The 144,179-nt window shown below is 42.5% G+C and overlaps 7 long non-coding RNA genes across 14 annotated transcripts; 6 read left to right on the top strand and 1 right to left on the bottom strand.

The window, feature by feature from the left end:
- The first annotated feature begins 25,281 nt into the window (after nucleotides 1-25,281).
- On the top strand, nucleotides 25,282-85,521 carry LOC117808066. Of its 3 annotated transcripts, XR_004630122.1 has the most exons (4): nucleotides 25,282-25,383; nucleotides 28,602-28,652; nucleotides 48,481-48,603; nucleotides 85,413-85,521. It is a non-coding gene; the product is annotated as an uncharacterized LOC117808066 (long non-coding RNA). The 3 variants fall into 3 exon arrangements; XR_004630121.1 differs by lacking the exons at nucleotides 25,282-25,383; nucleotides 28,602-28,652 and adding an exon at nucleotides 42,751-42,996; XR_004630123.1 differs by lacking the exons at nucleotides 25,282-25,383; nucleotides 28,602-28,652 and adding an exon at nucleotides 46,891-47,002.
- A 24-nt stretch (nucleotides 85,522-85,545) lies between these two features.
- LOC117808260 lies at nucleotides 85,546-94,743 on the top strand. Of its 2 annotated transcripts, none has more exons than XR_004630200.1 (5): nucleotides 85,546-85,593; nucleotides 87,577-87,728; nucleotides 88,910-89,174; nucleotides 91,185-91,283; nucleotides 94,698-94,743. It is a non-coding gene; the product is annotated as an uncharacterized LOC117808260 (long non-coding RNA). The 2 variants fall into 2 exon arrangements; XR_004630199.1 differs by lacking the exon at nucleotides 85,546-85,593 and adding an exon at nucleotides 85,678-85,789.
- Nucleotides 94,744-101,788: 7,045 nt separating this feature from the next.
- LOC117808055 lies at nucleotides 101,789-102,479 on the top strand. The gene is made up of 2 exons (XR_004630120.1): nucleotides 101,789-101,968; nucleotides 102,058-102,479. It is a non-coding gene; the product is annotated as an uncharacterized LOC117808055 (long non-coding RNA).
- A 1,679-nt stretch (nucleotides 102,480-104,158) lies between these two features.
- On the top strand, nucleotides 104,159-105,816 carry LOC117808054. Its single transcript, XR_004630119.1, has 2 exons — nucleotides 104,159-104,208; nucleotides 104,303-105,816. It is a non-coding gene; the product is annotated as an uncharacterized LOC117808054 (long non-coding RNA).
- A 3,885-nt stretch (nucleotides 105,817-109,701) lies between these two features.
- LOC117807962 lies at nucleotides 109,702-115,090 on the top strand. Of its 2 annotated transcripts, XR_004630079.1 has the most exons (5): nucleotides 109,702-109,989; nucleotides 110,672-110,761; nucleotides 113,605-113,737; nucleotides 113,928-114,449; nucleotides 114,587-115,090. It is a non-coding gene; the product is annotated as an uncharacterized LOC117807962 (long non-coding RNA). The 2 variants fall into 2 exon arrangements; XR_004630078.1 differs by having other exon boundaries at nucleotides 113,605-114,449.
- LOC117807961 lies at nucleotides 109,796-140,622 on the bottom strand. 4 transcript variants are annotated; one of them, XR_004630074.1, is made up of 6 exons: nucleotides 140,540-140,622; nucleotides 124,758-124,844; nucleotides 124,296-124,364; nucleotides 117,957-118,106; nucleotides 114,392-114,455; nucleotides 109,796-110,250 (listed from the first exon to the last, which is right to left on the bottom strand). It is a non-coding gene; the product is annotated as an uncharacterized LOC117807961 (long non-coding RNA). The 4 variants fall into 4 exon arrangements; XR_004630075.1 differs by having other exon boundaries at nucleotides 140,563-140,622; XR_004630076.1 differs by lacking the exon at nucleotides 140,540-140,622 and adding an exon at nucleotides 124,939-126,882.
- Nucleotides 124,317-125,100, top strand: LOC117807963. The gene is made up of 2 exons (XR_004630080.1): nucleotides 124,317-124,447; nucleotides 124,529-125,100. It is a non-coding gene; the product is annotated as an uncharacterized LOC117807963 (long non-coding RNA).
- Nucleotides 140,623-144,179: the final 3,557 nt, after the last annotated feature.

The raw sequence follows: 144,179 nt of genomic DNA, 5'->3' as shown, positions 1-144,179 counted from the left end.
TAAACAGAGATGTAGGCAAAAATATCAAGGGGCTGGAAGAAGTTTTTCACACTGAACATTCCTCTGAAGTCTTCACACGCACAGTCCTTCAAAAGAAGACCGCCCTGAAATGGGACATCACTGAAGTAGATCACGATAAGATGTTTGAAAAGCAGCCTAGAGACCGGAATCACTGCGGTGCTGGGTATAATTATACAACACAAGATTGGGGGCATCAGACGAAATCACTCACAGAGTTAAAAAAAAAAGGACTTGACAGGGGTGACGGGTTCAGCTTCCCAAAACGGCTGGGAGAATCTGGACACGGGAGTTAATGAGGAACACACTCCCCAAACGTCCACAATTCCCACTGAAACGCCCTTGAGCAAGACAATTAATCCCCAACAGCTCCAAAAGGAGGTCCTGTGAGGCTTGCAGAGAAAGGATGTGGTCACGCCGGGCAGCTCCCAGGTGTGAATGTGTGTAAGTGTATAAAAGTGAAGTGGGGAAAAAAAAGGAAAGAAAAGCATGCTCAGTGAACCTTCCTGGGATAAGTGAAGGTTAGAGAAGTCTATTTAAGGTTTTTGACGAGGCAGCGAGTGGAACCAAAGTTGGGGGAACTGTAGGTCAGAGTATGCCAGCAGAAAAGTCAACACAGCCAGTCCTGCCATGTGAGATTTATGTCCAGGAAGTCCAGCAAGTCCACAAAGGGTGTCATTTCAAACAAACATCAAGCGGACTCCTTTAGATTGTTTTAAGAGTTAAGATGGATGGCACTTGATTTCGCCTTTGTGCCGTTATAGTCAGCTTTTTGCAAGGTCAATTACACCCGGGCGCCGCGGCACATCCATCCATTCATTCAAAGGCAAGAAGGGTTTTTTGGGAGAATGACACGAGTTGTGATTTGGAGTGACACAGGAGTGGATTAGAAAAGCCAGAGGGCAAGTAGATGACACACGCGACGTAAAACATACGTGTCAGCCGCAATCTGCTTCAACTTCCTGTTTCTTACCCGGTGAAGGGAGTTTTATTTAGGGAGCTCTGAGACGTTAGAGACAAGTCAAGGAGGTAGAAAGTGATGTAGAAGTGCTGGAGTACTTGGGGACTACTTTGTCACACGGGATGAAGACCTCAGCACTGAAACACAGGGAATTCTGCAGCTGCTGTTATGATTTTTGAAGAGAAACTGTAACATGGAACAGGAAAGGGGACTGGGAATGTTGACTCTTTGTAGTGATCCACATAATTCGGCTCGACTCTTTTGGCTCCCAAACGACTCTTCGTAGTAGCAGCCACTCCAGAGTCAGGTCTGTCTTCATGATCTAATAACAGATCTAACACTTCTCCAGTCAGATATGTTCACTCATCCTAACATCCATTGATGTAATCCATTTATTTTGATGGTGTTGCTTCAACCCAGCTAATGCATCGCTCGGTCCACAAAGTAGGGCAATTATCAGGGGTTACTGATCTAACCCGTACCAGACCGCTTGGTGGAAACAAGCCACTATCTTCTAATACTTTCCCTCATGCTGTTTTGGCTCAACTTTCAAAGTAGCCTTACACTTCATCAACCTTTGACTGCAAATATAGTGACCAAATTAGTGCTTCTTCATCTTCCTACTACTGTGGAAGTGGTCCACACTGTGCATGTGGTCCACACTGTGCATCTGTAGGCTGTTATTGCTGAATGCATCTCTTCATTTCACCTTTGGTGTTGGATTCGGTTGCTTTTGTGTTTTTAAATTGCAATATCTCGACTTCCTAAACCCTCCCCCTGAATACACAACCCTGTCTTGGTGCAGATACCTGCAGCAGACAAAGGGTGTGAAGCACACCTTAGGGGGCGCTCCTCAGGTATAAATGCTTGGGGTCTTTCTAACCGCTCGGGTGTTGACTGACCTTTTCTTTGCAAGTAAAATAAAACCTTGCAAGCTGACAGAAGTCTCTATTTCATTCTTCACCAGAAACGGGAAAAACTACAATTTGGTGTCAGATGTGGGATCCCTGGAGCGATCGTCTGGGACGGAGCTGGAGTCAGTGACAGGCCCATCCTGGAAGAAAAAAGACCTCCAACCTCCAACCTCAAATCTCCCAGATCATTGCCGCTGGGATTCCACGAACGCAACTTCATCTGGTGAGCACTGAAATATTCACAATTGCCATTTCACTCTTTAAACACTTCCTGTTCAGTGTAGACATTTTCAACTCTCTTCATTAACCATTGTGCATGTACACTTTGACGTCTCCCTCTGGTAACATCAGCATCAGTTAACAAAAGCATGCATTATAGACACCATTAGTGAGTTTATACAACCTTAATCTGTCTGATCATTTCAGCTGTTTTCTGATACCTATTGTGATTGGATGGCTCATGGTAATAGTGGAGTGTTTCTCATAAGCACAACTAACAGGAGAGCGTTACAGGCTGCAAGCTTCAATAAGAACTCCTACATGTATTAAACCTTTAATTGTGTTGTTTATAGTTTTTCCAACTGCTGATTTCAGTGGATATTTGGTTGCCATGGTAGTTTAACTTCTCTCTTTATCTCTTTTTGCTTGTGTTATTTAACCAATTCTGGATTGAATCTGAGACATTTTGAAGGCAGAGATTTGAAGGAAGTATCTAATATTTTCACCAGTTGGATTTATGAGTTCCTGCCATATCCTGTGTAGTTTTTGTCCTCAATTTCCAAATCTAGATACTGCTCTTGTTTGCTCAGTTACTCACAAAACATTTCCACCACAGGACTTTAAAAGTAATTGTTCTCATACAAAATAAATATTTCTAGTCCCTGTGTCTCAGTGGGGGACTCCTCCCTCCAGTGTGTTCACTGTGAGCAACACAAACCATCACTTCCATCATTTTTCCCTGAATAGAAGTCGGTGTAAAGCTGGTACCCGCTGCATGTTGGATAGTGCAGCAGTTTGTCGCCCTCTGTAATGATTTTGTAGACTCATGCGAACATGCTCAAGCCAGGCCGATTGCCCCCAAACCCAACAACCCCCGACTACACGCCAAGTCCTCCTCATCGCTTCTGTTTTCCCTCCCCCCTTCGAGTTATCGCTGAATTTGCTGGCAGATGAAAAAAACAGACATGTATTCCTCCCCTCTTCCAGTGTTCCTCTCTCTGTTTTCCCCCAGCAGTAAGAGTAAAATTATAAATCACCTCCCCGCAGACAAAATTTCATGCTCGATGGGTGAACAACTCCAGCATCTGGTGGGGTCCTGTGATGAGGTGCGTTCCAAGTTTCTCCCTCTCCCTGCTTCCCCTGGGCTGATGCAGAGCACAGCCAGCATCCTGCCAAATGTTTCACGCGTGCAGCCGCAGTGATAAGACAAAAAAAAAAAAGCAGATTAATATTTAGCAGGGGCCGCGCTTTTCCTTTTTCCATACTCAACCTGCTCTGCGGCTTCTTCGACGGCACGCCGGTATCTCCGCGGTGGATTCATGTCACATCACAAGGTGTGTGCACACCTGAAGGAGATTCTCCGCGGTGAGCGCACACGGGAGTGTGTCCAAACGTGCCTTGTGTCTCTTCGCAGCAAGCCTGGAGCCAGTGGTCGGCCCCCCTTGGGCTTGAAAACGCATCATATCAGTGATGCTGCAGTGACCTTGGAGGGACTGGAGATGAACTTGTTTTGAAAGCTTCAAATCCAGGAAGAGAGGAAAAAACATTTTAGCTTTGACTTCACATTTAAACACTCAGATGGTCTTCAGTGGTATTTTTAACCTGCCTGGTGGGACTTGTGATGTCAGGACGGATTTAGACTTCCCTTCATTTTATGAATAATCAGATCTACTCGTTCTGACTCAGGTCTGGGGTGTGCGCAACACCAGAATCACCAACCGGTTAAGCAAACTGAGCAGCTCTAGTTCCACTCTGTGCTAAAGTAGACCCAGTCATCACCCTTTCAACATACTTGTGTCAATCCACCACTGAGTGAGTGAGTAAGCACCAGTTTCTGATAAAAAGCCAACTCCATCTGGGTCTGAGGGTTGTTGAGTTGCGTCATGCTGAGCCTCTGCGTACACGGTAGTTGTCACTCGCTCATAATTCCACCTGGTAGTCTCTTAAAGGTGTATACATCCTGTCTTATCCAGCTCAGCAGCCTTTGGTGTAAACCAGACTCCCTGGACTACTTTGCGTAAATGGCATTGGCACTGAAAGGTACTGGATTTGTCACCAACTGTTTCTGGAAGGTGTAATTGCACAAGGGGGAGATGAGTTTTGAGGTTTTGCAATGCTTCCCTGATTTCCAAAAAGAATGCCAAATTTGAATGAATCAGGGTGCTGTTGGCCTAGTAGTTTAAGCATGCGCCCCATGTACAAAGGCTCTAGTCCTTGTTGCAGCGGTCGCTGGTTCAACTCCCGGGCCTCGTCCATTCGCTGCTTGGCTCCCCCCACTCTCTACTCCCAGCATTTCCTGTCTCTTCAGCTGTTCAATCTACTAAAAGGGTTAGGGTTAGTTTACATATGGTGTCCTCTTTGCAAGATACAGTTTAACCTTCATTTGTGGACAGAGTCATGTCTGTTTTAATGCAGTGACTTCCACTGCAGAGTCATGTCCATTTTTAATGCAGTGACTTCCACTACAGTCATGTCTCTTTTTAATGCAGTGACTTCCACTGCAGAGTCCTGTCTCTTTTTAATGCAGTGACTTCCACTACAGAGTCCTGTCTCTTTTTAATGCAGTGACTTCCACTACAGAGTCCTGTCTCTTTTTAATGCAGTGACTTCCACTGCAGAGTCCTGTCTCTTTTTAATGCAGTGACTTCCACTGCAGAGTCCTGTCTCTTTTTAATGCAGTGACTTCCACTGCAGAGTCCTGTCTCTTTTTAATGCAGTGACTTCCACTGCAGAGTCCTGTCTCTTTTTAATGCAGTGACTTCCACTGCAGAGTCATGTCTCTTTTTAATGCAGTGACTTCCACTACAGAGTCATGCCTTTTTTTAGGAGTACACACTTATTGTGTTTGTTGTCCCTGTTCAAACTTTTTAGAAACCTGTTCCTGGCATCAGATTTTAAAATGAGTATACACATTTCATGTTGAATTGGGGTTGTAGCTTAATTATACTGCAAATGCTACAACAAGTTAGCCTTAAATTGTCTGCATGAACAATTTGAGATAACATCAGTACATAATGTATACTATATATGAGGCTAAATCTGTGTTATTAAATGTCTCTGGCTGGATGTTATACCATGCAACTATCCACTTCAAACAGGAACACTACAGGATCCGCCTCCTGTGGACTCATTAAGTGGAGTCCTAACACACCTGAATTAGTCTTGGGGTTGACAGTATCCACGACTTCCTGTGTCATCTTCACGGTTACAACCACTTTGGATGATTCAACATAACAAACATGACTTTGCCCAAACTGACACCCCGACCTCACCTGTCGGAGCGCTCGGTGTCATGGCAGACATCATTAAGCTCAGGGGTCCTCGGTGTTTCTCGGTGCAGCTTGTTAAGCGCTGAGAAAGTGCTGCAATGCAGGAGGAAATAATTTGGCTGTGAATTTAATTCCCAGGCTGCACGACCAACATTTTGGATAAATTAGCTGCTTAAGCTTCACTGCTTTTGTATGTTGGTAATGTGGAAACAGATGGCATGTTTTACTACTTTACTAGGAGGAGTGTGGTTGATATCTAAATCTTTCAGACGGGGACTGTTTCTCTGAGTCGAGATGAAAAGCAGACGGAGCAGTCTGTCTCTTTTTTTTTTTTTTTTGGTGCTGCTGTGGAAATTGGTTTATTCCATTTGATATGTGTGATTAAAAATTAAATCAGTCAGAGATAGTTTGTAGATAACTTCAGCAGTCAATATGAAACTTCAAAATAAAAATAATAAATGACAAGGGGGGAGCTCTCGCCCCAATCAACCAATCTTTATTTGGATGGCGACAAGACAGGGTAAGACTCCACCTTAATCCACCATGAGCATTGCACCTCACAGTATTTAGCTAGTTACAGCAGAGAGGACTAACTTCCTTTAACAGGCAGAAACCTCGAGCAGGACCAGACTCATGTTAGACACACATCTGCTGAGACCGAGTTGGAGAGAGGGATAGAGGGAGATGAAGAGAGAGAGAGGGAGCGGTGATAGTGATGAGACGAGCAGTAGTAGTAGTAGTTGTTGGAGTCTGGGAAGTCTACAGCAGGAGGAACCTACGAGACAAGGGAGCTCAGGGACTCCAGAAAGGTCTATGGTTAGTAACTTTAATGGGACAGGGAGAGTTAAAGTAAGTGATTGGGGTGGGGTGGGACAAGGGGGTGAGATAGGATCCCAGTGTGTCAGTCTTAGCCTATAGCAGCATAACTAAGAGCCGAGACGAGTAGTAGTCTGCAACGTCCACAGCAGGAGGAACCTACGAGACAAGGGAGCTCAGGGACTCCAGAAAGGTCTATGGTTAGTAACTTTAATGGGACAGGGAGAGTTAAAGTAAGTGATTGGGGTGGGGTGGGACAAGGGGGTGAGATAGGATCCCAGTGTGTCAGTCTTAGCCTATAGCAGCATAACTAAGAGCCGAGACGAGTAGTAGTCTGCAACGTCCACAGCAGGAGGAACCTACGAGACAAGGGAGCTCAGGGACTCCAGAATGGACAGGGAGAGTTAAAGTAAGTGATGAGGGGGAGGGGAGTGAGATAGGATCCCAGTGTCAGTCTAAGCCTATAGCAGCATAACTAAGACCTGGTCCAAGCCTGATCCAGCTCTAACTATAAGCTTAATCAAAAAGGAAAGTTTGAAGCCGACTCTTAAAAGTAGAGAGGGTGTCTGCCTCTCCACAGGAGAGGGGCCTGATAACTGAAGGTTCTACCTCCCATACTACTTTTAGAGACTTTAGGTACGATGAGCAGGCCTGCATGTTTGGAGCGTGGTCTTCTAGAGGGGTAATAGGGCACTATGAGGTCTTTAAGATATGAAGGTGTCTCATTATTAGTGCAAAGCATGAGTCTGGTTCTGTTTGAGGTTTCTGCCTGTTCATGACTTGATATTTTCTCTTCTACTAGTCTACTTTTTGCTGATGCTTATTGCTCATATTTGGTCTTGCATATCCTCTCTACACTGAAATGATTTACTGTTCTCTTAAATGATTAAGATAGCAAATTTGGAATTGCATATTCTAATTTGAGAAAAGTCAGGGAACAACAGTTTTGTGAGTTCAGTTTCATCAAAGTTATTAAAACCACAGGGTTTAAAAAAACAGTGTCTGAGGAAGACTGGGAAACTTTTGCACCGTCACCCGGGACCATATGCCGGGTGGATGAAGAGACCAAACGCTGACAACAACAAAGTAAACAAGTCCGATGTTGTAGCAGCAACTTTTGGCACGGACATATGCTCGCCTAACAGGGGAAACAGCTTTTCTCCAAAGCGGAGGCATATGGCCGGCTCCTGTTCCGACAACAAGACGCCGTGTCACCTTGCTCGCCACCTGTAGCCGATGACCAGCAGAGAGAGAGAGAGAGAGAGAGAGAGAGAGAGAGAAAGAGAGGCCGACATACATATTCGCCTCTGCTATTATCCCAAAGGCCATATGCTTATCTTGTTGACCTATTCGGTGTCCGACGGCATGTCATACACTCTGTCACCATGGCCAGGCAGGCGTGAAGAGGAACCTGGATGGGGTCAAGAACACAAAAGCCTTTAAAAAAAAAAACATGGCGGCGGCTTCACAGTCCTGCCTCTCGCTCCCTCCTCTCCTCTCCTCTCCTCTCCTCTATCCCCCCTCTTTTCTTTTCCGTTCTGATGCCGCGCACGTCCCGACGAGCGACAGCGATTTGCATGATGTGATCGGCCTCTGCCTTCCTGCAGCTCTTTAGAAGTGTGTGTGTGCCGGCGTCTGCATGTGGCTGTCTCCGTTTGAGTGTGTTTGCAAGTGTTAATGTGCGCCGGCTGACTGCCAGCCAGCTTAAGCTGCAAGGGAGGGGTGTAGAGAAGAAGAGAGAGAGAGAGAGAGAGAGAAAGAGGCCTATACATATCTCGTAGAGCAATCAGGGAAATGTGCTCAAATACGTGACAGGCAGAGTGCGTCACTTGGCATGCATGTTTAATTCCGTCTGAGGTTTGGGTGTTGTAGCTCTGCTGAGTTAAGGTGAGTTGTTTGTCAGGATGTAACTAGGCCAGATAGCACACACACACACACACACATTCACACACACACACACTTCACTCTTGACTCATCAAAAGAGGCAAGATCTCATCAGCAGCAGGCCGCGTTCGCACTCACGGATATTCAAGGACATTTTGCAGACATCAAAAAGAAAAATATCCAAAAGGGAGAAATTTATAAAAGTGAAGTTATTCAGTAAATTCCACCTTAAGTGTTCCGAGCATGTCTGCCCCGTGTACTTACTTTCCTCCGCCGCTGCTGCTTTTTTTTCTCTTCTTCTCTGAATTATGAAAGCAAGTGAGCTGAAACACTTTCGCCACTTTCCCCCAATTTCTCTTTGGGCATGAAAAATGTAATCACAAGCAAGGCTGCGTGTTCCTCGCCTCACTTTGTGTGAATTACGCTCAGAATCGCTAAAGAAAGCCAATTACTCTCCTGATACACGGAGGAGGAGGAGGAGGAGGTAACACACTCGCTACATGCGAGTGTGTGACGGGGAAGTCTTAAGATGTTTGAACAATCAGGCGAGATTTCAGTAGTGATGATTACACCCAGAAAACGCGACGTATGAGGAGCCGAGTGGGCCGAAATTCAATGCTTCATGCATTCTTTACACGCCATACTTGCTAAATATTCATTCCCCCGTTGTACGAGTTCCTTCAAATGTGTTCCAACGAAGGGTTAAAATATAGGAGGTCCTAAATAGCCGATAAAAAGCCCCACACCTTCGTCTGTCTTTGTTGATTTGTCGCGTCAGTAATGATGCGGTTCAGACGGTGAATCTGGTCCTGCCTGAGGTTTCTGCCTGCTAAAAGACAGCGATAGCAGGGCTCTCAGACTCTCATCCCTCTTGATCCTGTGTGTTTTGACTATCCCGTCATTGTTCATGGTTTACAGGCTGTTCAAGCATGAGTCTGGTCCTGCCTGAGGATTCTGCCTGCTAGTAGATAGTGAAAGCAGGGCTCTCAGACTCTAATCCCTCTGGATCCTGTGTGTTTTGACTATCCCATCATTGTTCATGGTTTACAGGCTGTTCAAGCATGAGTCTGGTCCTGCCTGAGGATTCTGCCTGCTAAAAGATGGTGAAAGCAGGGCTCTCAGACTCTCATCCCTCTGGATCTTGTGTGTTTTAACTATCCCATCATTGTTCATGGTTTACAGGCTGTTCAAGCATGAGTCTGGTCCTGCCTGAGGATTCTGCCTGCTAGTAGATAGTGAAAGCAGGGCTCTCAGACTCTGATCCCTCTGGATCCTGTGTGTTTTGACTATCCCATCATTGTTCATGGTTTACAGGCTGTTCAAGCATGAGTCTGGTCCTGCCTGAGGATTCTGCCTGCTAAAAGACAGTGAAAGACGGGCTCTCAGACCTTGATCCCTCTTGATCCTGTGTGTTTTGACTATCCCCTCATTGTTCATGGTTACAGGCTGTTCAAGCATGAGTCTGGTCCTGCCTGAGGATTCTGCCTGCTAAAAGATGGTGAAAGACGGGCTCTCATACCTTGATCCCTCTGGATCCTGTGTGTTTTGACTATCCCATCATTGTTTATGATTTACAGGCTGTTCAAGCATGAGTCTGGTCCTGCCTGAGGATTCTGCCTGCTAAAAGACAGTGAAAGCAGGGCTCTCAGACTTTGATCCCTCTTGATCCTGTGTGTTTTGACTATCCCATCATTGTTCATGGTTTACAGGCTGTTCAAGCATGAGTCTGGTCCTGCCTGAGGATTCTGCCTGCTAAAAGACGGTAAAAGCAGGGCTCTGAGACCTTGATCCCTCTTGTTCCTGTGAGTATGACTATCCCATTTTGGATCCAATTTCATTGTCCATGGTTTTCAGGCTGTTCAAGCATGAGTCTGGCCCTGCCAAGGGATTCTGCCTGCTAAAAGACAGTAAAAGACGGGCTCTCAGACATTGATTCCTCTTGATCCTGTGTGTTTTGAGTTACCATTTAAGATCCAATTTCATTCATTTCAGCCTGCGTCTTGAGCAGGAAGCATGTGGGACAGAAGGAAAGAGCAGCAGAGGAAGAAGAAGGAAAAGAAAAGAGAGGAAGAGGCGAGAATAAGTGGGACGGTTCAGGAGGGCGAGCAAAAACCACTTTGGAAAGAAAGCAAGAAGAAAGAGGAGAGATTAGTCGAGGGAGGGAGGATGGAGGACAGAGGAGGGAGAAGGGAGCACTGAAAGGAGGAGGGTGGTGGTGGGGGCGGTGGGGCCTCGAGGGGGGGGGTGCTGCGAGGTCAAGGTTCCAGTCTTTGGTGTGAGGTGGCCGCCAGCACGTGTCCGCCGCACGTTGCAGCTCTCAGTCTCAGCGGGGTGAAGAGGAAGAAGGGGAGGCAGAGAAGAGAGGATTCACTGTAAAAAAAAAAAGAAATGGAGCAAAGAGAGAGGAGTCCCCTGCTTGCTCTTTCCCTCCCCCCCTCCCTTCCCTCCTCTCCTCCTGCCCCTTCTAACTGGCACACAGAGAGCCAATAGCTCGGGTTAGTCCTCTGGCGTGGAGTCCTCCCTCCTCTAATCGCTGGAGTCGATGCAAAAAGGCAGGAAAAAGGCGACAGAGGGCCCACATGGCACGAGGACATACAGCGTTAACAAGTAATTAAGAAGATACCACATACATAGCGTTCATTCCGCTAATTGATTCACTGACTTAATTGACTCCCAATGAATATATAATGACAGCAGCTGTCATACTTTCAGTTTGAATGAACTTGCAGAGCGGCTTTATCTGGAAGCCGGCGCGGGTGGCATTATTAAAACGCGTTATTACATCATACACTGGAGTATTGTGGCAGCAATGTAAAGCTAATCATGTTTGCTAATGCTGTGTTTGCCGAGCCTGGAACAACCAGATAGACCGGGAATACTCCGACACTTATTGCTTTTTTTCATTCAGTCGTTATTCAGGTTTGTCTCGGAGCCAAGCGTCGGCCAGTGTTTGGCAGAGCTGTCGCTGCTTTTCTTTACTGTGTTTGTGCTGCTAATCCTCAGCTCCACAGTGCTGACCACGGGCTTTAGTGTTAGTCCAGGGGAGATTATAACCCAGCAACAGGTCAGTGTTGAAAAACGATTTGAGCTCTATTGTTTTAAAAACTATGTCCTCCAGGTCATTCTAAGGAATCTTGAGGTGAAGTCCCTCCACTGAGTTCTAGGTCTACCTTAAGCTCCCCAAGGCATCCTCATCAGATGCCTGAACCACTTCAGCTGACTTGTTTCAATGCAAAGGACTACTACTACTACTCCAGCTCCCTACTGAAGTCCAAGCTCCTTACCTTATCCTGAAGGCCGAGCCCAGACACCCTTCAATTCCCATTCTTACCCACTTGTGAACAAGACCCTGATACATCCACTGTTAAATTAATCTTAAGTATTTAGTTAACTAAATAGGGTCAAAACCTTCCCTTTCAGATTATTATGATGTAATTTGATGATATCGCGACCGTACATTATGTCCTGTAAAATGTAATGACCACTTATAGCCAGCAGGGGGCCAAGTTAAGTTGCTTTTACTTATTCAGCATCCAAAATTGAGTGAAATCTTCAATTTTAATAGTATTATGTTGTAATTTATGTAATGTTGTACAAAGTTCAATGGCTTTGGTTTATATAAACCAACTTATTTTGCATTTTGGATGTTACTTAATTTTTTAAAATGCTTTATTTATAGTTTTTTCATTTTACAAACAAGAACATTTATTCCCTACGTCCACCCAACCACCCTTAAATAGAGACAAGAGTGACAAGAATGAATAAATACATTAAATAAATGATAATAAAAGTAAAGGCAGTAAGAATCAATCAATCAATCTTTATTTGTATAGCGCCAAATCACAACAAACGTTATCTCAAGACGCTTTTACAAACATAGGAGGTCTAGACCCAACTTCAAGACAGGGTAAGACTCAGTCTGACCCCACCTTAATCCACCATGAGCATTGCACCTCACAGTATTTAGCTAGTTACAGCAGAGAGGACAAACTTCCTTTAACAGGCAGAAACCTCCAGCAGGACCAGACTCATGTTAGACAGCCATCATGCTGAGACCGAGTTGGGTCTGGAAAGGCAGATAGAGGGGAGTAAGAGAGAGAAGTGATAGTGATGAGATGAGTCCAGATCGTCCACAGCAGCTCAGAGGAACCTACGAGACAAGGGAGCTCAGTGACTCCAGAAAGGTCTATGGTTAGTAACTTTAATGGGACAGGGAGAGTTAAAGGAAGTGATGAAGGGGTTGGGGGGGAAGGGGGTGAGCTAGGATCCCAGTGTGTCAGTGTGCCAGTTCCCCCGGCAGTCTAAGCCTATAGCAGCATAACTAAGACCTGGTCCAAGCCTGATCCAGCTCTAACTATAAGCTTTATCAAAAAGGAAAGTTTGAAGCCTACTCTTAAAAGTAGAGGGGGTGTCTGCCTCCTGGACCCTGACTGGTAGATGATCCCAAAGGAGAGGGGCCTGATAACTGAAGGTTCTACCTCCCATACTACTTTTAGAGATTTTAGGCACAACTAGCAAGCCAGCATGTTGGGAGCGTAGAGTTCTAGAGGGGTAACAGGGCACTATGAGCTCTTTAAGATACGAGGGTGCCTGATTTTTAAGAGCTTTGTAGGTTAAAAGAAGGATTTTAAATCCTTCAGTGTAGAGAAGCTAACACTGGAGAGATGTGCTCCCTCTTCCTAGTTCTAGTCAATACTCGAGCTGCAGCGTTTTACTTATACTTCCATAATTAGCATTGTAAACCAAAAATAAATAAATAGAATAAAAATGTCTCCTTTACATTCATAGACATCGTTTTGGATTTTTTTGAGACAGTTTAAATTCTTCACATTGTTATGTTCTAATCTTGCAGTTTAGGTTGTACAAATTCCAGTCATTTAATATGTAAATATCCAGTATTACAGGAAATAACATATCACTACAGACTCTGACTGACTGTAGTGGATTTCTAAGGTTGTAAATGTTGTTATTTTTTCCATTAATAGTGATAAATGAGGTCTTCAAGCTCTGTAGCTACGGTCAATTAAAACAGAATCAAATAAGGAGCTGCATCTCTGTCCTCGCAAGCCTCAACATCCCGTCATAGTGGATTCTGAGCCTCCTAACCCCCCCCCAAAAAATGGACCAAAGGTTGTGTCATGTGGGATTATTCCCGGCTCACAAAAAAAAAAAAAAAGGAAAAGAGAGCAAAAAATGTGAATGTCATTTCAAAAGTAGGTTGAGCAAGTCAAAAATAGCTTCAAAGGCCTCCGACTTGAGAACAAAATCCCAAGAGTAAGTCTTCTGAGGTACGGGGGAGAAAAAAAAAGGAGATTTGATGAAGGTTTTTGCACATTACAACATACCTGCTGCTTGCTCGGCGGCGTTTTTCTTCACGCACTGTATCAGTTTACACGAGGAGAGCGACTGTGACTGGGTGTCTTTGGAGAATCGAAGGGAGTAAATGCTGTTTTCTTGGTGTTCATTGTCTGTTTGACTTACGCTCAAGCCTGGAGAAGACACCGTAATTACAAGTTGAAAGAATTCTTTTATGCAGTTGGAATAAATGCAAATAATGATATGATACGTCGCGGTGATTACCAGGGGTGGCAAATTCAAAAGAAATAATTAACCTTTGTAATATTCGCCCGCTTTTGTATGAAAAATTTACCTCAGAGAAAGTAAAAGCAAGAGTCCTAAAGCGGTGTCGTTTTATTGGCACAAGCATCCTTCATTTTGTCTCTTAAAGTCCTCGGCTTAGAGAGTACTTGGCCACCAGCTGCCCTCCGTGTAAACCCGCCTCACACCAGAGCGGGGCGAAAGGGCATCGTAGAGCGCCGCCATCCCTGCCCATCCGCTCAACCACCTGTTTGACATTCTGCCCTCTGGATAAAGGTTCCAGTGCAGCAGAGCCTGTGATGCCTCCCTGAGCAGGGATTTTCAAGAAATAACAGACACCACTGTGAAGGGTAATCCCTCTACAATAGTTAGGCACTGAACGGCATAAGAAAGGTTTGAAAAACTGGATGCGTGCTCGGGTGTTAAAAAAAAACCCACAGGATATTTATTCACATGTTGAATCTAAAATCAATCGTTTGAAATGTTGCCTTTTTCTGTTTTTACAGAAATGATATAAAATCCAAAAGAACAACATGAATAAGTCCTTTGTTGTTCATTTGTTGGGTTTATTTTTTTAGTGCCAAGACCAAGCAGCAACCTCCAGTTTTGGAAAATAAAGCAGGAGTGCACAAAAATGCAGTTCCTCAATCAAGCCATCTTTATTTGTATAGCACCAAATCACAAACATTATCTCAAGACTCTTTTACAAACAGAGCAGGTCTAGACCACTCTATGTTAAATTATGAACAGAGACCCAACACCAAGACAGGATAAGACTCAGTCTGACCCCACCTTAATCCATCATGAGCATTACACCTCACAGTATTTAGCAAGTTTCAGTGGTGAGGACAAACTTCCTTTAATAGGCAGAAACCTTGAGCAGAACCAGACTCATGTTAGACACACATCTGCTGAGACCGAGTTGGAGAGAGGGATAGAGGGAGATGAAGAGAGAGAGAGGGAGCGGTGATAGTGATGAGACGAGTAGTAGTCTGTAACGTCCACAGCAGGAGGAACCTACGAGACAAGGGAGCTCAGGGACTCCAGAAAGGTCTATGGTTAGTAACTTTAATGGGACAGGGAGAGTTAAAGGAAGTGATGAGGGGAAGGGGGTGAGATAGGATCCCAGTGTCAGTCTAAGCCTATAGCAGCATAACTAAGACCTGGTCCAAGCCTGATCCAGCTCTAACTATAAGCTTTATCAAAAAGGAAAGTTTGAAGCCGACTCTTAAAAGTAGAGAGGACCCTGACTGGTAGATGATTCCAAAGGAGAGGGGCCTGATATCTGAAGGTTCTACCTCCCATACTACTTTTAGAGACTTTAGGTACGACGAGCAGGCCTGCATGTTGGGAGCGTAGTGTTCTAGAGGGGTTATAGGGCACTATGAGCTCTTTAAGATATGAAGGTGTCTCATCATTAAGAGGCTAATGGAGATTCAAATAGAAACCTGGTCTTAAGACTTCATTGTAGAACTCAAAGAGAAGTCTAGGTTTTGCATAATTAGGGGCGTGGCATGTTGAGTGACAGGTGTGCGCATTATTGTTCGCCAAGCAGCCAAAGCCTTCCCTAAGATCCACCTTTTTGCCATTGGCAACCACCATCATTGGGCTTCAAAACACCTCCAGTCCTTGTTACCTTGTTCCCGTGTTCCTTTGCTCCTTCGCCAAAGAAGCATGCACAACAGGACAACACACATGTTGCAGTTATTCCCTGCAAAACACCAAAAGCATGCAACAGCACGTCATCCACAAAGAAGTTAAGTTTAGATAGAGTGCAAAAGGCTCAAAGGAGTAGTAGACAGACACTTTAATTAACTTGCATTCCTCAAAAGTCTCAGTGGAAGCAGGTGGATAATAAGCCCAGTATAAAACCCATCCGTCACAAAGCTCCTGCCTAGAAAAATATTTGAAAACTGAAAGAAAACTCCGCTGAGATTATCTAAAGAACGGACACAAGGTTGTGGTTTCACGCTCATTAGAGTTAAACCTCCAACCTAAAGTTCACTGAGCAGCTAATGCACTCCTTTGATCAGACGTTTTACAGTCTGCTTATGGCTTCCTGTTATCCCGCGATTCCAAGCACTCAGCAGTATCAGCGCTATCTGCATCCCCCACCTGCTCCAGTCGGAGCGTCTGTGGGGCCGGTTGTTCCGTTTGGGTCAGCTACTTCCACTGCAGCGGGTCCACACAGGCTGAAACTCCCCCCCTGTGTTTGAAAGCTTTATGCTTCTTTATTGCTTAATTAGTTCGCTACTGCTGAGTTAGGTCAGATGGTTATTGCACGTGAAAATGTTGAATATACATAAATCTGACCCTGAGGAGTTGGGACCAAAAAAAGAAAAGTTTTCAGACTTGTTTGTTTTTGGCCTTAAACCAAGAGCACAAGGACTGAGGTTTTGACTCTTTGTTTTTCAGCTGGTAGCTTTATATTTGAACTAAAGACTGTTATTTAAAGCTGCTGTGAGGAAGTTTTGTTTTGTGTAGATTCTGGCGCCCCCTTGTGGACAAACTGATACCTCTTATCTCTTGTCCTATACATGCAAAACTAGTGTAGTCGACTTTATGTGATTATTTTCCATGAAACAGTCAAATAAAGGCTGTTTCTGAAGTGAGATGTCCATCTGGTCTGACACCTACCCCCTCAGGGCGGTTTCAGGCATTCAAAATGACAACAGAGAAGGTGTCAGTGTTGCTGATGGTCTTGTTTGCTATTGAAGGTCATAAAGAGGCATCAGTATCATTTTCAGTCTCCTCACAGGGCCTTTAAGGTGTGATTAAAGGGAACTCTTCACAATTGGGACAGCCATGTAGCTTCTTTTCAGCTGCTAAACCATAGACTGTAGTATCTGTGACATCAACCATCTCTTCCTGATTGTGTTTTGAAACCAGTCATCGGCGGCAGCCATATTGGAAATGCAAAGCTCAACCACATGGGCTTCATATTTTGAGACCAGAGGTTCCCGCTTGCTGCACACCTGTATTTAGAGCTCATTTTCCTTGTGGTTCAACTGGTTTTATTTTCAGCAGCTGCTGCATGAGTCAACCTTGTTATCAAAGATGCATTAATCCTCCTCTCAGCCTCTTTTTTATCCAGAGGTTTTAACCCCCCAGGCATGCACTCACTTAAGCTACACACAAGTTGACAAGTGCACACATCTCAAACATGAAACCCGATTACCTTCTCTCCTGGATGTCCTTTCTTTAAAGCACCACCTCCAGAGACTCAATGCACTCCTGAACAAAAAGGCCCTTTGAGATTCTGTCGGTTTCAAACCCGTACGAATTGAATGTGAATCAACGGCATTTCTTGCGTGTGCGCGCTCCCTCGGTTCTCACCTTCAGGAAGTGATGACAGCCTGTTATGCCACAGGGTTGCTTTCTGACGCCGCCGGCCTCTTGATTGCAGCGGAGGTTTGAAAAGAAGCCCCTGAGAGGAGGCGCGAGCTGCACGTCCACTCCAATGAAGTGGTTTGGGAAAGAGAAGGAAAGAGGAGGAGAAAACAGAAAGGTAGAAAAACAACTATTTCTGTCTGCATCTGTAATTTTGTACCTGGAAGCAGCATATGCATGTAGTAATTAACATTACAAAGCTCTTCAGATCAGATCATTCAGATATTTATGTAACAAGGGCCACTCAGATCGCATTATGTGGTGATGAAAAAGGAACCAAATAAGACCTCAGCTTCTTCCTCTGCAGGTTTAATCATTTCTTTTGTGAGCATGATAAATCAAATGCTTTGTCATTTCTGTTTTTCCCATCAGTCTCCACGTGGACGTGAAAGTAAGCAGAAGTAATTGCGGTTTGTTCTGAGCCGTGCTTGTCCGTCTCTGTGAGATACTTTCTGCTTGTGTGTAATTACTGTAATCATTCAGTTTTGCAACGCACATGCATGCATGCAAAGTAGATTATCTATTGTAATCTGCAGCATGTATGAAATGAGTGAACTGCATCACGTAATACGGTCAGTCCAACTCAATTTCATGGGGACACTTATTATTGAAACTATACAGGATGTATACTGGATCAGGTTCAGAACACAATGTTCCAGGACACTCTCAAGTCCAGGGGTGTCTAGTCATGCCCCCCAGACACCATACATGTAATGCTTTACAATATTAACATCCCATTAGGTCTAAGGTGGAACCCTGTTACTATAGTCTTGACTTTGCTTTGTTTATGGTGGTTTCTTCTATGTCGTACGACAGAGTATTAGCGCTAATTGATTGAAGATTGTGAGAAAAAGTTGCATTTTTATGAGAATAACGGCCTAATTCTAAGAGGATTAAGTTGCAAGGAATTAAACAGTAACAGTCAGTCCCTCCAGGAAGCAAAATTCAACGCAAATTCAACCAATCAGCGCGATTCAATCAATCAATTTGACTTCCTTGGGACATAAACGTAAGTCCTCACTTGATCGGCACTTTTCAACAACAAAACACGCACAGAGAACGGGTGAAGAGAGGGGACAGCAGGCAGGACAAGTGACCATGACAACGTTGTTATTTATAGATTGAGGGGCTCAGTGTTAGCTTGGTCTCTACCTGCAGCAGGTGTGCTTTATGAACCAGCTCTCCTCACCTCCATGCATCTGTCTCATCTTCATTGAGGATTTTTACAAAGACACAACCGGGGGACGTCTGTTTAATATTTGATGTTTGACGTTGTTTTTAACATTTTAATGCTGGCGGGTGGCTTCTTTGTTGATGTAGCCACAAAATGAAGGTACATTTTCAGTTTGAAGACTTTTAGAATCAATATTGACACTTTAAGTTGCATTTGTTTAAAGTCTAAGTGTTGTGTTGTGATAGGTTGGGGATTTATTCTATTATAATTCAAATCTATAACACAGGAATATTAGAAAGTATAAGTTACTGTGAAGTTAGGGGGGAAAATTCAAGTAAATCTGGCCCCCCTTGTACTCATCAATTCTGGGCTTGGGCCACCCCACCCCCCAAAAATGTGTGTACGCCCCTGCTTTGAGCACAAAGTGAAATCTGAAAGTAAAGGATTCATTCTCTATGATTCAAACTGAGTCCTACTTGAGTAGGTTGCATTTATGATTGAAGCGCATTTCTCAAGATCTCACAATTAGTCCGATTAGCCCCTTAAAGGAATATTTCAACATGTCTTTTTAATAAGAGCAACCTTGCTAGGAGTAATACTTCTGTATTATCTTATTCCTTTAGCAGATATTCCTTTCCCCCTTGAAGGAAAAAAAACACATCCCTGGAGAAACCTGCGTGATGTGTTTAAGGCCTCCTCAGTTCTGTCTTTATGAAGGCATGGGAAAGTACTTTAACAAAATCCTTCATCAAAACTACATTTCATACCCTCCAAACTTGTGGAGGGGATTAAACGTCCTCATTTCTTTTCTACTCTTGGAGTCATTGAAAGTCGATCTGGATAAAAGTGTCAGCCAAATTCCTAAATGTAATATTAATGTGTTCTTTTTCTCCCTTTCAGAAAAGTCCACTGAGTTCTGCAGATCCAGCGCGTCATTATTTCAATAGTATTCCTTTATTGGTAAATGTAGTTGGTTAAAGTGACAGCCGAGTAAATGATGATTGCACTTTAATCAGGAGCATCAATCAAGCAAGTCAATCATTTAATTCAGCTTCACCTCGGTGGTATTGGAGGATTAATGCAGCAGGACGGCTGAGGTCATTTGGATTCAGTGCATGGGTCTAACAGAGAGCGGGGGCACGGCTCAGCAGACAAACGCATATGTCATGTCACGAGTCCATTTGCTGTGCAGTGCTGGAAAAGGCTGTAAAAATAACCTTAAAGGAGGAATTTTAAGAGCCATCATTCTCAAAGAAATAGAAAAAGAAACCTTAGTTCAACTTAATTCTGTTCTGGGTTCATGAAATATGGAGGAATTCAATGACGCACTCAGAGTGAGTTTGGAAGGACGGCTTTGTATTCTTCCATTGACACATTCACAAGTTTAACTTTAATGTTGACTGTGAAAAGTAGCAGCCTTTTTGGCCCCTGATCATGACACAAGAGATAAGAGAGTTGAGCTGCACACTGTTTTTTTTCCCCTTTAATAAGAATAAGTAATTAAAAAACTAACTAAAACATGTCTTATGTTTATTCTATTCAACTTAATCCAGCTAGCCTTGATGTATATCTCATAATCTGTTTAACAAGCTCTGCTGTATGAGACCAAGAAACTGGTGTGCTTCATTACAGCATGCTTAAATCCCAGGCTGCCCTGAACGCAACTCTCACAAGACCCCCACTGTCCCTCAAAGTGATTTAAAGTGGCTTCATTTAGCTGCTCTGCAGAAAGTGACCCTACCTATATGAGCATGTGTCTGTGTTTCCTTTGACTTTATGAATGAACCTGCTGCTACTGATGCTTTTGATAATTCACTCTTCACCAACCCTAAACTTAGGAGTCACCTGGCAACAAAGAAAGGCAGAAAACTCATTACAGTTTCTATTTTCAAGGTTTTATTTCAAATTTAGCGTCTATTTTTTTGCTATACTTGTTAAAATATGCTATTTTTAAATAACTGTAATAAACCCCCCCCCCCCATTTGTGCACAAATGCCGATCACCGATCAATTTAAAAACGTCCAGATCTGGCTCTGACTTGATAGATAAGAGATCAGGACATCCCTAGTCCCAGTGAGTTAATTAAGTTAATTCTAACCCCTTAAAAATGGTCCAGCTAGAGATTTGCACCCACATCAGTTGGTCCTTCATCTGTGCTGGTTTGCATCCGGGTAATAGAGCATCATGGTAGTAGCCATTAAGTGGATTTAGCGGTTTGTGATATCACTGAGGACGTCCTTTTTCGGTGGGCTGCCATCGCTCACGGTCTAATGAGCAACTAGCGAAGTGAGATTGAAGTTGGGGTTTAGAAACAGCATGGTAAAGTGGAGTTGATGACCTTAACCTTGGCTTGATTTATTGCATTAGACGGCAGGAGGCTGCATTGCATTTCTTTTGCATGCAACCATTACCAAATTGGCGACTCGTGGACTACAAACAAAAGCCAGTACATTTCCTGCATGATAATCAAGATCTGAGCACACAGATTGTCTGTATTTGACACATAATCTGCACATAGAGATGCATGTTTCAGAACATGTGAAAGTGATTTAACACAGCTGTTTCAGGAGTAGTCAAGGATACCAACGTGAGCTCACCGTGAAACTCGGTCCAAAAGTACAACAGCGTCTTCTCCATGCTGACATGCATGGTGGTTAGAAACAAGGCAGTGAACTCGCCACCAGAACTTGCACCAGATGGCTAAATACGAAGCCTCACAGCTCTAAGTGTGTGGCGACAGGCTGCCGCGGTGGGCGGTTGATATTTCTGCTTTAAGAACATGCGATGATAATCAGCGGGGTCCACTTTAAAGCCATGAAAGCATGGAGGGTGGCCTCCCTGCTGCTGCTGCTGCTGCGGCTACAGCATTATGAAATAAAGCTTGTGTGTGTGGTAGGGGGGGAAAAACAGTGATTTACCTGCTCTCATTCCCCTTCATTAAACCTCAGAAAGAGGCCTTGCGATTGGAAATTCCCCAGCCGGCTACAAAGGAGCTGCTTTCAAGCTGCAGTCTTCGTCATATTGCGGAGGAGTGGGAACAAACAATTGCCCTGGTGCCACCTCTTTAAATGGCTCTCTGTTGCACGACAAGCAAGTTGGTGTTGGAATCAATAAGAAGATTAAAATCTTTGTTTTTTCCCTCCCCTTTTTTTTGTCACCCACACTTGTGCTTAAGCATGACTCACTAAGGGTGTCTGTGTGTGTGTGTGAAGGTCTCTGTGTGACTGAGTAAAACATGAATCGCTCTGTCAGGAGCTGGATTTGTGTTTACTTGCGCAGCAGGTTGTCTGTTTGAGTATTTGTGATCTCCATGTGCCGTTATTGACGTGTGCATGAGACTGATGGCTACTCCTGCTGCTGACGACTAATTCAAACCGAGGCTGCGAGATATGGAGATGAATGGTGTTCTTATCCTGCAATATGCAAACCATCCAAAAACACAAGTATCTTGTGTTATCAGAGGCCAGATTGGACATGGAGGGTTACAGATTGAATGCATGGGTGCTATTTCCAATGGTAGAATAGTTATTGTCCGCCTGTCCAGCTCCACAAACTTCCACTTGGATTCAAGGATGAACCATTATTGACATATTTCCACCTCCTAGTGGGAACCAAAAACACCACTTGCTTAGGGCTGGCTCCAAAAGCCAAGGAATCTGGCATTAAATAGGGGCGTGGCTGATTTGACTGACAGGTGGATGTGTTGTCACTGTTTGCCACAAAGCTAGGCCATATCCCCATATCTTCTGTTAAGGTGCTTTTGACCCAAAGTTTCAGGAACTTTCACTCTACCAGGAACTAAAGGGTTCCTTTGGCCTATTGTTGTCTGCATTCCGACTGAGGTCTGAAGTCCAGTGATGTATGGAGACAAAAAATAGTTGTTGCATTACACCACCAGACCAGTAGAGGGCAGCAAGACAAATCAGAAACGTTAAGCATTGCAGGCCCTGCCCTTAAAAGTTCCTGGACCTTTAACAATTACAAGCAGGGGCTATTCAGGGGGAGATTAACTACACCAGAACCAAAATTCGATCATGTGGTTGAAAAGCACCCTCAAAACGTCCTTAGTTCCTGGGGGAAGTTCCTGTGGTGGAGAAGTAACTTTAAGAGTTCCAGGGTCTTTTAGCCACCAGAACTACTTTTCCCGGAACTAAAAGGTTCCTGTGCTCCCCAAAGTGGGCTTTTTCAGGTGGAGATTAACTACCCCTGAACTTAATTTAGACCCTGGTTCCTCTGGTCGAGTAGCACATAGTTCAGGGGTGAAGTTCCTAGTTCCAGGGTAAACTTCCTGCGGTGGAAAAGTACCTTTAAGTGGAATTCCGACAAAGAGTTACGGCGTCTTTTATCCCCCAGAACTACTTTTCCCCCAACTAAAAGTCCCACAACCTTTGAAGAGTACTACCCATCAAGCAGGGGCTATTCAGGGGGAGATTAACTACACCAGAACCAAATGTCAATCATGTGGTTGAAAAGCACATAGTCCCTCAAAACATTCTTAGTTCCTGGGGGAAGTTCCTGTGGTGGAGAAGTCACTTTAAGGTGTATTTTGACCAAGAGTTCACCAGAACTACTTTTACCCGGAACTAAAAGGTTCCTGTGCGCCCCAAAGTGGGCTTTTTCAGGGGTAGATTAACTACCCCTGAACTTAATTTAGACCCTGGTTCCTCTGGTTGAGTAGCACATAGTTCAGGGGTGAAGTTCCTAGTTCCAGGGTAAAGTTCCTGCGGTGGAAAAGTACCTTTAAGAGGAATTCCGACCAAGAGTTACGGCGTCCCACAACCTTTGAAAAGTACTACCCATTAAGCAGGGGCTTTTCAGGGGGAGATTAACTTCCCCTGAACTAAATTTAGACCCTGTTCAGGGGTAAAGTTTCTGTGGTAGAAAAGTACCCATAGTTAGAGTCAGTGTTTCCAAAATGACGACCTCCATTTTTGGGCTTTGAATGCTTCTTGAGGAAGCGATGGGTGATGTCACTGGGACCAATTAGACCCATGCTAATTATTACAAATACAAACATATGATTATCTGTGTTTAGATTTAAGTGTGGCTAAGATGATGAAAAGAGATGTGATCTGTAACTTTTCAATGCACCCATGGACTTCCTTATTGATGGTCTATTATGAAATCTCTGCATTTTTCTCCTTAAAGGTTTGTTTCAGGCTTCATGGGATGACGTGTAGGAATGTGCAAGGTAAATAGAAGCCTTGTGTGTGAGCAGAATCTATTATACACTGCATCTTATTTAACACGACCTCTTTCAAATAGTGCTGACATTTATCTAGTTTGCAATATCTGTGAAATTTGCAATTACCTTTCTGTTTGCCTCTCCATGACTCCTTACCTACTGCCATTTTCCATCTCGGGCTTCAGACTGAACAAGCGCAATAAGCCCTCTGTGGTTTTTATGAAATATTACTCTTTAATAGCCAGTTAAAACCAGCTTTTGTTTTATTCACCTGCATCTCTTTAGTGAGGGAGAAGAGTTTGCAGAGCACACAGGAACAAGGCCAGTCGGATTTGTCGTTTCTATTTTTGAACTGTTGGAAACTGCAACACGGGAAGGTCAGAAGACCAGCGCGCAGTGTAGTCAAGCTAAATTGGAACTTGGGAGAAACACACATGAGCGAACAGATTCATGGTGAATACAAACAGGAACACAGTGCAAGAAGACACTACTCCTCCACTGTGCTTGTTAACAACTCTTAACTCAGATTTCTAGCGGCATGCTACGAGGTCACTCACCTCTCAAATCCAACCATGCAGTCATGTATCTTTGGAAGTAGCAGAAAAGGAACTGCTGGAACTTTGTAACAAACTGTAGTCAAGGCTTATCAATCACTGCCCCCAAAGCATGAATTTATGTTCTCTAAATGAGACAATCAATCACAAACTAACATTTTCTGTGTTTTAAACAAGACTTGTAACTAGCTATTGAGCTTGTAAACTCATGAGAGAATGAGTTCCTCAGGTTGTTAATTAACAGAGAAGTAAAGAGCTGATTTTACTCTCTGGTTTCTGACTTCTCTTAGGTGCTGATGAAAGCATAACTGAGGTAATCACACAGATTTATGAAGTTGAACGTTGCACATCAAGCACTGTCTTGGAGTCCCAAATTCAGCTACTGGGGAGGATCTGCAGCCTCTCAGTTCCTAGCATCATCATCCATGTGGCGATCTGAGTGTATAACTCATATATGCTCTTGTGATGCATTGTTGTTTGCATTGTCCATCTGTTATTTGTCTTGGATCGTTTGTTATGAAGTCTGTTTTGACCTGCTGGGGCATATTTACATGGATGCTATGCTGAATGTTCATTAATATGCACTGTCCCTTTAAATAAATAAAGTAGTAGTAGCTGTTGCCGCTGGAGTCTGGAACCTACGAGACAAGGGAGCTCAGGCACTCCAGAAAGGTAAATGGTTAGTAACTTTAATGCAACAGGTAGAGTTAAAGTAAGTGATGAGGGGAACTGGGTGAGATAGGATCCTAGTGTGTCAGTCTAAGCCTATAGCAGCATAACTAAGACCTGATCCAGCTCTAACTATAAGCTTTATCAAAAAAGAAAGTTTGAAGCCTACTCTTAAAAGTAGTGAGGGTGTCTGCCTCCTGGACCCTGACTTGTAGATGATTCTAAAGGAGAGGAAATGCTCTACCTCCCATACTACTTTTAGAGACTTGAAGTACGATGAGTAGGCCTGCATGTTGTGAGCGCAGTGTTCTGTTACCCATAGACCACATCCTGCCGGTATCCCAGTTGCACACACATATAGTCTTGACATTCTCCATGCACACCTTATCAGCCCGCTTCAAAGGATCCTTTTGTAAGATAAGAAGAAAGGATCTCTCGCCAACACACCTGGATGAAAGAACGATTGTATTGCCGATGGAAGTGTGCAGTCATTCCCAATGCATCTTCAAACGCACAAAGATGACTTAAACATATAATAAGAAAGAATAGATCCTACATAAGCAGTTCAAACATGCCCAAATCACAGTCAAACAAACTCTCCTCCCTCTGCTCTTATCCCTCTGCTCTCAGACACTGAGTCAATTCTGCAGCACAACACTGTCTTACCACAAAGAGCAGGCCGGATCGATCCCCTGCCCTGATTCAATATTTTCATCTCCGTAATAACACCAGGTAAGCTTGCATCCTAAGTGGGATAATATTGTCTCGACCGTTAGGCAATCTTCAATTATTCACAAGCAGATATTGCTTATGCATGTCTGCAGAGCTCTGCATTACTCAGTATTTAGAAAGAGGGGAGAATTACATTATATGCAGATGACTTCAAATTATGTCTCTTTTTTGCAATTAGACTGACAGTATGTATTGTAACTCTTAATTTCCTATATGCATGCATATATATTTAACTTGGACTGTGCAGTTAAACTCAAAGCTAAGTAATATACATTGCTGACCATGCTTCTACCTATTCTGGCTTCCCTTCTCAAGTTGAAGGTGTTTTCTGCACAGTCTCTTTACCTTTACTTTTCCATATCAAGAATCTGTGGGTGTCCTTGCATAAGTGGAAGACCTCTCCTACCCATAAGACTATGCCTTGCAGCATTACTCATGTTGGAAATGCACTATATGCAGATGACTTAATGATGCAGCAGCTTCCCTGTTCATTCCACAGCTATGTGGCAGACATGACTCTGTAGTGGAATGCACCACATGGGCTCAAATTGCTTGATGCTGAACAATACACATACAGGTGTTGGAGTGACTTATGCTGCCATTCAGACAATATCACATATATATATATTACAACAGCATGGCTCTGTAGTAGAAGAGTCTGGGTGCCAAGGACAGGATATTGAGCAGCTGTAATCCTATATCAGGCAAGAATGGGACAACATTTCAGCTTCAAAACTCCAGAAACTAATCTCCTTGGTTCCTAAAAGTTTGAAATGATACAGTGAAAATGTTAAATATATTATATTATATATTTATAAAATGAATTGATGAATTAATTTCTATTATCAGATGTATCTGTATGGATTTATTATAAATTATAATAAAATAATAAAATGTAATATTATATATATTATTTTATTATAAATAATAATAATAATATCCAGTAAATGTTAAATATTTTGAATAAGACTCTCCATCTAACCATTGTGTTATTTGGCTCACAGATGCAGAGTAATTCCTGATTCTCTCTGTCACTTCACATTAAAGCACCAGCATGTTGCACTCCGCCTGAACCAACAGTTCAGGGTTAAGGTTGGGAGGAATAAGCCATTGGAACAATTCAATGCAAATGTGTTTCAGCTTTCAGAATGGGAGCTGTCACAGTCAGTCAGTGTCATAATTTGGTGAAAATCACCACCATGGCTGTTGTCACATTTCATTGTGAATCGCCTATGCACACAGATCTTTACCTTTAAGTGTGGTTAATTATATGTGATTGACTGAGTGTGTTTTCTTTATGTTAGCTGCATTGTGCTCCTTTATTCTGCAGCTGCATTTGCACGTCCTCCCTTTGCGTATTCATTTGACAACATTTTCAAGCCCAGCTTCCACCAAGGGCAAATTTTTAATTAGACACAAGCACGTTGCTGCCTCTGCCGCCGCCGCCGCCATCACCATCAGCGACGAAAACAAACACTGACTTCTTTTATACCCCCTCCCCTTCCTCTTTTCATCCTTATCAGAAATCTCCCCTCAATCATTCTATCCACACTTTCCCCTCTTCAGTCAAGCATGATCTTCCCTCTATGGCGGGGAGAGAAAGCAAAAGAGAGAGATGGAGACGGAGAGGGGAGGAGGAGGGGGTAAGAGAGATAGTAAAAGAAAGAAAGAGAGAGATCCAAGAGGCCCAAGCCGCCTTTCATTTCCGCTGCTTGGCTATGCAGCTCTGCCCCGCTTCCACGGTTCTGGCAAACTCGGCTCCTTCCCCTTGAGAGGCCCATCTAGTCCACAATCTAAGGCCTTGTAATGCAGTCCCCGGCCCACAATGATAGATCACACTACATGTGGGATGGTATTGTCTGCCTCGCTGATAAGCCAGTGCAGTCGGGGAGTATATGAGCACAGCCACTGTGTGTGTGTGTGTGTGTGTGTGTTTGTGCATCAGTCTGCACGATTGCAAGCCTGTGTAGTTACATTAGCATCCCTGTGTGTGTGCTGTTTTGCGCATGCCGTGAGAATGCGAGTGTGCGTGTGAGATCTCTCTCTCCCCCCCTCTGCCCACATAGGGAACCCGAATCCAAGCCCCTCTTGTATTGTGTTGCGATTCTCTTGGAGGGTTTGATGTTACCGAGAGTGATGAGTCACTCCACGTGGAGACCTGGCCCTGCATTGCTAAACCCAAAAAAAAAGAGGGAGGAAAAAAAGGAACAAAAAAAAAGTTGAATGCATCCGTGAGAGGGACCATGACTCAGGATGAATTAACTAAAATATCCTCTAAAAGTAACCGCGCATGCAAATGTGCACACGCTCTGAATCCTTTTATCTGTCACTCATTTGCATGTGTGCAGGATTGTGTGCAAGACAAAGAGAACAAACAAAACCAGGGAGAAAACAGCAATGAGTCCATTTTCAGGGGGTTGTTTTTATTATTTTGTTTGACATGATGTACCTTACCATCTGTCTCCAAACAGATGCATCCTGCGCGGCCTTGGACTCGTGCTTCTTGGTGGTAATTCAGCGTTTGCCAAAGCGGTTTCCCTTTGAGGACAAAGAGAGAGGTTAACAGACTGTGTTTGGTGATACAACATTTGATGCTAAACACAAAACTTTTGAAAGAGCCCTGTTTTGAAAAAGAGCATATGCTTGTTTATGAGCACAGAGCATTGTTAGATTTCACTGGGCGACTGTTCTGTCTTTGAAATAGGTTCATCATTTGAGTGCAATAGAGCCGTGGAGCCAACAGGGGCAGCATGTGACAGTCTTCTATCTCCTAGTACATTCGTCACTCCCAACACTAACCTCTCTTCTGAAAAACCCCTGCTTGGGGGTTATAGTCCCAGGACTTTCTTGGGGCGGGGCCTGCAATGCTGAACGTGTCTGATTGGTAGATTAACCGCAGTGTTTTTATTCCGCCCGCCGTCCACAATAACATCACACACATCTGTGATTCTCTTGATTCAGCAGCTTGTAACAGTAGTCTCCTCTCAGCCCACCGTGAATGCATCTCTCCTGGTGTTATGGTTTTAAATGTGACCCTGTAAACTGATGTCACCCTTCTACCATCCCTGTTTTTTGCAGCAATGATCCGACGGAGACTCTGCCAGCTTGTAACAGTAGTCTCCTCTCAGCCCACTGTGAATGCATCTCTCCTGGTGTTACGGTTTTAAATGTGACCCTGTAAACTGATGTCACCCTTCTACCATCCCTGTTTTTTGCAGCAATGATCCAGGGAGACTCTGCCTTCACTGGATACAGCTCACATGTCCCAGGTATGGGTGGCTAAAAGAACAGTTCCTAGCTCCATTATTATTTAAAAAAAACAACATTAATTATCATGAATGATTTCCTAATTCTGGAGCATTTCTTTAGGGTCCCACCGTGATACTTTCTTGCGTTTTATACTAGGAAATACAAGTATAGTACTTCAATTTGCAATGTATTGTTGCACTATGATATACTTTGATGTGAAGTGATGCTTTGTGGGCTTCTCAATCCTGCTAGATACCAGTCTGGTAGTTTAGCTCCGCCTACAGTAGCGTCACTGACGCCAACCATTGGACACTCATGTGAAACTCTTTATAATATATCAGCACTTTCTTAATACTACACCACTGCTTTCTTTAAATTCATGATCTTAATGCTACCAGGAAGTGGTGCCACCAGCCGAGTTGACATTGCTGTATTTAAAAGCATTTCAAAGCTGCTTGCAATACACGACAAATGGTGGCGAATTTCCAATCGCCTTAGGTCGCAAGGTGGTGGACAGAGCTTTAGTCTGCATAGCGTCCAACACCATTACACAATGAAATAACTCTATGATACTGGAGGGTTGGTTGCACCAGTGCAGAGGAAGTAGCTCACTTTTTAAATGGGGGGAAAAAGATTCTACAGTTTGTCTTTTGCACCAGTTTTCACAAACAGAGAGATCCAAAACCAAAATGAAGTTTACACAAACAACAAAAAGAAAAGTAATGACAAACATAAGTAGAGGAGAGAGGGATCATGTCCATTGGTGATGTCAGATAAATTAGAGACCAAAAAAAACAGCAAACAAAAATTTAAATTAAATAAACCTAATAATAACCTCTATAACCCCGGCCTCCTTTTTGTGTGTCAGGTCTCCATCAGGCGTGTTCATCCTCCACCTTGAAGCCGTTCTGTGTTGTTCCCCTCGTGTGGGAACGAGGATGAAGTGCTGATTCGGGGCCCCCGTTGGTGTATGTGTGTGATGCGTTTACGACAGCTTCCTTCCTGCCTCCTCTGGGTGCCTGCGAGACTAGTTGGTCTGAAGGAAACCTGACAGCCTAAATCACGCTGAAGAGCCAGAAACAGATGTTAATTAGCTTTAATTTGCCTTTTGTTGTTCCACTGCCAAGGCTGCACTAAAGTCTCTTCTCTGGGTTTTACTGCACTCAGTAAAAACGTTGCACTGTAGCTCACCAGCTTGTATTTTTTTAAACCACCACTGGCATTTTAAGCAGAATTTATATTTCCAATTTGATTTCAACGGCTCAGAATTTGGCCGTTCTCTAAGTAGACACAAACATAACCGACTATGTTTTCAAGATTAAGTTCAGCTTGATTCACTTGGACAGCACCGATGTATGAATGGATTACTTTGCAAGATTGACACACGGATTGGTAGTAGCGTGGGCGTCGTATTGGACTGTCATGATGAAAAAGGAAGCTGTACAGAAAGCATGAGTAGCTCAGACTTTGGGTGGAAGCCAATCGAGAGTTCTCTTAGTACCTCCAACTGGGAGCAGTCCCAGAGGTCCCATCTTCCCCCCTTTTAAAGAACTGGAGAATATTACAAGAGAGAGCAGCATCTGGGTAATATGCAACCCCTTGTGTTGATACTGCAGTTCCTCAAGTGTCCACTCGAGGCAGCCAAATAATCCCCATTAGCTCCCATGTTGAAATGCTCGACCTGAGAGCAGAAATAAACATGCTTGCAGCCTGGTTTGAAAATTGAATGTGGACTATGAGGCTCATTTCTTTATTTGTAATTTAAAAGTAATTGTGGAAAGGCTGAGTTGGCGGAGAGGTGGGTGTGTTGGAACTGATTGCTTCGCTCCACACCTTCGCCTATTTATAGGTCGACCAAAAACTGTTCACACGGAGACATTCAATAGAAAGCGCTACGCTATGGTTGGATTTTGGAACTGATACTACGTCCATTATTTAAACAGTCTGTGCTTTAAACACAAACGTCTGAATTCGCAGACATGTGGTGTTTCATTACAAAGTTATACTGCCAACTACTGGCCTGGCATGCACACTACAGCATTTGAAGTGGTTTTTGCAGAGTGACGTGCCGTGCCGTTTTCATGCATACTACCCCCGCCACTTCCAATATGGCCGCTGCCATGAGAAACCAATGGGTGATGTCACATAGTAGACTACACCAATTTTTTATACATGTCTTGAAGTGGGGGTCAACTTGCTTAGCCTGAGGTCAGATAGAAGAGGATGGATGGATGGATGGATGGATGCATGGATGGATGGATGCATGCATGGATGGATGGATGCATGCATGGATGGATGCATGGATGGATGGATGATGCATGCATGGATAGATGGATGCATGCATGGATGGATGGATGCATGCATGGATTGATGGATGCATGCATGGATGGATGGATGGATGCATGGATGGATGGATGGATGATGCATGCATGGATAGATGGATGCATGGATGGATGGATGCATGGATGGATGGATGCATGCATGGATGGATGGATGCATGCATGGATGGATTGATGCATGGATGGATGGATGCATGCATGCATGGATTGATGGATGCGTGCATGGATGGATGGATGCATGCATGGATTGATGGATGCATGCATGGATGGATTGATGCATGGATGGATGGATGCATGCATGCATGGATTGATGGATGCGTGCATGGATGGATGGATGCATGCATGGATTGATGGATGCATGCATGGATTGATGGATGCATGCATGGGTGGATGGATGCATGGATGGATGGATGGATGCATGGATTGATGGATGCATGCATGGGTGGATGGATGCATGGATGGATGGATGGATGGATGCATGCATGGATTGATGGATGCATGCATGGATGGATGCATGGATGGATGGATGGATGGATGGATATACCCCAATACTTCCATCTTTTGAGTCACCATGTTTGTTGAGGACATCATCCCATTATATTACATTATGTACTTGGAAAACTTGGGGTTTTTTGTTAATTGCATTGTCATGTTTCAATCATTCAACATGGTAGCTTTAGCATTACTCATGCTAGCATTAACCTGACCTGGAAATTGTATTTCTATTACAGTGGAAACTATCAAAACTGTTAGACTTCTGTCTTGGTGCCACCATGTTTGTTGCCGACATGACACTGTAAGGTCAGGGGTCATTGTTTGCATCGCCCTGCTTCAAGTGATGTCAAAAAGAAACCACGTTAGCTTAGGCATAAAATAAATGACATCACAAAAACACCAATACCTAGCTGGCTTCTGCAAACACATTTGTAATTCAGGGTCCTACGGGGATGGAAATGAGAAGAGGGAAATCAGCCATCTGAGATCAATCAACGTGAAATTGACTTCTCAGAATACATGTTTGTATTCACTCACTTCATAATCAGCCGCTGTTTGAAACAGATTTTAAGATAATAAGCGCTCTCTTGATGTGAAAAACTTCCCTCAGAGAAGAGTCCTTATCCTTGAAGCATGTTCTCTCTCTGCAGTTTAATAATAAATACTTTGATTTGAAGGCGGAATGGAAACTCAAATACCATCTAATAATCACTCTACTCAGGTTGATGTTTGGAAACAGTAGAAAGTCTGTGGTACCTTTGGGCCCTCATTGGCACTGCATTAAAAACAGACATGACTCTGTAGTGGAAGTGACTGCATGGGTTGCACTTCAGTCTAACCTGAAGAGCGTGACTTCTCTGCTTCTGCTGGTGTATTTTGCAGAATCTAAAATATCCTATTGTTATCTATTTGCCTTGAATGCACCACCTCAAGCCATTTGTAGTCGAGCACTCAGCAGCATCAAGGACAATAGAGTCAGACTTTTTGTGGGTCTTACAAGGACGCGTCCTGAAGTGAAAGAACTTTACAACAAGGACACGGAGCGCAGATCTTTGATTCCACATGCGTGTGATACATGCAGGTGTGAACATTCCTGCATATGAGTCACCTCCAGATCAATATTTGAAGCCAAACAAGAGCACCTAAAAAACATGCAATTACACGCTTTGTGGGACTTACACCTAAGCCATATCCGGGCTGTTTAAAGCACTCCTGTGCTAATTTGTTGGAAGGTTACCCCGCTGACCTTGTCGCTAATTCAATCTCAGACGGCTATCATATTTCAATCACCGTGTATCGGCAGAGTGGGGATAATGAGGAGTGCTAACTGGATTAGTGTTGATACACTGATGGGGGAGATTGGACATGTAGCAGGCCGGTAAATGCATCTGTTTTGTTTATTGGAGCGAAATATGCAGCAACATGAGCTAAGGTATGCTTTGTAGGGAAATGTTGAAGTGGGAAGTTTCTGAGTGACTTTGAAACAAGTGGTGAAGGCTTTACTTTGAGGCTTTGTGTAGGGCTGGGCGATAATTCCATAACGATAATTATCGTGATAACATTTCCTCGATATGGCTTTATGAAAGTATTCGTCCTGAATGCTAGTTGAATTAATCTGTCCTCAGTTTTGTTAACACTCTACATTTATGGCCACATATTCATGCTAATGCTGTCATACTCATATGTACTTGGTGCTAGCATGCTAACAACAGCAAACAAGTGAAATGAAGACTTCTTGCAGTCGGTATGACTCATGACTTTGAAGGGTTTGCTGATGTCTCACTGAAGGGGATGACCTTTGTGTTACTCTGACCTCAGAGATACAAACAATTAGCCTTGGTCTACAGCAGTTAGCGAGACAATATTGGGACGGGTTGTGGATCCAGTATCAGATGGATTGCCTTGAACTAGATAGTGGTTCCATGGACTGGATAACATCAACATGGACCTAGTCTCATTGACGTAATCCACCGGTTTCTGAAGTGATGTCATGAAGTTGGTGGTTGCCATATTGGAATAGCTGACTCATACTAGCTTCCGGCTAATCTACAGACGTGACTCTGTAGTGGAAGTTACTGCATGTGTTGGGCTTCTATTAACCCTTGAGTTTCCCAGTAGCCTTGTTTATTTGTGTTGACACGTTAGACCTAGCAGCCACATATTCATACTATTAAACTCACATTAGCTTGGTGTTAGCATGCTAACAACTGCATTTTGGGCGTGTGTACCACTTCCTCATTGGCTTCATTACTTAAGACTGAAGGTTGCTGCTTGAGCAGTATAAGTTGTAACTATATATACAGGCTCTTGAATTCATATGTGAAACACAAGTCCCAAAAAGGGGAGGGGCTTAATCATTCCTCGGCTTAGGCTTTCACAAACATTGATTTTAATGCAACATGATATCACAGAAATGTATGTTAATGGTGTTTTATTTCAATGGAGAATCAATATTGTATTTTTTTATCATGGCAGCCATATTTAAGTTGAATAATGCTAGCTTTTATTAGCAGTGATAGTGCGTTTGATTGACATATCTGGCTCTCTGTTTTCCCTCCCCTTAAATGAACTGGTATTTTTGGCTACAGTCGTGTTGTTCTTGTTAAAATAATTGCTGTCCTGTAAATAAAAAATAATGAAGCAACAAAAGCAAAGAGACCAAAATGAAAGGGGGAAAAAAAAAAGACATAAATATAAACGACTGCATGTCTCAAAAGACGCTGCGAGGCAGGAATTAACGAGAGCTATATATCCTCATGGTGCAGCCCAAAACAAATTGGCCACTGTAAAGACAGTGAGAGACGGAACGAGGGATATGAAAGGGATGTGTGAGAGTGGAAGTAGGTACAGGAGCTGAAAACAAAAGCGAATGTGGAGCGGCCCGTGTGATAACTTCTTTTCTGGGACATCACAGCAATTGACTCACATCTACATCAAAGCTGGAGGAGGAGAAATGTCTGTCACGTCAAGCTTGTTCTTTAATTTCGCCACGCTGTGTTTTTAGAGTTCAGAGAGGCGGAAATCTTTAAACACATCTGTAGATCTTAATCACTTACAAAGCTGTTTTATTCTCCTCTGTTCTTCCATCAGAGACTTTCTTTCTTCATCCAGTGTTAGTTGAAAAGGAAAGCAGGTTCTCTAAGTTGAGTTCCATTTAAAGGCGCAGTCCAAAAAGTTTCAATTTGATGTGCAGTGTACATCTGTGTTGTCTGTATCATCAGTTCAAACCTTGATAACTAAGAAGACAAGGTATTAAAGCAAGGTAAGACATGTTGAAGGGTAGTACCTCATATTGCACTTGTAGTTGCAAAGAGTTCCATTTAAAGGCGCAGTCCAAAGATGGTTGTTTGTGCAAAGGACACAATTACCATGCACAAGTTTCAATTTGACGTGCAGTGTACATCTGTGTTGTCTGCATCATCAGTTCAATCCTTAATAACTAAGAAGACAAGGTATTAAAGCAAGGTAAGACATGTTGAAGGGTAGTACCTCATATTGGACTTGTAGTTGCAAAGAGTTCCATTTAAAGGCGCAGTCCAAGGATGATGTTTGTGCAAAGGACACAGTTAGCATGCACGAGTTTCAATTTGACGTGCAGTGTACATCTGTGTTGTCTGTATCATCAGTTCAAACCTTAATAACTAAGAAGACAAGGTATTAAAGCAAGGTAAGACATGTTGAAGGGTAGTACCTCATATTGGACTTGTAGTTGCAAAGAGTTCCATTTAAAGGCGCAGTCCAAAGATGATGTTTGTGCAAAGGACACAGTTAGCATGCACGAGTTTCAATTTGACGTGCAGTCAGCATCTGTGCAAGCACTGCCTCAGAAGTTGAATCCTAACAACCCTAATAAGAACGATTCAACTTTTTCAATTCTCCTCCAGGCCAGTCACACATCACTGGCGTCCCTCCCTGTTCCTGAGTGGGTCTCACAGATACAGCCATGCTAATAACGATGTGGCTAAGTGCTATGGCAAAGCAGGGCTTAGCGTGCTTTGTACACTCAGAAGGCCCCCTCCTCTCCGTGGCTAGCTGCTCTTTGAAGGCTTATGGGCTAAAGTGGCAGCGAGGGGCTGGTGATGCCAAGGCAATCATCTCCTCCCGAGTCGTCCTCCTGCAGGGGGAACGCTCGGCGGCCGCTGTCAAGGCAGGGAGGCAGGGAGGCCAGGGGGAGGGCAGGAGCGGCGGGAGGTCACTGGCTGTCGCACTGCTTCACAGCACACACATACCCACCGCTGAATCAAATACAAGGAGGGATTTTTAGTCACACAAACATTTCTCTGGAGGTGCCAGAAGCTGAAATCGTGTCAGTATGCACTGTTCCGTCTCTTTTCATTGTGCCTCACACTTACAAGAGCAAATAATGAACTCGCTGTGCTCCGAGAGCTGTGAATGCCTGTGTTGTAGAATGATCTCAGTCCACTTACCAGCTTGCTCTGATTTTTTCAACCACATCTTGAGGGCATTATTCACTCAAATCTCCATGTCCTCTTGTTTCTTCTTTGTTGTTATTTAAATAGGAAGTTAGGGTGTGTATTTTTAATACATGTTTAGCCATATGAATAAATCCAACCAAGGCAAAACTTATCCCTTGCAGCTGTTAAAGTAACATTTACCCGTGCAAAATATTAATAGAAACATTCAAATCTGATGCCAGGGACATGTTTCAGGAAGTTGTGAAAGTTGAATTTTTGGCCTTTTTTTGCCTTTATTGATAAGAAAGCTGGAGAGAGACAGGAAATGTGGGGAGTGGAGAGTGGGGGATGACATGCAGGAAATCAAAGTAAGACATGTTGAAAGGTAGTCTTGTTAAATATGTATTCCCAGTTATTCATTAGCATGTGGAAGGGAAGCAATAATTGTACCTCTTTGTAGCATTTTGCTAGCTTCATTGGCATTCTATGTAGGGCTGGGCGATAATTCGATAATGACAACTTCCTTAATATAATTGTATCTGATTTAAATATACAAATGTTTGATAAAAATGTGATGTATTTAAACCTGTAATTACACTCCCCAACCACATATAAGGGAGGGGTGCTAATGTCTGAAACACTAGATGCCACCCAACATTAAAGAGAAATTTGAATCAAACAAAAACTTCACATTAAAGACCTGCTTCCTGTTAGCAGCGTCAGAAATTATGGATTCAAGAAGCTCATCAGAAAACTAAATCCAGACGCAAGCTAACAAATTCAACTTTCACCCAGCTCTAATTCTATCCACACCACATCCTTCTCTCCTTGTTGTAGCACTTTTTTTTGCAATTTGTCCAAACTTTTTAACATTTCTAGATAAATAAAGTTATTTATACCAGATCATTTGAAACCTTTTCAACATTTTTGAATGTGTGTGTCAGCGCCCTACATGTACCATGTCCCCTTTAAATATGAATTTGACGTTAGCGAACACTAGCTTCCATCAAAGCGCATAGTTTTTCAGTCAACAGGGGGATCCCCTTTGACTTAGAAGTGTGTGAGTCATATCTGTAAGCTGTAAGATTCTGTTCCACGTTCTTATTGCAAAATCAAGCCTCCACTCCCTTGCTTGAAGAGCTCTGCCTGTCTATTCCCTCCTCATGCAACACTTCACTTGGAATTGTCAAGCAAACGCCAAGTTTTGGGCTGAAACACATGAATAACTGAATCATGTAACGCCTTGAATTTCGTGAAGTTTTACACAATCCTCTCGGTGATGCGAACGCTTCAAAGGCGTTCGTGGGTTCCTCGTAGCGTGCCAACGTCTCCAGCCTCGCCAGCTGAGCCTTGGATTGCCTTGTACGGTGGATTCCTGATTCAGCCTTGACATTAGTTCTGTGACTTCTGACTGCGAGAGTTGACTACAGGCTCTTTTTTTGACTCGCGTACTCAGAAATGTCAGGGAGTGTGGCAGGAACAGAGGAGAGCACAATGGCTGCCAGAACACGGGGAAGGAGTGATGAAAAATTGGCTGCGGGCTCCGCTGCAGGAAAGAAATGCAGAGCTGCAGCGATTCGTCGCATATCAAAGCTCTGCTGTGATGCCATCACGACAAATTACTGTACAGGCACATTATGAGGAGCTAAATATGGGAGCATCTATTGTTGCCTGAGTCACTTTGTTGTCTCTTTTAAACCACATATAGCTCGTTTGAACACCCTAATGTGATAGAAGTTTGGATATTCACTTCAACATTGCACTTCTGTGGTTGTTATCGCCCAGCCCTACTTGCAGACAACATCAACAGAAAATAAGGAATGTAAAGTAAGTGCAAGATATTTTTGTGGCAGATTGGATCCTCTCAAGGTGTTGAACCTTTGGTGATAGCACACATTAATGCATACTTTCCCCCTTGTTAAGGAGAGTTTAAGGGTACAAATAGGAAGAACACAAACCCTTTTCCATTTATGTGTTATTATTAAATGCTTCTGAAGCTGTCTGCATTTTTATCCTCCTCTTGTACCTCAGAAACGGTCCTCTCGAGAGGGCTGAAATATCCCCAACAAAGGCACACAGTGAAGGAGCTCATCAGGTTTTTAAAAACTGGCACAGAGGGAACACTCAAAGGTGTTTTTGACTTGTGCTTTAATCAAGTTCTGGGCTCAGACAGTCAGAGAAATGAAAACGGGAAAATCCAAACACCAAACTCCACCACATACCGACAGCATTCGGGTCTCTGTCAGAGATCCAGACTGATTATTATGTGCTTGAAATTTTGATTGAAAGAGTATGCAAATCCCGTTCCTTATTTGCATCCCTCTCTCTCTCTCTCTCTTGCAGTGATGATGAAGACAATATCATCAGTTTGAGCTGATGTAGACGAGCTAACAAAGCCGGCAGAGCCGTGAGGCGTTTTGGATCAATTCACAGAGTGGTGAATGTAAATCCTGGGATTGTACGTGTTTGTTTTACCGCTGCTGCTTTTCTGAAATCACTTTCAAATCTGCACAACTCAGAGGAAAAAAAAACAGTGGAGACCCTTGAGTCTAAATCTGGCAGGATGATTGATAGTCATGCCCAATTATATCATATGGTGTAAGGAAAACTGGGCACTGATCTTAGGCCGATACTCCTACTCACAATATGCTGCACAAATGCTCTACAGGCCCCGGCCTCTTAAAATAGAGATGCTGTATGTGCAAACATCGACAGGGTTTCTGATGCATGCAGAGCAGAGCTATTGAAGATGCTACGACTTAAACATGTTTCAATTATTGATGCGAGTTTAAGGAACCCATGCAGTTTTTTCAAATGTCTTAAATGATAGAGTTTATCTTGGGAGTCATGTTCAGATGCTAACAGACGCTGATGTTTCATGTTCAGTGCATGCAACCATTACAAATACAGTGTTTCCTGTTTTCCACTCTGCATTTGCAAATGTGTCCAAGTCTTTCTGTAGATGTGCAGGACTATGTGAGCCTGTGAGGCACACTTTGTGGACCCCCCAATGACAAGCAGAAGCTGTACAATTGCCATGTGTACAGTGTGAGTGTGTCCATATGCATGAGGATTAAAGTTAATGTCCCAATGTTACGACTGAGTCCAGCAGAGGGTCCCGACATATGCACGCTTGCATATGTGCAGCTGCAGGACTCGCTCCAGTTAGAGTCAGACTGTGAAACTCACATTGTAAGACATATGTGAGGAGAGAAAGTTTCATCCTCCAGAGGGAGCTGTGCAGAGTCGAACAAACTGCCCGGGGCGGTGCTGGTTGAGTCTGTTTGTTGCAGCAGAAGAGTGCAGGTTTTGAAAACCGTATTTTAAACAATCGGGGGAACAGAGATGAGCTCAGGTGTTGCCAGCTCTTCAGTCCTGCTTGAGGTACAAAACACACTCAAATACCTTGCCAAAGCATTGACACTTGAGTTGCATTGTGGGTAACTGAATCTTGACTGGAATGGTGCTGACTTTAAGTCTGATTATTGCTTAAAAAAGAGGCTAAATGCATGGCAGTGTGAAGCCTGATTCATACTGCATCAAATCTATGCGTTTATCCATGCAGCTCTGCACATAGCCTGACATGCACCCCACTTAAAAAATGTACTGTAGCATTTAAACAACACAGACGGCTCATGCACAAGTGTTTAATACTGTTTCTCCTACCATCTGATTTTGCAGTTTTGTAATCCTGCTACTTCCAGGCATGGTAGTTGAGCTCAGCATACTGTTGTATTCATAGTTGTGAAGGTTGCAGCTGCACTGGCATCATCGTGGCACACGGTAGAAATACTGTAGATACTTGTCACTCTAATGGAGCGACGCCTGCGAGCTAGTTCAGGCAGACAACTCGAGCTGCAATGCCATACACGTCACATGTCCCACTCTCTTATCCATCATCCAATCCTGCCCTCTGCCTCTCAAATTGGCGGTCTATTTAAACTGGGGAAAAATCTCCCATCTCTCCCTCTGCCTGTCAACGACTCTGCTGCTGCATGCCATTGCTGATATTTCTTCTTCTTCCCCGCCGCCTCCCCAGCTTGCACCTGCAGGCTCCGGGGGTGTTTAGCATGTTTTGCTCATCACTCCTCAAAGTCTGCATGTAAACTTTCTGCAGGGAGTGATGAGGCCGGAGCCTGGGCGCCAAACATGAGTATGTTTTTGCTGCTACAATAAACAATGTAACCGTGAGTTGTCTGACTGAACTGCTATTTTGGTAGCACTAGTAGAAAAGACAAGACTTATACATCAAATGTTAGGGTGCCTAAATTTAGCATGGGAATAATAGACAACACAGCTATTATTGGTGGCCAATATTTAGCATTTGGACGATTATGTGTATCAGCATTTATTGTATTAATGTCAGATATAATTCACCTCAAATTATGTCCTGCCAACAACTACAACTACGACTGGTTAGTCCATACATATAGTTTAAAGATGTAACAGTTTTCCTTGATTATAATTCTCCTTTATGGCTGTCGTACAAATATTCATCCATGTAGTACCATCTGATTTGGACAATTTGTAATCCTTTCACTTGCATGCACTGTAGTTGAGCTCTGCGTACTGTTGTATTGATAGTTGTGAAGGTTGCACATGGCACACAGTTGAAATACTGTACATACTTGTTACTATGCTACTGTTTTGGTCACACTTGGTATAAAAGATCCCGCCCACTTTTGGGGTCCCAAAAAAAGGGGATTTCTTTTGGGGTCTTATACATTAAATGTTAGGGTTCCTAAACTTAGCATGGGAATACTACACCAAAGAAAAGTAAATGGCAGAATGTAAATACTTTGAATGTGGGGTCGACTGATTATGGGGCTCGACGATTATTTGTGGCTAATATTCGGCATTAAGACGATTATTGATGGCCAATATTCGGCATTTGGACGATTAATGTGTATCGCAGTTATTGTACTAATGGCAGATATAATTTACCTCACCTTATGTCCATCCATGGTATTAAGTCATTAAGTATTCTAGTGTTTTTAATGACATGTCCACATCCTAGATTTAGATTTAGAGTTTTACTGTAAATGCAGATCAGTTGCAAATATCTGTATCGGTCTCATGAACTACACATTATCGGTCTCAGCATTGTCCCTGTTGACCCCTACTTTGAATGGCTCATCAAACTTGTTTACATATTCACAGTATAAAACCTTCAAATGAAAAACTAGAAGTTTTAAATGGATTTAGTCCAGGTAGGACTGCACTCTCTGAACACCACAGCACCTCTGACGATGATTCAGTCGATGAAAAAGTAATAAAGTTCCTTCCTATTCATCGCATCAGAAGGTGAAGCACAGGTTACCGTATGAAACACACGTTGGCGTCATTCTATCGCCAAGTAGCACCACGCGAGTTCAACCACGGGTCAGACCCACGCCTGCAGCCAACAAACTTACAGACACTCACTCTCAGCATGTGCTCATCACCACTCCTCAGTCATGAAGCTGAATGCCTTTCCCCTGCTGCAATCTCTCCCCAAAAATGAAGCCGTGTTCTATGAGGGAATTACGTATTCCGCAGGCGACGCCTTCTTGATTTCCTCCGGGTGTTGGAAAAACAAGGGGAAGATGAAACCGAGGGAGGCGGGGGGAAGGGGAGTGAAATTAAATTATGCCTAATTACCAGAGCAATCGATAGCAAATTGAGTTGATATGCATCCTTCATGACTTAACTAGATATCAGATAGCGCGGGTAAGCACTGCTTTGTAACGCGAGTCGATGGGTAAAAGGTGAGACACTTCTTGACGGCAGGGGTAAAGGGAGAGAGTCCTGAGTTATCTGATCTGTCAGGGTTCCGGCTGTTGGAGTCTGGCCGCTTTCCAGAATCAGGAATTGAGGAGACACATGGGGAAGGTTGTTGTTATCGTCAGGGGTAAGATACCTTGTTGACTCTGTCAGCAAGCCAAAATACATCAAAACAGAAGCAGGGGACGTCATTCTGAATGTCACTTTTAATTGAAAAATAAATAAGAAGTGGCATTGCCCAAGGCTGCAAATCAAGCACATCGTTGCAGTAGCATTATCCACACAGTGTTGTCCAAATTATTATTCATCAAGCTGAATTCGTCCTGCCCTTAGAAGAAGACAAGGGAAGTTATCTGACCTCAGTGCTTTTATTTTGACAGCTTGGGATGGCGGTGATACAGCAGAGCAGCAGGATGTGGTAATTGGAGAGCAACCGGAAGGTCATGGGTTTGATGCCTCTGATGACCGGGGAGGTCGGAGATGTTGGAATGGCCTGAAGCTGCGAACTGTGACCCTGTGTTTAAAGATGCATGAAGGCTTTTCAGATAGTCTTGTTGGAGAATGTCAGACCAGTAGTTGTTATTGATTGTTGCCTTAAATCATGCTAATCGACCAATTTCCATCACTTCAAATAACAAGTCAAACCAGAAGTGTAAACATCCTAACGTGTATCATTATGATGGAAAACAACTATGTTAGAAAAAACATATTTTTTTTCTATTTTAAAGTTTGACTCATGTCCCATCTGTTTATATGGAGGAAGCAGGATTTGGACGTATACTGCATCCAATCCATAAGGCGCAAGCAGCATGTTTCTGACTTCACTTTTGGGGTGTTATCATGTCCTCTAGGTGTCTGTATAAGATATCCCTGACACTAAGGGTGGGGCGAACAATCACTACACCCTAGCAGCCATTGTTTCAGTTGACTGGCGATAGTGTGTCGGTTCAAAACCGCCATTTTTATTGTATTCTTGTATATGAAGCTACATATCTGTTGAGGAAGTCCAATCAATACCTTTTTCTGTCCACTTGATGGTGCTGTTTCTGAGTTTTTCCTGCTGATGTCATTGATAGGTGACTATCACAGGGGTCAAAGTTGACTGAATCAACATGGAGGCACTGGAGGAAGGGAGAAGGAGAGCACTGCTAGCAGGCCACTTGCTAGCATCCAGGGCTAGCATTAGCTGATAAGGCTAATGCTACATCAGCAAACATTGGACACACTGAGCTTTTGGAAGCAGTTGTGGTCACTCGTGGAAAAGGAGGCTCTTTGATAAAGGTGGAGTGTAGAAATGGAAACGCTCTTGTTGGTGAAGTTACCCTCAAGGACAAGAAGCTGGTGTGTTGTTGGTGAGTGCAATCCCACCTTCTATCAATGCTAATCATTTCATGCACAGCAACTCTCTTCTTCTGCTTCTTTGTCTTCCTACCAGTGCTTTTTGTAGCCACTCATGAAATGCAAGAACTCTTATGTTACTAGCTTGTCTGTTTGTGCTTACTGTAGCAACATAGCAGTGTAAGGCCCCGGCCTATGCAGACTTAAAGCTAAAACTAAAATTGCAAGAGGTCCAGTTTGGGAAAAGAGGTCCCAATCATTCAGGACTCACTTCAGATCTGATAGATCTGGGTCCGTATGGGACGGCTTCTGAACGTAATATTCTGTTTCTACCAAGTTCTGTTAATACCGCTAGAAATCACACATTGCACCTTTAACTGCTGACGTCACTGGAGCCCAGGTATGTGACTCTGTGGCGAGCAATGTATTCATGTGACTGTCAGAGCTCTTAATGTGACAGATGACTGGCAACCACTGTGCACATTCTCCAAACTCAAACATCACGTGAAAGCCACACTGGGTCAGACTATTCCTGTACCAGTACAGCCGTCCATACATGTCACCACTCACGTATTGAGTCGTGGGGCAGCTGCTGACATTTCTGTCTTCTTCTTTTTTAAATACGCTGATATTTTCATTTCAAGTTATCCCTCTGTTAGAAAGCTAATATATATCTCATTGGCGTAGCAACCAAGATCAATAAACCATGAGAAAACATAATACGTTTTACACGGCTTGGTGGAAACAGGTTTTTAATGCACTCGTAAAATGCAGAGAAACACATTAAGTTGCTCTTGTTTAACACACATTATTTGCAATGGTAGTAAAAGAAGGGACGTTTATTTGAAGAGTTGAACGGGGCGGTTTTATGGAGTAAATGTTTATCTACCTGGATGAGGAGCGAGTGAATGTATGTGGTGTTTAGATCAATCCCCAGTTTACCCTGTGCTTTTAAGCTAGCTTTAGCTGTTTGAGTAAGGTGTCAGTTAAAGTGGATGACTGATATCAGCTTTTTAATGGCCAATAATTAGAGAATAAACTGATATATAATGCTGATACCATGTTGTAGGTTTTTGCATTTTATAAAAACAACATTTAATATTATTATCCATGATTTCACACACATTGCCGCCTAAATTAAATGTTTTTTTTCAGCAGAAGCATGTTTCAGATTGATTTTTAATGAATTAATGAAGTAGAAAAATTCACTAGATTATGCTACACACTCCAGAACATGGCTGATATTTTTCAGAAGCAACACAAAGCTGCATTAATTCATACATCATAGTATAATTCATATTAAACACCAGCCAGTTACTCTTTTAAATTTGATGTAGTAGCATTGAGGACGTGAAAATACAAGACGATGGTGACTGATTTTTGTAGAATGTAGAATTGTGAAACGGATACCAGCATAAGCGCTAACCATGCTAGATAGCAACCATGCTAATGAAGAAGTGGTTGCTATCTAGCATGTAACCAATGGGGACCTGTGAAGGGAGTAGCATGGATGCATCTATTGCAGCAGTTTTAACTAAGATTTAAAGGATGGGTGCAAACCTAGCTTGCGTTATATAGCAGAGCACGCCAACTACGTCCCATATTTTGTATTAATTGGCTTCTAATGAATGTGACAGACAAAATCACAAGGCCTGTACCAAACACCTTGAATGTGGTGTTACCAGATGGATGTGAAATATATCCAATGGCATGGATGTTTGGACATGTCAGGTTAATCAGCTCCTTTTAAAGTGGTTTAAAGAAGACATCATCATTTCATGTTAGCTTAAATGATATGCCAAATGTCTATCTTTGAGGTGACATCACCAAGCTTTTCTCCAGAGTAGCAACTAGAGGATACTCTTAACCAACCCACCAAGCGTAGACAGGCAGGGTTAATTTGTACCCATGGCTGTACCTTGATTCCCCACCCAAGCTGGATTATAACTCCAGCCAAGGTGAGATGACCGGGCTGCCCCGACTGTTAAATCAAACCTGACCCACACTTTTGTCCGGTGCAAATCTCTGTGGACAGACTTGATACAGGAGGAAGGTTGGCGTCCATCGACACTGAAAAAATAGCACATCTGGAAGTATTCAGAGTATGTCGCTGCCTTTAACAGAGTTTGACATTGAGAGGATGCTGGCTGAACTCCATCTTTATAAGTATGGTGGAGCTCTCTGGGCCAACGGCACAGGACTGTGGTAATGCATTAAAGCAATACATACACTCACTGGTGCAAATTTGTGCTTGAATTCACACACACACACACACACACACACACACACACATACATAGACATGGTGTTTCCACCTTTTACTGCTTGTTTGCTGAACTACTGCAGCATCTTGGCTCCATGCCCTGGAGCAGAATCAAAATACTGTTCAGCTGTTAGAAGTTACAAAAGAAAGTCCCATAACTAGTTTGGTCAGACAGTAAATGTTACAGTGCTCTAAAGCTGTCTGCGGCGGGATGCAGGGGAACACACAGAGGGGGGTGCTGACCATCCTGCCAGTGCGCTTTAGTGCACACCGTGTTGTCAGATTACCTTTGGCAGTGTGTTGTTTAGTTCTAAAACAGCAGTTCTTCACTCCTGTTATTCTCCTCTTTGGAAGGAATTAAAGGTATCTTCCAAATATACAAGGACAGATATGTGTCCTTCAATTTTATTGAGCCAATTTGAGTGTGGGTGTTTTTTCAGTTATGTTTTTAGGGCATTTTCGCCAGTTGGAGAGAGACAGGAAATGTGGGGAGTAGAGAGTTGGGGAGGACACGCAGCAAAAGGTCAAGGCTGGAATTGAACCTGCGACCTTTGCTGGGAAGTGGCGGCGACTCAAAATACCGTTCCAAATACGCCATCAGCTTGCGAAATCCTTGGTCTTGTACCTTGGAAAACGTCCCTCTTTAAGTGCTATTAGTTCTTTTGGCGACACATTATAATGGAAAGTCCACTTTACAGAGTTTAGATCCACCACTGAATTGTAGAATGTGCAGATATCCTCTTCAATATTTAAGGCGGTACACATGCCACCCTAAATAATTAACCTTAATTAAACTCAGCCTTGAATTATTAACACCAGGCAGTAGTCTGCTGCAGTCTGCTCGGACAGGCTGGGCCTTTAGCAGATTGAACGCATGCTGGGAAAACTAACAAGGCTCTCTTTCACACTCACACACACCTCCTTTTCGTTTCACCACTGGAGCTGGTCAGTGGCCAAAGGCAGTAGGTGCACACTGCAGCTCCCAGGTGTGAAATGGTGAATGTATCCAACACTCCCTTCTTGCTGTGAACAAGCATGTGTTCTGGCATGAATCTTTTCTGCAACACTTTTTCTCCTCCCTTTGCTGCTCACTTGGACTCTTAATCCAGCACAAATGCACAGTTTGAAAATTAAGACATTCACATCATCACTTGGAGAACAAAGAAAAGCAAATTAGAGGCAGCTTTTTAATTTTTAAAAGCGTTTTTTATCATGAAAATATAGATTGTTCTTTGTTTAATGGATTCCACTAAAGCATTAATTCAGATAGGTTTAAGTAAGATTTATATCCTGTATTACAAGACAGGCTATTCTCCCTGAAAAGGCTGCAAGGGCTATCACTAATAATAAAACTCCATAAATGTGATGTGGGCAATAAAGCCTGGATAATAAACTCCACTGCAGTGAAACCAGGATCATATTTTCTGTGCTATTATCTGTTAAAAAAATCTACAAATCCCACTAAACACATAACTTTTCAGCTGCCTCTCCTCGCTCGCATCAGGTGCTGAGGAGTGTGAACCGTTCCAGCTCCAGAGGCTGAAAACCACCCGAATTAAATATTCCAAGAAGAAGCTGCAAACACACAGAGAGAAAACACAACTCGCACACGAAGACTGTTTCATAACGCCGTCCAAATGCTTCATCCTGCAGGTGGGCACGGCGCAGAAAACAAACCAGCAGCATATCAAAACAAGGCCAGGCCCTGGAGGGATGTGTTCTCTGCGCCCGCTCTGTCTTCAAGGCGTTTAAAAGCCAGTGGGTATTATTTTTAATGATTGTTTATTGAGACTAATCTGCCACCTTAATCAAAGGGACCTTTGCAATCTGCGCGTCTGGCACTTTTTCCTTCCGCCTGCTTATGCTGCTGGCTGTTTACGCCGCGCCTAAAGAGCATATACACCAGCCAAATGCATTTCCAATCACTCGCCATCCATTCGCGTCACATGGCCGAATGTTTTGCGCTCGGCTCGTTTGAAGGTCACTGATTGGTCCTGGTAATGGGGTTAGATTCAAGCAGATGAAGCAGAGACTATATGTAAAGGTGCAGAGTGATTCAGAGGAACGACAAAAGGTTACACAGCAGGTTTTGCACTCGGGTAGATTTGTAAAGATATCAAAAAGAAAGAAGTGCATCATGGAGGGGAGATGTCATGAATGTGTGACTCACAAGCGCATTGTCGCAGCGCATGAAGGCCTGCTGTGCAGCTTTTGTTGAATAGCTGGTATGCTGCACAGGTCCAAGAAGAGGTTCATTTTATCATTTGCGTCATAGAGTTGAAAGATGTCAGATAATTAGACCCTTTCTTTGGTTCTACCAATATAGAAGCTGAAGAACCCTTGATAGCAACATAATGGACAACAATGCTACTAGGGTCCGGGGAAAAAACAACCAATAAAGTGTCTTGAATTTATTTCCTGGGATCACTATTCACTCAGGGATGTTCTATAATCTGCAACTTACTACCTGAGGTCAGTGTTTTTGTCGTGGCGCGTTTACACTGGATGAGTCTGTAGTTCTTTGTCTCTGGAGGCAGCATCACACTGGTGCGAGTCCACTTGTGCATATCCGGTGGTGCATTTTTTAAAACTCTGTAAAGCACTTTGAATTGCTCTTTGTTTACAAGTTTACAGTGGTGCGTTGCCAGTGGTGCATTTCCACTGGTGCAATACCACTGGTGCATTTTTGCCGGTGCATTTCCACTGGTGCATTGCCAATGGTGTGTTTCCAGTGGTGCATTTCCACCATTGCATTTGCTTTGGTATTTTGCATCTCTCTCTGAAGTTGCACCATTTCTGCACTTCTCTTAATGAAGCCCAATTAGTCCTTCTCAGATTGCTGCACTTGTTGGCCACCGTACTTCAGTATATCTGTGACACTGAAGTCACTCCTTTTCTTTGGGGTATTATCCCCTTTATTAGAGAGGAAAGGAAACGTGAGGAGCAGAGAGTAGGGGAAGACTTGCAGGTAGTTGGTGTATGGGGTGCACGCTTAAACCATTTGGCTAAGTATCTTTAATATATTGATTCTTTATCCCCTGAAAACACTCAACAGGTTTGAAGGACGTAAACTGACAATCATGCACACTGAAAAATTCCACCCTTGAATACTCTTTTAGCATATTCCATAATTCACCTCATCAAAGGCCACTTTTGTATGTCCTTGTCCTTGGTTTAGCTTTCTCATTAAACTGTATATATAGAGTAATTCTTGACTGTGCTCTTTGTTTCCACAGATCCAACACTTTTCCACCAATGAGGAGGCACTGGGCTACAGTGGCGAACGTCCTGTTGAATGGCGGATACCTCAGGAAGACTGGAATCTGCCTTGGATGGATGGGGCAAGAAAGTAGAACCAGGTAAGGATTGACTGAGTCAATGTTGCAGATGTGATTGTTGTTCTGTATGCAATTGATTTGAACTTTGGTTGCGCCGTATGCAGCGTTTGTGATGTATTCATTGTGGAAATCTGTTTCAAATGATCATTTTAAGCATCTGTGACTTTCGTGGGTAACATTTGTCCCTTAAGTCCGGTGATACCTCTCCTTAAAACCCTGTACACTCGTTGTCTCGAGTCCTCGGCTCTAAAACCAGTGAATACTTTGAAGAAATAGTCTGCAAACTTTTCGAACCGAGGCTCCTTGGCTGTCCTTGGTCAAGTCAGACTGTGATGAATCATGCATTGGATCAAAGTGATCCTGCCATCCTTGTGGGGGCACAACACTGTCTGCTGCTGCCGTCATCCCACCTGCCGCCCCTGCGTCAGGTGCAGGATGTCACCGCTGCTACTGTCTCCTGCAAGACCAAACCCTTCAGTAGTGGGCTTTACTTAGTCTTCCCAACGACATGCCTCTTCCTCACTCCACTGCCTCTGCAGCTGCTACTTGTTGGCGCCCATCTGTTAAGGGTTTTGTTTATGTGGTTGGTGATCCAGAACTCATTACCATCCCACCTTCCCCTATACACTATTGTTCTTCTCTCTAATATGTCTCTGATGCAATCTGTCCAGAGGAGTGTGTTTTTTTTTTTATTATGCTGAGAACTGACTAAGGATAAAAGAAGAGAATACCCCAGATGTGGAGATATGTTAGAGGAGGGAGAGAACAGAGATGAACCTTGAGAGGAAAGTTTGATTTTAATTTCACAGTTCTCAAAGTCCTTCAGAAGAAGGAAACAAATGTTTTTTTTATGAATTGCAAATTGCTGTGAAAATAACTTAAAGCTAACAAGACAGTATTTCTAATGTGAAGATACAAATAGCACTTTAACACGGGATGTCTAATTTAAATATTTGCAAATAGGTGCATGTGGCATGTGTGTGTGTTTCTTAAAGAACAGAAGACGTGTGCACAGTTCATCTGTATTCTGAATTTCAACCCTACGAGATGACATAATAACTTTAATTTCGGTTTCATCTAACACTTCATCCACAATAGCAACACATCTCTTAAATAAGCACCATGGACACAGACGAAACACATTCAGCACCATGGACAGCAACACATCTCTTATATCAGCACTATGGACACATAGACTCAACACATTCAGCACCATGGACAGCAACACATCTCTTATATCAGCACTATTGACAGCAACACAACTCTTGATTCAACACCATGGACACAGACTGAACACATTCAGCACCATGGACAGCAACACATCTCTAAAATCAGTACCATGGACACATAGACACAACATATTCAGTACCATGGACAGCAACACAACTCTTTATATAACACCATGGACACATAGACTCAACACATTCAGCACCATGGACAGCAACACATCTCTTAAATCAGTACCATGGACATATAGACACAACATATTCAGTACCATGGACACATAGACACAGCTCTGTATATAACACCATGGACACAGACTCAACACATTCAGCACCATGGACAGCAACACATCTCTTAAATCAGTACCATTGACACATAGACACAACATATTCAGTACCATTGACACATAGACACATCATGTTCAGTACCATGGACAGCAACACAACTTTTTATATAACACAATGAACACATAGACGCAACACATTCAGCACCATGGACAACAACACATCTCTTAAATCAGTACCATGGAAACATAGACACAACATATTCAGTACCATGGACAGCAACACAACTCTTAAACCAGCACCATGGACACATAGACACAACATATTCAGTACTATGGACAGCAACACAACTCTTAAACCAGTACCATGGACACATAGACTCAACATATTTATTGCCATGGACAGATAGACACAACATATTCAGCACCAGGGACAGCAACACAACTCTTATTTCAGTACAGTGGGCATTGTTTTGTGTATCTGCGTTGATTTGGTCAGCATGCACCGACACAAAAGGATCCGTGTGTGTGTGTTTCTTAAAGACAGACACTTGATTACATCATTAATGCGCAAAATGACATTTCAGAAACTTCAAGCTCCAGTACAGAGTCACCCGAACATTCAAAGAATGTAACTTTTCCTCTCCGAACCATGACTTACATCTCATTTAAATCTAGACGGGAACAAAATAGTTATCAGCTGACATCCTCTCTCAGTTTTCAATGACAGAGACGTACTTCACAGCACATGAATGCTGCTGCCACTTCACTGCATTAGCTGGATTCCTGAATTCTCACATCTACCATTGTTGAATATGAGAAAGTCTGCAGGCCATGTTTAACCACTCGTAGACACATTTTATGCTGCTTTTTGATTCGGAAGAGTGTTCTTCAGCAGCTCCCAGTATATATCTCTCTTCATATTTATTCATGTGAACTTTGTCAAAGTACAGCTAAGACTTTCAGCTCTACCCGCCACTGTCTTTGCCCAAGGAAGGCAGTGAGGATTCTTGTGGGCAGCTCTTATGCTCGGAAAGGGCAACAAAAAACTGCTGGAATTATAAGTTACCTATGATTCAAGAACTTTATTTGCCTATATGAAGGCGATAGAGATGCCCTCAAGAAGCTAGAATGTATAATCTAACATATAAAAGTATTGATTTGTGTGCATGGAATAATGAAAGGACCTTTAAGTGACTTTACAGAGATGGGGCAGGGACCGGGGCTGCAGAAACTCTCAGACTCTGTTTTAGCCGTGTGACTGTGGGGCGCTCAATGCAACAGCTGTTAAAGTCCATTGTAGAGGTGGTGGGGAGCTAAAACTACTTCTCTCCATGGACCTGTTGCCAAACCAGGCAGTGATGTTTCTCACCAGGAAGCTCTCTGCAGCGCCAAAACAGAAGGATGAAAGTATCCTGAGAGACTGAATTTCTTAGCGGTAACTCCTTAGAGGTGGCTTCCTTTCCTTTCTTAGGTGTCCTTTGGGATGTGGACTCCCAGGTGTATTTGAAGCAGCTCTGTCTCTCAGCTGTGGTCCCATTTGTCCACAATGGGGTGGACATTCTTGAACGTCATGCATCCACCATTATTTCTTTGTTTTTTGGTAATTTCCACAGCAGTATATCCATCGCCCTTTGTGTTTGTCTTCCTCTAATCCTGTTCCTATAAAAAGAAGTGAAAAAAGAGAAGACATATTGAGAGTAAGCAAACAGAAAGTATTTGTTCATCCTTCCATACCCTCCCAGTGGCTTCAGGTTGTTGTTTACCAACCGCAGCATGTGTTTGTTGACGCTCAACCCAACTGCATATGGATGGCGGTACTCTAGTTTGCTTAATTAGTGCTGATGACAGTAATCAACCTGTACTGATGGGCTTATCGGAAAGAGAACTGTGCCACATTGATTAGCCATCTATGCTGTGTTTGATACAGCATACCAGTCTATTCATTGGCAGGGTGCCACTCTTACAAGAGCTGTTTATTCTGCCGTCCAAGCAGAGCAGTGTAAGCGTTCTTTTAAATGGACTCAGCTCTTTCTTTATCCTCAAACAAACTCCACTGACTGTTCAGAAATCAAGCAATTATTAGCCCATCAGGTTGTAGTCTGCAGCCCCGGGTCCCGGGTGTATATATACTGTTGTGACCACTCCACAAAATGCTCTCAGAGCAAATTGCCTCAGTAAATACCCTGTGTGTATCCTAACAGGTAATATTTAAAATTCTACAACGGCAAGTCACCCGAGCCGTGATAGATGCGTCTGCCTGCTAGAGCGATGAATAATGCAAATGAAACTAATTCTTCCTGACCTAGTGCCAAGCCTAATACACATTTATATGCTTCGCTAGTGAAAGATGTGAGATTCCTATTATGGGAAGGAAGCAATCTGTATTTTAATAATGGGCCTGATAGACCTTGGCCTTCCTTTCTTTGAGAGATCTCACCTTATATGACATATTGTAGAGTTTAATAGCAACAATTGCTCTCAATGAAGGATGGTGATGTGAATTTAAAGCAGACCTTTTTTACATGTGTTGTTTTGTGTCATGAGTGCAAACATATGGAAATAAAAATGATAGGGAAAGCATTGTACAACCCCTTTTTCATGAAAGGAGACACAGTTACATTCTTCACACCAAGGGTACAAACAATGGGATGCTGTTTAAAATGTTGATTTAATCATTTTTTATGGTTTATAAATTAATTCAAAGTAGTGAAATAGTGCAAAGACAACATATCAAATGTGGGAATAGAACATTTGTATTTTAAAGGCACTATGAGGAGTTTTTAACTGGCTGAGAAACAGGCTGAAACTGATACTGATGCCTCTTTATGACCCTCAAAAGCAAACAAGACCATCTACAACAACACTGACACCTTCTCTGTTGTCATTTTAATGTCTAAAACTGCTCTGAGGGGGTAGGTGTCCGAACAGATGATTGACATCTCGCTTTAGAAACACCCTTTTTTGGCTGTTTTCATTGAAAATAATCACATTGTAAGATAAGTCTAAATGTTAAAAGACAACAGGATGAGGTTATTGTCTGAAGACACTTATTTTGCATGTATAGGACAAGAGATAAGAGGTATCACTTTGTCCACAAGGGGGCGCCAGAATCGATACAAGCTAAAAGTTCCTCACAGCAGCTTTAATAATGAAAAATAATTCAAATTGGATGCCAGAAACGGGTTTCAAAAATGTTTGGACAAGGACAAATAGAATAAAATCAAGACCTTAAGGCAGGGGTTCCCAAACTTTTCAACCCCGACCCCCAAAAATATAGGTGCCAAAGTCTTGTGACCCCCACTGTCCCTCAAAGTGATTTAATGTGGCTTCATTTAGCTGCTCTGAAGAAAGTGATCCTACCTATATGAGCATGTGGCTGTTTTATTTCAAGTTTAGCTACTATTTTTGTTGATATTTTTGCTATAATGGGTCAAATTCACTATTTTTTGGATCACTTTAAAAGAAAAAACATTCTGGAAGACATCTCAAGACCCCCCCACTTATGTTTCGGGTCCCCCCAGGGGCTACCGACCCACACTTTGGGAACCCCTGCCTTTTTTCTCAAACATTTCCCAACTAATTTGGTTAATTCTTAACTGGTTAGTGTCACAAAAAAGACTCAGATAAATCTTGAGAATCTCTGTGCAAAAGGGACAAGGCTGACAACCAATACCGGATGGCTGTGATCTTCACCTTAGGCAGAACTGCATTAAAAACAGACACGACTCTGTAGTGGAAGTCACCGCTATGGGTGCAAAATCCACTCCAAAATACACTGTCTTTGAGCACAGATGGTCACTTCATAAACACATGCATGAAGAAGTCTTGCTCTTCCTTTGGGCCCAAGCTTATTTAAGGTTTGGGTGTGGGAGGGGCGTGTTTTTAAAAGAGGTAGCAACACAGTCATCCTCTGTGAAACAATGTGCCTAAACAGACATGAGACAAAGTGGTTAAAATATTATGTGCATACTCAGGAGAATTAAATCCCCTTGCAGGAATGATGCTCTCAATGGGAAATAAATTGCAGTAGAAATTAAGTTATCAGTTCCCCAAAAATGTGAGCAGCTCAGTGAATGCTTTGATTCATCCTTTGACAAAGCCAATTACTGATTAGCTGTATCAGTTTGTTAGTCACAAACTGTGCCGCCGTCGAGTTCTACTGCAGCATTTCCAACCTCACTCCAAGCAACACATCCTCTTACCGCCTCTGCTCATGTGTATGACAAATTGAACGTCTTACTCAACCCAAAATTTGCCGCAGATGTTTCAACTCCACTTAGATTAAAAACAGCCCAACCATAAATATCTATTAGATTCTTACATTTCCAAGAGACATGGATATAAATCTTCATCGGGCGGGGATGTCCCACCTTCACAGAGGAAGGGGCATATAATGAAAGTCATGTAAGCTTCAGATTGGCACAGAGCGGCTGGCTAACACGCAGTACACTTGCTCCATATCCCACGAGTGCCCAATTTGAGGCACATCAATTGGTCTTGTGTGATCTGGCAACCATGTACTCTTCTTCCTGCTTATATGTTTCAGAGTGTTTCAGTTTAAGTGTGCAAAACAAAGTAATATAAAGGTGACTCACTGTAGATTTTGTATACCAAATGTGATAAACCATGCAATTCAGTGTAACCCCTAATGTAAATCAAAGGGTCTCAAATTCAGGACCAACTTAGGACTGCAAATTACCCAAACAAAGACAATGTGCCACTTACTTCTTGAACTGTGCCACTATCTCTAACTGACTTGCATACCAGGCTGATACCAAGTCTCCCCTGATACTACTGGGATAAAGGAATAATAATGGGGGAGAACAGTTCGTCCTCACATTTGTCTGGGTTTAACCAGCATTGAATACTCTACTAGCATTGCTCTGTTCTCACTGATACACTGAAATACACCTGAAACCAGTTAATATATATTTGTTATCTCCATGGTTCTAGTATCAAATTGATGAAGTGACTGGTATGCATGATGCTGCTGCTCTTAGAGCAGTATTAAGAATCTGGACATATTCCAATACTTGTATCTATAGAACTGCAACTCTAGTTGCTACATTATGTATGTTAAAGTTTCATTAGTGCATTAGAATTTAATAAGCACAGGATGTCTCAGAGTTGGTAAAGGAGGAAAAATCAGCAATTGAAAGGGATTTAATAAGCATGCATTTAAATTAAACCATGAAAAATGTGTGTTAATTATCAATCTGGCTGCTCAAGTTAGGCAACCAAGACCAGGTATTTAAATGGGTGACTTTGGGCTAAAAATGGGTCCATTATTTTGCTAAGAGTCAGTGACTTGAACAGGAAGTCTAGAACCCGGTGTGAAGTTAGTCAATGTCAGCAGAAGAGCTGCCTGTCAAGACTGGTTACGGTCCACTCACCTACCTCCTCACTAATAATGTATGACAATCTCAATGAGTTTTCCAACTTAAGATTCCAAACCAAATTTCAGCAGCTCGCCTCCCCATCTGCTAATTCCAAAACCCTGAAATCAATTTACAACACAGAGTGGATCGCTTTGGATGGTCCCAGTATCTCTCCCCACTTATTCAGCTGGGGCCTCTCGGATGGGGGGAAAGCGTAATTCAACTACCACTCTATAAATTCTATTACATGGTGCAGGGTATGGCTGTGAAAGTGCTGTGTCTAATGAAGAGCTCGTGGTACCTGACAGCCTGCTTTGGAGTTTCTGCAGCAGCAGCACAGCAATAAGAGCAGAGAGTGGGCTTCAGAGGAGAAAATGCTACAGACAGGATGTGTGAGTGTGTTAGAGACAGATATAGACAAAATGTTGGTTTGTGTTTGGACACTGTGTACATGTTCTGTAGCTCCTAATGTACTGGGCATGTCACATGAATCTGCACTCAGAGTCTACTGGACTCTGCTGAGGTACAGCTTTTCTATGTACTGCTGAAAAAAAGTGCTTCTTTTATTTAACACGTTTGCATTTCTTGTTGCCTTCTGTGAAACTCTTACATAATCATTCACATCTCATGCGTCTGCATTATTGATTCCAGAAGATCCACATCCAAAAGTATGTCAGCAACAGCACCATTATTGGTTCAAAGCTCAATCACTGCACATGAAAGTCCTGGGACCATCAAAGTCATGGCAGTTTATCCTCTTGGAACCATGAATGTGTGTCCCAATATTTTTAGATATCAATCTAGGAGCTGTTTGGCTATTTCACTGGATATTTGCAAACTGTTAAGACACTAGAGGGACACTCAAGCAATTATTAAAGTTGCTGGACTTCATCCTCTTGGGACCATGATTGTCCATACTAAGTTGTATTCCAAACACTATCAAGTCTTTCAATCCCCAAAGACCACCACCAAGCAAAAACCTCAAGTCAATGCAGAAGTTATAGATTTAAAGAGACAGTGCACATTAATGAACAGTTCAGCACAGCATCCATGCACAGGTGCTTCTGGACATCTGTCAAGTCAGCTGTCTTCCCCATGATTGTGTGGCCTACTGAACCACACTGAGACACCATTTAAAGTCTTAGGAGACCTTTGCAGGTGTTTTGAGGTGACACCATGAGTTTCCAATATTCTAATTTTCCATGCCATAAGGTTCAGTTTCATCTGTAGTCTTCAGTGTTCGGTTTGAAGATATTAAGGTTACAAGTTGTGCATCACAACGCAAAATTTGGGGCGTGGCTAACCTGCATGGTGGGCTTATTGTAGCTGTTTTGCCAGGACAGCAAAGGCCGCCATAACTCCACCTCTTTGCCTCTTACTACGTCGACCTCAACTTGGTTTGAGTCAGCATTTCCAATATGGCGACCACTATCATTTGCCTTCATTTCAGGGCGACATCACAGAGACTGCATCCATGTTTTATACAGTCTAGAACCACCACCCATTTTTGGAGTGCAGCTAGCATGCCTGAAAAGTAGCACTTCATTCACCATGTGTCTCCTTTGTTCCTCCAAACAGACTTGTATCTGAAATGTTACTTTAAATTCAACTCAGCCATATTTTTATGAACAAAACTATGAATAGATAGTAGAAGAAGAATACTCTGTGCACCCCTTGTTAAGCTATCCCACTCTAGTTTGAGAGTGCAGCACAGCCGTACAGATACTTTCTGTATCTGTAGAAGCTGCAGGGCGTACTACTGTCCCTATGAATTGGTAATACACATTGAGTTTCCTATGCAGATCTGGGATCTATGTAGGCCTGCTTTGAAATTCTTCAAAACCAAATTTATGCATGAGCACCAAATGGCAGAGCGCCAAAGAAAAGATGCTATAAAGCAACAACAGGAGTTTGGAATATTAAAATATCCTAATATCCATTTCTGTTTTATCTCTAATCTAATCAAATGAAATAGAAGGTCTAATAAAGTCAAATTGAGGTCGTTACCAGTCTCAAAACTACATACCTCTACTGCCTAACACTGCGATCAATTCAGTAAATCTCCACAGTAGCAGGGGAGTGTCAGGGGAAGCAACAAACACTGCCTTCCATCAACAACTCCAATTGAGATGCCCCTGGGCAAAGCTCTCAATCCTCAATTACTCCACTGGAGCTGCTCAGTGGCCGGCACTAGATGACTGTGGTTTGATCAGACAGCTGTGTATGTGTGAAGCAATTTCAAGCAGTGTAGGGCCGAAAGAACAATCCCTGTTAGTGACTTGTTCCTGGAGACGACATGTGGGTTAGAAGGATCAATTTTCCGTTGGGCTCTCAGGGTTTTAATTTAAGCTAATTCAAGCTGCTTTGAGGCGAGTTGATTTGTTTCACTTTAAAGTACAAACCAGATAAGGACAATGTAAAAGCATGTTGTCTGGGTGTTAACACGTGTGAAGGGCTTGTTTGAAGAATTAAGGGTAGTTAAAATGGGGACCTTTTTTCAGCTGTTAATTATAATAATAATAATAATAATAATAATAATAATAATAATAATAATAAATATAACAGTAATAATGATAAGGTGAACATTAAATAATAATAATACTAATAAAAATATGAGATAATAATAATAGTAATAATGATGTGGGGATGGATGGATGGATGGATGGATGGATGGATGGATGGATGGATGGATGGATGGATGGATGGATAGATAGATAGATAGATAGATAGATAGATAGATAGATAGATAGATAGATAGATAGATAGATAGATAGATAGATAGATAGATAGATAGATAGATAGATAGATAGATAGATATGGATGAGAGAGAGAGAGAGATAGAGAGAGGGAGAGGGAGAGATAGATAGGGTTGGATAGATAGATAGATAGATAGATAGATAGATAGATAGATAGATAGATAGATAGATAGATAGATAGATATGGGAGAGAGAGAGAGAGAGAGAGGGAGAGGGAGAGATAGATAGGGTTGGATAGATAGATAGATAGATAGATAGATAGATAGATAGATAGATAGATAGATAGATAGATAGATAGATAGATAGATAGATAGATAGATAGATAGAGATGGATGATAGATAGATAGATAGATAGATAGATAGATAGATAGATAGATAGATAGATAGATAGATAGATAGATAGATAGATAGATAGATAGATAGATAGATAGAGATGGATGATAGATAGATAGATAAATAGATAGATAGATAGATAGATAGATAGATAGATAGATAGATAGATAGATAGATAGATAGAGATGGATGGATGGATGGATGGATGGATGGATGGATGGATGGATGGATGGATGGATGGATGGATGGATGGATGGATGGATGATAGATGGATAGATAGATAGATAGATAGATGGATGGATGGATGGATGGATGGATGGATGGATGGATGGATGGATGGACATATAGATAGATAGATAGATAGATAGATAGATAGATAGATAGATAGATAGATAGATAGATAGATAGACTGATAGATAGATAGATAGATAGACTGATAGATAGATAGACTGATAGATAGATAGACTGATAGATAGATAGATAGATAGATAGATAGATAGATAGATAGATAGATAGATAGATAGATAGATAGATAGATAGATAGATAGATAGATAGGACCCCATCTTACAAAACAGGATGGGAGAATACAACAATATGCTTACATAGTTAAAGAAATAATAATAATAAATTAAAATCAAATATAGTACATATAACAGATATATACATATATTGGGACACTTCTACACTTCTATCTTGTGAATCAATAGTAAGGTGTTCTGAAAACGGATCTGGTAGGTGTTGATGGACGAGAGAACACAGAGACGGACCGGCCACAGATCTGGTGGAAGTCCTGTGTGAGAGTGATTTACATTGTAAAAGCACTGAAAGCTGCATGTCTAAAAAGTGTGACACAAACATGCTTTTTATTGTAGTCCTAACTATGCAATTGTTTTATTACATCATAATTAACCCTGATAATGTCACAGATTTAAAAACTAGAGCCGTATTTTCCCCCCAGTGTTATTCCACCCAGGTTCCCCCTCTTTTTGAAGATGTGCTGCGAGTGCATGAATAGGTGGGATAAACCTCAGCTTTTTTGGCCGCTCAATGGCCTCTGAGTGAGTGATTTTAACAAGTGAGTCTAAGTGCACGGATGCATTTTGTAGCTCCGAGTTCAAAAGTTGACACATTGAAGTGCAAATTGAGTGTCGTCTTCCCTTCTTATCTACTTTGTGTTGCTCTCTGTCATGCTGCCATCTCATGCCTACTTTAGACGGCAATTGTGTCAATCCAAACCTGACATTTACAGAGATGAAGACACAATTTTGCTAAACGCTGGAGCAGGAAAAAAAAAAAGAAGAGGAAAAATGTGCCGGTTCAGAAAGGGGTATGGTTGCCTGAGATGATAAAAAGTGACAGACAACAATAATACTTCAAAAAAATCAATGCGGTTTTATTTGCCTGGATATTTTCTGCGACTGTGGACAGCTGAAATGAAAACGGCATTTGGATTCAGCTCCTATGCCAATGCCGTGCAACGCTTGGTGCTTAGGCCTCTAGTGACTGAGGGTGCATGCAAATGTTACACGCTCCCCTGTTCATGAGGAAGAGTGAGAATGACGCATCGGGCGTCCTGCCAAAGTTCTGTGGCAATCAACAGAAGCATGAATGCAACACTCCACACCGGTTGAGGCGAATCTGACGTTTTAAATCGTCTGTTTAAGGTGCATGATTGTTGAAATTTGAATGAATCAGGAGGTAAGCTTTCATTTTTTCATCCTCTGAAATGTGGACTGAGTTTGGAGTCTTCAACCACTTAAAGTCGAAGCTGCTAGAGTGAGAATTGGACAAAAACTAGTCTGACTTTTGCTAAATTTATAATGAAACCGAACCCACTTCCCTGCTATAAACACAGAGCAAACCAACAAGCATAAACTGCAAAAGCCTCCCTCTAAAATGCATTATTTCTGCTTTGCTTAATGGGGTTTTTTAGAGCATCCTCTGTTTGTGCGTGCGAGTGCAAATGCAAAAAATGTGCATGCTTTAAAAAAAGCAAAATAAGACAAATGGAAGCCACACACACACTCATTCATTCAGGAGCCTGACTCAGCTGGTTTTGAACAGTGCTGATGGTCGGCGTAAACACCCAGGAGGATGAGGTCACAGCCGGGTCACGTCATTAACCTGCCCATGTGTGTTTCCGGATCAGCTGCTGTGAAACCTCCACGGGAATATCAATCAAAAGGGAGGGGGGGGTCGGTGTGCACAGGAGTGTGTAAGAGGGTTAGGCAGTGTTTGGTTGGGAGGCAGCAGAGGGAGCAAGGATCCTCAAGGAGGGTGGGATGGCAGTGGTTCCAGACATCCGTTAGCCTTGCGCTCATAAACAAGAACCAAGGAAATCACATGCTGCAGAGTCTAAACTAATGGTCCAAAATCATCCCACCAAAGGTAAAGGTCCTCTGACTTTTACACCCTGTAGGTCAGGGACGTGACATCTTAAATTTCCCACGATGCACATCCAATTGGTTCTTTTGTATGATAGACAAAAAAAAAAAAACATCAATCATCTTGCATCACAAGCTGGAACTCCCCATGGCCATTAGGCTGATGATCTCGTGCCAGATGTTTGTCCTTTTAAATTGGGGGAGTCAATACTCTGGAGTCAATAGAGTCAGTACCACAGCCCCTGATACACTGAAACAGCTGATTTAGTGGAGAATGTAGCTGCAGCTTTTGTGAGTGTTAAGGTAAAGGTAATCTTGCACATGTAATTGGCAGGTTAAATTAAGTGGATGATGAATGGATGCATTGGAAATATAGTGTGTTACAATGGTCAGTGTTCAGATAAGGCGACCACAGAGCCAATCACCACAATCAGAGTGTTGGTATTAGAAGGTAAAGCGGCTTGGCTAGACGACACTTGTAAATAAAGACTGCCGACACAACAGGACAGGACAAGACATGACACAACGCAACAGGACAAGACAAGATGCAACACAACAGGACAGGACAAGACAAGATGCAACACAACAGGACAAGACAAGATGCAACACAACAGGACAAGACAAGACATGACATGACACAACAGGACAAGACAAGACATGACATGACGCAACAGGACAAGACAAGATGCAACACAACAGGACAAGACAAGACATGATGCAACACAACAGGACAAGACAAGACATGATGCAACACAACAGGACAAGACAAGACAAGATGCAACACAACAGGACAAGACAAGACATGATGCAACACAACAGGACAAGACAAGACATGATGCAACACAACAGGACAAGACAAGATGCGACACAACAGGACAGGACAAGATGCAACACAACAGGACAGGATAAGACACAACAGGACAAGACACAATGCGACACAACAGGACAAGACAAGACAAGATGCAACACAACAGGACAAGACAAGACAAGATGCAACACAACAGGACAGGACAAGACAAGATGCAACACAACAGGACAAGACAAGTCAAGATGCAACACAACAGGACAAGACAAGTCAAGATGCAACACAACAGGACAAGACAAGACACAACAGGACAAGACACAATGCAACACAACAGGACAGGACAAGATGCAACACAACAGGACAGGATAAGACAACAGGACAAGACACAATGCGACACAACAGGACAAGACAAGACAAGATGCAACACAACAGGACAAGACAAGACAAGATAAGATGCAACACAACAGGACAAGACAAGTCAAGATGCAACACAACAGGACAGGATAAGACACAACAGGACAGGATAAGACAACAGGACAAGACACAATGCGACACAACAGGACAGGATAAGACACAACAAGACAGGATAAGACACAACAGGACACAATAGGACAGGATAAGACACAACAGGACACAATAGGACAGGATAAGACACAACAGGACAGGATAAGACACAATGCGACACGACAGGACAAGATATGACACAACAGGACAGGACAAGACAAGACATGACGCAACACAGCAGGACTGGACGGGACACGACAAACCAGGACAAGACACGACACAACAGGACAAGACAATACTCAACAGGACAGGACAAGACGCGGTGCAACATTCCCTTTCACTTTGCCATTTTCTTTGTTCACGCTCGTGACTTTTGTGCATGTAGAGTGCTCTGTGCTCTCATTGGTCAGCCCCATTGACGTGACAGATGTCATCATAGAAGGCAGAGAAGAGAAGCTAAACTTAATTTCAGGGAAAGTCCCAAATGCGGCCTTAATCAATGGGTCCCAAAAACCTACGTGTGCTGGATTAGGGTGTAATCTAGCCTTCAATGTGTACAAAGTATTCCAGAAGTCCAGTGTTTTCTTTGTGGGAGATGAATGGATGTGCGGTGCATTTTTGTATTGTTGTGACAGTCATAAATCTGTAGTCTGAGGTGATATTTGTTCCAAAGTGGTGCTAAGGAAATGCTTATTTCTCCCCTGTGGCACCCTGATAGTTAAACAGGTAAACAGGGACTCGGCTATGTCGGCATACATCACTGCTTTACTTCAGCTCTCACTTTGACAGCTCTGCACTGAGAGCAGGATAAAATAAAACATCAGTTCACTGTTTGACAAATTTCATTAGAAGATATGTGCGCCATTTGAAATGTAACACCTACTCCGAGGATGTGATTCCCTCTGAGAGTGTAAGTCAATATTAAATGTGATTGAAATGCAGCCGTAGTCACAACAAGAGTACACTGCTCAGGGTGTAATCAATTTTACTTTGTAAATATTAAAGCATTTCGCAGTTGTCATTTGATGCTCTTGTGTAATACACTGCAGTGCACCAGCCAAAGCACACAAGAAGAGGGAGCAAGTGCTACAAGTCAATTTGAGCGTTTTCGTTGGATCAAGTTGTGAAAAGGAGTCGGATTAGGTGGAATACATAACACCTAAATGTTGTAAGGTCTGAGTTTGATCAAAGTAAATCACATCAAAGCTTCTTGGAGGCCGGGCACTTCTTGGCATGAGTCACAGGGAGTGAAGGAGAAGAGGCAAACTACTGCGAACACTTTAAAAGCAAACACCTTGGACTTCAGGTTCGGGAGGTAGTCTTGAAAATCCATCCCATGGTTCCATTGTTTGTGCTCCCATGGGGGATAGTGTAATGAATGAGGCAGCATGGCAAGACCATCAACCTCTGTAGCCTCTGTAGGAAGTAAGGATTACATTTTTCACTGGAGAACATGACTAGCTAGATGTATCACTTTGTCCACAAGGGGGCACCAAAATCTGCATGAACCACAAGTCCCTTGCAGGAGCTTTAAATTTGGAGGTCAAGGAAACTTGAAGTCTTCATTTTTAAATTGGCACACCAATTACCCCTCTAGAACACTACGCTCCCAACATGCAGGCCTGCTCACTGTACCTAAAGTCTCTAAAGGTAGTATGGGAGGTAGAACCCTTTGGAATCATCTACCAGTCAGGGTCCGGTAGGCAGACACCCTCTCTACTTTTAAGAGTAGGCTTCAAACTTTCCTTCCTTGGACCAGGTCTTAGTTATGCTGATATAAGCTTAGACTACTGGGGGAACTAGGGCACTGATGCACTGGGATCCTATCTCACCCCCTTCCCCCTCATCACTTCCTTTAACTCTCCCTGTCTCCTTAAAGTTACTAACCATAGACCTCTCTGGAGTCCCTGAGCTCCCTTGTCTCGTAGGTTCCTCCTGCTGAGTCTAGCCGATACAGACAGAAGTGAGACAAGTGATGAAATATATTTAGATTTCAATTGATTTGGAAATAAAAATGTCTTTAAAAGTTCCTCTTGGGACTAAAAAGTTCTTGGTACTTTGTACAGATTGTAATTGCTGGATGTCTCCCATCTTATTAGTGTCCTATTGGAAAAATGCAACCATGCAGAATTGATTTTGGCTGAACTGTTCATGTAATGAAACATCATGATTATTATAGTTCAGTGGAAGTTTAGCGTTGGGTTAAGAGGTCCAAAGAAGTGGACGGTAATAGGAAATTGAAAGGATGAATTATAGGAAACACACAAATCAATCTATTCCTCAAGTAAAGGAGAATAATGTGCTCCGTGTGAAAACAGTTTCAGAGTCTCACCCAGATGTCTCAGCAGTATTGATATAGAAAGGCATTGTGTGTGAATGTCAGCTCTTCTTCCAAAGCCCCAAAGAGAAGGCGAAAGAAACAAAGTCTCTAACCACCTGCGTCAGCGCCAAGAACTCTCTGAAAAGGCCAAGGCTACAAGTTTATTTTTGGCACCCGAATCACACTCCACCCCCGGTGATGTCACGGCACGCTGGGAATACATCGGAGGGATGCACTCGCGCTCAATGAATTTACCACTTCCCCGGCGTAAGGGGTCAGCGCGCTTCATCTGCGGCGGCACGCAAAGTCACAAACGCATCAGGCTGTCGTTGCACTGTGGTGTCATTATGCAAACGAGGCGCGGCATTTCAAAGGCCGATTATGATGCAAAAAAGCCGACGAGTGCTAATCTGGTAAGAGCATGAGGTCATGGTCTCATAAAATCAGAGGAAAGAGAGACAAAGGAGTCTTTGTGGAAGTAATCAGAAGCATGATTCATGGAAATAGAATCAATTAAAAGGCTGTTTCGATAAGAGTGGTTGTTTTTCGCCGAGTCAGGGAATCAAAGGGACGTCTGAGGACACGGCAGGCTTCAACACGTGTCCGCTTTTTTGAATTTGCAGCCTTAAACCGGCTCCCGTATCAGTCCCTGCTGCATGCCCTTCAGACAAAGTGGAAATGGTTTGACATATCTTTAAAAAATGGAAGAACACAAGGCCAGTTATTCCTGCCGCAATCAGAAACAGAAAATAAGCAAGCACAAAAGGTGACTCTACTTTTGCATCAGATTTCTATGATGCACAGCCGTCCTAAAAGGATTCATTTGTGTTCTCAAGAAGCGCCTCTTTTGCTCTCATCAAAAATTGATCACCGGCAAATAGAAACAATGCACCGCTCTCGTCCATTTGACAGAAACGGATGTCTTTGCAGACTTGTGGAAAGGTTCAATACTCTGTCTCTGAGATGGATGTACTTTTTTTACAAATCGTCAAACGACGTTAGGCTCTCTGGACGGGCAGGCAGGCTTGTGTTTTTGTTCTTTTTTACATCCCTGATGAAATGAAACTAAAAATAAATCAGCATACTCGCAGACATCCGGCTGTCTGTGAATTACTGAGCTGGAGGCAGAGATGAGCGCAATCACTGCTGCATTGAAGACATTTATTTAGATATCAACTGGAGATATGTGCACCGCAGGAAGCTTCCTCTCCAATCGCTGGTTTAATGCTTTTTCTATAAATTAGAATCAGACTTGATTCTCTGGAGACGGCGTCGACAATGCAGCTTTATAAGAGCAGTGTTTCGGTTTCAGATGATTGAAAAAGCACCAATAAAACATCGGATTCCTGATTTACTGGGAAAACGTTCTCTTTCATAAATCATGCGGCTCCTTTTTGTCCCAGCTCCACAGACATGTATGTCACGGGTTGACATTAATAGACACCGCACGCAGTTCATTCATTTATCGAACAAGCGCAAGTCTGATTCATGGAGTGCGGTTTCTTTTTTTTTTTGCAGGTGTTTTATGAGACAGCGCCAAAGGGTGGAGGGAAGGTGGCGGGTACGCTAATGCTGCAATCATTTACCCATCGCCCGGGCCCACCTTGGTGTAAGTGCAGTGCCTAATTTCTATTGCCCTTCTGAGGCCATTATGGGCTGCTAACCCAATAATGTAATTGACTCGGGGAGTGGAGGTGGATGCTGGCAATTTCCTTGGTGGAGATGGAGGTGGTGGTGGTGGTGGTGGTGTGTGTGTCTGAGGCTGCCAAGACCAAATACAAACACTGTCAACGCCAATTGTGTAAAAATCACTTCCTTGGTGAGCAAGTATTCAAGCTGATGTCATTCTAGGCAGCTTGGTTGAGAGGTTGTTTTCATTTAGAGCAGTGTGGTGTGAGTCACCTTTGTTTTATCCAACAACCAATACCACAAGATCAATGATTGAAAGAATGCAATATCCAATACCAATCTCCCCCCTAATAGATATGGAGTTCCAGGCCTTCTAGTTTATCCCATATGCTTACTATGAGCTGCTGCTGACACATTGAGGTGTTCTTACGCTCTCTCTTGTTCGGCATTGATGAGCACTCACTGCAAAGTCGCCAACGCCAAGCATTGCTTTTGCGTTTTTCAAGTCTGCCCTGCTCCATCGGTAACAATATTCAAATCAACTTGAAAATTAAATCGCAAGGTGCACGGTGTGGAAAAGTGCACGGTGCAGAAAAGTGCACGGTGCAGAAAAGTGCACGGTGCAGAAAAGTGCACGGCGCAGAAAAGTGCACGGCGCAGAAAAGTGCACGCCGCAGAAAAGTGCACGCCGCAGAAAAGTGCACGCCGTTGAAAAGTGCACCGCACCTATTTTCTTCCATACAAAAAAGATTGCCTTTCAAAGTTTATTATTTAAAGTGATTTAAACCTCCACCTTGTTGATCCAGGAAGCTTCCTTTCTCCTAACTTTAACCCTTCCTACTTGCTTAGTTCACATTCCATCATCTTATACCTTCAGCTTTTCAAGAGAAGCCACTTTTAATGTCAGGAGATAAGTTGTTGTGTTGCTGAGACAGCTAAAGATAATGCCGTCATATTGGTGGATTGACTTATATACTTAATGGTGTTGCACTTTAGGCAGCATTGAAGGCAGATACTAGCACTGCCATTGGGAATGACCAATTCATATGTTGGTATCGGTTTAGCCAATGAAGAAAATGACCTCAGAAGCACAGACAGTACAAATAAGGACGCTTTCTTTCTGTTCCTTTGCTTCTTTGAATGTGAAATCTGCAGGAAAGCAATCAAAAAACAGTTTGTGCTTTTACTACGTCAACTTAAAACAACACATGATTGTCCATACCATGGGACACCGCTACCCCTCGGGAGCAAATGTCACTTAATTGCAAAGTATTGATTTTTCCAGCAGCTATTTGCTACTCTCCAGACACCAATCAGCGGACAGTTCCTGTGTCCTGGTGAGGATTCCCCCTTCATAGATCTTGATTAGCCGTGCCCGATTAATTGCAGTGACAACAGGGGGACTGTTTTTCTGGGGAGGGGGATTGACTGACCGGAGCAAATCAGTCGGATGTAGTCGATATGACTGTGAATTTGATCCATGGGGTGATTGTTTTTTGGGTTGGAATAAGGTCCATTTAAAGACGGAAGGAAAGTCAACATGAGAGATTACACCTCTTCCAGGACGTGGTGTAATGATTCTGCTGGGTGCTGCATTTCCTCCTTCATTTATCAGCTTCCTGTGGTCACATAATGAGTCACATATGTCCTACACTTTGTACACCATGGCAAATCAAACCCCAACTATACCGCCCAAGAAAAGTGACCATTGCACTAAATCAATCCTGGAGCAGTATAAGGGAATAATAAATATCACTTTATCTTGTTTTGTAAAGAGAAAATAATCTGCTTTGTTCAGCAGGAACATTCCCCAAGAACTAGGTTCATCTTTCCAGGAAATCATCTTGTTTTCATTAAAAATAGGCGCTTCAGTTCCACACAGACACAAGCCGAACAGAGAGAGAGTCTTACAGGTAGAGGCACAAAAGGGAGATTGCACATGAGATGTAATTAAATGCAGAATACAGCTTATTATGTACAAAAGTTCAAGAAAGACTCAAATAAAGAGCTTTAAAGGTGACTTTACATGCCGAATAACTGGCCTGGACTACTTCTCTATGTGTCACTGATTTGCATTGTCTTCACATGACTTCAGGCTGCAGCCACATTTAGTTCCTTGAAGAGACTTTTCCAGAACTAAAAGTTCCTGGTATTTATTTGGTCCAAATGCACCAAAATTAAACAAGGAAGAGCGAATGAATAACACATAAAGGGCTCATGAAAGTGAGCAAACATCAATATAAAGGGCTTTGATTCACATGTGCGTTTTGATCAGAGATTTGAAATATGAAATGGTCTTAGATTGTGTTTATGGAGGGAATTTTTAAACCAGACAAGCAACAAAAAAGACCACAAAAGTTTTTTTGATAGCTTTAATGATAAACCTTTTAATCTGGGGGATTAATGAAGTAGTTCTGATTCTGACAGCACACAAAACAGAATCAAATCTACATTTATTAAGACATCACTTTTAAGTAGAGTGCAGTGATGTCTTTGAGTGTAACTTATTAAAACAAAGTTTCAAGTCACTTGTGAGAGCGTGCTGTCTTTGAACAGGGGCGCAAAGAATCATGGGATACGTTGCCCTACAGAGGGTGCACAGGAAGGAAAGGTAGTTCTTAACTCCGCCCGTCAGAGGATGCAGCTCCTTAATTAGCACACAGCTTCCTTCTTAATTAGCTCCACCTGTGCTCGTTAGAGTCAGGGTCCTGTGACTACCAACGCCCATATAAGGAAGGGGGAACGCAGCGCACCTGTTTGCACTAATTAAGAGCCAAAATGAGGTCACAATGCTGCCACAGTGATTGAACAATACCTCTTTGATTGGAAGTGTTTATCACAGCTTAAATGTATTTAAAAAAGTGAACATGCTGCTTATTTCTACGACCAATAGATTCATTTAAGTGTTACATTTTCTGCTTCTACAATCCATCCATTACTTTGCTCTAAAAGTTCTACAAATAGTGCAACAGGTCAGATTTTTGCTCCTGAGTTTATCAGTGATTAGAGTATTGCTTTGAGTTGTGCACTTAACCAAGAGTTACGAGCGGAGTGATAGTTTCCCACAGTGCAGTGAATGCATCACGGTTATTCAGTGTTCAGTTGACATTTAATGTGTTTGAAATGTGCAGCAGAAGTTGTCTTCATGCTCTGTTGACTCTGCTTTGAGCTGGTAGGTTGTTCCAACGTCTTTAAGCTCCGCCTACCTCTCACCCTGCGACATGATTGGCTGTTCAATTCCATCTTCTCCGTCTGTCTAGCGCCCCCTCCCTTTCCAGTGATTGGGGGGTGTAATTTCAGGTTTAAACATATCAAATTTTTATGAAACATTTGTTTTATTTACATTGAGAAAAACTATATCCCTATAATTATCGTTATCCAATCACAGCCCAGCCCTAGCGTAGAGGCTGAATCCCCATGTGCACCCTCTGGATTCTTGTACAGTACAATCTGTTCCCGATAACAACTCAAGCTCCCCAGTCCTGTAAGTAATGAGCCCGTTCAACAGCAGATAACACAATACACGCCTGTTGTTCAAACCCTGAGCAGTCACCAAGCTTCAGTTTGCTTGCTAAGCGATATTTTTAGCATTCATTTATTGCTGCATTGCGGTTGAACCATGTTGAACGCAGCCCAGCAAAGGGGTTGACTCAGAGCGCACTGTGTGCAAGGTCAGGAAACATGAAAATAAGGCTGTGACACCTTGTTGGCCTGAGTTTGAGTTGCTATTAAAAGTCTTATTTTTTGGAGTGTATTCAGTAAGTGTTCATATATCAGAACTACTCTTACCATCTTTTAGGAAATTGGGAAATCCACTTTTGACCCGCTCTCTTGGCCCTCCTATTTCCTGGCAGGCTGCCTCACAAAAACATGAAGTGCTGTAGGATTCTAAAAAACGGTGGGTTCAGTGAAAATTGGACATTATTCACACGCTGGGGCCTTAGACTGACCTCTGGAAAATATGTCAGACAGCTGTCAGCTGTAAAACCTGCCTCAACCCACCGGGGTGAGGGGTGAGGGATGCTTCTCAGCCCTGCAGCGGCAATCACAAATTTAGCCTGACATAAACAGACGGCTTTTACATCACGAACCTTTCCAAGATCCTGTAGTTTTGGATCGTAGACCCTGAAGCGACCTGCGAGATGGGAAAATCAGAACCCCGTGAACCATAAATCACATGACAAATAAAACATCTGAAATAAAAGGGAAAGACTTTGTGCTTCAGGAGCAGAAAAAAAAAGTACAAAAGCAGCAAACTGACTTGGCAGGTGATTGATATTGACCAGCCTCCATTGAAAAAGTCAGCAAACCTGAAACTAAAAAGAGTTGGAAAAGCATCAAATAGGGATTCTTAGAAGCCTGGAGTGACCTTGTTACAGAGCTGACAGCACGCCAGGAAAGTAGACACCGCTAAGCCTTTTGTGTTCTGCCTGCTCCCCTTTTGAACCGCTCTTAAACTTCTTGTTAAGAAGCTGTTTGGGTGTGTGGAGGGAGGAGGACAGTGTCACTGTAATTAGTGAAGTGACTGAGAGATAATCAGCAGGAAAGAGACATCAGTGGAGTGTAGAGGTGGTGAAAGTGCGCTCATCTTTTTGTACTAACTGGGCTTCAACTTTCAAAACCACCAAAGAATGTTCTCCAGCATCCCCAAGTGTGCTGCCTTGCTTTTATCTTTGATGCAACTAAGCAGCAACCTCCAGTCTTAAAAAATAAGGCCAAAGAACTCTAGAACTCTACCAAACATGCAGGCCTGCTCAGCGTACCTAAAGTCTCTAAAAGTAGCATGGGAGGTAGACTTCAGATATCAGGCCCCTCTCCTTTGGAATCATGTACCAGTCAGGGTCCAGGAGGCAGACACCCTCTCTATACTTTTAAGAGTAGGCTTCAAACTTTCCCTTTTGATAAAGCTTATAGTTAGAGCTGGATCAAGCTTGGACCAGGTCTTAGTTATGCTGCTATAGGCTTAGACTGACACACTGGGATCCTATCTCACTTCCTACCGTCACTTTAACTCTCCATAGACCTCTCTGGAGTCTGGAGGTTTGCTGCAGGTCAGATCTGATGTAGGTTCAGCTGGTACAAGCTTTAAGAGTAGGCTTCAAACTTTCCTTTTTGATAAAGCTTATAGTTAGAGCTGGATCAAGCTTGGACCAGGTCTTAGTTATGCTGCTATAGGCTTAGTCTGACACACTGGGATCCTATCTCACTTCCTACCGTCACTTTAACTCTCCATAGACCTCTCTGGAGTCTGGAGGTTTGCTGCAGGTCAGATCTGATGTAGGTTCAGCTGGTACAAGCTTTAAGAGTAGGCTTCAAACTTTCCTTTTTGATAAAACTTATAGTTAGAGCTGGATCAAGCTTGGACCAGGTCTTAGTTATGCTGCTATAGGCTTAGACTCACACATTGGGATCCTATCTCACTTCCTACCGTCTTTTTAACTCTCCATAGACCTCTCTGGAGTCTGGAGGTTTGCTGCAGGTCAGATCTGATGTAGGTTCAGCTGGTACAAGCTTGTCACAAAGGGAAAAGAGGAGATGTTTCCTTCTGCAGAACAGCTGAGCAGACTGATAATAAAAGAAGTGTGTAAGGATTAAAAGTCTGGTCCCCCTGCAGGCCAGCTGGATGTTTATTTCCAGTTCATCTCTTTGACTCACCCTGATTTCCGAAATTCATTTGATGGCACGACTCGCAAACACACGAAAGAATCAAAGCAAAACACGTGTGTGTGTGTGTGTGTGTGTGTGTGTGTGTCCTCCTTTACGGTTTACCAACACTGATATCAGACTTGTTGTTTGCACAGCTTGAGTGATGTGGCACCAAAGTGACCTACAAAACAGCCGTGGTGGGGCCATAAATCACATTGGGTCTGGAATTAATCACTGTGCAGAGGACATCTTCTGCCACCGCCGTCCTCTCACAATCACTCTGCTGAAGAACGCACACTCCCCTCCCCCCTTAGAGCCGTCTCTCCGTCAGCCGCCGAAAGCGACCGTGGATGTGTCTCCAGAGGGAGGAGGGAAGAGTGAGGCGTCCTTTCCTGCACTCGTTTAAAACGCAGGTTAAAGTTTATAGAGTCGTGCGTGCCAGCGACGGAGACGCTCTCCAGCGGCGACAATGACGACTTTGTTTTGTCGAGCTCAACCTCAAGACCGCTTTTTATTTCCCAGCCTTCACCCCATGGCGCCACCATTATGATTACTGTCAGTTTTATTCCAGGATGCAGTCTATAGGGAGCGCGGTGAGAGCGAGGCAGGGTGAGGAGGAGGAGAACATGCGCTTGATTTATGAGACGACGCACGCAGCGGGGATCCAATCAACGGTACATTGGATGCCAACGCCGAGTCGAGTCGGCGTGGGGCGACTCCTTTCAAGGGCAGCTGCTGTCACGTTCAAAGACACACATGTTGCCTGTTGTCTTCCAATCTAACACTGGAACCCACAGCGCCTTCAATAACTACAGCCCTGTCATGACAACTTACCAGACAATGACTGTGAGGCGGTTTGAGGTTTTTAAAACGCACTGCCGCTTAGCAACACTTGCGTGACGGCTTAGCAAAACAAGAGATGGCCTTCACGTCTGAATGCTCCCTGTGAGTCAACACTCCACTGTTCCCCCTCTTAAGCATGGATCTGGATGCAGGAATCACACCCCCTTTATTTCATTCGAGTCATGCAAAAGAAAAGGAGCGATTTCTCACCCTCCTAATGGGAACGCTCTTAATTCAAAGTAGTCACAACACCTCGACGCTTTGCAAATGGGAAGACATTTGATCCGCAGGTTATTTAACAGCCGACTTACTTAATTATTGGCGTGCCATTACACACGTGAGGTGTCGCAAGAGAGTGCTGCAACCTTTTAACTACACTTGAGGGTCGATTTGCGAAGTCGAAAGCCTCCTTTATTGCACTTAAAGCTCCAGAAGTTCACTGAAAGACACGATTTTCAGGTCGTACTTGCTCCAAAACATGACAAAAGCTGCAATTCACAAAATAACTTAATAGTTGGAGTCACAGCTTCACCTTTAATTCAAAATGTGGTCGTGCAATTGAAGTTTTTCACACAAATTCAGGTGAAAAGTTTCTAAAAAGACAAGAAATGACACCAAAACTGTTGAATAGTTAAATCCAACGGGTACAATTAAAGCTGTAACGATGCCGTCCAATCAGACGTCTTCAAAGTCATCATTGGGGGTCTGACAGGAGAATAGATCCCTCCTTACTTATACATGTGTACCAAAACTTCTTTTCATACCACGCTCTTATTTACTTTCAAAATTGGCTTTTTAGAATGGGTCTGCCTCCCGGACCCTGACTGGTACATGATTCCAAAGGAGAGGTGCCTGATATCTGAAGTCTACCTCCCATACTACTTTTAGAGACTTTAGGTACGACGAGCAGGCCTGCATGTTGGGAGCGTAGTGTTCTAGATCATCAGGTTTTAACTTAATTCTGTTCTGGTAACCAAACAACTTTAATTTTAAATCTATGACATCATTCTTGTAATATTACGACCGTTTATCTCATAAATTTGCAACTTTAATCTCTTAAAAATACGACATTGTTCTGATAAATGTGCAACTTTATCTCTCAAAACTTAATTTAAAAAAATTTGCCATTTAGTTTTCATAAGTTAAAATTTTCTGAACATTTTCCAGCTTTGTTTTTTGTAATATTGTGACTTTGTCCTTCTAATTTTATCATGTTTTTTCTTGTAAGAACTTGGGAACTCTTATCTTGGACCTTGAAATAACCCAATTGCAGAAGTCCCGCCCTTACTTGATTCTGATTGGTCGGTGATCAAGAAGTCACATTGATGAACTCGGCGGTGTACCAATAGTTGAACTGTTTTCAACTGAGAGCGCCAATCACATTGAGTTGAATAGAAAACAGGCCCTGGCAGTGGACACGCCCCCTAATTTGGCCCTCATCCTCTGTCATACAGCACAGAGCCCTCCCTTCTTCTTCATTATGTCATTGAAGTCAGGTGAAATTAATTCAGCTGACTCTCCTGATCATCATTTTTGAAGTAGCATCCCAAAAACTGACACTCAGAGTCGACATGTTTAAAAACCAACCCTCCAAACATCATTGCTCCACAACAACAAGAGAAATACTTCTAAACTGAGAATAATCAAAGTGCTCACTCACCTTTACCCTGCTGGTTTCTGGGGTGAAATTATCAACCAATTAGCAGGAATCTGATGAGAACTGTCAGCAAAAGGTAATGGAAACGAGACCCAGGTTAACGATCGCAGTTTACGACTTAATAACATCGTGATGCTAATAGACACAAACAGCCTGGCGTCATTTGGGGCGATTGGGCTCGATGCAGGGGATGATTACAGGAATTTATCAAGTGCTGTTTAAACTCTTACATAATGATGGAATTATCCTTTACTCTGACTTTCTTTCAATATAAGGTGGGAACCAATCAGTGTTAGGATGGTGTTTGCAGATTTCTGGCATCTGGATTTAAGATCTGCACATTTTTTAACTCTTGCCGTTTGAATAGTCTCGTTACGTCTCAAGAGGAAGATCTTCTGCAGATGCATGAGCGTACCTTGAGTATTCTGATTCTAAAGCACTTTGGAAAAGTAGGCTGAAATCAATACCACGCGAGGTTGATCTCAAGCTTTGAGTTCGACCTCTTCTTAAAAAAGTGCGGCCTGTAGGATGATGAAGAGAGCGCCGCGAGAGGGATAAAGAGTCAGTCTGCGGGCCTCCGCTCTCTCCATTGAGCCGACAAACGCGCAAGGTTGTTTATTTTGGCGTTATTTGAAAGCGCCGCGCCTTGTCGAGCTATAAGCTAACCAAGGTCAAACACTCTCGGGTGAGATGAGAAAGAAATGTGTCGAGGAAAGAAGAAGGGAATAGGATTACCGACGGCTACAGCCACAGGCAGAAATCTCAAACCGCTTCAGAACCATGGAGAGAGAAGCTTTGCAACCTTACTTAAATCAACTTCAGGGTGACTAATCTGAACATTGGAATCCTTTGAATGCACAATGAAGCAGGTAAGACAAAGTACAACCCCAAACAAGCCCCCTCCTGTCGTCTGATTGATGGCATTCCCAATAATCCGCTGTTTGTTGTCATCCTCCCTCAATCCAGAGAAGCTGCCGTGGGTTTTTCTTCCCTTATTAGCGAGTGGATACAAATATGAAGACTAGTTATTCTTCCCCTCCTCCCCAGAAACTAAATGAAGATCATTCTCCCCGAATGAGAGCCACATGCCCTCTCTGACCACACCAACCAACGACCAGAAAAATAACCCAGAAAACCGCAGAGCAATTTTCTCCAGCCACCTGAGTCTGCAGCGCCAGAGGATTTCACAATAGGGGAATAAACAGGAGTTATTTCTGCATCTAAAAATACACAGCTTTCAGTTTCTCAGAAATTAGACCTGATATTGGACAGTAAGGACAGTGAGTCACTCAGTCCTACTTAGACTGAAATATCCAGACTAATAAATTGGTTTGCGATCCATTTTGGAACATTCGGGTTCACCAAAGTTCAGTTCCATTCTTGTTTGCTGAAGAAATCAAATCAAAATGTGAAATTTAGATCTTCCAATCAATGGTTCATTGCAAATATCTTGTTCTGTTTTAATCATTACTGAAACAAGTAGTATGGGAGGTAGAGCCTTCAGTTATGAGGCCTATCTCCTTTGGAATCATCTACCAGTCAGGGTCCGGGAGGCAGACACCCTCTCTACTTTTAAGAGTAGGCTTCACACTTTCCTTTTTGATAAAGCTTATAGTTAGAGCTGGATCAGGCTTGGACCAGGTCTTAGTTATGCTGCTATAGGCTTAGACTGTCTCTCCCTCTCTCTCCTCTCTCTTCCTGTCTCATTAAAGTTACTAACCATAGACCTTTCTGGAGTCCCTGAGCTCCCTTGTCTCCTAGGTTCCTCTGAACAGCTACAGCTACTACTACTCGTCTCATCACTATCACCTCTCCCTCTCTCTCTTATTCTCCTCTATCCATCTTTCCAGACCCAACTCGGTCTCATCAGATGGCTGTCTAACATGAGTCTGGTCCTGCTCGAGGTTTCTGCCTGTTAAAGGAAGTTTGTCCTCGCCGCTATATACTGTGAGGTGCAATGCTCATGGTGGATTAAGGTGGGGTAAGACTGAGTCTTGTGTGTCTCAGATGGACAAAGTGAAATGTGCAGGAGTCCTGGGTGGAGCCTAGATTGAAAGCTACATACAGCTGCTGTGGCAGAATAGCTGAGTCACCAATGCTGCCTCCATCAGTCTACAAACTTGGCTGATTATGTTACCTTGATTACATATGCATGATAATCTTAACATGCTAGCTTTGTAGCTTTCCCCAGTTTAGTTCAGTGTTGGGAAAGTTGTGCTTTGAGATATATGCTCTCTTCTTTCCCCCCTTTTAGAATCATTAAAGCCGCAGTGATCGATCTGTTTGGTCCTCTTCTGTTATAGATGCAAGTTTGCATAAGGAAGAAAAATATTCAGGTGTGTGTCTGCAATACATAATTAGGTTGTTCTGTATGTTCTATGCAATATGCTCTTAAGTAAATGGGGTCATTTAGGTCGCTGGAATACCGTGTACCCTGCAGCCACTGTAATGGAGTTCCCTCTGCTCTATGCATGTCTCAAACCCATTAATAATCCACACTCATAGCCTGCTCTGGATACAGGACTGATTTATTTTGTGATTCTGAGTCACGACGCATTCAGCAAAGAGGACGGCTGTGAAGAGAAAGCATTCAGGCCCGAGACCTGAGAAGCCTGAGTATCTCCCTCACCCCCCTCCTTCCTTCCCTTCCCTTCTTTCTCTTTTCCCTTTAAGCTGACTAGCAGCTGTTTGTTTGACCAAGCAGGAGACCGGCGCTGGCTTGCAGTTGGCTTCATTAACATTGTCCGCAAACCTCAAATGTGATTGCATAATGTATACAGAGTGGAAACAAGGTCAGACATGCATGGAGACGCTCCTCCTTTTACTTCAGTATTCATAAAAGAAGAGATTCACTCCAGCCGGTGCACATTTGAATGTGAGTGTAATGTGAAGTATTTAATTAATGATTTGGGAATTAAAGTCAGAATATTTAAGATAGCGTTAAAACCCTCGCATGAATGCTTTCCACACTTTGAAACACTTTGCTACGAGCGTTTATTTCACCCACAGTGGAACATAAAAGTTGGACATCCTACATTCCAGCTGTAAAATCTCCAAATTCAGTGGTATAATTGTTTCACCGACATCCTCGCATCAAGTGTCTCTCTGTGTGAGTTTCAGTAAAAAGCACATGCCTTGACTTCCCCGCGTCACACACACGCCGAGGAAGACGGGGAGATTCTCCAAGTTCAGTGATCATTATCTCAGTCCACGATTCAATGACAAAGTGAGACGGTGACTTGAAACTTTATCTCTGTTCATCCATTTTTTACTCTCAAAGTTGGAGGACAGCTTAGAGTTATGAGGGAAAATGTCTGATTTAACTTCAGCTTAAGTTATAATAGGAGTGTTATTCCTCTCTCTGGGAGAACACCAATGGAATCCAGGTTTGAATGAACACACAGGAGTGACGTTATTGGTAATGGTCCAAAATTGGAGGGAATTCTGAGCTACAGAACTGCAGTCAAAGCCAATGTTTACATGCAAGTATGAGCGTTGGTTGAACGGTGCCAACACCTGACGATTTAGAGTATCTGAATTTAACTCATCGGGTAATTTGCGACTGCAAGGAGGCGAAATCGGCTTTTCTGTCGGTCCTGGAAGCGTCAACACAGCTTAGACTCGGCGAATCTCCAAGTGACCTAAATTAGGGGGAAGTGTAAAGTCAGAAATGATCAGGAGCACATGCAAAAGTGTCAAACAAATGCAATGGTTGGAAATAGGAATATATATATATATATCGTCACTTTAATACCTCTTTGGTCATCAGTGTAACCGGTAGAAAATACAGAGAGGTGACAGTATTCTACCTGGAAGATGGCGCTGGTAGAAGCAAGTGTCCACTTCCCTAATCATGCTAGATACCAAGCGAGACGGACTAGCCTAGAGGCACCACTTTTCAACTCTTGCAGTCAATAAAAAACAGTGGTACAATATTTATTAAAGTGAAATTACTTGAATTTAAGACAACAAGAATTTGAACTACGCTAGCATAGGCAGACCTCAACTACCATACAGGTAGCTAGCATGGTGGCGATTACAGAAGCTCCTAGAAAGAGCTGCTCAGCTGCACAGAAACTGCACTTTGCTTCACACTGGAGCGCAGAGCCCCCCAAAAACATGCAGTGTCTTAAATACTGGTTGCACTTATATTCTGGACTTTACAGATGATAGAAATCCCCCAAATTCACTTTTATAGGAAGCAACTGTTCAAGAAAAATGCAACAAATCAAGACATGCACGCAGAAGTTCTCCAAGCCAGTAGGGGTGCTAAGTGGAACAAGTTTATGACAGAATCTTAAATTCACTCAGGAATTGGAATAGCACAGTGGTTCTTAGCTAACCCACACTCTGAATTCAGAGCGTGACAGCTAGTAGAGTCAGCTAATAGTATTGCTAACTGTGTACCTCGTTAAGTGCTCAAACTTGAGCCCCAAGGTTGGATAAGGTCTGATTAAAACAAGTACACTAACTAATCTTCTTCAGTCTCTTCCATCTATAATAAAATGTTATAATATAGAAGGCTAATTCTGCTGTGTTGCTGTAGCTTAGCATGCTACATTTCTCTAGGGGTTAGCTTAAAGATAGTAACACTTAATCTAACACAGAAGAACTGCTAGCTTAGCCACAATGTTTCACATGTAGCTTGCTCAACACATCTGATAAGAATGTCAAATTAAACTTTTGAGCAACTTTGAGATAAACTGATATCTGGACTGCTCTCTGAACTGTGGAATTTAAATTTTCAGCCAAACCTGAAACTTTAGCACCACATGATATAAAAAAAAAAAATAGAACCTGACCTGTTGCTCTATTGATTTCCTGCCTGTAAGAGCCTCAATCCAAAACTCAAAAAAATTTGGCTTGGCTTGAATCCAATTTGGGCTACGTTTCAACACAAATTAGCAGAACTCTTTAAAAGTTTTACTCCTTTTTTTTTTAAGAGTAAACTCCATCTTTAAAAAGCAGCATCAGTAAATCATTGAAAAGCACATATTTTCCCAGAAAGAGGACATGGCTGTGTGAGATGCATGAACCGACCCCTGCGTCAGTGTTTCCGCCTCAAACTGAGACAGCTTTGGTCTTGGTTGTGACCTGACTGTATAACTATGTGCATGAAATAACAGAGTGTGCTCACACATGTAAGTTATGCAAGCTGTCCCTCAAACAAACATGGTTTTGTCTTATTGTTTGAGCTGAAGTAATACTCTTTGTCATGTTTTGGATGAAAAATAAACCCCCCAGAAGGGCAGACAGGGTGAGGTCAGCGACTGCATCAGAAACAAGCAGATGCTGGAGTAAGCCTGGTTGCTCTTCCCTTTAGGCGAACCATATAATTGGAGCTACATTACAAGCCTGCCTCCACACTGCATACTGAAGCCAACTTGTACACACAGTCAGAAAACACTGAGTGCAAAACTAACCCCAGAAAGTTCCAGATATATATGTGTCTGCCTCTGTAATGAGTTTAAGCAGACTTTGCTGCTGAAGGACTGCAAATCCTTGAAGACTTGAGAAGGAGTCAATCATAATGGAAACCAAACCTGAACTCTGCCCTTCTGAGGTTTCCCTTCTGAGGCTTCTCACCAAAGAAGTATCCGTCGTAGAGTATTTTGAAGCCAATTATTAGGAGGTTTTGTTGGAACATGACACATCTGTTGCCTTTAGACTGAATCAATGTGAAGTAAATGAGTCCCTTTGGAGGTTGAGATAATTAAGAACGTCAATCCAGATCGCTTTTTTTGGAGGTTGAGTGAACTGGAGTGAACTAGACTCTGGTTTCAAAAGTTGATTCAATGCAGAGGAGTTGTACACCTGCCAGTACGGGGTGGCTGGTAGTCCTGGTAGAGCTGGCACGCCATGTACAGATGCTATAGTCCTTGTTGCACTGGTTCTACGATTGATTGCATGATTTAGTGCATCATTCCTCTCTCTCTTTCCATATTTCTGTCTCTCTCAAGCCGTCCTATCAAACTAAAAATACAAATCTGCTCGACATGGTGTTGCCGAAAAGTTGGAACATGCACACCCTCATCCGACGGAGATTGACGAATGAGTGACATCATGTTGGTGTCAACTGAAGTGGTTCGGGCAGCTGATAAGGATGCCTCCCAGATGCCTCCCTTTAGAGGTGTTCCGGACGCGTCCAACTGGGAGAAGGCTGCGGGGAAGACCCAGATCGCCTCAGGATTCCCCAGGTGGAGCTAGAAAGTGTTCCCGGGGAGAGGGATGTCTGGGTCAATTTGCTTGGACTGGTACCTCCGCAAGACCCCGGATAAGCGGACGAAAATGGATGGATGGATGTTAAAGAAAGTTCAGGAAGCACAGCACTACAGCGTGACCTACTTCAGAAATCCAAGATGGCCATTGCAAAGGGGATTCTACCTCTTCCTTTTATTCCAGGGACCAGAGAGCAAGCGCAGGAAGAAGTGGTGAGTTATTACCCTGCCATCTCAAGACCTCCCTGCCTCCTCATTTGCAGTCTTCTAATCAAATCACAAAGGCACAATTCGGGGTTTGAACTCCAACTCCAAACGGCTTCACGATAGGAACCCTTCCAGCTCTTGGGATCTTTGTCATATCACAAGCCTGCACATTCAATGGCACAATCCCAAGCCACGCTATTGATAGTGTTTGAAGCGTTAGAAGAGGACAGAGAGAGTAGTTATCTTTAATATCACCAGTGTCTTCTTTTTTTCTGAGTGTGCGACTCGCATCAAAGGAGATCTGAAGCAAACAACCGCATCCAGGAGGATTTTCTCTTCCCTCTTTGGCAAAGATCATCACACTCTAACGGCATCCGTCTACTCAAGGCCAGCAGACAAGAGGGTGGGGGGGGAGGAAGAGGGAAGAGGCCTGAAATTGAATTTAGTCCTCCAACAGTCTTTTGAGAGTTATTGCCTCCCAGAGAATTTGATGCTGTGAGTATGTACAACCGGCTGTTCCCGTTTAATAACAGCCGAGCAGGATTCGCCGGCGATATTTTTACCCGCATTCTATGTTTGATCCTTTTGTTGCTGGTGTCATTTGGTGAAAAAGGACCACAAAAAAATGGGGCATTTTTTGTGTCAAAGGAAGGAGAAGAAAAAGGACTGAAAGCCATGTCAGCAAATGATAAGCCTGCTGCGACGTTGTCCCGCCTACGTTGATGCCTAACACCATCCAAGCATCCTTTCTCTTCCCAAAGGATGCAGTAATAGCCTGAATTGTTCATTTTGTCAGAATAAGGAATTAAAAAAAGCACCTGACAATCCCATTGTGGAGCTTTCACCTCCTGTAAGGCCATGTGGCAAAAAAAAAACCCAGCTCTGCAACGTCTGCTGCTAAATCCGAAAGCAGCCTTTTCTGCCCCTGTGGAAGTAACTGGATTCAGCCTCGTCACAGCTAATCCTATCCCCTGAGCTCAAAGTATCATTAAAGAGGCCAAAATAACAAGTGGACACGGCCAAGAGTGAAATACAGGGCTGTGCTGTGATTGCAGAGCTTCAAACGTGTTCGAAGCAGGCGGTGAAAATGGACGAGCGGGGTAGTTCTTGCAGGAGACAGTCACTTTATTTTCACCAATGTTGCATCAAGCGACTGCATGAGGAAGAGTGTATTTTAAGATGTACATTCAGGCTGGATTAACTCAAATACCTTAAGGTTTCTGGTATGCAATTTCAGTCTGAATGCAGAGCGCATTACAGCCGGCTGAGTGGAAAGTGAATCTCCAAACTCCGAGTGAGGGATTGAGGTTATAACCCGGACCTCCACGCCTGCTATTGGGAACCTTTAGCGAACTAAACAGTGTGATTGCAGTCTGGGTGAAGATTCTGTCTCGTCGTGCCGGCCTCCAGGGCAGCAGAGGTGACTGTATTTGCAGGAGGAAGAACATCAATATTCATATTACACAGAAAATTGGGGACCTCTGGTGAAAATGAAGCGGCGGTTCACATTCAGATCTCGAAGCGACTTGTCTACCTCTTTGTGCGACACCGTCTGGCATCCGCCTGGTAGCGATTTAATGAGGGTGCTTAACAAGAAAAGTGTTTATGAAAAACACAATATATCATCCAGTGTCTGACCCGGGGAGTGAACTGGAGCGCCGCAGTCTTGAGTCATTCCCGTCTTCTCCATGAACCTCTGGCTCTTTGCTGCTGCTATTGCTGCTGCTGCTTTCGACAGTGATGGATTGAGGCTGTGACCCAGTGATGGACTTCCACTGCGGCTGTCCGTGGGGGGTCTCTCGCTGGAGCCAAGCTGTGTGTGTGTGACTTAGTCCTGGTGTGAGATCAAGTCACCCCGTGTCTGCCTCTCTGGGGGGAAAGGGAATTCAAATACAATCTGGGCAATGCAGGATGTTGGAGTTTGATGTGATTCAGTGAGTGGCAGTTCAATTTTGGAGCTCTGATGTCTTGGACGTCGATCTCTCTTTTTCGTCTTTGTTTTTCCTGCAAATCGAACAAATGTAGCGTAGCTTGGACACAACAAACACTGATGGTCCCTTTAAGACTAAAGCGTCTACCTCTGAGTTCAAGACTCATTTCTATCTATTTACCCTTCAATCCATGGATTCAACACATTCAGACTTTAAGCCTTTCAAACAGAAGTATTTTAAAAACAACCTCCCAAGGTTTTTCTGAGAAACTGCTCCGAATATCAACATAGACTCAAATATTTACTTCATTTAGCTCCCAGACTCTGTCGCCGATGGAGACCTGAATTGAATATCTTCTAAAAGCTTTAACCCTGCTGGTCTTGAACTGTAAATCGTTGCTTTTGCACTTAAAGTCCATTAGCATTTTTTGAATAAGTCCTCAATAAACAACAAAAAGCACAGAGAATGATTTCATTTCTTAGACTGTGTAGCAGATACAGACATGAACTGCTGAATACTTGAGACCTTACATTCTTCAGCTGTAAAATCTGTAAACACAAAAAAAATAAGTCACATTTTACTCGCCCGGTGACATGTGGAGAAAAAAAGCAGTAAATGCACTACACCTCCAGACCAGTAGAGGGCAGTAAAACAAAGACGAATGCCATTCATCACAGATGAGTCCATAGAAGCAGACGGACAGGCAGGTATCATTATGAGCAACACAACAGTTAGCCTGTTAGCATGAAGAGACTCAGCTGGTGCTGTTTTAGATGGTGCTATATTAAAAAGCCGTGGCAGAGATCGGCCGGTGTTTTGGTTTAAACAGCGACCATGTTAACTGGAGACTCTCAGCCGGATGCATCCCTCATTAAATATCTGATGAGGATATTTAGAAATCGTAATAAAAACTCAACTAGTTTGCATTCCCAGGAACTCCCTCTGTGTTTCAACAGCTGTGTGAACTCCACAAACACTGACACGTTCAGCTGAAGGTGTCCAGTTTACAGGGTCACTTTTAAAACCGGAACACCGGGAGAGACGCATTCTAAATCAAGAGAATCACAGCTTCTTCTTTTGAGAAGTACACACACATACAAACAAGATAAGAGAAATCAAGTGTGTGGAAAATCCCCCCCTCCTTTCTGGCTCTCCCTGGCCTGCTCACCTGCTGCCTGAGTGGGAGGAGCTCCAGAGCTCATAAAGGACAGCCAGCTCACCTGTGTGAGCCCTTTTGTGAGAACAATGGAGCTGGTTGCTGGCTGTATATCCTCAATCTCCACAACTGAGCAGCTGTGTCTTTGAGCTGTGAGTTCTCCTTTATTTAAAGTGTGTAGTGTCTTAGTTTGCCTTATTTACAGTTGTTAGTCTGTTGGAAGGAATAACTCTCATGATGTATGTAACAGACCAAACCAGTTGAAACAGTCATGATAAATATTCTTTGGACTGGAAGCTCGTCTCATAGTCCTCTGTCCTTGCAGACAGCCCATTGAGTTGGTCAATCCACATTACACTAGCACCCTTACCCATACTATATTTGTCAAGTGAATCACAGATGTGATGCAGTTAATCTACCAATTGCAGCATTGCAGGTCCTGCCCCCTGAAAGTCCTTTGAAAAGTACTACCCCCCTAACATCTACCCCTGAACTAAATTTAGACCCTAGGTCCACCGGTTGAAAAACGCCTTATATCAAAGAAAAATAGAAACTGGGTTTGGCTTTTTCAGACCCACACCATGCCTCCCCCCTTCTCTCTCTCCCTCGATGGACTTTACAATTCACCAAGCACTGCACTCACATTTCATCCACAGACAAACTGCTCTGTCTCCAAAAGGGCTTTTGGAGAGATTACATATCTTTCCTTTCATAAAGATGCCATTAGTGTCTGGGGAGTAATGGGAGCCACTAATTTGATAGTCTGACCTTAAGCTATTCATCAGCTCAGAGGGAAGAGAAGAATAGATGATGCGGGAGATCACATTATAATTTGGCTACAGGATCCAATAGTCTAATGACAGCATTAAGTCAAACAGCTGCAAAGAAAATGTTTAGAGATGCACGGGGACAAAAAGGGGAACATAGCAAGGCTGAACATCGCCATCGAATCCATCTGATGGTCCAACTCCACAGCGGGGAGCAGATATAATATTCACACAATCGCATAAACAGGGAGACGTCCTTGTCATTGTTTCTGCTTGGCCCTTAAGCAGCTCTTAAAAGTCACAGTAAAGAATGATAATTGTTTCTCCAGAGGATGCGCGAAGGAGGGAGGCACACTGGATTGTTGTGTTGTTTTTTATGTCGCCGTACACACCAAGGTTGTTCCCTCTCAAATGAAAACAATACAAGGCCGAGTCGGGGTTTAAGAGGGCGATCATTCCCATGCTTAAGCAAACTGTGGACGCAGGTGTTGTTCCAGAGGTCAGGGGGATGCAGTGGTTACAAATCTGGACACGCATCCCAGCAAATAGATGAATAATTGAGGGCAGTTAGCCAATTCCACCCTGGTTTGGATCCTTGGGACAGTTTTGCAGCATTAAGGAGGGGACAAGGCAAACGAGGTTAAGAGCAAGGCGCAAGGCGATGAGTGGTGGATAAGAGAGAGTGTCTGCAAAGTGAAGATGGTTTTGTTTGCAGATGTTGGGATTGATATTCTCTTTGTTGCATGCAGACTGTCTCTTCTAACCTCTGTGGTTTCTTGTTCCAGTAGATCCATACACCGAACTCTGGACCGCCGGACAGCTGGAGTCATGTGACCGAGGTTTCCCAGCTGTAATCACTGAATCAAGGACTCTCCTCCTCCTCCTCCTCCTCATCCATGTTGTCTTTCTGGTCCTCTGAAAACCTCTGACCTGTTGACTCCAGGCCTGGCTCCGCTCATCATGACGGTTTGTTGTTGTTAAGTTAAACAGGATCTGGTGATAACACAGTGTTTTATTCTGAAAATTAACGTTGTTTTGGTGAAACCTGACTTCCTGTCCCGCTCCATCTGCTCTGCTGAGATTGATGCATCCAGGAGAAATAGAAGTCTTGTGTGTCTGATCATGAGTGGTGTGAACGGCAACCCTCTGGGTGTTTTTAAAGGTCAACTGAACACTCACCTTTTTAAATCTGGCTTTTAACTGGGAGCAATTTCCTTTTACCTCTGAACCACATTGTTACTTTCATATCACATTCCTTTATCTCGTGCATGCTTGGATGTATGGAAGGTGCTATATACATAAAAATGAGGAGTTAATTCTCTTGCATCACATGAGTTTGTAGAGCATCTTTTCAAACACTTAATTTCCTTGAAACTCTATCTTTCTCTCTTTTAGCTGGCTTTTATTTTGAAAGTCTGCTTCTGATTGGATGTGCTCTCACCACTCAAGACGAGCTGCACGCATGGATGTAACTATCCACTTGAGGGACACTTTGAAATGATTGTACAAGTAGTGTGTTATCAACACATAAACCACTATGATCCCTTTACATGTCTTGAGTTATGTTACACACACGACCACAAATCCATTTGTTTTATTGGAAGAATCCCCCCCGGCTCCTCTCTCCTTGTATGTTGTTTGTAAACTGTCAGCATGTTATCTATACAGCATGTATCAAACAGAACATGCGACTGATTCTGGGGAGTTCAGGAAAACGATGCCCGCCTTGATATATCCCTGACCGGAATGTTTAATCTTCTCCACAAATCCACTTTTGATTTCCCTTTTTGCTGGTGTCCAATTACAGCAATAGATTATGTGTCCTTCTGCAGCGTGCGGGCCAGAGCGCAGCGCTCTCAGAGGGCTCCGAGACACTCGTACCGCCGTCTATCACCGCAGACAGCTTCCATCGAGGCCACCTCTCCCTGCCTCCCCCGCGTGATGAATCTGCGCCCATTCAGAGCCCCGTTTAAACGCCACCGCCCGGTGCTTCACATTCTCTCGACCCGCCGGGATCGCGACCCCTGCTCGGCTGTAGAGCCCTCCTCCCCTTCTTCATCTGATCTTGTGAGACCTGGGGTTGGAATACAAAGGGAGGTGGGACAGGGGGGGCTGATAGATGAACACGGCACAGAGGGAGTAATGTATCGTGGTCCTTGCAGGCACCAGCGATGAGGTTTAAATGATCTAGCACGGGGTGGTTTGTAATCTCGCTGATCAAATTTGCTGGGGATCCTCTCTCTTGCTGTCGTCTATATATATGGAGAAGTAATGGAGTCAACCACAAGTGAACACAAGAGCTGCACTCCATCAAGGGCCCTCCGACTCACTGCAGCGAATCACAGACTGTTGATCTCCAACCTCTCACTGACAGAGAAGAGAACTTGTGTTCACTGCTGGAGGGACGACCTTCAGTGTGTTTTATTTTCTCAAGCACAGATAAAGCTCCCCATTGGACCAACAGCTCATCAGCTATTGGTCCACTTTGTATTTCATCGACTGGGTCAAAAAAGCCAGGTAGTAATTACCTTTATTGATAAGAAAGCTGAAGAGAGACAGGATGCAGGGTGAGTGGAGAGTAGGGGATGACTTGCAGCCAGTGGTTGTAGATTGGAGTGGAACCATTACATGCTGCATTAGGACTATAGCCTCTGTAGTTCCTGGCCAAGCACTCAAAGTACTAGTCCAACTGGTGCCCCTAATTCAAGCAAGTTATGTACATTTAATGCATAACTCTTAGGTAGTGCTGTTGCCTCACAGCGAGAAGGTTCCTGGTTCAAGTCCCTGGTCGGGCAGGTGCCTTTCTGTGTGGAGTTTGCATGTTCTCCCGGTGCATGCATGGGTTCTCTCCAGGTACCTCCCACAGTCCAGAACCATGCTCTCCAGGTTAATTGGTCACTCTAAATTGCCTGTGTGTGTGTCTGTCTCTCAATGTTTGCCCTGTGATAGGTTGGCGACCTGTCCACGGTGGACCCTGCCTTCTGTCTGATGTCAGCTGGGATTGGCTCCACCCCCCTCCTAACCCCTAACAGGATAAGTGGTCAAGATAATGGATGGATGGACAACCGTTAGCAATCTTGGCGTGCTGACCAGCTAGCTAGGTAGGTCCTGCACTGGAGTTGTTCTTTGTATTTCCAAGTCCTTGCTAACGTTCCTAGATCCAATGGGCATAATGAAACTTTGAACCCTTTGTACCCAGCATGCTTTGCTCAGTGAAGCGGTTGCTTGTTTCTTTGAGCGCCATCAGTGGATGTATTTTTCTACTATTTTAAAACCAACAAATGGAAATGTCCCACCTCTGATGGCGATCACAGTTTTAAGTTTTTGGGTGGCAGTAAGGGCAGGCAAACAGACTTCAAAGAGGGGCCGTACCACCCCCGATCAGCCCTCTGGACTCGCCCCTGCACCCAAACACTGCCTGCTGGATGTCACCTTTCAAAGAGCTTGTGTTGTCAGCCATTTTTCGAATGTGTCATTGTTAATTTAAGAGGGATAATGTTCAGCCCATAGATTGCATCTCTTTGTTTCATTTGAACGTACACGTGGAGAACAAACGCCCCTCTGTCAGCTCTGAGTGTTTGAAACCTCCTGACCTTTCTCTTGTTGTTTGTGGCATTTACAAGTTCCTGCATCAGTCTATTTCTGGACACTGGAGCTGATAAAATAACGTACATCCTAACAGAATATATATATCATGGAACGTTTATCCTGCTGTTTGTTGCCAATTATTCTAATTACATACTTTGCAACTGCAATTTTCTAGAGAGGGCTGCTATAACGACAAGTGAAGAGCTGTATTCAGGGCCGTCCATTCTACCCCGAGCATTCGCTAAAGCCCTCGGAGGAGGGTGCTTTCTTTGTATAGTAAACAAGACTTCAGCGGATTATAATACAGAGCTATTCTGCGGTTAGAGGTCCTCCGACACGGGCAACGTTCTCCAAATCCTGCAACATTGCTGCTGACATTTTATAAGCCTAATAGCAAACAATGTGGAAATCAGTTAGTGTGATGTACCGTATGTGGATGGTTACCAAACAACTGTCAGCCAAACAGTGCACTGTTTGCTTCCTCAGGGAGAGGCTGAATGGTGCAGTGATGCATATGGAACATGGATTTTTCTCTGTATGAAAATAAGAGACGATGTAGAAATGTTTATTTTGTATCAAGCAAATACTTTCTTTACATTCCTGGTGAGCTTAATCTGGTAGTTTTAACAGGCTTTAGTGACACCACTTATGATCATTCATATAGTTATCTCCATCCATCCATTTTCATCCGCAGGTCGCAGAGGCAGCAGGCCAAGCAAGCTGACCCACACATCCCTCTTCCCAGCGCCTCTACAGGCATCCTGAATTCTGGGTCTATTCCGAGGTCTTCTTCCAGTTGGAGGCACCCAGATTAAACACCCAAACCACCTCAGTTGTCACCTTTCAATATCAAGGAGTAATGCCTCCACCTCCGGATGTCTGAGGTCCTGATCGTATCTCCGAGGCTGAGCCGAGCCCCTCTTTCAGAGGCCACTAAAATCTGCAATCTCATTCTTTTGGTCAGTACCCATCGCTCATGACTATACGTGAGGGCTGGAATGTAAATCAAGGAAACTTGGTAGCAATATCACTCTCACTGTGCCTGGCTGTTTAGATGATTTTTACAGGGATGCTCATTTTTTGCATGTGCTTTGTGAAGCAGAGCGTCCGTCCGGTGGGTGCAAAGGCGACCAATCCTTCCATGAATCACGCCCTAACTTTGTACTAGAATGTTGATTACTACACTTCTCAGATGGAGTGACTTTGATATGGAAGCCTGCCTCTAACACAGGCCTGCTTCATATAAAAGCCTTGTACCTTCTGCAGTAAAATCAAATTAAAGCCCTGGGTTATATTAGAAGATTTAAGGTATTTTAAATATTTAAACCAAGTTTTTCTTGTTTACTTTTAAACCTTAATTAAGGAACGCATCGCAACTGTAGTCATCATGAAACCGTGATTATTACTCAGACTATGATTGCACCAAAGAGGTGGCCTCTTAAATACAAGTCCTTGTTGCTTCCATGGATTGTGATTGCTGGACATCCTGTTTTACTTTGAAAACTCCAACCATAAACACTCCTGTTTGGGCCCAACCTTTTTGGTTATAGAAATAAAAGATAGTCACTTTGTTAGGAAGATTTAAGTGTGATGCTACTTCCTGTTTCAGGACTTTTAATAGTTTCAGGTTTCATGATTTGAAGAAAGGAACAAGGTAGAATGCCTTTGGCTAAAATAAAAAAGTACTACTTTGAGCTGAAGAGTCAGAAGATATCAAATATGTACGTCTTTTGAAGATTTTAAGACTTAAATAGGGTTAAATTACGTTTCTGTTTGATACATGTTCAGTTGTTTTGTCTCAACCCAGATTTAAATGCAGACTCCACAAAGACAATGACTCACTGCTCGTGTGTGTAATGGAAGCAGAACGTGTAAAATTAGTGGAGTATTTCCCAAATCCTCTGTTGATGATGTGTTTTGTTCGACAAATCCCTCAGCTTCGCCGCTGACATTTGATTAAGCCACACGGAAAACAATGTGGACATCACCGAAAGTGACGCTCGCCATTTCAACTCCGGGGAGCTTGTTTGTCATCCGTGTGTCTTCTTCTTCTTCTCCTTCGCTTTTTAATCACAATCGGATTGGACTCCACTGTATCCCCCCCCTAAGACGGGATGTGTTGGGAGTTTAATTATGATGTCATGCGGTTTGTTGTCCCTTCTTTTTACCCGAGCGGCGAGAGAAGAAAAGGAAAAAGAAGAATGAAATAGGGCACGAAAACAGCTTGATGTCTTCTCTCCTCCTCAAAGAAAGGAAGCCAACATACAATAATCTTCCTCCCAGTAAAATAGTTCAACATAATGCCTAAATAGCACTACTCTTCTTCTCTTCCAAACACTTCTTTGAGCTCCGCCGCACTTATCCCCTGACCCTGAAAGCAAGTCTCCGGCTTTGAAGCACTGCAAATAGCGCAATCCACTCCTAATGACACTATTCAATAGTCCATTGAACATTTTCCGGCAAACCTATTGCCCCTGTCTGCCGCTCTCGTTTGGGATTTCTTAGCCTGGGTGTTTTTCTCTGTTGTGTTTTATGTTTCCACGGGGCTGATTCGATCATAAAAGATGGCTTCATCCTGCCTGGATTGGAAGGCAACAGCCAGGAGAAATGAGCCAGGAGTCAATAAGCGGCTTCAAGTTCTTCTTTTATTTTACACCGCAGAAAATGATGTGATTTAGTCGCTGAAACAAGAAGATTAATCAAGATGATAACTCTGTGCACAGCTGAGGAAATACATCTGCATTCATTGGAGTTAATTCTAATTCCAGACGTCCAAATAGAAAGTCAAGTAAGCAGCATTCACATGGAATTAAACTATGTTTCAACAAGAGGACGTACAGACGGAGAGGAAACGGCTCTAAATATGCAGCAATGAAGTCAGGATCCATTTGTACCCCTTTTCCACCACAACAGGTTCAGGGCTGGTGCTCAATTGAAAACCAGTTTTGTGTTTCGTCTGCTCCTAACAGGTCCCAGACTCTTCGCTGGACTAGAACCGCCATGAACGTCAGGGGTGAGGGGTGAGGTCGCCGCCCATGTAAAGCACAACGAGTAGCAGAGTAGAGTTGGTAAGTAAGGGATGATGTATGGTGGACAGGTTGTTGTGGGAAAAACAATCTAGACAGGGTGAGACAAGACCCTGACGCTAACCCTTACACCTTTTCGACTGAACACGCCCCCCCTGCATGCCTGTGTGTGTGTGTGTGTGTGTGTGTGTGTGTGTGTGTGTGTGTGTGTGTGTGTTCGCGCAAAAGCCACGCCCACCTGCATGCATGTGTGTGCGCGTGTGTGTGTGTGCGCGCAAGCCACGCCCCCTGCATGCATGTGTGTGTGCGCGTGTGTGTGTCCGGCAAAAGCCACGCCCCCCTGCATGCATGTGTGTGTGCGTGTGTGTGTGTTCGCGCAAGCCACGCCTCCCTGCATGCCTGTGTGCGTGTGTGTGTTCGCGCAAAAGCCACGCCCACCTGCATGCATGTGTGTGCGTGTGCGTGTGTGTGTGCGCACAAGCCACGCCCCCCCTGCATGCATGTGTATGTGTTCGCACAAAAGCCACGCCCCCCTACATGCCTGTGTGTGTGTGTGTGTGTGTATTTGTTCGTGCAAAAGCCACGCCCCCCCTGCATGCCTGTGTGTGCTTATGTGTGTGTGTGCGCGCAAGCCACGCCCCCCTACATGCCTGTGTGTGTGTGTGTGTGTGTGTTAGCGCAAGCCACACCCCCCTGCATGCATGTGTGTGTGTTTGCGCAAAAGCCACGCCCCCCATACATGCCTGTGTGTGCGTATGCATGTGTGTGCGTGCAAGCCACGCCCCCCTACATGCCTGTGTTTGTGTGTGTGTATGTGTTTGCGCAAAAGCCACGCCCCCCCTGCATGCCTGTGTGTGCTTATGTGTGTGTGTGCGCGCAAGCCACGCCCCCCTACATGCCTGTGTGTGTGTGTGTGTGTGTGTTAGCGCAAGCCACACCCCCTGCATGCATGTGTGTGTGTTTGCGCAAGCCACAGCCCCTGCATGCCTGTGTGCGTGTGTGTGTGTGTGTGTGTTCGCGCAAGCAGTTTCAGGGCTGGTTAGGATCCCTGAAATTGAAAACCTGTTCCAGAGCGGCTCCAACTCTTTGCTGGTCTAGAACCCCAAACCGCTTATGTTAGGGGTGAGAAAGTTTCTGCTGGCGCTTCTGGGAAAAGCAGTCACATAAATCTGACGTCATGATGTCACTCTTCCTCTCTTGGTTGAACCAGCGCCGAACCAGCGTCAGCACCAGCCTGGAGCTAGAACCAGGTTCACGTTGGTTAAAAAGGGGGTATTAGTGGGGTTGAGAAGAAGCACATGTTATTATGTTAACACAATCTTGTTTTACATATGCACAAGCACCACAGGAGATCAATATGATAAAGGCAATTGCTTTTGGCGGCGTGTGGCAGCTCCAACCAAACCCCGTCCTTCACCTTGAGCTGGAAAACCAACACAATTTCCCGTCTTTTATGAGGTCGCCGCAAACAATCTGAGACCTCCTCAACCCGCGTAGTGGCTTTTACTGCTTACCTCTGCTGAATACAATCAGCCTTCCTATATATGCATGCTTGGATCTCCTCCCATCCTCCCTCCCTCCGCCTGAGACAATACATTACTGCCAGGCCGCCAAATAGGACACAACTTCCTCAATTTACTCCGGTGAGATTTGGATTCCTTCGCAGAATTTGAAAGCACACTGCCTGCCCTCCCTTTCCTTCCTTCCTTCTTCAGAAAAACACTGTCAACCCAGCCCTCCTCCTCCTTCTTTCTCTCCCTCACTCCTGACAATCAACACAAAAGGTTTCTGATCTTTTATTCTTTTCCATTTCTGCCACATTCCCCAAAAGCTCTTGGAGCGCGATAAATAAATGATCAAAATGTGAACAACGCTAACTGTTGACGTAAATCACCTCTTGTATTATTGAGCTTGATGTCGGGGACTAAAGCTTTAATCAATACGGGTAGTTTCATCCATAGATAAATACAAAGCTTGATGATGAAACCTCAGGGGGAAGATAAAGGACTCTCTTTAAATGATTCCTTTTGAGCGAGTGCGAGATGGTAGCGAATCAAGGCTGTCGGCTTTTTGAAGTGATACATTGTGGAAAATCAATAAGAGCAGCATGAGCAGGGGCGTCTCGAGGGACACAGCAGCCCACCCCCCTAAACCCACTTCATGAAATCTGATCGTCCACCTCATAGACTGTAATTGGATATCTGCTCAGCGGGGGTGGGACTTCAGCTCAAACCATGGTGTTGGAAAGCATCTTTTATTCAGTGTAGCACGTTTATGGAAGTTGGTACCTTCACAGTGACCTTCTGGCGCCCTTGAAATGCTAACCACATCATAACCCAGTGGCTAGCTTGATTTGATCATGATCTCACCTCTTGGGAGGAGCCAACCCTTTGGGTTCCCAGTGTAGCCAGTGATTAGAGATTAGAGGCTTCAGGGCCTGTGTCCACTAACACTGTTTTCTGCACTGACAGCGCCCAAGACCTGTATATAAGAGGGCTTCTCACAGGCACTTCAAGTTGCTAGTTTGCAAATGTTGGCCCATTAATCAATCAATCAATCTGTATTTGTATAGCGCCAAATCACAACAAACGTTATCTCAAGACGCAGGTCTAGACAGGACAGATCTGCAGTGGAGATGCTAACAGCTCATTTCCACTACTAGACACAAAACAAGAGCAAACTGCACAGAGCAACACAGGAATGTAACAACTGTAGGATCCCTTATTGGAAGGGGTTCAGTTAGTGGATGCAGGAAGGGTCAAGACATGCTTTATGGAAATGTGGAGCACAGAGGACTCGAACCAGAAGGTCAAAGCAGCCAGTGTGTGTCCAGAGTCTTCCTGGGCATCATTTCTGTCTAGCATCCCTCCGATTCAAACGTATCGCACTTTTAACAAACAGATAAAAGACAAAGAGAACAAACACAGTCCACTGTTTGGGAGCTTTGTGTTCGGCTTCCTCTGGATTGCAGCTAACCCCGGTCACAAATCTGTGTATCTGTGTGAAGCTCCGCTCCAGTGGTGTCAACAAGACTCCCCTCACATTAGGCAGGCTCACTTGCAGTTGTGTGGACTTTTTAATTGAAAGGGGTCGCCTCAGTGTGATATCTCAGATCATTAGCGAGTTCTTTCCAATGGTGCAGCGATTGGTTAGCATGCATAAATACTTGTTTATTTCAGGGGGAGACATCGTGATCTTACAAATTCAAGCAAATACTCAGCTTTGAAATGAAAACAGGGATGCAGGTCATTTGAGTTTAGCTCCCAGATAGTGAAAGGGTTATAGTCTTGGCAACTTTTTATTTGATGAATTGTTGATGAACTTATCAGATACATCCATTCCTGAATGTTCTCTGCTTTTGTGCTTTGTCAGTGTTTAGTTTTATTTCATCTTACTTTATTTATTTATTATCTAGCTCTAATGTTAGTCACTTAATAAGTATATTCTCTCTTACAGGCCCCTTCCTACCTCACTGACCTCCTCCACCACCAGGCCCCTTCCTACCTCGCTCCTCCACCACCAGGTACCTTCCTACCTCACTGACCTCCTCCCCTCCACCACCAGGCCCCTTCCTACCTCGCTCCTCCACCACCAGGTCCCTTCCTACCTCAGTGAGGTAGGAGGAGGTCAGTGAGGTAGGCCCCTTCCTACCTCACTGACCACCTCCCCTCCACCACCAGGCACCTTCCTACCTCACGGACCTCCTCCACCACCAGGCCCCTTCCTACCTCGCTCCTTCACCACCAGGTACCTTCCTACCTCACTGACCTCCTCCACCACCAGGCCCCTTCCTACCTCACTGACCTCCTCCCCTCCACCACCAGGCCCCTTCCTACCTCACTGACCTCCTCCACCACCAGGCTCCTTCCTACCTCACTGACCTCCTCCATCACCAGGCACCTTCCTACCTCACTGACCTCCTCCCCTCCACCACCAGGCCCCTTCCTATCTCACTGACCTCCTCCACCGCCAGGCCCCTTCCTACCTCACTGACCTCCTCCACCACCAGGCTCCTTCCTACCTCACTGATCTCCTCCACCACCACCAGGCCCCTTCCTACCTCACTGACCTCCTCCACCATCAGGCCCCTTCCTACCTCACTGACCTCCTCCACCACCAGGCCCCTTCCTACCTCACAGGAATCCAAATGAATGCACTGAAATGTACTGAAAGATCTTAACTTGTAAGTTTGTTATTCAAATAAATGCTGAACTGCTACACCAGTATTCCAAGATAGTTTTGATTACTCACTGACGTCCAGTGATCCCTGGACATGAATGCAACATTTGCACTCTTCAGGAGTTCCAGTTTGGCTCCCTTCTCTTGGTACCTGAATGTAACACAGCTGTTAATTATTGTTAAGCTTAAATTTGTCACCTTATTTTAATGAAACGCTAAAAGAGCTGACATTAAGTGGTGGATACGTACCTGTGCAGTTACATATGAAGCTCAGAGGCGTTGGTGCAGCCACCCCTTTGAAGTCAGCGGTGAGTAGGTACAGGTCCAACATGTCATCAGTGTTTCTTTCAGTATTATGTACTCATTTGAAAGGCTTTGGCTTGTCATATTTTCCCTCAGCTTGAAAGAAAAACGTCTAATCTGAGCTGAGATCATCCACCGCGCCGAGCCTCAGTTGCACCATCCTCACAATTATTCTTCCAGTGTAAAAGGGTAAAAGCCAGGGAACTGTTGGACCTGCTAATGACTCAAACTAGTAAGACTCAGGCAAGTTTTCCTTTTTCATAAATGTGTTTTGATTTCATCAGCCCAGCCGAGCTCGTGCAGACGGCTCGGAGAAAAGAAGTCAGACGGTGACCCCGGCTACTGCCAGCCAAAGTTCAGCTTGTGTGGGAAACAGACTTAACTAGAGAAATCACTTTGAACACAAAACTTCCTTTCAGACACTCCTACAGTACTGCTCTCGCTCCACTTCTGATGAGACGCTGTATGGGTTTAATTGTAGGGATGAATCAAAGAGTTTGACATGCTCGCTCCAGCTCATGCAGACAGTAAAGTTCTATATTTTTAAAGTCACCATAACGTCTTCTCTAAATACAAACATCAAGGTAAAGTGAGGCAACTGTTATATAAAGCGTCTTCCTAATGTTACTGTAAAACATTCGGACACATTTCCCCCTCCCTGTCCGCTGCTATTTGCCAGTGAGTGAACAAAATGTCAGAAGAGTCCACCTGGAGAGCAGCAGGCAGATGGAGAGGAGTCTCTGCTGGAACTCAAACCCTCTTGACAGTGTACGAGTTCAGGAGGCTTGCACAAAACGCCTGAAGGGAGCTGAACAGGAGCCCAGAAAAATCTACACATGGAGGCCGAGGTATCCACTCTGAGAGGCAGTGGAGAGCGGCGGTCAGAGGTTGGACGACAGCGGAGGGTATGTGTGGCACTTTTGTACCAAATTACCAGAAAAGGCGTGGCGTTTAAGGGCATATTTCCACTGTCGTATCATGCAAAAAGTAGCTTTCTTTTTAAATGTGAAAGAAAAATATCCTTTGTTATTTTGAACACAGCCTCAGAAGCCGAGTGTAAGGTACTGTAGGGCCTGGAGGGAGTTTCCCAATGCATAGAAGATCCTGCATGTGCTGTTGAAAGATGCAGAAGATGCAAAGCACACAGAGACCTACTCGAGATATTTGAAGGTGTTAAATGTAAATTGAGGAATATGGATTCTCCATTGGGATCTTCATGGCGGCAGGAAAGTTCACTTTAATGTTCGACTGCTTTTTCTAAAAGTTATGTCCTTTTGTCACGCAGCACTCCTTTAAATATTTATTCTCTATATTTTATTACCCCCTTAATAAATGTATGATGTAACATTAATTATTCATAGAGGCAATACTCAAAAGAAAAGTTTTTCACTTGGTGGCATTGATTTTGAAAGGAAACAGGCACTGTCAGGGCAGAAAACGCCCTTAGTGGACACAGGCCCTGAAGCATTTAAAAGTCACGAGCAGCTTTTTAAAGATTATATATTACCCCCTTATTTAATTCATAAATGCATTATATAAGATCCTTTATTCATTGAGGTGATACTCAAAAGCAAAGTTACACAAAGTTTTTGAGCTTCTGACTTTAAGCAGCATTGGTTTTGAATGGAAACAGGCCATGCGAGGGCAAAAAACGCTATCAGTGGACACAGGCCCTAAAGCATTTAAAAGTTTAAAGTTACAAGCAGCTTCTTTAAAGTGGCTTTCTTTAGATTCTTTATATTACCCACTTATTTAATTCATAAATGCATGATCTAACAGTATTTATTCATAGAGGCTGTTAGTGGACACAGGCCCTAAAGCATTTAAAAGTTAAAACTTACAAGCAGCTCCTTTAAAGTGGCTTTCTTTAGACTCTTTATATTACCCCCTTATTTAATTCATAAATGCATGATCTAACAGTATTTATTCATAGAGGCTGTCAGTGGACACAGGCCCTAAAGCGCTAGAACCCAAAGTTAATCTTCTTAAAAGTAGGTTTCTTTAGATTCTTTATATTACCTCTTTATTTAATTTATAAATGTATGATATTTCATATTCCATAGTCATAGAGGTGATACTCAAAAGCAAAGTTTTTGCTCTTCTGACGTTTAGCAGCATTGGTTTGTATGGAAACAGGCCATGTGAGGGCGAAGATCGCTATCAGTGGACACAGGCCCTAAAGCATTTAAAAGTTAAAACTTACAAGCAGCTTCTTTAAAGTGGCTTTCATTAGACTCTTTATATTACCCCCTTATTTAATTCATAAATGCATGATCTAACAGTATTTATTCATAGAGGCTGTCAGTGGACACAGGCCCTAAAGCGCTAGAACTCAAAGTTAATCTTCTTAAAAGTAGGTTTCTTTAGATTCTATATATTACCTCTTTGTTTAATTTATAAATTCATGATATTTCATATTCCATATTCATAGAGGTGATACTCAAAAGCAAAGTTTTTGCTCTTCTGACGTTTAGCAGCATTGGTTTGTATGGAGAAAAAAAAACGCTATCAGTGGACCCAGGCCCTAGAGAATTTAAAAGTTTAAAGCAGCTTCTTAAAGTCAGTTTGTTCTTTATAAAAAACAACTTTTCATCTCATTAAAAACTGTTTAACACTTCATGTGTCGTACATTTAATTGATGTAGTCTTGGCTCACTTCCAGCCCCTCATATAACGATTGAAACACTGCCTCCTCAGGTCCATCCCAGCTTTTGAATTCCCAAGTTACAAACTTCTGAATCTCTTCAATAGAAATATGGATCAGCATCCAAACGCTCTCATCAGCTTTACACAATCCTATTTTTGTTCTTGTTGATTTAACTGCCTGTCGGTGGTCTTGCAGGCATAGATGTTCTTTTTCCAATTATATACTCAGGAGGGGAGTCTGTGGGGGCTCAGGTCAAGTTAGGGTGGTTTGTAGCCCTTAAGGGCTTGTTATGGATCTCAAACTCATCTCTGTGAGCCGCCTTAACTCTCACGGTTGACACACTTTCGACCTTTCCATCCAGCTTCTGCTTCAAGGCGTTATGGGTGCAGAAGGGTTGGGAGTGTAACTCCTATTTATTTTTTCCCCCAGCGCTGCATTTAGGTTGACAGTTAATTTAAGCGGATCAAGGTGTCCATTGCCTTGTCTAAAGCAAAGGCTTAGTATGACAAATAGCAGGGCAGTAAACTCCAAAGTCCATCTCTTCAGCCGCACTGCCCACTCCCTGTCTGCAAAGATTAACCTTTCCGGCTCCGGTGACACGGCTTTCCATTATTTCCATACGCGGCCCCGGAGCAGGGTGAGCGGAGAGCACAGCCCGGATTCACAGGATCCTGACAAACATCCCTGTTTCAATTTATGGGAAAGAAAGGAGATGAAGGACTAAATAAAGGGAGGTAGGCCAAGGAGAGGGAGGGAGGATGCCTGCTGTCATGTTCAGTGGATCAATTAAGGATGCTTTATTTGACAGCTGTGTGCTGGATCGTCTTATAGAAGGGAGAGTGACCTGAGCTGACATTTCTAAAGCACATTATGTTACTGAAGCAGCTATAAATATTCAAACTACACTCTTCCAGCAACAAGAAGTTGTTTTAATCAACAGGCAGATCCAGAACATCACGTGTGTTTAAATTGATCTATAAACGGACATCTATGATCCAGTGCTGCCTCCAAGCAGGGAAACAAACAGCCTACATGAAGTTAAACTCTGTTTCAGACCTTCTTGAAAGCCAAACAATCACCCACAAAAAGCAACCAGCACACCTAATCACCAGCTCTCAGCCCTGGCCTTGATTTTTATGGGGGACAAAAGTGCTTGTTGCACCGTGGCCTTTTTCACTGCCAGAGTGTTTAAAACAGGGCGCCGGCATAATCAGTCTGCAGTCCGGTCCAGCCGAAGGTAATTAGGAGGAGTGTTATAGGGGCTGTATTGTGCAGCTCTGATGGCTCCTTGCTGAGCTCGGAGAGGACTAACCACTGAATCAGCATGTCGCTGTCAGTATATAACGCCACATTATGTCTGTGTAATGGGGACGCTTGGGGGGGAAATACCAAATGATCTGTTTCTGTTGACCAAAGCAGACAGTGTGAGAGATCCTCACAGCAGTGAAGCTCTTTTATTTTTGCAGGTATGTTGTGGGTGTACTCTGCATTAAGTGCATGCTCTGCAAATATTGAAACTCTCTTTATCTCTTATTTGTTTAGTGTAACCCAACTAATACAGCTGGTGACTGTTGCTTGTAGTTTCATACCTGTCTGCAACAATGAATGTGCTGGCTGTATTCACACACCTGGAACGTCTCGCCTTAAAAATAAACTTGAAGATTGATCAGCTTGATTCATGACATGACAAAAACCAGGTTCCTGGTTCAAATCCCTGCTAGAGCAGGTGCCTCTGCATGCATGGCACTAAATGCTAAGTAATGCAGTATAAAATGGGACTGTGCAACCTTCCTGTTCACCGAATGCCTGCCTGTTGAATGCTGGATGTGTCTCATGTTTTTATTTATCCACTGTTTTTATGATTTCTTCTTTTTCTTGTACTACTGTTCTTTCATGCATCTTTTGCACAGAGAGGGGTTGCACCTCAATTTCGTTGTACAATGACAATAAAGATATATTCTATTCTCACTGTGTACTTCTGCTTCCTCTCACGGTTCAAAGATAAACACATGCTCTCCATCATAATCGGTCCATCTAAATTGTGTGAGTGTGCATGATAGGTCGGCGTCTCGTCCAGAACCGTATAAGCGGTCATGATGATGGATGAAAAATCTGATCTCACTGCATTGGCCAATCAGCATTGAGATCCTCCGTTGATGTAAAATGTAAAGAATGGACTGGCGGAGCTTCACTCATCTCGCTCCCAACATGCAGGCCTGCTCATCGTACCTAAAGTCTCTAAAAGTAGTATGGGAGGTAGAGCCTTCAGTTATCAGGCACCTCTCCTTTGGAGTCGTCTACCAGTCAGGTTCCAGGAGGCAGACACCCTCTCTACTTTTAAGAGTAGGCTTCAAACTTTCCTTTTTGATAAAGCTTATAGTTAGAGCTGGATCAGGCTTGGACCAGCTCTTAGTTAAGCTGCTATAGGCTTAGACTGACACACTGGGATCCTATCTCACCCCCTCGTCACTTACTTTAACTCTCCCTGTCCCGTTAAAGTTACTAACCATAGACCTTTTTGGAGTCCCTGAGCTCCCTTGTCTCGTAGGTTCCTCCTGCTGTGGACGTTCCAGACTCCAGCTGATACAGACGTGCTGGACTCCAGCGGCAACAGGTACTACTACCCGTCTCATCACTATCATCTCTCTCTTACTCTCCTCTCTTATATCCCTCTTTCCAACCCCAACTCTTATGTGAGTAAACAACATCCAATTTCAAAAGCAAATACATTTATTTATGGAGTAACAAGCCATTTTTATTTCATGACTCTGTCCATTCACAGCTCACACATTGTTATATTTCTGCATCCAAGAGTTAAACACACCTGAATCATCGAGTATATCACTGTTCTCACACAGCTTTTAAATATAAATAGCCTGTCAGCCATAATCCAAAAGTCCTCGCACAGGTCAGGCTCACGGTAAGAAGCAGATGACACACAAAGGAGAAGACAGGGATGACTAAGGATGCCTCTGGCTACAGTTAATGTATTTCATCTCTAATCATTACTCTGCGAACATGCTGGGTGGAAGATGATGTGACAACTTCCTGAGTACGCTGTATGCTAAAGACCCAAACTGCTGTTTGACAATGTAAACGCAGTGTAGTCACACATAGACCCAACATCAAGACAGGATCAGATCCAGTCCCCTCTCATCTTAAGTCTGATCTCATCTTAATCCACCATGAGCAGAGCACTTTGCAGCATTTAGCAAGTTACAGTGGCAAGGACAAACTTTCTTTAACAGGCAGAAACCTCCAGCAGGACCAGACTCATGTTAGACACACATCTGCTGAGACCTTATATATGGTATCAAGATGCTTTTAACCCCTAAAGTTGAGCCAAAATATATAAGGAAAGCACCAGACAAACAACTAACTGCATCTGCACAGTGTTTAATGTTTCTTTTTATAGTGGGAGCAGTGGTTCTAGTCTTGGTTTTTCAGTGTTGGCCTTGAATGCAGCCTCCTGAAAGTAGGTCAACTCCTCCCCTGGTCCAGCCCCTTAATTAGCTGCACCATATATAAAGCACCTGTGGCAACATGGCTGCCTTTTCAGCTTGTCTGCTTGCTGGTTGCCACATGCTCCTTGCTCTGAGGTAGGTTATGAATCAAAATGTTTCTTCCAAGCATGTTTGGAGTAATTTTGCATTTACTGAAAACTAACAAAGTTTGATTTGTCTTGAAGTAGCCCCCTGTCTGCTTCTCTGCCTCTCTGCCTCATGTGAACTGGTGTCAGGTTTGTTTTTTTCAAATATTCTTAACTCACTGCTGAGATGTGGAGATATGCATGATTGCCTTAATGCCATTTTGTAGTGGTAAGTGCACTGAGACACAATAGTTTGCACCTGTTGCTGTGAGTTCACGAGTGGTGAGTAAGTTGCACTCCTGGGACACCCTCTTCAATGTTAGGCTGCCTCCCATTTAGCTATTTTGAAATGACCTTCGATTGGAAGTGTCCTTTTTATTATAAGATAAACTCTTTATGCTGTAATAAACTTTAATACATCTTCCTAAATTGACTAATTCACCTCCTTACATCAATAACTAACACTCCTCTCTTCACAGATACTTCCAGTCTAAATCAATAAATGTACATTGTCTTTTGAACCACGTCTCTGTCTTAATTCAGTTCAACCTGTGTTGCCTTTGACTGATTTAAGGTGTTTATATTTTTCCTGGGGTGAAATCCCCCAGGTGGCGTTGTCGGGTCAGTTAGATTATTGTTTCTTCATTATAATTTGTCAACCCTTAGTTAATTAATTTACTGAGGTGGAGGTGTTATGCTGATTTTAGTCTCTGGATCATGTTAATATCTGGTTTTAACCTGCATGTGTGGATGTAGCAACAAACTGTTCACACTTCCACTACAGAGGCATGTCTGCTTTGAATGCAGTGTCAGTAATCAGTCTTCTCCCTATTGGACAGATATTTTCTGTGTATAGTTTAATGATATGAACTGCAGTTGATGAAATATTACGCTTTGGGACATTATTCTGGGATGGTCTCTCTCAGAGTGGCGGACCACCTCACATCTTTACTGTTATCAACATTTTATGAAGCAGTCCAACTCTTGGGATTGGGGTTTTATTTGCAATGCATGTACAGCCCAGCACAACACTCCAACACTTCCAATTTAATAGTTCAAGAGTTGCTTAAAGGAAGAATGAATAAGCATTGACGCCATTGGACAACCTTTATTACAGTCACTCAGCAACACCAAGAAATATAGCATATATTCTTAATGTCTGCATTTAAACATAACATATTTATCATGTATGGTAGGATCAAATGTTGTCTTTTTTCGTGTCTGTTAATTCCCATGTGTGGATTTTAGGTCGAGGTCATGTGTCTAACATGAGTCTGGTCCTGCTGGAGGTTTCTGCCTGTTAAAGGAAGTTTGTCCTTGCCACTGTAACTTGCTAAATACTGCAAAGTGCTCTGCTCATGGATTAAGATGAGATCAGACTGGATCTGGAGATAGTTTCTTGTGATTTGGTGCTATACAAATAAAGCTTGATTGACCAAGTTAAGTTTGGAAATATCACTATTTGATATTGACAATAATCCAATATTATGCTTGTATGAAGTTGTGTTTTTGGCAACTTAAGCAGAGAAAATGTTAAATTTCTTTAACTGTGTTTTAAACTGAGTAGAGTTTGAAAATGATGGGTGTTTATGAGAGCTCTGGGGTCCAGAGGGTATGAACATGCCAGGTGGAAGATGACAACTTCCTGAGTACTCTATATGCTAAATACCCAACTGCTGTTTCACAATGTAAATGCAGTGTAGTCACACAAAGACCCAACATCAAGACCGGATCAGATCCAGTCCCCTCTCATCTTAAGTCTGATCTCATCTTAATCCACCATGAGCAGAGCACTTTGCAGCATTTAGCAAGTTACAGTGGCAAGGACAAACTTCCTTTAACAGGCAGAGACCTCCAGCAGGACCAGACCAAAGCACCACAAACTAACTGCACCTATTAAGTGTCTGACTTTTTCTTTTTGTAGTGGAAGCAGTGGTTCTACTCTTAGTTTTTCAGTGTTGGCCTTGAATGCAGCCTCCTGAAAGTAGGTCAACTCCTCCCCTGGTCCAGCCCCTTAATTAGCTGCACCATATATAAAGCACCTGTGGCAACATGGCTGCCTTTTCAGCTTGTCTGCTTGCTGGTTGCCACATGCTCCTTGCTCTGAGGTAGGTTATGAATCAAAATGATTCTTCCAAGCTTGTTTTGAGTAATTCTGCATTTACTGAAAACTAACAAAGTTTGATTTGTCTTGAAGTAGCCCCCTGTCTGCCTCTCTGCCTCATGTGAACTGGTGTCTGCTTTGCTAAGGTTTGTATTTTTAACTCAACTCTTTGCTGAGATGTGGAGATATGCATGATCACCTTAATGCCTCTGTTTAACACTTTTGTTATTTCTCCTGTAGTGACGTGGTTCCCGGCTGCTGGTGGGGGCTTGGCGCTCTCTGTGGTTCCCTGCACTGTTTGTAGTGGAAAGGGCACCGGGACAAAGTCTGGTCCTGCTGGAGGTTTCTGCCTGTTAAAGGAAGTTTGCCCTTGCCACTGTAACTTGCTAAATACTGCAAGGTGCAATGCTCATGGTGGATTAAGATGAGATCAGACTGGATCTTGAGATAACGTTTGTTGTGATTTGGCGCTATACAAATAAAGCTTGATTGACCAAGATAAGTTTGGAAACATCACCATATTTGATATTGGCAAAAATCCAAGATTATGCAAGGATGAAGTTGTTTTTGGCAACTTAAGTAGAGAAAATGTAAAATTTCTGTAACTGTTTTAAACTGAGTAGAGTTTGAAAATGATGGGTGTTCATGAGAGCTCTGGGGTCCAGAGGGTAAATGAGAGACACGTCTATCAAACTTTGAGGCAGCCTTAAGCGTTCGACACAACTTGAACATTAAGTGTTTTATTGTTGCATAAAAAAATCCTTAAATCCAGAAAGGTTGAATCAAACGGGGAACTTTACGTCTCCCACTGCACACCCTTGGAGTTCTCTTTCTCCAGCAGAAGATCTGAAACTCTAAATCCTGTGCGCATGCTGTGTGAACTTCCATGAACCAGCATTTTCTTATGTTATATAATTGCATTACTGCCACACATTTAAAGTCTGACACAACACCAAGCGCCGCACGCTGCTGTTTTTTCTATCTTCTTGGTGACATTTTGTGCCGCTAATGTGCAAAGTTTCCCAAGTGCAGCATTAACATTGAGCTGCAGATGTAGCATCTGCTCCCCACACTCTGTTGCTGTGTGGGCGGGTGTTTGTCTTTCACTTCTTTGTAAAAAAGCTTGAATGTGCTGCTTCAAATTAACTGATCAGCCGTCTCATCCTTCACTGCGATGGTTGCACTTCAAAGACTCTTGCTTCTGGCGGCTCATCCTCAGACTGCATTGCGTGCTAACAAAGAGAGCTGCTTCCCTCCTGGCCTTTTAGGACTTTTAGTCCACCTTCAAAACTGTGGAACAGCAGATGTGTCTTCCTGCCCTTGCTGGCTTCTGAACATCAGGGTCTTACATTTTCCACCCTGAAATCAGCGGCAGAGCCTGTGCCTTTTATTCCACACCTCTCAGCTAATTCCCCTGGGGTGCTTCCTGTACTTTCCTGCATCTCCCTCTGCATCAGTAGGTGTCTCCGCTCTGTCACATACACCACATTTTCTCTTGTCCCCACAGTCTACTTTTCCGTCATCCTTCCCCCCCCCCTTCAGACACACAGGTCTGCCTCTCTGCTTGACTAGTTGACAGATCAAGTTGGATGTCTGCCTGCCGCTTTAAGCTTATCACTGCTGACAACAACATAGTGAATCCTGCCCAGTCCACTAAGCATCTCGGTGTGATCCCTGGCAGCAATTTGCCATATGAAGCTATCACTGCAGCCACAAAATCCTCACGCATATTTGTGCTCTTAAAACACGAGTAAAACCAGATTATTTACTCACTGGGGACTCAGACTCATTTCTAAACTACTCCTGTCTGCAGGGGTGGAGAGGAATTATGATGTGGGGAGCTGTGTTGTTTACAGCAGCTGCTGAAGAGTTCCTTTTTATACAACTAACAATTAAAAATGAAATAAACATGAAAATTGAGAATCAACTATTATGCATTTAAAATATACACCCATTGGAACAAGCTGCCTTTATAGTGTAAGCTAAAAGTAAGCTAGGTCATATATGTCATGTGGTGTGTGACACCACATGACATATATGATAACATATATATGAGTCACAGTGAACTCAGAGTGAGATTTTGTCTGCTGTTTGTATCCTCTCATTGTAGTCATTATCCAGCTGTATTTTGTCCCTTGACCTTAACAATTTTGACTGCCCTCTCTCTCACTCTCTCCCTAGCTCTCTGTATTTTTGTGGAAAAAGTAGTAATGTCATTCAGTAAATAGCCTACAAATCAATTGACTAGATGACTGTACACTTGATACGTGGCTCCCGTGTCTTCTAATCTGCATCAGTCAGTCTGCTATTGCACATGTGCGTCCTTTTCTTTGGAGCAGAGCATTGTTGTGTTGTTTTACCTGGATACAATGATGCTATTTTCTGATTGGCTGTTGGATTGCTATATTTCTATCTCTGCTTTGATTAGCTGGTGCGTGAAATGTCATTTGCTTTGTTGCATGGGCTAATGTACGCTACAGCTTGCAACAGCAACTAGCTAGCAGGAATCATGTGTTGCTGTTTCCATAGCAGTGTTGTAACAGTCACTGTTACAGGTGTGTTGGCTTGCAACAGTACAGTACAAGCCATCTCAGCTTCCTCTATCCTCAAGAAAAAGCTAAAATCATACCAATGCACGCATTAATCTATGTATATAACCACAATATTGGGATTGTGGAAATTGGGCCCCCTATTAAAAGCTTTAAATAGCTTCCTTGGGGTCACCCCTTTCCACACTGAATATATATAGATGCACATTTGTGATGTGTGTGATTTAACTAAACTAAAACTGTTAGCAGAAACAACTGTAGCAGTCATTACAGTTCAATATTAGCAGCTGCATTGCTATTGTAAGGAAACACTGGAAGATGAAGGGGAGCTAGGCTAATTCTTTTAATGAGCGTCATTCCTGGCTAATATTACGGAAAGCAACTAGCTTACTTGAGTTGTGTACTTCTGTTTTCATAATTTCATAGTTTCTGAAACCATTGTCATTGGTACTGTAAGTCAATATTGGAAGAACTAAGCTAGGCTACACCAGGCATGTGCTTTGTTAATTGAGCTAACATTAGCTTCAGCAATTGGAGGTAGCAAATAGCTAGCAATGAGTTGTATATTGTTGTTTGCATAGCAATGTGAGATAACTCAGCTCAACTTTATTAACACAGTGTCAGTGTTACAGTAGTGTTAGCTCACGGCAGTATGCTAAAAGTTACTTTAGCTGCTAGCAAAACAAATGAAGTTCATTTTAGTTGGAATGTTTTTTGTTTTGATGAGGACTTTGGGCTACTTCTACAACATAACAGCACTGAAATATTTGATTTTCAAGAAAAAGAAAAACAGTTATTGCTAACTAGCAGCTGCCTTCCAGCTGCATCTTCCAACATCCTAAGGCACATGGGAAATTACAGACCTTAGCTATCTTTAGGTTGGGCCCATGACTGCGTTCTCAGTCAGCATCAATAATTAATGAAAATATGATTGAAGTTTAATGTTAAACTAAATTAATATGAATTGTTCTTATTCCTCCACTCTTTTTTGAAATGCCTGAGAAGGATTTGGGTCTAAGAGGGGGTTCAGCTTCCATCAGGGGATGCTTAAGACCACTCTCCACCACTATCCTTATTACCATTGTCTCCTGTCCTTATTATCCTTTAAACGTCTTAAATTCTGCAGCTACATGAGGTCTTAAACTTCTAAAGCCCCACTAAATTTCACAATGCCTACCACCCCTTGCAATCTGCTTTGCCCTCTGTTTCATCACATTCAAGCTGATGTGAGTTTACAAAGCTATAAAGGGAATGCCTGCAGACCATTCCGGAGCCCTCGATGCCACCCATCGCCCTCATTATACCGGGCTCTCATCTCTGCTATGTAAAAACCTGGACATTGTCCCACTAAGCTTTGGCTTCCCTCCCTCCCGACTTGCAAATAATGAAAGTTGGAGCAGACTTTTGAGGAAAAACAGTCACTCTCCACTCTCCCTGCATAAGCTAGAAACTAATCTCTTTACAAAACACTCAACATTTTATGTATTTCTTCCACTACTGTGCCAAACTAATTGAGGACCACTGCAGTGGCTCTCCACGGCTCTTTTAATTATTCTGTGATTTTTCAGTCCTTCCTCATTTTCCATTTAGCCCTCAAGCATCCTTAGGAAAACTGCCACATTTATCTCTTTTTATATGCATTTTTACCACTTTTCTGCAGCAGAACCGCACTACATTTTAAGTGGGGTACATCTGGGATACGCTCCAGAGCTGAACTGGGAGGTTAACAGCCACCTGGAGATGGAAGAATATAGGGACTGTAGTAGAGGGACGGTGGGGGTGGAAGTAAGAGATAAAGACAATACAGGCAGATGAAAAAAAATGAAAGAAAAACAGTCCTTCCATCGATTGTCATAGGGACTGTGGGAGCACTACCTAACAAGATGGATGAGCTCCCTGCATTGGCCAGGACGTAGGCTAGTGGGACTCTAATGTTCACTGAGATGTGGCTTAAGCTTGAGCTCCTGCATCGGCCTCTACAGGGAGCTTTCCATTTGAGCGAGCAGAGAGGAAATAAGATGAGAAGAAGGAGGAAAAAGAGGCCGTTCTTGACAGAATAATTCAGGGTGTGTTACATATTTCTCAAGAGCAGATACTGTCTTTACAGGTTGAGCCGTATTTCCTGCTTCTATCAGCCGAGCCGGAGCTGTTACATCACCCGCTGAGATCATGTTGGATCAAGATGTATCCTGATCCATCAGTTTCCAGGTTCAAAGCTTGACAGGTAAGCCGGCTGTCAAGCTGCAGCACATTAACCTCGATAGTCTGTGTTTTGAATACAATAGGACAGCTGTACAGTGCAGAACTGGACGTACTTTTGCATTAGTACTTATATTATGTGGTTCAACCTGAGATAGATGAAGATATCATTTGACTTTATGCTTATAACGGACTCTAATTGATCCAACTGAACCCTTAAAGCCCTTAGAGAAGGAACTGTGATGCAGATATGGAGAGAAAGCCACTGAACTGCTGTGATGTCATATTGATATATGTTTGAGCTTAAAGCTTCATCTTCCAACACTAGCTTTGCGTGGAAATTATCTTGTGTGCACATAAAAATGGTATTATCCTGTGCACACAAGTTGACCTCATGTCTTCCTTGTGGTTTTAGTGTTTCATGTATCATGTTGTCTTCCCTGTGTGTGAAGAGTTGCAATCAATCAATCTGCCGCTGGAGTCCAGGACGTCCGTATCAGCTTGAGTCTGGGACGTCCACAGCAGGAGGAACCTACGAGACAAGGGAGCTCAGGGACTCCAGAAAGGTCTATGGTTAGTAACTTTAATGGGACAGGGAGAGTTAAAGTAAGTGAGAGGGGTGAGATAGGATTCCAGTGTGTCAGTCTAAGCCTATAGCAGCATTACTAAGAGCTGGTCCAAGCCTGATCCAGCTCTAACTATAAGCTTCATCAAAAAGGAAAGTTTGAAGCAGTTTTCATTTTTTAGTTTTTACTTCCTGTGTTTTCCCTCCTTTTTGATTGTCCTCACCTGTGTCTCTTTACTCATTACCCAGTGTGTATATAGTCTCTGTGTTTCCTCCCTTCTGTGTGGGTTCATAGTGTTTGTGAAGTGTCATGTCAAGTCGTTTTTGTTGATTCAAACTTTTATTCTTTTAAGTCTGCACTTGGTGGGTCCTCTTTCTGGTTTTCTGACTCTGTGACAACCACCTTTACAAAAATCCAAATTATCAGGACCTGAATAAGTAGATTTATTGCAAAATTCATCTTGACTTCCACATTGATGCTACATTCCTTGTTATTCATTATTTGATCCATTACTTTTGTCAATTTGCCAACAGATCAATGAAAAGACATCCCAAGCCCTCCCTCTGGACAGTACCAGACCCCATCTGTTGGTGGATCAGCAAGTTCCCCACTTGTAAGACACGAGTGATGCTTGAAAACCAAGCGATGTACAAGAAAATCCTCAGGAAAGAACCCTGCGGGCTAATTCCAGCTCCTGGGACATCCGCTCTTTACTGACTGAACCAAACCCTTTAGTGTCCATCTGAGACATCCAGACAGAACATCAGCAGCTGGTGTCACATCCAGTCATTGAGGGAAACCATTGGCAGCAACTCCAATTCCTAGGATTAGGAAGCATGAGAGGTGGCTTCTCCATCTGGGTAGGGCTTATAATCTGTCAACACAAAGGCCACCAGATGCATGAACAGCTTTGTCCTCTGAGCTGTCTACCTAAGTGCCAAGGACCTGCCCGCTCCCCATTGGTTGTCACCTTTGCACTTGTCAATTCTTGATACCAGAGTGAGATGTCAAAGATCTACTTATGGAAGGGTCCAATTGTCTTGGGATGGCATGTTTGCAAGAAACTATATAGGCTTTAACTCATCAAAAAAAGATGGCTTACCTGTCAAACCGCTAAAACCAAAATTAGGACTCCTTTTCCCAAAACCCTGATAACTTAAGCAATCCCCAAATCCAAGGACTGTATGCGCCACTAGGTCAACATAACTGTATTTTTGCAAGGTGTCAAAGATAGGAGTCTGAAATTGTACAACATATATCACACAATGTAAATGAACTCCTGTCTCAACATGTAGGTTTCTGATGGAGTGCCTTGAACCAGCATTCTCTCCAACGGCCAGCAGGGGGCAGCAATACAGATTCCACAGACTGTGTAAGATATGAAGGTTAGTAGCCTCTTTGACATAACCCACTGGTTCCAGAACAAGCGGCAACCTCCGGTCTTAAAATATGAGTCCAATGCAGAAGTGCTAATAACTGCAGTTCATCATGGATCCACTTGAGGCTGGCTACAACCTTGCAAGAGGCGCACCTTGAGCCTCTTGGCTAATAGCTACAATGTGCCTGCCTATTAGACAAATAAAGCATGCCCCTAATGTGACCTCATCATGTCAACTCCCCCCAACAGTACAGTATGCATGAATACACCTAAACATGCATATTGGGCAATTTAACATAAGTGTTAATGGCCTCAAGTGGACACTTAAGGAACTGCAGTTTTTAGCCCGATCACTTTGGCTCCATTGTTTTACTACTGGAGGTTGCCTCTTGACAGGTTGCAGAAAGAAGTCTGATAGTGTGACACAGAAGGTAAAATTAGCCGTGTGACCTTTTCCCAAGGAGATAATGGTCTCAAATGTTAGATCCAGGAGGCTTCAATATAGCACGATGTATGTTATTAATGGTCCCATTTAGATGAAAAGCAAAGGAAAAAGCAGGGTATACATTAGGGCGTGGCGACCCATGAACCAGGCACCCTTCATAAGAAAAAAATGGTCCCAAATGTAAGATAATGATGGCCGTAAGTGGGGTTCCCAAACCAGTGAGTGACATTTCCATGGCTTTATCCCCTCCTTTAATGCAGTGTATGGATTGTACAAGTAATGGGGCGTTTTCTTAGGTTATTTTTATTAAAATACCTATTCAGTGTTTCATCATTTTATACGGCAGGCAGTTGATCTTGCGGCCCAAGACAACCATTTTAAACCCTCTCGTATAAATCAGTTATATCTGTTCAGAGAGATTTTGTAAGAAGCCCTTATTTTTATTGCATCACCACATAAAGGATTGTGAAATAATATCTCAGACACAGCTCTTCAGTATAATAAAATGGACTGCCCTATGCAGTCACAGTCATTACTGTATGTAAGTAATAAATGGCGTCGACCTTTTGCTTTCGTAAATGACTGAACCAAAACAATATAAGATAAAAACAACAGACGGAGCTGAGAGGAATTTTAATGGCAGTGCTTCCTTTTTGTTGTATTGTGTTTAGAAGCGCTCCATAAATTCTGCGAAATTCAACATCACTGCGACTCATTTTCATTCCGCTCACAATCAGCGTCCGCATTGACAATATGCTGTTCAGTGAGTAATGACATGCATTGGCTCAACATCAATTTTGAGCTCTTTGGTATTTTTCTCTGTTCACCCTGGGCCCTGACAGAGACAAGCAACAGTGGAACCTATTAACATGAGAATGATTAATGTGGCCAGACGAACCCGGTTCTGTAAATCATTCTTAAAAGTTGATGCAAAGGACGCTGTGTAATTACATGATCACAAATGACCCTGACAGAATAGTCATGGGAGTGCATTGGAGATGGTATTTAATGTTGATTTATGACTGTGTGTTACGGGTGCTCATCCTGCTCCTGAGTTAGGAGTGAAATTTGGAGATTTTGGAGCTTTGTGTGACACTGATGTCTTACATTTTTTAGGACACGCCAACATTGCATCACCTTATGTTTTGCTTCACTGCTCATTTAAAAGCATGCAGTGTTCTCATTATCTAACCTTCATAAAGGACCTCATACGGTATATTTACATATACTCAAATTTATCTTGGCCACAAAGCCCGTTCCCTCTCCAAAACCAATAAATGTGGCAGCTTGGACGGTGGCCCAGTGCTTCAAAACATGGCACTTTCGGTTCCCATCTGGCTTTGTCTCTGAACACCATCCTGAAGCATATTGTCTTGCCATCAATGCCAAGTGCTGTAGTATAGAGAGTGCATGAGGGCCTGTGTCCACTCACAGGGTTTTCCTGCTAGCAACGCCAATAAATAGTTCTAATTTTGGAATAATGCCAAGCTCATCAATGTCACATCTCAATCACTGACCAATCAAAATCAAGAAAGGGCGGGACTTCTGATTTCAAATGAGTCAACAACAAATGGTAGTGGTCCATACGGGAGAGAGAAACTAACAATTGTTTATTTCATAGATACTATTTCAAGGTCTAGAGCTGCTGCTAATGCTAGTGTTGCTAGAGCATTTTAATACATCCATGAGGGAAAGTAAAGTAGTAAAATAGGCTTACTTTTTTTGACCAATCAGCAGTAAGTGTCAGTGGGAAGGGGCATAAGATTTAGGTTCTGGGTACTTTGCAAAAAATGCTGGTAGTGGACACAGGCCCTAAGTGTAATCAGGATGGTGGTTGAGGTTTAAACAGGACACTCAAGATTTCCCTCCAGGGTGCCAGGTGGTTTCTTACCTTGCCTGTAATTTTCATGCTACGTATTCAAAAAGATAACTTGGTCTTTTACAGAAAGACACAAAGTGCTTGCCAAACAAAATCAAGTTGCTTTGTTGCCTTAAAATAGCAGAAATACAACCATTTCATGCTAAAAACTATGTTTCACTTATCTTTGCATGTTTCAAAACGGGTCAAATATGACAGCAAGGTTTATTCTGAAAGTCTAACTTGTTATTGCATTACTTTGTCCAACAGAAAGATGCATATTTAGTGCCATTTACATGAAAAACCATTGGAAAAGAGCACCTAGATGGTTACATTTTGAGCTCAGGGCCACTGACCAAGCTGCCATGGTTGATGAGTTTGAATTGAACACATGCCGTGCCACCAATATCATTCATCAAAAGCTATCAACTGCTGGTGGCTTTGGGGGTAAAAGGGCTCTGTTGACGGCCAGACAGTGTGTCACTGCCTCTGTTTTGGGTGGGTTCAAACCAGAGACCTTGAGATTCAATTTTCCATTTGTATCCAGGGGCGGTCTGAAATCATTGGCTGGATCTTACGAAGGACACGACCCATGGAGGTACTTCCCTCATAAATCCTGAAGGCCACGCTGACCCCATGCCTTCACCCAGAATGACACCGTCTGGCCTGACAGACTTGAGGTAATGATACATTCCAGGGGGGGGCTTATTTACTCGTAATGTTAACTATCTAAAAGTTTACGAGCAAATCTTCATTAGTGGGAATGTGTACTGAAAACTCGTGACTTTCACCTTTCACTCAGACGTGTGATGTTCTCGCAAACGTATCAATAACTTCTGTTTTGTATTAATCATTGTGATTTCTACTCAGCTTACAGGAACTAAACTTTGTTGGTCATTGCTTCCATTATTCACACTGGGCACCAGCATTTTCATTGGTCTGGTTAAAGGGCTATAAAACCAGTGATGATTGACCACCTAAGTGCAAATATCTGGAAAATAGAACACGTGCACATGATACTTCCTGGCTTTATGGGTTGAGAGCAACTGCCTGACTGCATCATTAATTAACTGGCCAGTGCTCAATGGATTATTGGATGCTAATGGCTTCAAAGATTCACTGCCATGTCGTCCAACTTTGGAAAAAAGGAGGCTGCTTTCTTTTCACTTGAAAATTAGAAAAGATTTCTTGGCTTGATACAATGCATTAGGCCTTGAAGGGCCCAGACCCTGAACTAGAACACAGTGAAGAATCACTGAGCAACAAATAGTCGTGAGGGTTGCAATAGTTGTGCCTGAAGCAATCTCACAACCAATCACAGGACACCATATTACCTCTGGGAGCTGGTGTATTCAGCAGTCAGATGAAAAGGAAACAAACCTCCCCCTCCAGGTATGTCTGCAAAATAAACATTGACATTATCAGTTCTTTATATCCCCCAGATGAGCACCTGTTCATCTGTTTCTGGTGAGTCTCAGATTTACTGTAAGTAGCAAGTTACACAGAGGCTTCATTCTGGCTTACCCCAGCAGTAAGAACCTGAGAACATCCCCAAAAGGCACACCTTTTCATCTGTCTCTGGTGAGTCTCAGCTTCATTGTAAAAGGTAAGTGACACAAAGGCTTCTTTCTGGCTTACTTCAGCTGTAACAACCTGAAAACCTCCCCCAAAATATCACCTTTCCTGTGATTCTGGTGAGTCTAGGTTTCACTGTAATTTCTAAGTTACACAGAGGCTTCATTCTAGCTTACTTTAGTGGTAAGAACCTGGAAACATCCCCTAGGAGAGCACCTTTTCATCTGTCTCTGAGTCTCAGCTTCACTGTATATAGTTAACTACACTCACGGGTTGTTTGTTGGATGGTGGGTATTTGCATGCATTTATATGATTTGACACTTGTTTGTTCTACCTTTTATAAAGAAACAAAGTTCAAATGAGTCACTGTAATTAGTTAGTTTCACAGTCTTTACTCTGGCTTAATATATCATTTTTGAAACAGGAAAATAATCTTTAATTCTGTTCTTTTGCAGGAAATTTGCAGGTCTTGTGTTTGCTTAAATAAATTAGATTTGTAAAACTTAAAACTGAAAGCTGGTCATTTTTGATGCATTCAAGGGAGTCTGGAAATGTGCACGCTGATATGCATTTGCAACACATAGTCAGGCAGATTTATTGCATCATTAATGCATCATTTTAAAGGTTGTGGGGTAAATACATATCCTTTGGGACACCCAGGCTTCCCTTATTTACACAAATTAGTCCAAACGCAAACTTAGAAGTGGCAGAATTTAGTGTTAAGGTTTTATTTCAAGGCTTTTGCCCTCAAATGTGTACATAGCTTCACCGAATTAAACTCAGAGACTCTTAAAGACAGACATATTGACTGACCTGAAGATTGACAGATGCAAGTAGTATCAGAAAAGCTCAGAGAAATGGAGAGAAAAATCAAAGCCATTTACTGACAGAAAGCCAGACAAACTAAAATGATTGGCAGGCCGCAAAACCAGCAACCAGACTTCTGCTTAAGGTTTTTTAATAGAATCCAACTGATAGGATACAGGTTTTAACGGGTATGTGTGGATGCATGGAAGCTCTGATAACAGGCCGGTCAGCTTCAACTTCATCAGAGGCTCAGAAGTTGTAAGGAAAAGGGAATAAAGGGAGTGTTCTGCCTCTCCTCATTCGAGTCTGGATTGAGCTGTTTATCAGAGGAAAGTGGTGAATCTCTTGGCAGAGTGACAGAGGAGGGAGTGAAAGTAAAGAATAACTGAAAGAGAAAATAAGAAGCTGAATCAATAAGTGCTATTGTCACATGTCAAGCTTGCCTGGGTTTCTCGCCTGTCTTGAAGTTGCAACAGAGCGAGTGACTTACCCACTGTATCAAAAACAGACACTTCTGACAGGGACATGCAGCTGCTTTAAGCTTCTATCATACACTTACTGTAGTGTGAGGTGACATTCAGTGCAGCGCTGAAGATGCCCTTTGCAGTGAGGCCTCGCTTAATCAGAGCGCTGCTTAAATACTTCCTTATCTCGTCCAGGTGTATAATTAAGCGGAAGTAATAAAGGCTGCATTTGGAGGCATATTTAAATGTTCAACTTTATTATGTGGCGACGAGACTGAGATATAATGCAAGGAAGGACATCTTGATCAAATTCAGGTGTTAAGAAATACCAAGTATAACCACGTTGACCCCTACAAGAGGCTAAATGTAGCTCAAAAATTGACATGCACTAATGGAGAGGATGGGGTGCCTTATGTCCAAACTCCACCAGATCTGTGTCCAGTCCATCTCTGATCCGTCACAGCACCAGATCTGATAGGTTTCTCTTCTAGTCAATGTGTTAACTTCCACTGGATCCGCTCTGTTTCGCTCCAGCTCCGGCATCCAGTAGAAATAGAGCCCTCCGGATGCTGGAGCGGGACAGGAAGTCAGGCACTAAAACAATTTTCCGGTTAATTTTCAGAATAAAACCCTCTGTGTTATCACCAGATCGTATTTCACTTAACTATAACAACAAACCGTCAGGCCTGGAGTCAACAGGTCAGAGGTTTTCAGAGGACCAGAAAGACAACATGGATGAGGAGAGGAGGAGGACAGTGAGTACCGTGAGAAAAGCTTCGTCACCTGACCCCAGTGTTCTGAAAATGCAACCGGCGGACGTTGATGGACGAGAGAGCACGGATCTTCTGACCAAAGAGTTCCAACACCTTGGCAGTGCCTGATCCAACATCATTCCAATTACTTGGTCTGCATCGGGACTTGAGCTGGCAACCCTTCGGTCCCCAAACCAGGTCCCACTGCACTGAGCTACGGCCACCTCAAAGGTATTCATGTTCAAATCATCATGTTGAAAGTGGATTCAGTGATTCGTGACCTTATGCATTATTCAGATTGTCTCAAAGAACACGTGTCATGGCTTCTGAGCAAACAGTAAGGTTATCTGTCAAGCCAAGGCTGCTGTCGGACAATGTTGTGTTCAAATGTCTCAGACAGAACATTTCATTCAGCTAAGCTTTACATTCTGACCCCTCGATGAAATGTTTAAAGTGCACCCATCACATAAGCTCTCCCCCTTCCTTCAAATCCTGGGACTCGGGGCAAAACCAGAAGACATCAAAGCCTCTTTATTTGGTCTACCCACTCCTTTGAAAGGCACAACATGCCCACAGCGTCTCCACATCACACGCTCGCATGATGGGTTTGCTGTCAACAAACTCTGGATGTAACACGCAAGGTTACACTTCCAGGTCTGGTATTTCATGAAATCAACTCCAGCAGGCACAACTGGCAATTTACCTCTAAAGCCTAGTCACCTTTCGCATCTTAACTTGTTTTAATGAGGTGCTGGCAATCAGATGCAAACGGCTGGAAATGGTAGCTGTTGCCAATTAGCAGGCGAGCTAATTTTGCAACCTTTGTGATCTCGATAAAAGGAAGTGGCGTTTTTTTTTCTCACAGGATCAAGGAAAGCCTCTTAACGAAGCATTACTGTCATGGAAATAAATAAATATGTAAAACTGTAATTAACTGCGCCTTAAATCAATCCCTTAGTCTCATGATTTCATGTCTCTTTCTTCTGTTTTCAGTCATTTCATGGAATAAATGTTAACAGCTGTTACAACCCAGATATGGTGTCTCATTTTCTCTCTGTGTGGTCAGTGTGTTGTACATGTAGACTTTCATAAGAGTGGAAGGTTAGACATGGCTGAGCCAAAAAGCACATGACTTCTATTTATGTTGTGCTAGCTCAAGGGCTTTGGGTTGCAGTGGGGGAAATAATAAAAAACACTGTTTGTGTCTGTTTTCAAAACACTATTCCTCAACTGAGGTGGAAAATACCAAGAGGTCATGAAAAGGTGGGAGGAAGTACTTATAGAATACAAACTGTGCTTACACTTGGATATGGAGCCACTGAAGTCCTGAGCAGGAGACCATTTCTTTCATGGGTGGTGAAGAAGCAGTAGCTCAGTCCATAAGGTCTTGGCTTGGGATCTGGAAGGTTGCAGGTTCAAGTCCTGGCACAGACCAAGTTTTCTACATCAAGCTAGCAGGAATAGAAGAGTGAGCCCAATAAATTCCAAACAACCATAAAAGTAGAAAGACAGAAATTTGTGCACATATTATAATAACTTGTGTGCTGAAGCTGATAAATTTCCAGTTCTAATATGAGTGGAGGTAGTAGCTCAGTCCATAAGGACTTGACTTGGGGACAGGAAGGTCACTGAGTCAAGTCCTGGCACAGACCAAGTTTTTCAGCTGGATCGGTTGTGATTATTATTTTTTTTTAGCTTGCTACACCACTTGCATCAAGCTAGCAGGAATTGAAGAGTGAGCCCAGTAAATTCCAAACAACCACAAAAGTTAAAAGACAGAAGTTTGTGCACATATTATAGTAACTTGTGTGGTGAAATAAAACATTTCACAATTTCTCAGGGGTGTAGGCAGTAGCTCAGTCCATAAGGACTTGGCTTGGGAACAGGGAGGGTGCAAGTTCAAGTCCTAGCACAGATGAAGTTTTGCAGTCAGATCAATTGCAGTTCATTTTTTAAAGCTTGCTACACCACTTACATCAAGCTAGCAGTGTTTTTTTGGCCTCACTCTTTGATTCCGAACAACCAAAACAGTAAAAAGACAGAAGTTTGTGCACACATTACAATAACTTGTATGCTCAAATAAAACGTTTCGAAATTTGCCATGAGTGGAGTCAGTAGCTCAGTCTATAAGGACTTGGCTTGGGAACAGGAAGGTTGCAAGTTCAAGCCCTGGCACAGACAAAGTTTTGCAGTCAGATCAATTGCAGTTCATTTTTTAAAGCTTGCTACACCACTTACATCAAGCTAGCAGTGTTTTTTTGGCCTCACTCTTTGATTCCGAACAACCACAACAGTAAAAAGACAGAAGTTTGTGCACACATTACAATAACTTGTATGCCCAAATAAAACGTTTCGAAATTTGGCATGGGTGGAGCCAGTAGCTCAGTCTATAAGGACTTGGCTTGGGAACAGGAAGGTCACTGGTTCAAGTCCTGGCACAGACAAAGTTTTGCAGTCAGATCAATTGCAGTTCATTTTTTAAAGCTTGCTACACCACTTACATCAAGCTAGCAGTGTTTTTTTGGCCTCACTCTTTGATTCCCAACAACCACAACATTAAAAAGACAGAAGTTTGTGCACACATTACAATAACTTGTATGCCCAAATAAAACGTTTCGCAATTAGGCATGGGTGGAGTCAGTAGCTCAGTTTATAAGGACTTGGCTTGGGAACAGGAAGGTCACTGGTTCAAGTCCTGGCACAGACAAAGTTTTGCAGTCAGATCAATTGCAGTTCATTTTTTAAAGCTTGCTACGTCACTTACATCAAGCTAGCAGTGTTTTTTTGGCCTCACTCTTTGATTCCGAACAACCAAAACAGTAAAAAGACAGAAGTTTGTGCACGTATTACAATGACTTGTATGCTCAAATAAAACGTTTCGAAATTTGGCATGAGTGGAGTCAGTAGCTCAGTCTATAAGGACTTGGCTTGGGAACAGGAAGGTCATTGGTTCAAGTCCTGGCACAGACAAAGTTTTGCAGTCAGATCAATTGCAGTTCATTTTTTAAAGCTTGCTACACCACTTACATCAAGCTAGCAGTGTTTTTTTGGCCTCACTCTTTGATTCCCAACAACCACAACATTAAAAAGACAGAAGTTTGTGCACACATTACAATAACTTGTATGCTCAAATAAAACGTTTCGAAATTTGGCATGGGTGGAGTCAGTAGCTCAGTTTATAAGGACTTGGCTTGGGAACAGGAAGGTCACTGGTTCAAGTCCTGGCACAGACAAAGTTTTGCAGTCAGATCAATTGCAGTTCATTTTTTAAAGCTTGCTACACCACTTACATCAAGCTAGCAGTGTTTTTTTGGCCTCACTCTTTGATTCCGAACAACCAAAACAGTAAAAAGACAGAAGTTTGTGCACGCATTACAATAACTTGTATGCTCAAATAAAACGTTTCGAAATTTGGCATGAGTGGAGCCAGTAGCTCAGTCTATAAGGACTTGGCTTGGGAACAGGAAGGTTGTAAGTTCAAGCCCTAGCACAGATGAAGTTTTGCAGTCAGATCAATTGCAGTTCATTTTTTAAAGCTTGCTACACCACTTACATCAAGCTAGCAGTGTTTTTTTGGCCTCACTCTTTGATTCCTAACAACCACAACAGTAAAAAGACAGAAGTTTGTGCACATATCACAATGACTTGTATGGTCAAATAAAACGTTTCGAAATGTGGCATGAGTGGAGTCAGTAGCTCAGTCTATAAGGACTTGGCTTGGGAACAGGAAGGTCACTGGTTCAAGTCCTGGCACAGACAAAGTTTTGCAGTCAGATCAATTGCAGTTCATTTTTTAAAGCTTGCTACACCACTTACATCAAGCTAGCAGTGTTCTTTTGGCCTCACTCTTTGATTCCGAACAACCAAAACAGTAAAAAGACAGAAGTTTGTGCACGCATTACAATAACTTGTATGCTCAAATAAAACGTTTCGAAATTTGGCATGAGTGGAGCCAGTAGCTCAGTCTATAAGGACTTGGCTTGGGAACAGGAAGGTTGTAAGTTCAAGCCCTAGCACAGATGAAGTTTTGCAGTCAGATCAATTGCAGTTCATTTTTTAAAGCTTGCTACACCACTTACATCAAGCTAGCAGTGTTTTTTTGGCCTCACTCTTTGATTCCTAACAACCACAACAGTAAAAAGACAGAAGTTTGTGCACATATCACAATGACTTGTATGGTCAAATAAAACGTTTCGAAATGTGGCATGAGTGGAGTCAGTAGCTCAGTCTATAAGGACTTGGCTTGGGAACAGGAAGGTCACTGGTTCAAGTCCTGGCACAGACAAAGTTTTGCAGTCAGATCAATTGCAGTTCATTTTTTAAAGCTTGCTACACCACTTACATCAAGCTAGCAGTGTTCTTTTGGCCTCACTCTTTGATTCCGAACAACCAAAACAGTAAAAAGACAGAAGTTTGTGCACGCATTACAATAACTTGTATGCCCAAATAAAACGTTTCGAAATTTGACATGAGTGGAGCCAGTAGCTCAGTCTATAAGGACTTGGCTTGGGAACAGGAAGGTTGTAAGTTCAAGCCCTAGCACAGATGAAGTTTTGCAGTCAGATCAATTGCAGTTCATTTTTTAAAGCTTGCTACACCACTTAAATCAAGCTAGCAGTGTTTTTTTGGCCTCACTCTTTGATTCCGAACAACCAAAACAGTAAAAAGACAGAAATGTGTGCACGCATTACAATAACTTGTATGCTCAAATAAAACGTTTCGAAATTTGGCATGTCTGGAGTCAGTAGCTCAGTCTATAAGGACTTGGCTTGGGAACAGGAAGGTCACTGGTTCAAGTCCTGGCACAGACAAAGTTTTGCAGTCAGATCAATTGCAGTTCATTTTTTAAAGCTTGCTACACCACTTACATCAAGCTAGCAGTGTTTTTTTGGCCTCACTCTTTGATTCCCAACAACCACAACATTAAAAAGACAGAAGTTTGTGCACACATTACAATAACTTGTATGCACAAATAAAACGTTTCGAAATTTGGCATGGGTGGAGTCAGTAGCTCAGTTTATAAGGACTTGGCTTGGGAACAGGAAGGTCACTGGTTCAAGTCCTGGTACAGACAAAGTTTTGCAGTCAGATCAATAGCAGTTCATTTTTTAAAGCTTGCTACACCACTTACATCAAGCTAGCAGTGTTTTTTTGGCCTCACTCTTTGATTCCGAACAACCACAACAGTAAAAAGACAGAAGTTTGTGCACACATTACAATAACTTGTATGCTCAAATAAAACGTTTCGAAATTTGGCATGAGTGGAGTCAGTAGCTCAGTCTATAAGGACTTGGCTTGGGAACAGGAAGGTCACTGGTTCAAGTCCTGGCACAGACAAAGTTTTGCAGTCAGATCAATTGCAGTTCATTTTTTAAAGCTTGCTACACCACTTACATCAAGCTAGCAGTGTTTTTTTGGCCTCACTCTTTGATTCCCAACAACCACAACATTAAAAAGACAGAAGTTTGTGCACACATTACAATAACTTGTATGCTCAAATAAAACGTTTCGAAATTTGGCATGGGTGGAGTCAGTAGCTCAGTTTATAAGGACTTGGCTTGGGAACAGGAAGGTCATTGGTTCAAGTCCTGGCACAGACAAAGTTTTGCAGTCAGATCAATTGCAGTTCATTTTTTAAAGCTTGCTACACCACTTACATCAAGCTAGCAGTGTTTTTTTGGCCTCACTCTTTGATTCCCAACAACCAAAACAGTAAAAAGACAGAAATTTGTGCACACATCACAATAACTTGCATGCCCAAATAAAACGTTTCGAAATTTGGCATGAGTGGAGCCAGTAGCTCAGTCTATAAGGACTTAGCTTGAGAACAGGAAGGTCACTGGTTCAAGTCCTGGCACAGACAAAGTTTTGCAGTCAGATCAATTGCAGTTCATTTTTTAAAGCTTGCTACACCACTTACATCAAGCTAGCAGTGTTTTTTTGGCCTCACTCTTTGATTCCCAACAACCACAACATTAAAAAGACAGAAGTTTGTGCACACATTACAATAACTTGTATGCCCAAATAAAACGTTTCGAAATATGGCATGTGTGGAGTCAGTAGCTCAGTCTATAAGGACTTGGCTTGGGAACAGGAAGGTTGTAAGTTCAAGCCCTGGCACAGACGAAGTTTTGCAGTCAGATCAATTGCAGTTCATTTTTTAAAGCTTGCTACACCACTTACATCAAGCTAGCAGTGTTTTTTTGGCCTCACTCTTTGATTCTGAACAACCAAAACAGTAAAAAGACAGAAATTTGTGCACACATTACAATAACTTGTATGCTCAAATAAAACGTTTCGACATTTGGCATGTCTGGAGTCAGTAGCTCAGTCTATAAGGACTTGGCTTGGGAACAGGAAGGTCACTGGTTCAAGTCCTGGCACAGACAAAGTTTTGCAGTCAGATCAATTGCAGTTCATTTTTTAAAGCTTGCTACACCACTTACATCAAGCTAGCAGTGTTTTTTTGGCCTCACTCTTTGATTCCCAACAACCACAACATTAAAAAGACAGAAGTTTGTGCACACACTACAATAACTTGTATGCCCAAATAAAACGTTTCGAAATTTGGCATGAGTGGAGTCAGTAGCTCAGTCTATAAGGACTTGGCTTGGGAACAGGAAGGTTGCCAGTTCAAGCCCTGGCACAGACAAAGTTTTGCAGTCAGATTAACAGTGGTTCTTTTTTTTTTAGCATGCTACACCACTTACATCAAGCTAGCAGTGTTTTTTTGGGCTCACTCTTTGATTCCCAACAACCAAAACAGTAAAAAGACAGAAGTTTGTGCACGAATTACAATAACTTGTATGCTCAAATAAAACGTTTCGAAATATGGCATGTGTGGAGTCAGTAGCTCAGTCTATAAGGACTTGGCTTGGGAACAGGAAGGTTGCCAGTTCAAGCCCTGGCACAGACAAAGTTTTGCAGTCAGATTAACAGTGGTTCTTTTTTTTTTTAGCATGCTACACCACTTACATCAAGCTAGCAGTGTTTTTTTGGCCTCACTCTTTGATTCCCAACAACCAAAACAGTAAAAAGACAGAAGTTTGTGCACATATCACAATGACTTGTGGGGTGAAATAAAACATTTCAAAAAAATTTTCTGTGCAGGGGCAGTAGCTCAGTGCATAAGGACTTCGCTTGGAAACTGAGAGGACACTGGTTCGAGTCCCAACATGGGTAAGTATGACAATTGGAATTGTTTGTCTGGAGCAATGAGTGAATGTATAAAAGTGCATGTCAAGCAAGACAAATAGAAAACTTGAGTTAATAAAGCACATGTTTATTTGTTAAAAATAATGGAAGTCATTTGGGGAGCACCTTGCTAAACCACTGACATGAAGCTAACAAGCTAGCAAGCATCACATGGTTAGCTCAAGAAATTCCAAAACAACCACAACATTAAGAAGACAATAACTTCAGTGCGCAAGGTGACTTGTGTGTGCAAGATAACCTGTGCAAATATTATACTTAACCTGTATGCTCAAGATAATAGCTTGCGCTCAAGATGCTAACTTGTGTGCTCAATAACTTACGTGCAAGATAATAAAATAACGTGTGCAATATAAGTTGTGTGCGCAAAATAATAAGTTGTGTGCTCAAGATTAGAATTAGAATTAGAATAGAGAGCGTAACTTTACCTGTTGTTGCTGAGGCATCGTCTCCAGTGCAGTAGGGGGCAGTAATGAGCTTTCATACTGGTTCAACTGCTGCCAGAGGAAGAAGGAGAAGAAGACACATCACATCCTGTGCTGGGTAGAGAGCATGCTCCTGAGTTCCCAGTGCTAAAGTGGTAAAAAAAGCTCTTTTACAGATAAATAAAACCTTCAAAATGTGAGATACTTCTACATATATATATATATTGTGAACACAGAAGACTCACGATGCAGCCAGAGACCCCAAACTGAGCAAGTTTTGTTTGCCTGACGAGCAACACCTGTGTGGTTCCTGCTCAGCAGCTCGGTGTGGTGCTGCCTCAGCCACAGGCACATCAAGGCTCCTCCACTCAAACTCACTCAAACTACCTCAAACTATGGAGATAATGCTGTGGAAATCTAAATGAAGGACTCTAAAAACGTGAGGAATAAAATGAAGGAACAAACCCGGAGATGTGTTTGGAGTCAGCAGTCTCAGAGAAGGTGTGGGAGCCTTCACAGGAGCAGAGGGACTTCACCGTTTCCGCCTGGACACTGAGGGAGGAAAGACAGAAGAGGTGAATGCCTGTTTCTCTGTCTCTTGGTGACTGTTTGCTAGCTGTTTTTGATATCTAATGGCTAACTTTACCTTCATAGGAACAACTGAGAGATGACTGAAAGTTCCCCACCATGTGCAACAAGTAAGTCACATTAATCTTGTAAGGAGTATGCTAGCTTTTCTCTGTCATGTCAATTAATTGTGTTTAAAAGTCTTGTCCCTGATACCTACATTAAAATATTTTTTGAATTGTCTGGTCCCTGCTTGTCTTAAATTTTGAACTTCCACGTCAAAATGGAGTCAGGTTCACATTTCCAGCATTAGCCCCTCTGTCTCTGAGCTTGCTAGCTTGTTTGCTATGCTACCTGAAAATCAACATTTCTCTTCTAACCCTGCGGATTTAGCTTTTAAAAGGTTGGCACATGAAATTTCAAAGCTAGAGGACAAAGCTAGCTTTCTAACATTGCTAATTGCTGCTAATAACACAGAGAAGCTAACATTGGCTACCAGGGCTAATGCTTGTGCTTGCTAGCTTGTTTGCTATGCTACCTGAAAATCAACATTTCTCTTCTAACCCTGTGGATTTAGCTTTTAAAAGGTTTGCATGTGAAAAATGAAAGTTGGAGGGTAAAGCTAGCTTTCTAACATTGCTATTTGGTGCTAAAAACAGAGAGAACCTGGCAAATGTTTGTTAGCTTGTTAGCTTCCTGATAATACACTGGTTTTAGCTTGAAAAAGTTGGAAGATAAAGCTAGTTTCAAACATTGCTGAATGCAGCTTGATCTCTGTCTCTGGGGTTTTAGCTTTAAAAATGTTGGCACATGAAATTTCAAAGCTAGAGGACAAAGCTAGCTTTCTAACATTGCTAATTGCTGCTAATAACACAGAGAAGCTAACATTGGCTACCAGGGCTAATGCTTGTGCTTGCTAGCTTGTTTGCTATGCTACCTGAAAATCAACATTTCTCTTCTAACCCTGTGGATTTAGCTTTTAAAAGGTTTGCATGTGAAAAATGAAAGTTGGAGGGTAAAGCTAGCTTTCTAACATTGCTATTTGGTGCTAAAAACAGAGAGAACCTGGCAAATGTTTGTTAGCTTGTTAGCTTCCTGATAATACACTGGTTTTAGCTTGAAAAAGTTGGAAGATAAAGCTAGTTTCAAACATTGCTGAATGCAGCTTGATCTCTGTCTCTGGGGTTTTAGCTTTAAAAATGTTGGCACATGAAATTTCAAAGCTAGAGGACAAAGCTAGCTTTCTAACATTGCTAATTGCTGCTAATAACACAGAGAAGCTAACATTGGCTACCAGGGCTAATGCTTGTGCTTGCTAGCTTGTTTGCTATGCTACCTGAAAATCAACATTTCTCTTCTAACCCTGTGGATTTAGCTTTTAAAAGGTTTGCATGTGAAAAATGAAAGTTGGAGGGTAAAGCTAGCTTTCTAACATTGCTATTTGGTGCTAAAAACAGAGAGAACCTGGCAAATGTTTGTTAGCTTGTTAGCTTCCTGATAATACACTGGTTTTAGCTTGAAAAAGTTGGAAGATAAAGCTAGTTTCAAACATTGCTGAATGCAGCTTGATCTCTGTCCCTGGGGTTTTAGCTTTAAAAATGTTGGCACATGAAATTTCAAAGCTAGAGGACAAAGCTAGCTTTCTAACATTGTTAATTGCTGCTAATAACAGAGAGAAGCTAACATTGGCTATGAAGGCTAATGCTTGTGCTAGCTAGCTTGTTTGCTATGCTACCTGAAAATCAACATTTCTCTTCTAACCCTGCGGATTTAGCTTTTAAAAGGTTTGCATGTGAAATGTTAAAGTTGGAGGGTAAAGCTAGCTTTCTAACATTGCTATTTGGTGCTAAAAACAGAGAGAACCCTGGCAAATGTTTGTTAGCTTGTTAGCTTCCTGATAATACACTGGTTTTAGCTTGAAAAAGTTGGAAGATAAAGCTAGTTTCAAACATTGCTGAATGCAGCTTGATCTCTGTCCCTGGGGTTTTAGCTTTAAAAATGTTGGCACATGAAATTTCAAAGCTAGAGGACAAAGCTAGCTTTCTAACATTGCTAATTGCTGCTAAATGCAGAAAAAAGCTATCACTGGCTAGCAGGGCAAATGATTGCTAGCTTGTTAACTTCCTGTTCATACACCTTTATCTATGTTACTGTGGTTTAAGCTTTAAAAAGTTGGCAAGTGAAATGTTAAAGCTGGAGGACAAAGCAAGCTTTCTAGCACTGCTAAATGCTGCTAAAACAGAGAGAAGCTAACACTGGCTACAAGGGCTTTTGCTTGTGCTTGCTTGCTTTATTGGTTCCTGATAAACAGTTATCTCTATCCCTGTGGTTTGAGCTTTAAAAAGCTGGCATTTGAAATGATAAGGCTGGAGGATGAAGCTAGCTTTCTAACATTGCTAATTGCTGCTAAAAACAGAGAGAAGCTAGGACTGGCTACCAGGGCTACAGCTTGTGCTTGCTAGCCTGTTAGTTTGCTGATAGTTAACTGGCTTTAGCTTTAAAAGGTTGTCATGAAATGTTAAATCTGGATGATTAAGCTAGCTTTCTAACTTTGCTAATTTTGCATGTGAAATGTTAAAGCTGCAGGATAAAGCTAGCTGTGTAGTGTTGCTAATTCTGCATGTGAAATGTTAAAGCTAGAGGATAAAGTTAGCTTTCTAGTGTTGCTAATTCTGCATGTGAAATGTCAAAGCTGCAGGATAAAGCTAGCTGTGTAGTGTTGCTAATTCTGCATGTGAAATGTTAAAGCTAGAGGATAAAGCTAGCTGTGTAGTGTTGCTAATTCTGCATGTGAAATGTTAAAGCCAGAGGATAAAGCAAGCTGTCTAGTGTTGCTAATTCTGCATGTGAAATGTTAAAGCTGCAGGATAAAGTTAGCTTTCTAGTGTTGCTAATTCTGCATGTGAAATGTCAAAGCTGCAGGATAAAGCTAGCTGTGTAGTGTTGCTAATTCTGCATGTGAAATGTTAAAGCCAGAGGATAAAGCTAGCTGTGTAGTGTTGCTAATTCTACATGTGAAATGTTAAAGCTAGAGGATAAAGCTAGCTGACTAGTGTTGCTAATTCTGCATGTGAAATGTTAAAGCTGCAGGATAAAGCTAGCTGTGTAGTGTTGCTAATTCTGCATGTGAAATGTTAAAGCTAGGGGATAAAGCTAGCTGTCTAGTGTTGCTAATTCTGCATGAGAAATGTCAAATTTGCAGGATAAAGCTAGCTCTCTAGTATTGCTAAATGCTGCATGTGAAATGTTAAAGCTGGAAGATAAAGCTAGCTTAATAGCATTGCTAAATGCTGCCAGTGAAATGTTGAAGCTGCAGGATAAAGCTAGCTGTGTAGTGTTGCTAATTCTACATGTGAAATGTTAAAGCTAGAGGATAAAGCTAGCTGTCTAGTGTTGCTAATTCTGCATGTGAAATGTTAAAGCTGCAGGATAAAGCTAGCTTGTCTAGTGTTGCTAATTCTGCATGTGAAATGTTGAAGCTGCAGGATAAAGCTAGCTGTGTAGTGTTGCTAATTCTGCATATGAAATGTTAAAGCTAGAGGATAAAGCTAGCTCTCTAGTATTGCTAAATGCTGCATGTGAAATGTTAAAGCTGGAAGATAAAGCTAGCTTTCTAGCATTGCTAAATGCTGCCAGTGAAATGATAAGGCTGGAGGATAAAGCTAGCTTTCTAACATTGCTAATTGCTGCTAAAAAAGAGAGAAGATAGCACTGGCTACTGGGGCTACTGCTTTTGCTTTTGCTTGCTAGCTTGTTAGCCTCCTGATGAGAAATGTCTATTTATGTCCCTGTGGTTTGAGCTTTAAAAAAGCTGGCATTTGAAATGATAAGGCTGGAGGATGAAGCTAGCTTTCTAACATTGCTAATTGTTGCTAAAAACAGAGAGAAGCTAGGACTGCCTACCAGGGCTACTGCTTGTGCTTGCTAGCCTGTTAGTTTGCTGATAGTTAACTGGCTTTAGCTTTAAAAGGTTGTCATGAAATGTTAAATCTGGAGGATTAAGTTAGCTATCTAACTTTGCTAATTTTGCATGTGAAATGTTAAAGCTGCAGGATAAAGCTAGCTGTGTAGTGTTGCTAATTCTGCATGTTAAATGTTAAAGCTAGAGGATAAAGTTAGCTTTCTAGTGTTGCTAATTCTGCATGTGAAATGTTAAAGCTAGGGGATAAAGCTAGCTGTCTAGTGTTGCTAATTCTGCATGTGAAATGTCAAAGCTGCAGGATAAAGCTAGCTCTCTAGTATTGCTAAATGCTGCATGTGAAATGTTAAAGCTGGAAGATAAAGCTAGCTTAATAGCATTGCTAAATGCTGCCAGTGAAATGTTGAAGCTGCAGGATAAAGCTAGCTGTGTAGTGTTGCTAATTCTACATGTGAAATGTTAAAGCTAGAGGATAAAGCTAGCTGTCTAGTGTTGCTAATTCTGCATGTGAAATGTTAAAGCTGCAGGATATAGCTAGCTTGTCTAGTGTTGCTAATTCTGCATGTGAAATGTTGAAGCTGCAGGATAAAGCTAGCTGTGTAGTGTTGCTAATTCTGCATATGAAATGTTAAAGCTAGAGGATAAAGCTAGCTCTCTAGTATTGCTAAATGCTGCATGTGAAATGTTAAAGCTGGAAGATAAAGCTAGCTTTCTAGCATTGCTAAATGCTGCCAGTGAAATGATAAGGCTGGAGGATAAAGCTAGCTTTCTAACATTGCTAATTGCTGCTAAAACAGAGAGAAGATAGCACTGGCTACTGGGGCTACTGCTTTTGCTTTTGCTTGCTAGCTTGTTAGCCTCCTGATGAGAAATGTCTATTTATGTCCCTGTGGTTTGAGCTTTAAAAAGCTGGCATTTGAAATGATAAGGCTGGAGGATGAAGCTAGCTTTCTAACATTGCTAATTGCTGCTAAAAACAGAGAGAAGCTAGGACTGGCTAACAGGGCTACTGCTTGTGCTTGCTAGCCTGTTAGTTTGCTGATAGTTAACTGGCTTTAGCTTTAAAAGGTTGTCATGAAATGTTAAATCTGGAGGATTAAGCTAGCTTTCTAACTTTGCTAATTTTGCATGTGAAATGTTAAAGCTGCAGGATAAAGCTAGCTGTGTAGTGTTGCTAATTCTGCATGTGAAATGTTAAAGCTAGAGGATAAAGTTAGCTTTCTAGTGGTGCTAATTCTGCATGTGAAATGTCAAAGCTGCAGGAGAAAGCTAGCTGTGTAGTGTTGCTAATTCTGCATGTGAAATGTTAAAGCTAGAGGATAAAGCTAGCTGTGTAGTGTTGCTAATTCTGCATGTGAAATGTTAAAGCCAGAGGATAAAGCTAGCTGTCTAGTGTTGCTAATTCTGCATTTGAAATGTTAAAGCTGCAGGATAAAGTTAGCTTTCTAGTGTTGCTAATTCTGCATGTGAAATGTCAAAGCTGCAGGATAAAGCTAGCTGTGTAGTGTTGCTAATTCTGCATGTGAAATGTTAAAGCCAGAGGATAAAGCTAGCTGTCTAGTGTTGCTAATTCTGCATGTGAAATGTTGAAGCTGCAGGATAAAGCTAGCTGTGTAGTGTTGCTAATTCTACATGTGAAATGTTAAAGCTAGAGGATAAAGCTAGCTGACTAGTGTTGCTAATTCTGCATGTGAAATGTTAAAGCTGCAGGATAAAGCTAGCTGTGTAGTGTTGCTAATTCTGCATGTGAAATGTTAAAGCTAGGGGATAAAGCTAGCTGTCTAGTGTTGCTAATTCTGCATGTGAAATGTCAAAGCTGCAGGATAAAGCTAGCTCTCTAGTATTGCTAAATGCTGCATGTGAAATGTTAAAGCTGGAAGATAAAGCTAGCTTAATAGCATTGCTAAATGCTGCCAGTGAAATGTTGAAGCTGCAGGATAAAGCTAGCTGTGTAGTGTTGCTAATTCTACATGTGAAATGTTAAAGCTAGAGGATAAAGCTAGCTGTCTAGTGTTGCTAATTCTACATGTGAAATGTTAAAGCTGCAGGATAAAGCTAGCTTGTCTAGTGTTGCTAATTCTGCATGTGAAATGTTGAAGCTGCAGGATAAAGCTAGCTGTGTAGTGTTGCTAATTCTGCATATGAAATGTTAAAGCTAGAGGATAAAGCTAGCTCTCTAGTATTGCTAAATGCTGCATGTGAAATGTTAAAGCTGGAAGATAAAGCTAGCTTTCTAGCATTGCTAAATGCTGCCAGTGAAATGATAAGGCTGGAGGATAAAGCTAGCTTTCTAACATTGCTAATTGCTGCTAAAAAAGAGAGAAGATAGCACTGGCTACTGGGGCTACTGCTTTTGCTTTTGCTTGCTAGCTTGTTAGCCTCCTGATGAGAAATGTCTATTTATGTCCCTGTGGTTTGAGCTTTAAAAAAGCTGGCATTTGAAATGATAAGGCTGGAGGATGAAGCTAGCTTTCTAACATTGCTAATTGCTGCTAAAAACAGAGAGAAGCTAGGACTGGCTACCAGGGCTACTGCTTGTGCTTGCTAGCCTGTTAGTTTGCTGATAGTTAACTGGCTTTAGCTTTAAAAGGTTGTCATGAAATGTTAAATCTGGAGGATTAAGCTAGCTTTCTAACTTTGCTAATTTTGCATGTGAAATGTTAAAGCTGCAGGATAAAGCTAGCTGTGTAGTGTTGCTAATTCTGCATGTGAAATGTTAGAGCTGCAGGATAAAGCTAGCTGTCTAGTGTTGCTAATTCTGCATGTGAAATGTTAAAGCTGCAGGATAAAGTTAGCTTTCTAGTGTTGCTAATTCTGCATGTGAAATGTCAAAGCTGCAGGATAAAGCTAGCTGTGTAGTGTTGCTAATTCTGCATGTGAAATGTTAAAGCTAGGGGATAAAGCTAGCTGTCTAGTGTTGCTAATTCTGCATGTGAAATGTCAAAGCTGCAGGATAAAGCTAGCTCTCTAGTATTGCTAAATGCTGCATGTGAAATGTTAAAGCTGGAAGATAAAGCTAGCTTAATAGCATTGCTAAATGCTGCCAGTGAAATGTTGAAGCTGCAGGATAAAGCTAACTGTGTAGTGTTGCTAATTCTACATGTGAAATGTTAAAGCTAGAGGATAAAGCTAGCTGTCTAGTGTTGCTAATTCTGCATGTGAAATGTTAAAGCTGCAGGATATAGCTAGCTTGTCTAGTGTTGCTAATTCTGCATGTGAAATGTTGAAGCTGCAGGATAAAGCTAGCTGTGTAGTGTTGCTAATTCTGCATATGAAATGTTAAAGCTAGAGGATAAAGCTAGCTCTCTAGTATTGCTAAATGCTGCATGTGAAATGTTAAAGCTGGAAGATAAAGCTAGCTTTCTAGCATTGCTAAATGCTGCCAGTGAAATGATAAGGCTGGAGGATAAAGCTAGCTTTCTAACATTGCTAATTGCTGCTAAAACAGAGAGAAGATAGTACTGGCTACTGGGGCTACTGCTTTTGCTTTTGCTTGCTAGCTTGTTAGCCTCCTGATGAGAAATGTCTATTTATGTCCCTGTGGTTTGAGCTTTAAAAAGCTGGCATTTGAAATGATAAGGCTGGAGGATGAAGCTAGCTTTCTAACATTGCTAATTGCTGCTAAAAACAGAGAGAAGCTAGGACTGGCTACCAGGGCTACTGCTTGTGCTTGCTAGCCTGTTAGTTTGCTGATAGTTAACTGGCTTTAGCTTTAAAAGGTTGTCATGAAATGTTAAATCTGGAGGATTAAGCTAGCTTTCTAACTTTGCTAATTTTGCATGTGAAATGTTAAAGCTGCAGGATAAAGCTAGCTGTGTAGTGTTGCTAATTCTGCATGTGAAATGTTAAAGCTAGAGGATAAAGTTAGCTTTCTAGTGGTGCTAATTCTGCATGTGAAATGTCAAAGCTGCAGGAGAAAGCTAGCTGTGTAGTGTTGCTAATTCTGCATGTGAAATGTTAAAGCCAGAGGATAAAGCTAGCTGTCTAGTGTTGCTAATTCTGCATGTTAAATGTTAAAGCTGCAGGATAAAGTTAGCTTTCTAGTGTTGCTAATTCTGCATGTGAAATGTCAAAGCTGCAGGATAAAGCTAGCTGTGTAGTGTTGCTAATTCTGCAGGTGAAATGTTAAAGCCAGAGGATAAAGCTAGCTGTCTAGTGTTGCTAATTCTGCATGTGAAATGTTGAAGCTGCAGGATAAAGCTAGCTGTGTAGTGTTGCTAATTCTGCATGTGAAATGTTAGAGCTGCAGGATAAAGCTAGCTGTCTGGTGTTGCTAATTCTGCATGTGAAATGTTAAAGCTGCAGGATAAAGTTAGCTTTCTAGTGTTGCTAATTCTGCATGTGAAATGTCAAAGCTGCAGGATAAAGCTAGCTGTGTAGTGTTGCTAATTCTGCAGGTGAAATGTTAAAGCCAGATGATAAAGCTAGCTGTCTAGTGTTGCTAATTCTGCATGTGAAATGTTGAAGCTGCAGGATAAAGCTAGCTGTGTAGTGTTGCTAATTCTGCATGTGAAATGTTAGAGCTGCAGGATAAAGCTAGCTGTCTGGTGTTGCTAATTCTGCATGTGAAATGTTAAAGCTGCAGGATAAAGTTAGCTTTCTAGTGTTGCTAATTCTGCATGTGAAATGTCAAAGCTGCAGGATAAAGCTAGCTGTGTAGTGTTGCTAATTCTGCATGTGAAATGTTAAAGCTAGGGGATAAAGCTAGCTGTCTAGTGTTGCTAATTCTGCATGTGAAATGTCAAAGCTGCAGGATAAAGCTAGCTCTCTAGTATTGCTAAATGCTGCATGTGAAATGTTAAAGCTGGAAGATAAAGCTAGCTTAATAGCATTGCTAAATGCTGCCAGTGAAATGTTGAAGCTGCAGGATAAAGCTAGCTGTGTAGTGTTGCTAATTCTACATGTGAAATGTTAAAGCTAGAGGATAAAGCTAGCTGTCTAGTGTTGCTAATTCTGCATGTGAAATGTTAACACTGGAGGATAAAGCTATCTTTAAAGTAATGCTAAATGCTGCATGTGAAATGATAAGGCTGGAGGACAAAGCTAGCTTTCTAACATTGCTAATTGCTGCTAAAAACAGAGAGCTAATTCTGCATGTGAAATGTTAAAGCTGCAGGATAAAGTTAGCTTTCTAGTGTTGCTAAATGCTGCATGTGAAATGTCAAAGCTGCAGGATAAAGCTAGCTGTGTAGTGTTGCTAATTCTGCATGTGAAATGTTAAAGCTAGGGGATAAAGCTAGCTGTCTAGTGTTGCTAATTCTGCATGTGAAATGTCAAAGCTGCAGGATAAAGCTAGCTCTCTAGTATTGCTAAATGCTGCATGTGAAATGTTAAAGCTGGAAGATAAAGCTAGCTTAATAGCATTGCTAAATGCTGCCAGTGAAATGTTGAAGCTGCAGGATAAAGCTAGCTGTGTAGTGTTGCTAATTCTGCATGTGAAATGTTAAAGCTAGAGGATAAAGCTAGCTGTCTAGTGTTGCTAATTCTGCATGTGAAATGTTAAAGCTGCAGGATAAAGTTAGCTTTCTAGTGTTGCTAATTCTGCATGTGAAATGTCAAAGCTGCAGGATAAAGCTAGCTGTGTAGTATTGCTAATTCTGCATGTGAAATGTTAAAGCTAGAAGATAAAGCTAGCTGTCTAGTGTTGCTAATTCTGCATGTGAAATGTCAAAGCTGCAGGATAAAGCTAGCTCTCTAGTATTGCTAAATGCTGCATGTGAAATGTTAAAGCTGGAAGATAAAGCTAGCTTTCTAGCATTGCTAAATGCTGCCAGTGAAATGATAAGGCTGGAGGATAAAGCTAGCTTTCTAACATTGCTAATTGCTGCTAAAACAGAGAGAAGATAGCACTGGCTACTGGGGCTACTTCTTGTGCTTTTGCTTGCTAGCTTGTTAGCCTCCTGATGAGAAATGTCTATTTATGTCCCTGTGGTTTTATCTTTGAGAAGTTGGCATGTGAAATGTTGAAGCTGGAGGTTAAAGCTAGTTTTCTAGTATTGCTAATTGTTGCTACAAACAAGTTACAAGTAGTTAGCAGGGCCAATGCTTGCTAGCTTGTTAACCTCCTGTTCATACACCTTTATCTATGTTTCTGTGGTTGGAAGATGAAGCTAGCTTTCTAGTGTTGCTAAATGCTGCATGTGAAATGTTAACACTGGAGGATAAAGCTATCTTTAAAGTAATGCTAAATGCTGCATGTGAAATGATAAGGCTGGAGGACAAAGCTAGCTTTCTAACATTGCTAATTGCTGCTAAAAACAGAGAGAAGCTAGCAGTGTCAATGCTTGTGCTTGCTATCTTGTTAGCTTCCTGTTAATACAACTTTATCTCTGTCCCTGTGGTTTGAGCTTTAAAAGTTGGCATGTGAAATGTTAAAGCTTGAAGATAGAGATAGCTTTCCAGCATGCTAATTGCTGCTAATAACAGAGAGAAGCTAGGACTGGCTACCAGGGCTACTGCTTGTGCTTGCTAGCCTGTTATTTGCTGATAGTTAACTGGCTTTAGCTTTAAAAGGTTGTCATGAAATGTTAAATCTGGAGGATTAAGCTAGCTTTCTAACTTTGCTAATTTTGCATGTGAAATGTTAAAGCTGCAGGATAAAGCTAGCTATGTAGTGTTGCTAATTCTGCATGTGAAATGTTAAAGCTAGAGGATAAAGCTAGCTGTCTAGTGTTGCTAATTCTGCATGTGAAATGTTAAAGCTGCAGGATGAAGTTAGCTTTCTAGTGTTGCTAATTCTGCATGTGAAATGTTAAAGCTGGAAGATAAAGCTTGCTTAATAGCATTGGTAAATGCTGCCAGTGAAATGTTGAAGCTGCAGGATAAAGCTAGCTGTGTAGTGTTGCTAATTCTGCATGTGAAATGTTAAAGCTAGAGGATTAAGCTAGCTGTGTAGTGTTGCTAATTCTGCATGTGAAATGTTAGAGCTGCAGGATAAAGCTAGCTGTCTAGTGTTGCTAATACTGCATGTGAATTGTCAAAGCTGCAGGATAAAGCTAGCTGTGTAGTGTTGCTAATACTGCATGTGAATTGTCAAAGCTAGAGGATAAAGCTAGCTGTGTAGTGTTGCTAATTCTGCATGTGAAATGTTAGAGCTGCAGTATAAAGTTAGCTTTCTAGTGTTGCTAATACTGCATGTGAATTGTCAAAGCTGCAGGATAAAGCTAGCTGTGTAGTGTTGCTAATTCTGCATGTGAAATGTTAAAGCTAGAGGATGAAGCTAGCTGTCTAGTGTTGCTAATTCTGCATGTGAAATGTCAAAGCTGCAGGATAAAGCTAGCTCTCTAGTATTGCTAAATGCTGCATGTGAAATGTTTAAGCTGGAAGATAAAGCTAGCTTAATAGCATTGCTAAATGCTGCCAGTGAAATGTTGAAGCTGCAGGATAAAGCTAGCTGTGTAGTGTTGCTAATTCTGCATGTGAAATGTTAGAGCTGCAGGATAAAGCTAGCTTGTCTAGTGTTGCTAATTCTGCATGTGAAATGTTGAAGCTGCAGGATAAAGCTAGCTGTGTAGTATTGCTAATTCTGCATATGAAATGTTAAAGCTAGAGGATAAAGCTAGCTGTCTAGTGTTGCTAATTCTGCATGTTAAATGTTAAAGCTGCAGGATTAAGTTAGCTTTCTAGTGTTGCTAATTCAGCATGTGAAATGTCAAAGCTGCAGGATAAAGTTAGCTTTCTAGTGTTGCTAATTCTGCATGTGAAATGTTAAAGCTGGAAGATAAAGCTTGCTTAATAGCATTGGTAAATGCTGCCAGTGAAATGTTGAAGCTGCAGGATAAAGCTAGCTGTGTAGTGTTGCTAATTCTGCATGTGAAATGTTAAAGCTAGAGGATGAAGCTAGCTGTGTAGTGTTGCTAATTCTGCATGTGAAATGTTAAAGCTGCAGGATAAAGTTAGCTTCCTAGTGTTGCTAATTCTGCATGTGAAATGTCAAAGCTGCAGGATAAAGCTAGCTGTGTAGTGTTGCTAATTCTGCATGTGAAATGTTAAAGCTAGAGGATAAAGCTAGCTGTGTAGTGTTGCTAATTCTGCATGTGAAATGTCAAAGCTGCAGGATAAAGCTAGCGCTCTAGTATTGCTAAATGCTGCATGTGAAATGTTTAAGCTGGAAGATAAAGCTAGCTTAATAGCATTGCTAAATGCTGCCAGTGAAATGTTGAAGCTGCAGGATAAAGCTAGCTGTGTAGTGTTACTAATTCTGCATGTGAAATGTTAAAGCTAGAGGATAAAGCTAGCTGTGTAGTGTTGCTAATTCTGCATATGAAATGTTAAAGCTAGAGGATAAAGCTAGCTGTCTAGTGTTGCTAATTCTGCATGTTAAATGTTAAAGCTGCAGGATAAAGTTAGCTTTCTAGTGTTGCTAATTCTGCATGTGAAATGTCAAAGCTGCAGGATAAAGCTAGCTGTGTAGTGTTGCTAATTCTGCATGTGAAATGTTAAAGCTAGGGGATAAAGCTAGCTGTCTAGTGTTGCTAATTCTGCATGTGAAATGTCAAAGCTGCAGGATAAAGCTAGCTCTCTAGTATTGCTAAATGCTGCATGTGAAATATTAAAGCTGGAAGATAAAGCTAGCTCAATAGCATTGCTAAATGCTGCCAGTGAAATGTTGAAGCTGCAGGATAAAGCTAGCTGTGTAGTGTTGCTAATTCTGCATGTGAAATGTTAAAGCTAGAGGATAAAGCTAGCTGTCTAGTGTTGCTAATTCTGCATGTGAAATGTTAAAGCTGCAGGATAAAGCTAGCTTGTCTAGTGTTGCTAATTCTGCATGTGAAATGTTGAAGCTGCAGGATAAAGCTAGCTTGTCTAGTGTTGCTAATTCTGCATGTGAAATGTTAAAGCTGGAAGATAAAGCTTGCTTAATAGCATTGGTAAATGCTGCCAGTGAAATGTTGAAGCTGCAGGATAAAGCTAGCTGTGTAGTGTTGCTAATTCTGCATGTGAAATGTTAAAGCTAGAGGATGAAGCTAGCTGTGTAGTGTTGCTAATTCTGCATGTGAAATGTTAAAGCTGCAGGATAAAGTTAGCTTCCTAGTGTTGCTAATTCTGCATGTGAAATGTCAAAGCTGCAGGATAAAGCTAGCTGTGTAGTGTTGCTAATTCTGCATGTGAAATGTTAAAGCTAGAGGATAAAGCTAGCTGTGTAGTGTTGCTAATTCTGCATGTGAAATGTCAAAGCTGCAGGATAAAGCTAGCGCTCTAGTATTGCTAAATGCTGCATGTGAAATGTTTAAGCTGGAAGATAAAGCTAGCTTAATAGCATTGCTAAATGCTGCCAGTGAAATGTTGAAGCTGCAGGATAAAGCTAGCTGTGTAGTGTTACTAATTCTGCATGTGAAATGTTAAAGCTAGAGGATAAAGCTAGCTGTGTAGTGTTGCTAATTCTGCATATGAAATGTTAAAGCTAGAGGATAAAGCTAGCTGTCTAGTGTTGCTAATTCTGCATGTTAAATGTTAAAGCTGCAGGATAAAGTTAGCTTTCTAGTGTTGCTAATTCTGCATGTGAAATGTCAAAGCTGCAGGATAAAGCTAGCTGTGTAGTGTTGCTAATTCTGCATGTGAAATGTTAAAGCTAGGGGATAAAGCTAGCTGTCTAGTGTTGCTAATTCTGCATGTGAAATGTCAAAGCTGCAGGATAAAGCTAGCTCTCTAGTATTGCTAAATGCTGCATGTGAAATATTAAAGCTGGAAGATAAAGCTAGCTCAATAGCATTGCTAAATGCTGCCAGTGAAATGTTGAAGCTGCAGGATAAAGCTAGCTGTGTAGTGTTGCTAATTCTGCATGTGAAATGTTAAAGCTAGAGGATAAAGCTAGCTGTCTAGTGTTGCTAATTCTGCATGTGAAATGTTAAAGCTGCAGGATAAAGCTAGCTTGTCTAGTGTTGCTAATTCTGCATGTGAAATGTTGAAGCTGCAGGATACAGCTAGCTGTGTAGTGTTGCTAATTCTGCATATGAAATGTTAAAGCTAGAGGATAAAGCTAGCTCTCTAGTATTGCTAAATGCTGCATGTGAAATGTTAAAGCTGGAAGATAAAGCTAGCTTTCTAGCATTGCTAAATGCTGCCAGTGAAATGATAAGGCTGGAGGATAAAGCTAGCTTTCTAACACTGCTAATAGCTGCTAAAACAGAGAGAAGATAGCACTGGCTACTGGGGCTACTGCTTTTGCTTTTGCTTGCTAGCTTGTTAGCCTCCTGATGAGAAATGTCTATTTATGTCCCTGTGGTTTTATCTTTGAGAAGTTGGCATGTGAAATGTTGAAGCTGGAGGTTAAAGCTAGTTTTCTAGTATTGCTAATTGTTGCTACAAACAAGTTACAAGTAGTTAGCAGGGCCAATGCTTGCTAGCTTGTTAACTTCCTGTTCATACACCTTTATCTATGTTTCTGTGGTTGGAAGATGAAGCTAGCTTTCTAGTGTTGCTAAATGCTGCATGTGAAATGTTAACACTGGAGGATAAAGCTATCTTTAAAGTAATGCTAAATGCTGCATGTGAAATGATAAGGCTGGAGGACAAAGCTAGCTTTCTAACATTGCTAATTGCTGCTAAAAACAAAGAGAAGCTAGCCGTGCCAATGCTTGTGCTTGCTATCTTGTTAGCTTCCTGTTAATACAGCTTTATCTCTGTCCCTGTGGTTTGAGCTTTAAATTTTGGCCTGTGAAATGTTAAAGCTTGAGGATAGAGCTAGCTTTCCAGCATGCTAATTGCTGCTAATAACAGAGAAGCTAGGACTGCCTACCAGGGCTACTGCTTGTGCTTGCTAACCTGTTAGTTTGCTGATAGTTAACAGGCTTTAGCTTTAAAAGGTTGTCATGAAATGTTGAAGCTGCAGGATAAATATGCTTTCTAACTTTGCTAATTCTGCATGTGAAATGTAAAAGCTGCAGGATAAAGCTAGTTTTCTAGTGTTGCTAATTCTGCATGTGAAATGTAAAAGCTGCAGGATAAAGCTAGTTTTCTAGTTTTGCTAATTGCTGCATGTGAAAAGTTGAAGCTGCAGGATAAATATGCTTTCTAGTGTTGCTAATTCTGCATGTGAAATGTTAGAGCTGCAGGATAAAGCTAGTTTTCTAGTTTTGCTAATTCTGCAATTGAAATATTAAAGCTGCAGGATAAAATTAACTTTCTAGTTTTGCTAATTCTGCATGTGAAATGTTAAAGCTGCAGGATAAAGTTAGCTTTCTAGTGTTGCTAATTCTGCATGTAAAATGTCAAAGCTGCAGGATACAGTTAGCTTTCTAGTGTTGCTAATTCTGCATGTGAAATGTCAAAGCTGCGGGATACAGTTAGCTTTCTAATATTGCTAATTGCTGCACGTGAAATGTTACAGCTGCGGGATAAAGCTAGCGTTCTAACTTTGCTAATTGCTGCTAAAAACACAGAGAAGCATGCACTGGCTGTTGTGTTAGCTTTAAAAAAGTTGGCACGGGATATTGAAGATAAAGCTAGCTTTGCTGCATTGCGAAATGCTGCTAAAACAGAGCGACGTTAGCACTATCTACCAGGGCCAACAAACTTTCCGGTGTGTTTAGCTTTAATATGTTTACATGTGCAATCTTAAAGCTGCAAGGCAAAGCTAGCTTTTCAGCATGCTAAACGCTGCTAAAAACACAGAGACGCTACCACTGTCTATCAATTACAGGAAATACACTAACATAAATCCAACTGTCTTTACAGGAATACCTCCATTGGGGTGTCTTGCACATGTCAACACCACGAGAGGAGCTCCACATCTCAAAGTAAGCACATGTTTATTGTTTACCTGCTTTTCTGTCTGTAGCTCACCTGTCCTCCTCCTGCTGCTAGCTGGCTGCAGAGCTTCCCACCTGTTCACTCTCCCTATGCACCTGCAGCCAGCCTTCTCCTTGATGATTTGGAAGCTCTGCTTTGAGCTCTATGTTGTATTTTGCTGTGTGCTGAATAAATTCACTGCTGTCCACACAGACACAGTCAGGGAGCCCGCCGAGGCTTTGACTTTTGCAGCGCTGACCCCCTTTAGCATTCCGTTGTTGACTTTTGGTGTGATTGTTTGGAAGCTTGCGCTGGAGGTGTGACGGCTGCTGGTGGGAACCTCCCCCTTGTGTTTCTAACTGCTGGCTGGGTTCTGGATGAGTCTGTGGTCTTGCTTTGAATTGTTCCAGCTCTCTGCTCTGACAGCGGGGAGTGAAGCCCGCCGAGGCTTTGGAGCATTTAAAGCTGGTTGTTCATTCACCTGTTGGCTGTATGTGTGTGGCTGTGTGTGTGGCTGTGTGTGTGGCTGTATGTGTGGCTGTGTGTGTGACTGTATGTGTGGCTGTATGTGTGGCTGGCTGTATGGAGCATGTGGAGGAGGACTACCAGCTTCCTGTCATGGTTGGCTGTGCATGATGTTATTGTCAAATATAAACTTAAAGCATGGATAGCTGTTTGGGTGTTTCCTTCTTGTTTGCTGTGACACAGCAAAGTGTGTATTCATTTCCAAGAATCATACATATAGCGTTGCACACACGTATTTTCTCTCTTTTGCAACTTTTCTGCACTTTCAGGTCCTTTCACATCTTCTGCAGGGGTGTGTCCAAAGAAGTATCCAGGGGTGCTGCAGCCCCTTGAACTCTGGTTGGCCACCTCAGTGTTTTTTAACTACAATTGGTAGGGATGTAAGGATATATCGCATACTGGTAAAAAATCAATACAAATAAAGGCGGATTAAAATTGATTCAAAAAGAAAGAAAAAATAAAAAATAAAATAAAATTGATTCAACATCATTTGTATCTGGATATAATTTTTCAACAGTAGAAGGTGCTATCTGCATTATCCTCGGCTTTTTCAACATCATTAAGTGTCTTGCGTTGCTCTCTCATCACTCGCTGAGTGGAGGGGTTTTAAGTTTAAAGCATGTTTCAGAATCAGATGATTAAGACAGCTGCAGCACCCAGCTGAGTGACAGGTCTCCACAAGCGCTTTTTTTCTCCTCTGCTGGACTGATTCTGACCGGGTTGCGCTCCCGGCTGATATATGACCGCGTTTAAATGCATGTTTACATTTTGAACACCTCAATATGATCCGTAGCTGTAGTAATATACAGTCATGGCCAAAAGTTTTGAGAATGACACAACTATTAATTTTCACAAAGTCTGCTGCTTCAGTTTTTATAATGGCAATTTGCATATACTCCAGAATGTTATGAGGAGTGATCAGCTCAACTGCAATTCATTGCAAAGTCCCTCTTTGCCTTGAAAATGAACTTTATCACCAAAAACACATTTCCACTGCATTTCAGCCCTGCCACAAAAGGACCAGCTAACATCATTTCAATGACACACAGGTGTCACACACATTAACACAGGTGTGGGTGTTGATGAGGACAAAGCTGGCGATCAATCTGTAATGATTGAGTGACTGGACACTTTAAAAGGAAGATGGTGCATGACACCATTGTTCCTCATCTGTTAGCCATGGTTACCTGCAAGGAAACACGTGCAGCCATCATTGCATTGCACAATGCGCAGGTGTGAGTGCATCTGCACGCACAGTGAGGCGAAGACTTTTGGAGGAAGGCCTGGTGTCAAGGAGGGCAGCAAAGAAGCCACTTCTCTCCAGTGAAAACATCAGGGACAGACTGATATTCTGCAGAAGGTACAGGGACTGGACTGCTGAGGACTGGGGTAAAGTCATTTTCTCTGATGAATCCCCTTTCCGATTGTTTGGGGCATCTGGAGGAAGGCTTGTTCGGAGAAGACGAGGTGAGCGCCACCATCAGTCCTGTCTCTTGCCAACAGTGAAGCATCCTGAGACCATTCATGTGTGGGGTTGCTTTTCGGTCAAGGGAGTGGGCTCTCTCACAATCTTGCCTAAAAACACAGCCATGAATAAAGAATGGTACCAGAACGTCCTCCGAGAGCAACTTCTCCCAACCATCCAAGGGCAGTTTGGTGATGAAGAATGCCTTATCCAGCATGATGGAGCACCTTGCCATAAAGCAAAAGTCAGAACAAAATGGCTCGGGGAACAAAACATTAAGATTTTAGGCCCTTGGCCAGGAAACTCCCCAGAAAGAAAAGTGTGCAGTGGTTTTATTTGAGTTACAACACACCTTAAAAATTAAAAAGGGTTCATTTGTTAAGTAATATAAAAGAAAAAATATATATTGCAACTGTCCATGTCTGAGAATTGAAATAAAATAATAGTTATTTAAAGTTTGAGTTCAATCCAGTTTTTTCGTGAACCAAAAATCAGGATTCAATTCGAATGGTGGGCTGAGTGTATCCTTACATCCCTAACAATTTGTCATTTCCTTGTCAAAGCGGTGTTATTGTGTTAAATGTAATTATTGAAGGTGTGTTCCTGGTGGTAGCTTTATTTGCATTTAAAGGTACAGTGTGCAGTAGTGGTTTTATTCCATGATATCTTGTGATACCTTTGGGACATAATCCAGAGTTCTGTGAGTTGTTTTTGTGCTTCTTAAAATAGTTTGCTGGGGGTCATGCATTTGTCACTATAGCTAAGGTTAGTTTTCTAGTTTAGAAGTAGCTTAGAAGTAGTTTAGAGGTTGAATTGGCTAGCAAGCACAGAATTTTAGGCTGCCAACAAACAATTTTGTCTTGCAGACGGACACGAGATCTGGGGCGCTTCGATTGAGGACTGAGGACTTCACGTCGTCATAGTAAGACCAAACTTTTATATACCTCTACCTCTCTGTCCCTGTTGCTTTCCTGTCTGCTTGCTGGCTTGATAGCTTTCTGATGGCTTTCGCTGTGCTGCTGTTTGTGCTGATATCACTGCTGGCTGTGTTGTTGCTGACGCTTTGCTGATTCAGCAATGAATTCTGCTATTCTGACTCTCTAATGAGAGTTTTTCTGACTCTCTAATGAGAGTTTTTCTGACTCTCTAATGAGAGTTTTTCTGACTGTCCGCTATGTTTTCTGACTGTCTGCTGCTATGTTTTCTGACTGTCTGCTGCTATGTTTTCTGACTGTCTGCTGCTATGTTTTCTGAATGTCTGCTGCCATGTTCTCTGACTGTCTGCTGCTATGTTTTCTGACTGTCTGCTGCTATGTTTTCTGACTGTCTGCTGCTATGTTTTCTGACTGTCTGCTGCAATGTTTTGACTGTCTGCTGCTATGTTTTCTGACTGTCTGCTGCAATGTTTTGCAATGTGCTGCAATGTTTTGACTGTCTGCTGCAATGTTTTGACTGTCTGCTGCAATGTTTTGACTGTCTGCCGCAATGTTTTGACTGTCTGCTGCAATGTTTTGATTGTCTGCTGCAATGTTTTCGACTGTCTGCTGCAATGTTTTGACTGTCTGCCGCAATGTTTTGACTGTCTGCCGCAATGTTTTGACTGTCTGCCGCAATGTTTTGACTGTCTGCTGCAATGTTTTGATTGTCTGCTGCAATGTTTTCGACTGTCTGCTGCAATGTT

This window comes from Notolabrus celidotus, chromosome 24, assembly GCF_009762535.1.
Source record: "Notolabrus celidotus isolate fNotCel1 chromosome 24, fNotCel1.pri, whole genome shotgun sequence".
Classification (NCBI taxonomy): domain Eukaryota; kingdom Metazoa; phylum Chordata; class Actinopteri; order Labriformes; family Labridae; genus Notolabrus; species Notolabrus celidotus.
This window is presented reverse-complemented; position numbering and strand designations above follow the sequence as displayed.